Source organism: Vipera berus (genome assembly GCF_964194415.1).
Source record: "Vipera berus genome assembly, chromosome: 1".
In the NCBI taxonomy this organism is placed as follows: domain Eukaryota; kingdom Metazoa; phylum Chordata; class Lepidosauria; order Squamata; family Viperidae; genus Vipera; species Vipera berus.
In genome coordinates, this window is record NC_138202.1 from 339874648 (window position 1) to 339996919 (window position 122272).

At 39.6% G+C, this 122272-nt stretch overlaps 4 protein-coding genes across 7 annotated transcripts; all 4 read left to right on the top strand.

Moving 5' to 3' along the window:
• Positions 1 to 7874: 7874 nt before the first annotated feature.
• On the top strand, positions 7875 to 14029 carry ABHD11 (abhydrolase domain containing 11; the record flags this gene model as incomplete). The annotated part of the gene is made up of 6 exons (XM_081317723.1): positions 7875 to 8362; positions 9158 to 9293; positions 10779 to 10952; positions 12397 to 12567; positions 13181 to 13362; positions 13885 to 14029. The coding sequence occupies exons 1-6, from the start codon at positions 8241 to 8243 to the stop codon at positions 14027 to 14029; spliced, it is 930 nt and encodes a 309-aa protein (XP_081173849.1). The 5' UTR covers positions 7875 to 8240.
• A 4852-nt stretch (positions 14030 to 18881) lies between these two features.
• On the top strand, positions 18882 to 37439 carry LOC308662173 (caspase-1-like). Its single transcript, XM_081317710.1, has 9 exons — positions 18882 to 19082; positions 21804 to 22076; positions 23531 to 23652; positions 24407 to 24580; positions 25637 to 25871; positions 26562 to 26717; positions 28442 to 28551; positions 32172 to 32270; positions 37060 to 37439. Exons 1-8 carry the CDS (start codon positions 19076 to 19078, stop codon positions 32262 to 32264), a joined length of 1170 nt encoding a protein of 389 aa, XP_081173836.1. The 5' UTR covers positions 18882 to 19075; the 3' UTR covers positions 32265 to 32270; positions 37060 to 37439.
• A 4241-nt stretch (positions 37440 to 41680) lies between these two features.
• Positions 41681 to 93752, top strand: MTMR4 (myotubularin related protein 4). 4 transcript variants are annotated; one of them, XM_081346548.1, is made up of 20 exons: positions 41681 to 41765; positions 48071 to 48300; positions 58014 to 58079; positions 71699 to 71788; positions 77578 to 77694; positions 78612 to 78694; positions 79288 to 79454; positions 79648 to 79744; positions 80721 to 80834; positions 81969 to 82165; positions 82752 to 82880; positions 83301 to 83412; positions 84070 to 84265; positions 86591 to 86776; positions 87514 to 87684; positions 88068 to 88222; positions 88840 to 90040; positions 90538 to 90648; positions 91131 to 91219; positions 92489 to 93752. In XM_081346548.1, exons 3-20 carry the CDS (start codon positions 58077 to 58079, stop codon positions 92664 to 92666), a joined length of 3396 nt encoding a protein of 1131 aa, XP_081202674.1. In that variant the 5' UTR covers positions 41681 to 41765; positions 48071 to 48300; positions 58014 to 58076; the 3' UTR covers positions 92667 to 93752. The 4 variants fall into 4 exon arrangements, with proteins under 4 accessions (XP_081202674.1, XP_081202676.1, XP_081202675.1 ...); XM_081346550.1 differs by having other exon boundaries at positions 58017 to 58079; XM_081346549.1 differs by lacking the exon at positions 48071 to 48300 and having other exon boundaries at positions 41695 to 41765.
• Positions 93753 to 100238: 6486 nt separating this feature from the next.
• On the top strand, positions 100239 to 118259 carry HSF5 (heat shock transcription factor 5; the record flags this gene model as incomplete). The annotated part of the gene is made up of 6 exons (XM_081336973.1): positions 100239 to 100923; positions 107958 to 108329; positions 113982 to 114079; positions 114642 to 115169; positions 116379 to 116556; positions 118189 to 118259. 6 exons carry the CDS (start codon positions 100239 to 100241, stop codon positions 118257 to 118259), a joined length of 1932 nt encoding a protein of 643 aa, XP_081193099.1.
• Between the last annotated feature and the right edge of the window lie 4013 nt (positions 118260 to 122272).

The window sequence follows — 122272 nt, forward strand, 5'->3', positions numbered from 1 at the left end:
AAATTGCATAATGTATTTTTAAATATATATTTATTTGTTTTATCAACAAGAATAAAATGCAAAACAGAAAAACTCCAATACTAACAACAAAAAAGGGAAATAATTGTGTGCCAAAAAGGGGAAAAAATGACCCAAATATCAAATAAATCTAGCATTAAACATAAAGAATCCACCCATTAAATACTGACTTAACATTAGATTTTTTTAAAAGAAAAGCTTCTGATCCTATGCAAAATAATTTGCACACTTCCAAATGGCAACTTCCCTGTAAGGAGGGTGTCTTTGGAGTGGGGTACAAAAGTCAAGATGGTGGCTGCAGTGATGAGATTGAAGCTCCAATAGGACATCACTAGTGGATAAAAAGCAGGTGCTTTGTTCACACTGTTGCAACCATCATCTTGATTATTTTTTAATCATAGATTCAGGTTACCAATATATAGAATGGAGTTCATCATTTTAGCCATTGTCTATCCACTGCAGGATGAAGGCCTCTTCCGCATGTTTCCAACCAATACGGTCCTAAGTGAGGGCTGTTTTTGTTGTTCTATTGCCATGTTGAAGGAATAGACCGTAATCTGCCATGTTGGTCCAATGCGGGTTGGCAGATATGATCAGTGTTAGTTTGGAGTATCCATCATGGCCTGTTTGGCTTAAGATCCTTCTGGACATATGCATGTCTGACGACATAGCCACTATTTCATTTACCCACGCAAGCCTCTTCACCTCATCAAGGCCCCAATCATAGAAGGAGAATGGAGTTATGCTTAAGAAATTTTCTTGAATGTGATTTGGGCAAGTCTTATCATTCAGTCTCTCCACCAACATACTGTATGCTGGCAGGTTTATTGTGGTTGATTACTAATGGATTATTAAAGATTCTTCCAAAAGATGCTGGATGAGGTGACTATAGATCTTGGTTATATTTTTTATATCTTTACACAAGAATCAAATCAAAGGTTGATTTAATATTTATTACTCCTTTATTATTCCCAAATCTGCATCCTTCCTAAGTTTCAAATGCTTTGGCAGGCAGTTCACAGGAATTGCAAAATGGGAAAGAAAAATGTTGGGGAAATGCTTCTGATTACTATAAAACATTACATTTGCTCTCATATCAAACATTGTAACCTGTTCTAAAAGGCCCCACCTTTGTCATAAACACTTATCTACATTTAACATCAGCAACTAAAAGCCAATAAAAAGACGGCAGTTAAGGTTCCAACTGAAGAGTTCTCTTAGAGATCCAAAACAAAGCAAAAACAAAAACCTCCAACCTTTCCATTTGCAGAAATACAGCATAGATGGACTAGGTACAATGATGGCTCTCAAATCTTCTGGAACAAAAGGTGGTGGTGGGGATTAGGAGGAGGCAGCAGAAAAAAAAGAGAATTGATGTCAAAGAAACAGCAAGGATCAGCAGAGCAGCTATGATTTGTGGCAGCTTGCATTCCACTTAATGAAACATCAACATGCAAATTTATTGTGGTTATACTTACCCAGTGATTAGGATACCAATGAGCTGACCTCTCTCCAAAACTTATTTTCTGAGAATTTCCCTAAAAATACTGTTGAAAGAAAAATCATCATCAGGTCCAGTCCAAGCCGGGAATAAACAAAATGGAGGCTGCTTAGGAAAGAAGGTTCAGTTTCTTGAAGAACAGAACAGCAGCAGGATGCAGTTCTGGGAAAGCTGACAAAATGGAGCTGGAAGTGGTTGGTTTTTACACCTCCTTTGGGCTTTGTGTTTGGAGTTGTTCCTGTTTGATGTTGATCCTGTTCCTGTGCAATGAACCTTGACCTGAGGTTCAATGTGCCCTTTTGGTATTCTAATGGTGCTGGGTTAATGCTACTGTGTCCTAAAGGTCATATCTTTAGATTTTGGGTGGGGAATGCAGATTTTAGGGTTGTCTTTTTAATCCCATCAGCTCCAAGGTTCCTGGCCCCAGTCTTTCTGAATAGGATTATCAAATCTGCATTTCTACAGAGCTGGTTTCTGCTTGGGACAGGGAGAGGGGGTTGGTTTCTGGGGGCTGATTTTCTATTATTCCTTTGGGGATATATAATATTCTGCCTTTTTTAATGTCCCCCCAAATATTTCCTTCTCTAGGAAGGAAGGGTGCTGACTTCTTACAATACTATTTTACATGCTTCCTGGAGAGTATTCTGTGAAATACTCCTCCTGTCCCTGTCTGCTGACTATTTACAGAACGACACTGGAGTGATTTCAGGTGCTAATGTGGAACTGCCCCAATATATCTAGGATTAATGAAAGAAAGCAATGGGCTTCCAACTGCAGGCTCACTATTTTCTCAGAATGTACAAGTAAACACCTTCTGTATTTTACCCTTTCCCTCTGAATCTCCAAGTTCTGTACGGACATGTCCATGACCCTTTCCCAATAACAAATTGCTGGTTTAAACTATTTTTTCCATTTTTATTATGCTATTCCTATTGTAAAGGCTCGTCAAAGAGCGTAATATAAAATCAATATTTTATTTGACATGTCTATGATATGATCAGAACTGCAGTTCAACTGGAGGATAACTTCACCTTGGATGTCCTTCTTCCAAAGTAATGTATGCATAAACCTCAGCTGAATTTTCTCAGACGGTAACTTTTCATGAAATGTTTTTGAAATGATTTCAAAAACACCACAAACTAGACGGGATAATTTTGGGAGTTCACCTTCTGCTTAGATCCATACATGTAACACATGCTCTGAGGCTTAAAACATTCCTTTCCCAACCTAATGTTTTCCAGATACATTCAGATTACAACTTTCGAAATTCATAGTACTGTTCACTGTTGCCCAATTTATTGCTTTTTTAAGGGAAAAAATGCTGGTTATGAAGACCCAAGCACATGGGAGGATCAGCTATCAGCTGAGCCAGGAGGAACCTGTTCTGGAGCACCTGACTCTATTCAGTTGCTAATTGCACTTGAGAGAGGATGGGAGGAAAGGAGGCAACCAGCTAGACAGAATTTAATAAGCACTCCAGAAGTGGTGGAGTCTGTCCTCACCAGGACAACGGAGGACTGTTCTACGTAGCTCACTTCAGCACAAAGAATAGGTTTAGCGATTGCCACACTCGGAGCACCTGACCGATACCAGGACAGATGGAAGATACTTGGCCTCAAGCCAACATGCTGCCTGACTGTAGTTTAACTCTTCACCAGTCTTCAAGGGCAGCAGTTCTGATAGGGAACAATGGTGTGTGAAAACCGGGAAGAAACACAGGTCTCTGGATCTGTTGGGTGAGGAAGTCCCCTACCTTCCATGTTTTCTTCACCATCTTCTGTGAGGTTTGTGACAGGATTTTAGTCATACCAAAAAGCAAAGAGCTATTCTCTAAACAAGAACAACAGAATGAGTTTGAAGATTGATAATTAGTAGTTCTGCACTGAGGTATAGTAGTTGTTTGGGTTCCAGATATCTATTATCATTTATCATTTGTTAATGTCACCGTTCCGTGGTAAAAATAAAATAGATGTATCAAGGGGGGAAAACATGTACACTACGGAATCTCTTGGTTGCACAGAATAGATGTGGTTTAAGAAGTCACATTCACATGTTCAGAGGCAACTGCATTATCACTATTATCTAATTAGGTTCATACCACACAAAAGAATCAGGTTAACAAACCATAAGTGCTGCATTCACATGGCCCATGATGCAAACAAATTGTGGTTTAACAGGATTGCTTGGTTAATACAACATGCTAAGGAAGTGGCTAAATTTCCACAAAATACTGAACTGTAAATTAGCTAATTTCATTTTAACCTAGTTTAGCAGGTTGTGTGAACCAGGCAAGTTCTACTGTATAAACTTTCTACAACAGGATGGTTTAGGGAGGAAATGTTAAAGTTTTGCTCTGGAAGGAGCTAGTAAGTTACAGAGAGACTAAAAAGCATTATACAATATATCAATCAGCTTCCATAGTTCCACAATATAAATTGGGCCAGTATAATGTGTGAAAAATTAATGCACCACAAAACAGCTGATTTATGAAAATGAGCAAATAATCATTTTATAGGACAGGAGAAGAAATGTGTGCTTATTCTTTCTCATAGTTTCAGCCTCCAAAAACTGCAGAGGACATTGCACTATAACTAAATTAAAAATTAAACCCAATACCGTGTTCCCCCCAAAATAAGCCCAGATCTTGTACTTATTTTTGGTCCAAAAGATCCATTAGGGCTTATTTTTTGAGGGTGTCTTGTTTTTTTTAACCACACGGCCCAGCCCAGCTGACACCCTGCCCCACCAGGCAACTAAGGTTTCCCTTGGTGGGGGAGGAAGGCTTTGGAAACTGCCTTTTCATTTACATTCATCATCAATATTGTAAGGTAAAGGTAAAGGTAAAGGTTCCCCCGCACATGCGTGCTAGTCGTTTCCAACTCTAGGGGCCGGTGCTCATCTCCGTTTCAAAGCCAAAGAGCCAGCGCTTGTCCGAGGACATCTCCGTGGTCATGTGGCCGGCATGACTAGACGCCAAAGGTGCACGGAATGCTGTTACCTTCCCACCGTAGTGGTCCCTATTTTTCTACTTGCATTTTTTACGTGCTTTCGAACTGCTAGGTTGGCAGAAGCTGGGACGAGTAACAGGTGCTCACTCTGTTACGCGGCACTCGGGATTCGACCCGCCAAACTGCTGACCTTAACCCACTGAACCACCGCGTCCCTTTCAATATTGTAATCCATCCCTTTATTTTTCCACCAAAAAAATGATTTGTATTTACCAGGATTAGCCTCCTTGATTGCCAATGGGACAGCTTGGGAAACCCAGCTTTCTTTCCCACCCTTCCGCAGAGGAAGAGAAAGCCGGCAAAGCCCGCAGGGCAGGGCAGGCCACTTCCGGAGGCTGCTTCAGGGTGAGGGTGAAAGAGAGAAGCTGCTGGTTGAGGCCCTGGCCAGTCCCCACCCCCACCTGCCCACTGCATTCCCCAATCCAGGGCAGGGAGGCAGCCTCTACTTGCCTCAGGCCCCAGCTCTCCTAACGTTCAAGCCACCTCGCAGCAGCGGCACTGGCAGCGGGCAAGGGGGGGAGGCACATGATCCGGCCTGCCAAAAAACCTACAGTGGGATGGAATGGGTGGGTCTTAAGTAGGGCTTACTTTTTGGGGTAGCGCTTATAGCCCAAAAATCAAGCTTGGTCTTATTTTCTGGATGGGTTGTATTTTCGGGAAAACACAGTAGAACTTTAGTTCAACCTGTACACTGAATTCCGAAGGTTTATTGCTACAATCATGGGAGGTCATGAAGCAAAAAAAAAGCAAGGTGCTTGCACATGACTTAGGAGGTTCAGACTACTGAGGAAGGTAACTCCATACCTGGATTAGACAGAAATCTAACTAATACCATCCTTAGAATGTGTATAAGCCAGCCAAATCCTTCCACTAAACTTGTAAATAATCATGATCATTCCAAATACATTCTCACTGCACAGGTAGTTCCATTCCAAGTCAGAAGCAGTTTTCCATTTTCTTGTTCTAAGATGCTTCTTTGATTTCCCAGTCTAGTTTACACTTTAGGACAGGGGTCCTGAACCCACAGTCCATGGACTGGCAGTCGGCCATGGCATGCCAGAAACTGGTCCGTGCAAACAAGCGAATCCCCATCTGCTGGATGCAGACAACATGTAAAATCACCTCCACTCCAGTCCGCAGAAAAACCTCTCTCCACGGAACTGTTCCTGGTGCCCAAAAGGTTGGGGGCCACAACTTTAAGATTTTCTGGTGGTCTCCAATTCTAATACTAATCAAGCCTCATCTTGCTTAGCTCAGGCAATAATTGGATGTGTGCTGCCACCTGCTGAAACAAGCTCTTACTATTTCCAGTTTGTAACTCTCTCCTGAATTAAAAGAGGGAATTAAAAACGAAAATTAGGATTACCACACCCTAAAAACAATACAAGATTGTAGCTTTGGTTTGTCCTGTAGGTGCTACATGAAAATGGTAACACAGAGTCCTGCTTCTTCAACAAGTATATTTAAATTGTGAAATAAGAAGCAATAGCTATTAGGTATTTCTTTCTTTGAGAAAATCAGTTTAATTCCATATATTACTGTCAACAGTTTTGTGTATAGGAAGGCAGAAGCAGGAAGAAGTTTTTGTTCTTTCCCTCGTGCAGGAAATGACTAATGATTAAAATAAAGTGGCCTTTTGTTTGCCTGAAAGCTATTAATATTTATTATACTACTAATCCAGTCAATAACTAAAATCCTCTGGGTGAACTAAAGGTTAGTAAAAACATTTTTGTATTTTATAGTTATTAAATAAACACACAGCAAATAGCATCACAGACAGCTTAAAGCTTTCATTCATTTTTATGGAAGTGGATTAGTCTTACAATGCTGAATAAAATGCTCAATAATCAAATGATTTCCTTTATAGAGCATCTTTTTTAGAGATAACGGAGAATGGCAAAGGGAAGAGTTTCAAACAATCATATTTGAGTTTTTCCTATTTCCCTAGAACAGTGGTTCTCAAACAGTTTGGCCTTAGTGTTAGTGTTAAATGGAATTTAGATTTCATTATTAACCTTCTAATAAAGGTGCTATTAGCATTTTAACATGGCATCCATATATTTTTTTGAAGTTCAGGAAAACATGTTTTCCTTTTAACCGAAGTCATTTCTTCTTTTGATAGCAAGAACCAACCTTTTCAGCAACTAAACAATAGGGAGCACATTCTGGAAATCCTTAAATACAGACACTCCTTGACTTACAACTGTAATTGAGCCCAGGAATATGTTTGTTAAGTCACTATAGTTGTAAGTCAACATGACCAAAAGTACTTTTCCAGACTTTTTTGCAGTAGTTGTTGAGGAAAGTTATTGTTGTGGTCATTAAGCAAACACTGCAATTGTTAAACAAACACGGTGGTTGTTAAGTGATCCAAGTCATTGAATTGGCATATTTTGCAGGAAATGGCAAAAAACATCACAAATTGTGTTCACACGACCATGCCACAACCAGCCATAAAACTGACCCGCCCGACATGCACTCATAAAATGTGAGAACTACCTGTATACATGTAACTACATTAAGAAAGATACCAATTGGACTGGAAGGGGATGTCAAAATTCCTAAATTTACTATTTGGGGAAATAGGATCAATGTTTTCTATTGTTTAATACTCATGTTTAATAAATGTCTGTTTTATTTGTTGCTTTCTGACACATCACATATAACAAATGTAATATTTGTCTCTATACCCTATAAAAAGATTTGCTAACCCCTCCCCCATGTAGATGCTTCTTTTTTTGCCTGAATTACTTGGTGATTTGTATTTTCGGATGGGTAAAAAAAAACTTTGCAGAGGTAAAAGTGTTTTTCTCGCCCAAATTTAGGAAATAGATCTTCATCTCCACATAAATTTGTTGCCTGAGTTTCTAGGCAACATCAGGACCCTTCACATTCTTAAAAATGATTGAGGACCCAAAAAGCTTTGGTATATGTGGGTTGTATCTATTGATATTTACTGAATTAGAAATTAAAACTGAGAAATTTAAAGTATTTGACTTTGTGGGCCACTTGAAGAGGTCATAGACATCTAGGCTTGGGAACCCCTGTCCTAGAAACAACCTGACTGAATTTATCTCAAAAAGGTTACTTCTCAGATGGGAGACTTCCGAGGAATACTGGAGATACAAATGAGGTTGGTGTATCTTGTGGAATAGAGCAATGGCATTTGCACTTCAGGATCGCGATATATTTGCCTTCAGTTTCCAGGAGGCTTTATGACTTCTGGGGAATATTTTTTTTCCTAAAAAAAAACCATTGATCGCAATCGTAACGTTTTTCTGGTTATTTGATATGTATTTTTTGAAAATATTATTTTCAATATTTTATCACGATATAATATTTTATTCAATATTATATAAAAGTATTCTTTGAAAAAAAAGGTTTTTGTGTAATTCCCAAACTCGGCTTTACTAGCAACCAGACATGAATAAGGGCATTCGTCACTCCCTCTGGTGACAGAAAAGATTCAGTGAGCATGTCCAACAAAGCCGGAAGGGGCAAGACATTCGAATTACTTTCTTCTATGGCAGGGATAGGGAACTATGGCCCTTTTATGATTTGTGGACTTCAATTCCCAGAATTCCTGAGCCAGTTCCCCACCCCTGTTCTATGGCATCTGACACCTTAGCAACCGACCCGGCAGTAGATCCGTGGCTACGTTCCTTCATTAATTTTAGTCTCTCTGTCACCTTGGTGACCGCTACGCCCGGCCAATGATGCTTCGTGCTCTTGGCTTTCCGCGTTCTGCTTTTCGCTGGGCACGGGCTCAGACACTCCGATGCCGCCTCGCTATCACTGCCCGGGAAAGAAAGAGTCTCGCCAGCCGCGCCATGATGTAAGAGCTCGGCAGGGGGGGGTGGAACTTGAAAAGAGTAGAGAGAACCTCCTGGTTCATGAAGCCTCCATCTTCCCGGTTGTGTCAGGATCATTGACCGGATGTAGTCATCATAGAGATGGAAAGGACAGTCTGTAAATATACAGTAAAATGATGGCGTCCCAATAGCCTCTCCTTTTTCGGCGGTCAGCTGCGATGGGGCCGCAGAAATGGTCTATTTCCTGTCTGAAATGTACAAATGGTTACCACTTTGGTTGTGAAAACACATAAGACCACTAGATGGCAGCATATAAATGCAGAATATTTTTAGATGATTCTGTTTTTAAAATGCTATTTATTGATTCTTTTGAAATGGATTTATGTTGCTAGTAAGCTGCCTCAGAGACTCCTGAGGGGAAAAGATAGAGCATCAATAATAAAAAGCTTATTTATGGTCCACTTATTCTACTTTATTGGTCCTTATAGAAGCTTCCAGATTTTGCAAGGAAAACCACAAGCAGGGCTCAAGTAAAATTACTCTTTTTTTTCAGTAGCTCACTTCCTTCTAGAATCTTCCTGGAGATTCTTTTTAGCTAATAGTCATTCATAAATCTGTCCTTACATTAATTTGTCTTTATAAACCTTGCAAAACTTGCTACTAGTCTTAGCTGAAACAATTAAGGCTGTGGAATGGCAGCAAGGAGGGTTTCTACATATCTGTGTTACTATCTGCCACTTTGTGGTTATCCGCATTTTTGCAGTCTGGGTCTGCTAGCCTAACCATCAACTTGATCATGGCTTTTGTTTTATTTATAGGCCAGTGCCTCTATCCTATGCCATTTTTGATGGACCATCATCAGATCCTCCACTTGTTTTCTTACATGGGCTGTTTGGAAGCAAATCCAATTTTTCATCCCTCGTAAAAAAGTTAGTGCTCCAAACTGGTCGCAAGGTGGGTAAAAAAGGAGCATGATCAGCCAGGGAGGGGGTTCTTACTGGCCAAAAATGAAGAGCCATTTTTATATTGAATACTGTAGTCAGAAATTCTTTCCCAGAATTTTGTATAACTGAACAGAACATTCTAAAATACTTGTCAATCTGTCTCAGGTGATCCATAGCTTTTTATGTTTTTTATGAAGCTCTAAATTCAACACAACAGAATGTCTTTGTTCTTTTTAATGTCTCTTGCTGCAGCTTCATCATGTCACTGTCTCATAAACAACCTTAAAACATTCAGATGTGATTAAGATAGTGTTGCAAAGAACAAGGGAATTACATGTATATAAGAAAAGGAGGACATTAATTAAAAACAAGGTGTTTAATCACAAGGCACACATAATCATTAAATGAGAAAGCTAAATGAGAAAGTAGAATTGGACTGATCTGAACGACTTCTCTACATTTCTCTTATTAGATTTCATGCTCTGACACAATGAGTACAAAAATATGAGCTTTCCATATTGAAAAGATTACAATTGCTTAATAGTGCATAATGCATCAAAACTGAGTCATTCTGGATAGCAAGAGGGGTGGCATATAAATTTAATAAAATTGAATGAAAAGGAAGAAATGCAACTGAAAAAAATCTCAATTTGTTCTGCTCTTTTACAACACTGAACCTACAAGTTATTCTGATTTTTATAATTTAATACAAATCTTATGCAATGTCTTTTTGGGGAAGTCTGCAAATGTAGCTAAGATATAATTCAAAATTAGTCCATATTGGGCAGGAATTAAACCCAAAGCTATAAATTAATCACTTCTTTTAAATCTTGGATGGTTTTCTTCTCTCACTATCTATCTTACATAGTTTTAATATAAATATATTACAACTGTGCAAGAGAAAGAGAGAAGAAAAGCAAACTTGGAAAATCAACCTATTAAAAGGAGCTACACTTCCCCTGCATCAGGGGTGTCAAACTGCTGGCCCGCGGGCCAGTTGCATCATGTGGCCGCACCCACCCCAGCTCCAGCAATGCAAAAAAAGTCACGATATGTTGTGACACGTCACATGATGCGGCGAGTTTGACACCCATGGTCTGATTTGACACTACATGGTCTGATTTGCAGCTTTGAAGAATTTTTTTGATCCAGAGCTGTTCCTGAATCTCTATGGGATGGAAATAGTAATTAAGCTGTTCTGCAACTTCTTCAATTCTATCCATTGCAGCAATTCCTGAGCTGGTCAGACCTGGTAATAATCACCTATGTATTGGTGATATTATGTTTAAACTTTTAGACTAGTACAACTGTGTACTAAATGAGGCTACCTTTGAAGAATCTCCAGGAAAATTGGAAAATTCAACAGCTAGACTGTTCCTTGGTGGATCATAATAATTTCCTCATATCTGTTTGAAATATAGTTCTAGTGATTCTTAAGTAAGTATGGCCTTATCTTTGCCAACCTGCTGGCTTCCCTCTTCTCTTGTCCAAATAGGTGCTAACAGTAGATGCCCGCAACCATGGGGATAGTTCCCACAGCCCCATCATGACCTATGAAGCAATGAGTGCTGACATCCATCTCTTTCTGAACCAGCTACATCTCAATAGGTGTGTCTTAATTGGCCACAGCATGGGCGGCAAGACAGCTATGGTATTCGCACTACAATGGGTATGCATTTCTGACTAGTTCTTCTAGTATTTTACTGTTGATATTGGAGTAATATGGCCTATTAGACAAAATGGGAGTTGGTTATTGAGAGAGGAGGAAAAATAGATGTTTAGCAGATAGAAATATTTTATTACCAGAAATTTGTGTATGGGGATGAAGGGGGGACATGAAGTTTATATCTATGGCAACTCAAATATTTATATATAATAAATATCAAAAGTTGACTGTCCCTTAGGGAATCCTGTCATACGATATTGTGAACAATATAGTATAGTTTCTAGGGATAATGAATGTAAAAATAAACTGATCAGAGAACAAATTGATCTGAGGTTGCCACCTAAAGCACAAATCTGCAGGCTCAAATTACAATATTTGGAATACCATGTGAAGACCTAGCTCTCTAGGTGAGTCTGTCATGCTGAGAAAGGTGAGAACAAAGGGAAGATGATGAGATATACCATTGGAAAACCTGGAGGGCCAGTTTGGAGAGAAAAGACAGCAAATTATCTCATTTTGCATAATTTATGTTTTTACAATTCAGGCTTTAAAAAACAAATTTTTGTCTGAAGCCACAGCACGCAAAAGATGCTTTAAAAAACATTTCCTCCGTTCTTATTTTTAATTAGTTACAAAGTCCTAGACTTAAACAGTTGTACAAGTTCAGAACACACAGACAAGAACTGAAGTTCCTCAAAATGTATATGCTCTATTTTAAATTAACAAGGACAGCCAACATCTTAATTTTCTGGGATGATGAAAAATTTGAAACAATTGCAGAACAGACATGTAGCCAATTTTACAATTTTTAAGTATAATTTCTCCCTATTTTAGTCCCTCCATTCAGTTAGAAGAGCATGCTGCAGAATAGGTGTAGCAACTGTTGGTCATTCATTCTCCTCTGGAAGAGGGGGTAGAGGACATAAATTCTTGTCAGATGTAAGGTTATGCATCTTTTTCTTTGAAACACAATTCCCTTTCTTCTTACAATGTCTATGATGGAAACTGATTCCATGTATCAGACAACAATTATTGTCTGTTACACTGAATCTGCCTTAGAATTCTTATTAGAGTCTAGGCTAGGCTACTTATTTTCCAGAAGGCAGGACAAGAAACAATGAATGGAAACTAATCAAGGAGAGAAGCAACTTGGAATTAAGGAGAAACGTTCTAACAGCGAGAACAATTAACTAGTAGAACAGCTTGCCTTCAGACATTGTAGGTGCTTCATATCACTGGCGATTTTTAAGAAAATACTGGACAGCCACCTGTCTGAAATGGTATAGGCGGGTCTCCTGCTTGATCAGGGGGTTGGACTAGAAGACCTCCAAGGTCCCTTCCAGCTCTATTCTGGTTAATTGATTGAAATAGGGACTAGTGTGACAGCTCTTTCAGCCAATGATTTCTATGATCTCCTTTTTCTTTCCCCACATTTGTTCCTTTGCAGCCAGACCTGGTGGAGCGCTTAGTGTGTGTTGACATCAGTCCTAGCCTAACAAAATATGTCAGTGGCTTTCAGGATTTCATTGCTGCCATGAAAGCAGTGGATATCCCTAGAGGTATTCCTCGTTCCACTGCACATCGTATGGCCGAAGAACAACTGCGCCCAACTATTCAGGTAAAGTGTTTTTGTCAGAGAGCCCACGTTATACATTTCAGATCCAAGCTACTTCACCTTTCTGAGGCATGCGAAAGTGTGGGACAAGAAATAGTGCTGATATATGCTAGTGTGGTATTGTTTTAAACAGAATTTATTATTCTTCAGAGCTGGGCATGTACAACACGTAAATCAGTTTACCAAATTCAGCTTTATTTGGATGTAGTCACACAAAATGACTGCCCAAGGATTATGTTTCACATTTAAGGCATCATCATAGTGCTGATATATGCTAGTGTGGTATTGTATTAAACAGAATTTATTATGCTTCAGAGCTGGGCATGTACAACACGTAAATCAGTTTACCAAATTCAGCTTTATTTGGGTGTAGTCACACAAAATGACTGCCCAAGGATTATGTTTCACATTTAAGGCATCATCATAGTGCTGATATATGCTAGTGTGGTATTGTTTTAAACAGAATTTATTATGCTTCAGAGCTGGGCATGTACAACACGTAAATCAGTTTACCAAATTCAGCTTTATTTGGATGTAGTCACACAAAATGACTGCCCAAGGATTATGTGTCACATTTAAGCCATCATCCCAGTGCTTTTACTTTTTTTTTGTGTAGGACCCAACTATCCTCAACTTTCTACTTACCAACCTAGTGAATGCTGAGGACCAATTTGTATGGCGTGTGAATCTAGAGGCCATTTCACAACATCTGAATGACCTGCTCAGTTTTCCTGACTTCCAGACATCTTATTTAGGGCCTACACTGTTTCTTGGGGGTTCCAAATCTGGCTATATTAGGTAAGAGATTTGGAGCTTCATTTAAAATAATATCTGCAGGGTTGCAGCCTGAAATCTTTTTACGTTGCATATCAAACAATTTTCAGTAAACAGTAGGCTATAATCTACATACCCCAAAAGGTAAATTAGTCTTGCTGAGTGTCTGCAGATGATACTTTTACACATAGGCATGATTTAATATGAATTGTATTTTGCACAGCTAGACCAAAGATAGTTTGGAAGTTTAGATCTGGTGGATGTTTCTATCATAGACTTGCTGTTTAACTTTGGTTTCCAGAATGGTCTACCATTGCACCTTGCTTTTTAGGGTCAGTTGAAATCATAAGGTCCTTTTTCACTAAGTTTTTTTACTGCCTTTTAATTTCTCTCATTCACAAACAACTAGTTACCTATACTTTATATAGTACAAACAAGTTATTTTATTATCATATTATATTGATTGATACAATTTACAAACGCCACAAAGTTGTTACTCCAATTTTTTTCTGTTTCCTTCCCACTTCTGTGTCTACTTTTCTGCAGTTCCAATAACTACTCTGAGATCAAGCGGCTCTTTCCTGATGCTGAAATCCAGCATATTCCCAATGCAGGGCACTGGGTTCATGCGGATCAACCCCAAGAATTCATCACTGCCATTTGCAACTTTCTTGCACTCCATCCACTGTAAGATTTCTGAACAGATCTATGCAAACTGTCCTCTCAAGATTGGAAGTTTTCCCATTGGATTTAGTGTTGTATGTGGCTCATGGTCTTATTTCAAAAGCTCCATGCAAGTGATCCATTCAGTGTTTGGTCAAATTGTCAGTCCCTTCCCTGATGATCTGCTCCTTGGAGGACTTAGAAGTGGGAGTCGGAGTCAGAGAATGAGAGACAAGAGAGATGTTAGAAAACAGAAGTGTCATAAAGCAAAACTGAGGAGTCTTATTCACTTTTGGCTTTGGCTCAACCAACCATTTACTCCAGTTCTGCCTATTATTCAATGCAGACTCCACTTAATGGAATATGTCCTCATAGGTAAAGGTAAAGGTTCCCCTGCACATACGTGCTAGTCGTTTCCAACTCTAGGGGCCGGTGCCCATCTCCGTTTCAAAGCCAAAGAGCCAGTGCTTGTCCAAGGACGTCTCCGTGGTCATGTGGCCAGTCATGACTAGACGCCAAATGCGCACGGAACGCTGTTACCTTCCCTATTTTTTCTACTTGCATTTTTACGTGCTTTCGAACTGCTAGGTTGGCAGAAGCTGGGACGAGTAACAGGTGCTCACTCGGGATTCGACCCGCCAAACTGCCGACCTGATCAACAAGCTCAGCGTCCTAACCCACTGAGCCACCGTGTCCCTTACACATCCTCTTAGCATATTACAAATGTGATAATCCAGTTGTGGTTAACAGGGAACTCTGGTCTATGTATGTATATATGTTTTATTTATTTATTTAATAACCCTACCAAAACCCCCAAATATTGGCAAACACCACACTGACAATTCATTGCTCCAGATGAGATATAGATTTCACCCTCCAGTGTTTCTTAATTGTTCAGACAGCCCCAATCCATAATTCTTGAGAACACTAGATCTATAATCAAGAAGGATCCATGCTGTTTTAGGCAACCTATATAATAATAAAACTTTTGTTCCTGTAATGTTTAACTGGGCAAAATAATACATCATACAGCAACCATTTTTGAACCAAGGAACTCAGATGGGCTAACTTGCAGAATTCATCCAAAATCCAGGACCTGCGACTCCCTTGGAATTGAAATATGGTAAATTTTATAAAACATTTTATGACATAAAATTATCATAAACCAGTTCAGAACATACAAGTAGTCCTCCACTTACAACCGCTTAGTGACATTTCAAAGTTATAACAGCACTGAAAAAGTGGCTTCTGTTTTTCACACTTATGACTATTGCAGCATAGTCACATGATCAAAATTCAGACACTTGGCAACTGATTCATATTTATGACAGTTGCAGTGTCCTGGGGTCATGCAGTGGTGGGATTCAGCCGGTTTGCACCACTTCAGCAGAACCGGTAGTTAATTTTTTTGTTGCCCAGGCCTAGACTGGACTTCCAGAAGCAGCATCCACACAGAGAACCGGTTGTTCACATATTTGTATCCCATCACTGGCAGCATGCAATTATCTTTTGTGATCTTCTGGCAAGTAAAGTCAATGGGGAAGCGAGATTCACTTTACAAGGGTGTTACTAACTTAACAACTGCAGTCATTCATTTAACAACTGCAGTCAGTAAGGTAGTAAAATGGGGCAAAACTCAACTGTCGCTTAGCAACAGAAATTTTGGGCTCAATTGTCATAAGTCAAGGACTACCTGTAATATGTCATAAAACATTTCCTATGCTGATGTTTGACTATACTATAGAGTTTAATGTGGACTATTTTCAAGGCCAATACATCTCTGAAAGTATCCCAACCTTTCCAGTGAAGACAGTATATTAGCTTTGTTACTGTTGAAGATGTAATGGATTTGCAATGGAAAGATCTCTGAAAGCATGACCCAATGGGCTACAGGTTGTCTAGTTCTTCTTTAAAAGTGATTGATCCAAAGTAGTAACAAACCAGTCATAATCAACTCTTTAGGCTACTGCTGGTCCTTCAAGGTGAAAGAAAGAAAACATAAGTTTCAGCTATATATTTGTGCTATTGTTTGGATTATTTAGCAGGCCTTTAAATATGAATTATTTACTTAATGCCTATTTTTGTGCTTATTGTAATTGAAGACCACTTTTAAAAGGAGAGATTTAAATTAATCCATGGCAAGGAGTTTGTGAGCATTTTGCCTACTCAGTATTTGTGATAGTGACAATATTTGATAACATGACAGTATAAGTGATATTTGTGAATTGTTATTCTGTTACATGACTCCTGCCATCTCCTGTCCTTGATAGTACCCATCTTCTGTAGTCTTTTCCAGCAATTTGCAGATTGCCCAACATTTCTAGTAGAATGGACTGGTCCAATGTAAGGTTAAAAAATGTTTCCCATCTTAGTCTTGGCAACCATCAATGCTGCCTTTAAATGGCTCCATGCTTTTTGCAGAATTATTGTTGATGTTATTTATTACTTGATCTTTTCCTGATGTCAAAACCCATTCCTATTTTATTTCATTTCTATTTCATTCCACCTTTTCCTGGGTTTTGCCATATTTCCAAGGGGGAGAGGGGATGTGCCTGTAGGGCTATTACTTTCACTTCTTCCATTTGCTACAATGTAATCCTTTATTTTGTTTATTGGGTCTGTATCCTGTTTCCTGCATTATCTCTCTCTCTCTGGACTCTTTTAAACTCAGTTAAGAACAAAGGAGGAAATAAGGAATGCAACATCAGTGCCTGGTTTATGTCTACACTCTCAAAGAAAGGTGTGAAGAAGCTGCCGACCCTTGCTGCGTGAGCTGGAGACAGGCCGATGTTATCTCCCCAGTTCCCACAATGGACTTAACACTTGGGGATTGGCTATCCCAATTTGGGCGGTCGATCTATGGGGTGTGGTCCTGCTTGGGGACACTATAATCTACTGCGTTGTGCGGGAAATCTCAGATCCTGTCTATTATGCCAGCTATCACCTACTCTTAATAAAAGTTCCTGCTTGGAAGAAATTGTTTCCAAGAGTTCTGCTTTCTTAAGATGTGGGCTTGAAGTGTGCAATGTCGCGTGGTTGAACGGAGAGACGGACACTTGAGCTGGGTAGTATTTCTTTATTGAGTCAGAAATGAAGCTGGAGCAAAGGGGTTACCTGGCGTCTCTTTATACCTGCCCAGGTGAATGGTGACCAATAGATTTAAACCTGGGCTTCCCGCCAGTGCAGGTGGCCAATGGATTTAAACCCTGGCTTCCCGCCAGAGCTGACCATGCTCTGGGGCTGTCAACGACTCGCCCTATTCAGGCTTTCCCGCCAAAACGGTTATAGCCTGGAGCTGTCCAGCCCCCTGCTGTGCTGACATTTCCGTGTATGCTTTAAAGGCATACACTACACCGTGGGTCCTGACATCTGCCTTTTTTACAAATCACTCAATGTGGCAAACATAGATTATACAGGTAGTCCTCAACTTATGACCTTAGGTTAGTAACCCTTCAAACTTACAACAGACCCTGAAAGTAGGACCTGGTTTTGAAATTCTGATATTCCACCGGCTGCAGTCACATGACCATATTTTGGGCACTTGGCAACTGGCCCACATTTACAGCTATTGACAGCTTTCGATGGTTGCATGACTGCAATTTGTTTTTCCCACAAGTCTGCATTACATCAGGTTTCCAGCAAAAAAACATCCCTTAGTGAACAATGGGTTTTCTTAATGACTGCCACATTTGCTTAATGGCTACCTCAAAAAAGATCATAAAATTGGATCCAGCCATGTGGTGACCCCCTTTATAAACTGTCATGACTTAAGACTGAAGTTATGGGCTCAGTTATGGTCATAAATTGAGACTACCTATATAATATTCCTGCCATCTATTTTTCCCAACAAGAACCCTGTGAGGTGGCTTGGCCTGACAAAGAGTCTGACCGATCCAAAGTCACCCAGTTGCTTTTCCTGTCTAAGGGAGGCTTGGGACCCAGCACCTTCAACACTACACCAAGCTGACATAGTGCATAAAATCTCTATCCAATGCAGTGACTCACAATTCTTTGCAAACAATGATTCCTTTACACTTCAGCAAGAAGAAAGCAAAGGGGGAAGAATGTGAGCAAATAAACATCTCATTTAGGCAGTATCGCTCTCTTTAAGAAGTCCTTGATGAACTCAGTCCCAGAGAACATATCAAAATACTAGAAATCCAGATTTTCCTGAATTTTTTGAAATTGATTCAAATATTTTTAAAGTAATTGTATTTTTTAAGTATTTTTAAAAGGCCTAACGAGTTTGGGATCAGAACCTATGTTACATAATTGAAGAGGTGGAGGAGAGTACAGGAAAGAAGTATTTCTCTTTGATGTGGCAGTTGTGGAATGCAAAGACTGCAACAAACCTTTTATCATTTTGAAACAGATTACAGTATTTGTTGAGGAAGCAATTAAATAATCTGTTAATATCCTAGCTGTTTTCTCTGTGATATGTAGTTTATTCATGGTATATTTTTTTCAAAAAATTACAATTTGTTCACCACTTTGAGAGAGCATTCTTTTGTTTCAATGTCTGTGGAGATTCTCAGCCATCCAGGTCATGGCTGTCGCAAAGGTGCTTTTTCAAAAGTGCAACTGGACTTTGTCTTTCCTTGAAGACGTTTCCTTTTTCATTCAAGAAGCTTCTTCAGTTCTGTTCTTTCGTTTGAAGATGTTTATATCTCCCTCCCTGGTCTGCAATCTAAAAAAGAGTAGCATAAAAGGAAGGGGAGGGGGACAAGGGAAGAAGAAAACCACAAACGTCCAGTTCTGACATGGGAATCGGGAAAGCACTGGGGAACAAGCCAGATTTATCAGCAGTGCCAGGAAATGCCTCAGCTTTCCGCGTTTCCTTTCCTGCAGCTTGACAGGACAAACGCTACCAAATAAGAAATTTCCAGGATACTGCCACGGCGGTTGGGGCCAGCTTTTCCCTCCTTTTCAATTCATGGGCGGGAAAAGGAAACAATTGCCGTAATCGCTGTGTTTCTTTCACTTTCACAATTGCCCAGAGTTGGAATTGTTGTTGATGGTGAGCTTTTTGCTCCCCTGTCATCGCTGTCAAGTATCAGCTGAATCTTGAGGTATCATGGCAGGTAAGATCATAGGTAGATAGTTTTTCTAAAAAAACCCTCCCCTTTTTTTTTCTTAAAACCTTAAATCCTGAAAGAGCGGGAGTGGCGGTTTTACTGTTTCCTTCTCGCTTTCTTACGCTGCATTTTTTTTTACAGTATAACATGCAAGGAGGGACCTTCCTTTCCCCACCCAGTCTGGGTCTTGCAACGCGCAAAAATACCTTTTCTTCCTAAACCGGGTTGCTTTGGCTGCCTTCCTGTGTATAACAAAAAAGATCAGGATTTTACCAAGGCGCTGGCGACAGGATCGTATAGATATGGAAGGAGAACAAGTGGAGCTTATTGCGAGGCTTCGCAAATTTAAGGAGCAGGAGTTTTATTGTTTTGAGACTGTTTTCTAGTTACTGGTTTTATTGCCGTTGTGAGCCTCCCAGAGTTGCTTATAGATTGCCCGGTCATATAAATCTTTTAAATAAATAAATAAGGCGTGTAGGAGTAGACAAACACTCTTGTTTCCTCAGATATAGATTAACATAACTGTCCCCCTATGTGGCATTCAGTTTGGTTCCAAAGAATTGTCCTCTCTGGACTACAATACAAATCGAGATATATATAACCAAATTAGCATAGCTTTTATACCCTTTCAGAAAACAAAGGTACACTGATCATTAGCAGGCAGCAAGAAAACAAGCGACAAAGTACAGTAGTCCTCCGCGTGATCACAAAGTACAGTAGTCCTCCGCGTGATCACAAAGTACAGTAGTCCTCCGCGTGATCACAATTGAGCCCATCATTTCTGATACTAAGCAAGAGAGTTGTTAAGTGAGGTTTATCCCATTTTATGATTTTTCTTGACACATTTGTTAAAAGTGAATCTCTGCAGTTGTTAAATTAGTAGCAAAGTTGTAAGTGAATCTGACTTCCCTATTGACTTTGCTTGTTAGAAGCTTGCAAAAGATGGTCACATGATCCCGGGACACTGCAATCGTCATAAATATGAACCAGCTGTTAAAGCATCTGAATGTAAATCATGTGTCCATGGGGACGCTGCAATGGTCATAAGTATGAAAAATGGTCGTAAGTCACTTTTTTAGTGCCATCGTAAATTTCAATGGTCGTGAAACGAACTGTTGTAAGTCAAGGATTACTCATATTCACACTTCTGATAGAAGATAGCCCTCCCAGAAGGTGTGTTCTTTGCTAAAATATTAAAGCTTTCATCCTTACATCCCTGATAACTAATTGTTCAAAACTTAAAACAAGGGGAAGTTAACCCTGAATCAACTGCTGGCCTGGTTCCTTGATGTGGCTATTTATGTAACTTTCCAGGAATTTTAGGATAAGGATGTAAGCGCCAAGAATGAGAGGCCCCAAAGGAAAACAACTAAGAGCAAAATGAAAGTTTTTCAACAGGATGATGTGTCATGTATAACATCACAATGACTTGTGATGCAGTAATTGGAAGTCAAGACCTTTCCTATTGCCCCTAGTATCTGCACACCACAAAAAAAGAATTCCCATACAGTATTTATGAGATGTCTCAGTATGAACATATCTGGAATCAACAATGCATGGCCTGCAAGCACCAACTTGCCCACTAAATGTTTTGGCATTCACAACGTTCTTGGCTCCATCTGATATTTTTATTGTTTCTTTTGAATGAATAACTGGATGGGTGGGTGGATGGATGGACAGACACTAGTGTTTTCAAGAATGCTCTGGGCCCAGTACATGTTCTTAAAAAATCAAAATGGGGAGGGGACTGCAACTCTGTTTTGTCTGGAAGTGAGTCTGGGAGTTGAAGTTCACAAGTCTTAAAGTTGCCAAGGTTGGAGACCCCTGATCTAAGGGTCTGTGATTAGATAGAGTCCAGCATCACCTTTTTCACTTTCTGCAGAATCCTACGTATGTTAATTTTATAATACATAAAATCCAGTCATTGGTCAGACTTAACTACTTGCAGGTTCTCTGGGCAGAAAAGTGAGCTAATTTGAGACAATATATACTAGTTTATATATTAACTGCCTGCTCCTATTTATCAGAAAGCTATCTTCCAGACTTATATTGTTTGGGGGATATAGGAATTGTAATTCCAATATTTCTGGTTGGAGAAAAGAAAGAGCACACACACGGACACAAATCTGGTTTATACATCACACTGAATCCAAATGTGATTAATCATGTGTTGTGATTTGCATGGCACACTACACTAATAAACCACTTTCTGGCATTCTTGTACACATATCTATACGTACAGTGAGAGTAGACACCCAGTATATGAATAGCTACAGTAAGATGTGAATCTATGAGTCAGCACTACAAATTACAGGTAGTCCTCAGCTACAAACACAATTGGGACCCTAATTTATATCATAAGTTGTTGCATTTATAAGTTGAATCAGGCCTGATTTTTATGGTGATTGTTATGCAAATCATGTGGTTATGAAATGAATCCAGCTTCTCCAATGGGCATTTTTTTTTTGCCAGAAATTAGCAAAAAAAGTTGCAAATTACTATCACTTGACTGCAGGATGGTGCAACCAACTGTGAACGCAAGCAGTTGCCAATTGCCCAAACTGCAACCACATGAGTGCAAAGCTTGTTCAACAATTGTAAATGCGAATGCAGGTCACTGTTGTAACTTTGAATTGACACAAAAAGAATGTAAGTGGATCTCAGTAAAATTGCAATTCTTCAAGTCAGTGTGATAAATTTAGAAAAATGCACTTGCTTTCCTTACAGACCAGAAGTTGGAGGAAGTGCGCACAGAGTTTATAAAGCGTGTTAACAAAGCTATCATCAGCCAGCTCTTGGATGATCTGCTCTGTGAGAGAATCATGGAGGATGAAGAGCTGGAAGAAGTGAATACGAAATATAAGAGGCAGGACCAAGCAAGAATTTTGATCGACAATGTGAGAAGAAAGGGGCCTGAAGCTAGCCGCCGCTTTATTGTCTTCCTCCAGACCCGAGATACTTTCTTAGCTGAACAACTGGATCTCCAAAACTTTCCTGCTGGTACATGTGATCTTATAGCATATCATCTAGCTTTGGGCCAAAATGACTGCCCTTCCTCCCTAATTTAGTTGCTTGGCCCGAAATCATGCAAAGGCTTTGTGTTGTGCCCCAAACTGTTTGGGCTGGTTAGGTTTGGCCACATTGGTGTAATAACTCATTTTGAAAGGAAACTTTATCATAAGATGGGTTTTTTTTGTTTTTTTAATAGCACATTCATAAGAACGCTTCTATATACTAAGATACAGGTACATGGAATTTGGGTGCCTTCCAATTTTTAATTAGCTTCATTGTATCTTATAAAAATTCTCCCTTGATTTTTTTTTTTTTTGGATTAGGACAGTGATGGTGAACATTTTGGGCTCAGCGTGTCAAAAATTCAGACAAAGCCTAACTTGACTCTGCTGGTGTGTCACGCCCTCCCCATCGGACAAAGGAGAAACAATTCTTAACAAAGTGTTGCTTTGGATAGTGAAATGGGCAGCACATAAATGTAATAAATAAATAAACAAATAATTTTGATTTGTCTTTGTCTCTCTATCTGAGGTCACATGAGGCCTGGAAACTTTGGAGAATTGTCTTGCGTGGCCTGTTCTGAAAAGAACAGGAAAGCATGTTTCGTTCTTGTACCCTTTCTGGAGGCTAAGGAGTCTGCATGAGAGTAGAGTCCTCTTTCACGATTTCCAGAAGGTCCGGAGGTCATGTGAGAGCATACAACATTCTTGTGCGGTGTCTGGAGCCTCAGAAAACCATTTGAGAATTTCCCATGCTTTTTGGAGGCTGCAGAGGCCACATCAGATTGTGGTGTGCTCTTACACAGCTTCTGGACCCTCTGGAAGTCACGTGAGAGGGCCCCACTCTTACAGGGCCTCTGGAACCTCCAAAAATTGTGTGAGAACATTCTCGTGTGATTTTGTCAATTGCTCATTTCAACTGAGCTGGGCAGCCATATACATTTTCTTAAATGAATAATTTGAAGGGATAGGTCTGAAGTTAGGCTATGAGAATCAGAAAGGTTGGTAGGCTTCAGGCTGGGTGTTAAGTTATCTGCTAGGCTTCTCGTTAGCATCTTGAAGGCTTTCTTGGAGACCAGCAATGTGGAGGAAAGGCCAAAGTCTTCACAGCTATCCTTTGCCAGCAGCTCTATCCATGTTGCATAATTTTCTGCATATTTTTTTAGATCTGCTATGGCCGTGGAGTCAATGAGCAGGAGGACATGCTCTTTCTCAGGGCCCAGACTTGCTAATTACAAAGTGATTTTAGTTCCTCTTGGCGCTGACAAGAAAACAAGTGTCCCTGTGATGTTGTGCTACAATTCCCAATGCCCTTCTGATGGGCTGCTAGGGGCTGTAATTTAGCAATTTAAAAGGTCCAAAGCTGACCCAAGTGATATTTAATAATTCACTGTGGTAAAAAAAAAAGCTGAATCTGGTGTTCAACTTTCCTCCCATCTCCAGTTGTCCAGCCAATAGAAGGTAACATCTCAAAGAAAGAAGTCCAGTTCCTGGAATCTAAAAGCGGGATCAGGCTTTGTCCTCAGAATGTATTTCAGCAAATACAGACTACAGAAGGGACCGAGGTGAGTTGGCAGAGCTAGTTGGATCTATCCAAGACTTGAGCTTAAATACTGCACTTCATTGCACTCAGTAGCTGCTGTAAAGATTGCCACAGATGTGAATTGAAAATTCATCTTTTGTAGCAGGAATTTTGAATATTTCTTAAATTCTCCTCGTCCTGGCTTTTGGAAATATTACCTTGTTTTATTTCTAAAGCAGAAAAATGAGTTGGGATTCCTCTGTTCTATATCTGACAACCAATAAAACATGAAACTAAGGGACCTTTAAATATAATGTGACCACAATACCTTCATTAGCTTTAAAAGTAGACAACTCATGGACTCTGTGGCTTCATAGAATTGCCATGTCCTCTGAATATTTGCTGCTGGTTACAGGAAGGGGAAGGAAAGGGAAGTCTTGCCTTCAAATCAGGCTTGTGGGTTTCCTCAAGTAGCTAGCCACCTACTATAGCAAACTGGAAGTCAGACTTATTTTGGGTCTGGTTTAACAATTTTATTTTTATGGTTAAGTGGAATACATCTTTAGATTCAAATAATCTCAACACTAAATTCTGAGTGATTAGCAAAACCATTGTATCTTTCAGCCTTGTTTGTAGATTTTGCAGTGCCAACAAGATCATTCAGATGTTACTGAACTGGTTTCCAGGATCCCCCACCACTGACTAAAGATTGATAAGAATTGGAAGAGCCCTAAACTAGATGAATGCTTGGCGTAACTATAGTTCAGGATGGGAATCACTTTTGTTTCCCCATGCAGATCTACCCTATCAGTGATCCCAGGACTCGTACACGCCTGGCTTTGATCATCTGCAATATCAAATTCGATTACTTGGATTTTAGAAATGGGGCTGAGGTAGACTTGGAACAGATGACACTTCTCCTAGAAGATCTGGGATACAAAGTGGAAATAAGGACCAATTTAAACTCGCAGGTAAAAAAAAAGTTGTGTTTAAAGAGTAAAATTCAATTTGTTACTCAAGGAAAAAAAATTAGTGACTAAGTGAAAGCTAAACATTCCAGGAATGCAATGGAATAGAATAGAATAGAATAGAATAGAATAGAATAGAATAGAATAGAATAGAATAGAATAGAATAGAATAGAATAGAATAGAATAGAATAGAATAGAATAGAATAGAATAGAATAGAATAGAATAGAATAGAAGAGTTGGAAGGGACCTTGGAGGTCTTCTGGTCCAACCCCCTGCTCAGGCAGGAAACCCTATACCATATATGGGTATCGAAGTTTTGATTTTGCCCTTTAATATGGTATGTGTATTAACTCTGGTCACCCACAGTCAGTTGGACCTAGCAGCTTCAAAACTGAATAAAGCATGGCAATCTTGTTAAACTGCTATCTATACAATAATATTTAGCACAGATGATGATAATCTAATACCTCGTGGATGTTTTAAATTATAAACCCAGAAAGTCTTGGCTCATGGCCATACTGGTTGGAGTTGATGGGACCTCAGCTCCAAAGAACTGTAGATTACCAAGTTGTTTATACCTAATTTAGTATAAGGAAAAAAATACGTCTGGATTGATACCTTTTTCAATTTCAAAGGCCAGCATATTGTTTCTTTTTCATCTCTCATAATTGTTTCTCCAAAAAAACAGTTGAGGATGCTAACTTTCCACTGAGGATATTGGCCAGAGTGTTTTCTTTCGGAGGGCATGATGAGGTCAGCCTTCCATTCACCCATGAAGATAGGCCCTTCCCCACCCCCCATCTACATATTGGAGATTTGTGATGGTGTTCACAAATTTCATATATGGAGATTTGCTGCATAGCCCTCCCACTCAGATCTAGAGAGAAAAAGCTGGAAGTTGTTTCTGCATTGAATTTTTACTAAGCTTGAATAATATTAAAATATAGTGCAATTGCAAGAAGGTATCTCCATTCTTCTCAATTTTAATAATGAGTGCAGAGTTAGCTAGAAACTGCACTTCCACTCCTGACCCACCTTCCCCTTTCTTTGCTTTCAGGAAATAACCACTTGCTTGAAGAATTTTGCAGCTCGGGAAGAACACAAGACTTCAGATGGCATGTTTGTAGTACTCATGTCTCATGGCCAGCTGGACAGCCTTTATGGAGTCAATTCAGTAGGCAGACACTCTGACATCTTCTCCATCAAAACTATCTTCTCCACCTTCAACAACATAAATTGCCCAGCTTTGAGGGGAAAGCCCAAGGTGGTCATTATTCAAGCATGTCGTGGTGGTAGGTTGCTGAAATTGAGAACTGGGAGGGGAGAAGGCAGACAAATGTTTGACAGGAATATATAGCCTCTTGCAGGAACTGTTGGTCTTAACTAGACAAAGCAACCTCTAGACCAGGGGTGTCAAACTGCCACCCCACAGGCTGGTTTCATCATACTGAAGCCACGCCCACCCATTGCCGGCAATGCAAAAAGAGTTGCAATATGTCCCATGACGTGGCGAGTTTGACACCCGTGCTCTAGACCTAGGTGGGGAACTATGGCCCTTTTATGACTTCTGGATTTCAAATCTCAGAATTCCTGAGCCCGCCATACAGCCTCAGGAATTCTGGGAGTTGAAGTCCACAAGTCATAAAGGGACCCTATTTCCCCACCTCTGCTCTAGACCAACATTTGCTTTTAGCAAACTGATTTGTAGATATTTACTGCTCGTTGTATTTATCTCCACAAGATCTGTTTGAATAATATTCAAGTGTGTTGGGATCATGACTTTTCATAAATGGCAATACAATAATTGGGAAAAACTAACTTTGAACCTTATCTTAAACCTTGGGAGTTCACCTCATTGAACCCTGTCAGGAACCAAAGGCTATGATGTACTTTTGTGACGAACGTAAAGCCATGTGTGAGTAACCTCTGTTCTGTCAGAGGCTTTTGATGATAATTGTTGATTCCCCCATTTTTTTCTCAAGAGCAACGAGGGTATTTGATGGAAACTGAGGAAGACTCAGCTACATCTGCTCCTGCCTCTCTCCAGTCTGATTCATTCACCAAGCAGTTGCAGACTGATGCTGTTCAGAAAATCCATGTGGAGAGTGACTTCATCTGCCTATATTCCACCACCCCTGGTAAGAGACTCTTAAAAGAAAATTGCTAAGTAGGGTCCAAAGCAGGACAGATATGAAAAGTAAAGGCATTTAGTTGACAAAGCTGTCTGTCAAAGATTGGCAACCAATCAGTTTGTCAGGTTTCTGACGTATGGGCTTTTCAAGTGACTCTGAGGCATTGTTTACCTTAAAAGTCCTTTATTAGCCTAATATACCAGCAAATGCTTGCTCGAAGGAAGCTGGAATCTGAAATCTCCGCCCCTTGCACAATATATTAAAACACAATTCTCCACCTTTCTAATTTTGTCATTAATCATGTTCTCCAATTAATTTAAAGAATCCCGCCAAGGTCTTATCTTATTTAGGTTCAGATGGCCTTGAAAGTACAATCCTCCTCTTCCCCCCTCCCAACTGAAACAATTAAAATAACAGGCTGTCTCTTATATTGTCAGTGCAAAAACATGTCAGTGTTTGCAGCATTGACACAGTTAAGAAAATCTGATCTGGACCTCTTTTCTAAGTACCAGAAATTCTCTGGCATGCTCGCTGCAAAAGGCCTAATCATTTATTCAGTCATTTATTAGATTTTTTAATCCCACTTTTATTATTTTGTAAGTAACTCATGGCAAAGAACATAGTAATACTCCTTTATTGTCTTTTTCACCACTACAACAATCCTGTGAGGTAGATAGATTTGGGGATTTGACAATACATTGAACCACATCCCACCCAAAGAGATTGGGTCTGCCTAATAATGTAAGCTACCAGAAATCTGATCAGCATGAACAAAGATGAGTACCATATGTAGTATGAACTAATCCATTTTATAGTAACTGAACCATAAGTTATCCAGGGCACCCTGCTAAGTCCCCATAGGCCTTGGGCCTGCTCCCTCCCTACTCATACCCATCATATACTTACTCCAGAGCTTGTATTGGGGAAGCAGGGCAGGTCACTCATCCCTGGCTGCATGGCTGCCTCTGGGATGTAGCTGCCATTCACACCCACAATTTATTGTAAACTGAATGAATGACTAGGCCTTTTGCAGCGAGCTTGCCAGAGAATTTCTGATACTTAGAAAAGAGGTCCAGATCAGGTTTTCTTAACTGATTGGTTGCCAATCTCTGACAGACAGCTTTGTCAACTAAATGCCTGTATTGCTAAGGCAGCAATTCTTATCATTTCTATCCTGCTTTGGACCACTGCTTGGCAATTTTCTCTTAAGAGTGCTCCATTCTACTTCCCTCATATGATCTGTACAGCACTGAGAAAACCTTTAGAAATCTTCAAAAGGTAAATGGATAATGAGAGGTGGGGTGGAGGCCAAGTCCTGCGGGCTCCTGGGGAAAGCCTGTGGTAACCTGGTGAAGGGGGGAAGGAGTCCCAAGGGCTGTAAGGATGATGAGGGGCAGGACGATAGGGTAACTTAGAGGTGGGGGAGGTCTTGGGACACTGAAGGCAAGTGGGCTGGGGTCTGCATTAGATCTCTCAGGGCCTTCCCCACCCCTGAAGCTCTGCTCTGTTTAATGACCCAATGTTCATTTAACAACTGCTTCAGGGAGAGTAGGGGATGCTGGTTGTTAAGTGAGGCCATCTTGTTTAATGGCCATCACCACTTGCGACTGTAAAGGGCAGGCTCTATTACTGTAATAGGTCGAAGACTATCTGTATAGGTTTAAAATTTCTTAAGTAGAGAATGAAGTCTGACATTGTGAAGAATAACTGCTTAATCGTTGTCTGTTTAGATCATTTATCCTGGAGAGACCCTAAAAGTGGATCATTCTTCATCACCCAGCTAATAGATACTATCAAGAAACATGCCTGGAATTGCAATTTGGAAGAGGTCTTCCGGAAGGTAGTCTTTCTACACAAGGCTCATGTGTGGAATGAAGTTCTTTTATTAAAGACCTACTTTGGAATTAGAATGACAACTTTCCACAGCCAGCTTGCTGTGGGACAACTCACCATGGCCAACTCGCTGCAGGACAATTTAACAATTCAATTTAATTATTTAAAATAATAATAAAATATTTTAATTTTTGGCATTTACATTTCATTCTGTCCCTCCTTTTGCATTCTTTCTTTAATGTTTTTGTTCCATCATTTCTTTCATATTAGTGAAACTTGTCCCACAGTGAGTTGTCCCATGCTAGTTGGCCATGGCGAATTGGCTGTGGTGAGTTGGCCGCAGCAAATTGTCATAGGCCTCTTTGGAACGGCATTAGGAGCCATGGTGGTGCAGTGGTTAAAATGCAGTATTGCAGGCTAATTCAGCTCAGTGCTGGGAGTTCGATCCTAACCGGCTCAAGGTTGACTCAGCCTTCCATCCTTCCAAGGTCAGTAAAATGAGAACCCAGATTATTGGGGGCAATATGCTGACTCTGTAAACCATTTAGCAAGGACTGTAAAGCACTATGAAGTAATATATAATAACCATTGCTATTAGTGGCCCTAAATCATGTATTTTTAGCTTCTGTTCCTTTTTTCCTGCCATTAGTAATTAAATCTCATGTTCAAAAACTTAGAGCCCATAAAGAAATGGAGGAATGTAGGCAGATTCTGCAAACTTCTATCATTCAACAATTCAGCTGCAAGAATATTGCATAGATTTATCATGTAAATTGTGGTTGAAGATTTCCTTTTTTGTAATTATGGTGAGAATAAAATCAAACAAGGCGGGAAAAAATTTTGGTAGGTCAAAAAAGGAACAAAAGCCTCCCTCACCTTCAAAAATCTTGGGTTTCAACTCCCATAATTCTAGCCAGCAAGACATCCAATTGGAGGAAAGCTAACAAAGAACTGCTTTCATGTCATCAATTTTATAATTGGATCTGATCAAAATTATCAATAGCATTCAACTCACTAATGACTAAATAGCTTTAGAAATAACCAGACATTAAACTTATTGCTGCTCACTACAAATAAAAAAAAATCCTTTGAGAATATAATCCAGGGTGCCTTAATTCTGTGATGGTTCTGAATTGTCCTTCTTCAAGCTTTTGCATCCCTTCTTTATCCACAGTCTTTGGATTACAATAGTAAAACTGGCTATATAGCTTCTCTGCCTGGTTTCCCCATCATGAGGGTAGCAAGCTCAAGAAACATGAACCATGTGGATTTCTGGAAAGATCTTTTTTTGCTAGTGGAATAATGTAACAGAATGTGAAAACCTAATGAAGAATTTCCCCTGTACAATTTATTTATATCTAGTGTAAAATAGAATAAAGTCCTCAACTTACAACAGTTCATTTAGTGACCGTTCAAAGTTACAATGGCATGACTATTTTTCATATTTACAACCGTTGCACCATCCCCTTGGCCATGTGATCAAAATTTGGATACTTGACAGCTGGTTCATATTTATGGTGAATGCAGTATCTTGGGGTTATGTGATCACCTTTTGCGACTTTCTGACAAGCAAAGTCAATGGGGAAACCAGATTAACTTAACAACGGTGTTGCTAATTTAACAATTGCAATGATTCATTTAACAACAGTGGCAAGAAAGATCATAAAATGTGACAAAACTCACTTAACAAATGTCTCACTTAGCAACATAAATTTTGGGCTCAATTGTGGTTGTAAGTCGAGGACTATCTGTAAAATAGAATAGAATGGAATGGAAAGAGAAAGAGAAAGAATACTTTATTTGGCCAAGAGTGAGACACACAAGGAATTTGCCTCCAGTGCATAAGCTCTCAGTATACATGCAAAACAACAAAGTAATCAAAATAACAAAGTACAGGTAGTCCTTAACTTACTACCACAATCGAGCCCAAAATTTCTAATGTTAAGTGAGACATTTGTTAAATGAATTTTGCCCCATTTTATGACCTTTCCTGTCATAAGTGAATCACTGCAGTTGATAAATAGGTGACACGGTTATTATGTGCATCTGACTTCCCCATTGATTTTGCTTGTCAAATGGTTGCAAAAGGTGTTCACATGACCTTGGGACACAGCAAAGGTCATAAGTATGAGTCAGTTGTTAAGCCTTTGAATTTTGATCACATGATCATGGGGATGCTACAAAGATTGTAAGTGTGAAAAATGGTCATACATCACTTTCTTCAGTGCCACTGTAACCTTGAACAGTCCCAAAACAAACTTGTTAAGTCGAGGACTACCTGTAATAATAATCACAATAATGATACTAATAAGAAGGTAGTGGAACAGATAGTAATACAGCCATACTATATGATTAAATATACTTAAACATACTTAAGATGGAGTTACTCTCAGTCTGTTTTTCATGCTTCCCTCCTGCTCAAAAATGTATTTTGTAACAGACCCATTTCCTACCTTAAGATCTTGCTGCCTCCTCGGTGTTTCAAGGTCTGTTAACCATTCCATCATATCAGCAGAGTCACTGCTTCACAGATAGATAGATAGATAGATAGATAGATAGATAGATAGATAGATAGATAGATAGATAGATAGATAGATAGATAGATAGATAGATAGATAGATAGATAGATAGATAGATGATAGATAGTTAGTACTTGCCGATTCTTCCTTCAAGCCAAAATCCACCGGCCAGGCAGTAAAAGCAAATCTATTGACTGTTCAAGGTTCAACATCATAACAAAAGCATTCCATGCAGAAAAGAGTTTAAGAAAAGAGAAAGATTAAAAATGGATATTGTAATCATTCCTGATAAACAAGGCAAGCATTTGGACAGCTGGTTATTGTGGCCCATGGGGCAAAGACAAGATTTTTGGCACTGAATTATCAGATTGATCTATATTCCTGTCTGAATTGGATTAGCTAAGTTCAGATTGCTATTTACTTGGAAGAAACACCTGAGTAGACTGCTATCACTAGAAAGCATTTTGAAAGAGCATCCAATGCCTCTGGACCCACAATCATTATTACTCGCCTGGACTTATGAAGCATGTACAGGAAAACAGGAGTTGGAGTTATAGTTAGTCTAGTGGAAAGCAACATTACTTGTGTTTTTGGAGGGGTGGGGAGAGTCCTAACTCTTGGTCTCCATCAGTCTCTAAGGGTTCCTCTACCTCTTCCTAATCTCTTAAGAATGAATTATGTATTCCTAACTAGTAAAGTCATAAGAGTCTTGTAAGACCTTTTAAGACTAACAACTTTATTTTAAGGCATAAGACTTTGTGAACTGCAACTCACTTCATTAGGTCCATGGAGTCACCTGATGAATGTGGAATTTAAATAGATTGGGATGAGTTGCAGGCAAAAAAAGGTAGTAATACAAACACCTATCAATTAATAACTATAATATGCTGTACCTTAAGATTGAATCATTAGTCTTAAAAGTTGTCCGTTGATTCTTTCTGATTCTGGTACTGTAGTCTAATCCAATTATTCTGCAATGTCTAGTTAATAAAGTGAGCATGTATAAGTGGATAAAATATATTATGGGTTACTAACTTTTAGATGGGGCTAGGTGACTGATTTGGACATGCACTCACCAGCTTTTGTTTCTGTGTCTTCCATCTTGCAGGTGTTGCAGCACTTTGCAAGTAACCCATGTCAGATGCCCTCAAAGGACAGAACCACCCTGATTAAAAAGTTCTACCTCTTCCCAGGACATTGAAGCCAGGTAAGTATTTCTTCTTACACCTGTATCACCAAATTTTGGGATATTTGGGAGCAGTAGAGTGAGAGCCCCTTCATGGATTACTGCCTTGTCGTGGCAAAGGGGCTTGCGTAATTCAATGAAGCTATGAGCTATGCCATGCAGGGCCACCCAAGACAGAAAAGTCATAGCAGAGAGTTCTGACAAAACGTGAACCACTGGAGAAGGAAATGGCAACCCACTCCAGTATCTTTGCCATGAAAACCCTATGGACACTACCAAAAGGCAAAATGATATGACTCTGGAAGATGAGCCCCTCAGGTCAGAAGGCATCCAATATGCTACTGGAAGAGCAGAGGGCTAATACTAGTAGCGCCAGAAAGAATGAAGCAACTGTGCCAAAGCCAAAAGGACGCTCAGCTGTGGATGTATCTGGTGGTGAAAGCAAAGTCCGATGCTGTAAAGATTTTTTCTCCATAGGAACCTGGAATGTAAGATCCATGAATCAAGGCAAGCTGGACGTGGTCAAACAAGAGATGACAAGACTGAACATCGACATCTTAGGAATCAGCGAACTAAAATGGACAGGAATGGGTGAATTTAATTCAGGTATACTACTGCGGGCAAGAATCCCTCAGAAGAAATGGAGTAGCCTTCATAGTCAATAAAAGAGTAGGAAAAGCAATACTGGGATACAATCCTCAAAATGACAGAATGATCTCAGTTTGAATCCAAGGCAAACCATTCAATATCACAGTAGTCCAAGTCTATGCCCCAACCACCAGTGCTGAAGAGGATGAAATTAACCGGTTCTATGAAGCCCTACAGCACCTTATAGAACTAACATCAAAAATGATGTTCTTATCATCATGGGGGATTGGAATGCTAAAGTAGGAAGCCAAAAGATAACCGGAATAACAGGCAAGTTTGGCCTTGGAGTACAAAATGAAGCAGGACACAGGCTGATAGAATTTTGTCAAGACAATACGATGGTCATAGCAAACACTCTTTTCCAACAACCCAAGAGACGGCTCTACACATGGACATCACCAGACGGTCAACACAGAAATCAGATTGACTATGTGCTCTGCAGCCAAAGATGGAGAAGCTCTATACAGTCAGTAAAAACAAGACCAGGAGCTGACTGTGGCTCAGACCATGAGCTTTTCATTGCAAAGTTTAGGCTTAAACTGAAGAAAGTAGGGAAAAGCGCTAGGCCACTCAGGTATGAATTAAATCATATCCCTCTTGAATATACAGTAGAGGTGACAAATAGATTTAAGGAATTAGATCTGATAGACAGAGTGCCTGAAGAGCTATGGACAGAGGTTTGTAACGTTGTACAACAGGTAGCAACCAAAACCATCCCAAAGAAAAAGAAATGCAAGAAAGCAAAATGGCTGTCTGAGGAAGCTTTGCAAATAGCTGAGGAAAGGAGGGAAGCGAAAGGCAAGGGAGAAAAAGAAAGATACACCCAATTGAATGCAGAATTCCAGAGAATAGCTAGAAGAGATAAGAATGCCTTCTTAAATGAACAATGCAAAGAAATAGAAGAAAACAATAGAATAGGGAGGACCAGAGATCTTTTCAAGAAAATTGGAGAGATGAAGGAAACGTTTAATGCAAAAATGGGCATGATAAAGGACCAAAATGGCAGGAACCTAACAGAGGCAGAAGAGATTAAGAAGAGGTGGCAAAATTACACAGAATGAGCTTAACATCCCTGATAATCACAATGAGGTGGTCACTGACCTCGAGCCAGACATCCTAGAATGTGAAGTGAAATGGGCCTTAGAAAAGCTGAGCAACAACAAAGCTAGTGGAGGTGACAGTATTCCAGCTGAACTATTCAAAATCTTAAAAGACGATGCAGTAAAAGTGCTACACTCAATTTGCCAGCAAATTTGGAAAACTCAACAGTGGCCCCAGGATTGGAAAAGTTCAGTTTACATTCCAATTCCAAAGAAAGGCAGTGCCAAAGAATGTTCAAACTATCGCACCATTGCACTCATTTCTCATGCTAGTAAAGTTATGCTTAAAATCCTACAAGCTAGACTTCAGTAGTATGTGGATCGAGAACTATCAGAAGTACAGGCAGGATTTCAAAGAGGCAGAGGAACTAGAGATCAAATTGCCAACGTACGCTGGATCATGGAGAAAGCAAGAGAGTTCCAGAAAAACATATACTTCTGCTTCATTGACTATGCTAAAGCCTTTGATTGTGTGGATCAAAACAAACTGTGGCAAGTTCTTAAAGAGATGGGCGTACCAGACCATCTTATTTGTCTCTTGAGAAACCTATATGTGGGCCAAGAAGCAACAGTGAGAACTGGACACAGAACCACTGATTGGTTCAAAATTGGGAAAGGAGTCCAGCAAGGCTGTATACTGTCGCCCTGCCTATTTAACTTATATGCAGAGCACATCATGAGAAAGGCAAGGCTAGATGAATCAAAAATTGGAATTAAGATTGCCGGAAGAAATATCAACAACGTAAGATATGCAGATGATACCACTCTAATGGCAGAAAGTGAAGAAGAACTAAAGAGCCTCTTGTTGTGGATGAAGAAGGAGAGTGCAAAACTTGGGTTGAAACTTAACATTAAGAAAACCAAGATCATGTCATCCGGCCCTCTCAATTCCTGGCAAATAGATGGGGAAGAAATGGAGGTAGTGACAGATTTTATTTTCCTGGGATCCAAGATCACTGCAGATGGGGACTGTAGCCAAGAAATTAAAAGACGCTTGCTCCTCGGGAGGAAAGCCATGGCAAATCTAGACAGCACACTAAAAAGCAGAGATATCACCCTGTCAACAAAAGTGCGTATAGTCAAGGCTATGGTCTTCCCAGTTGCAATGTATGGCAGTGAAATTTGGACCATAAGAAAGGCTGAGCGCCAAAGAATTGAGGCCTTTGAACTATGGTGCTGGAGAAGACTCTCTTGGACTGCGAGGTGATCAAACCGGTCAGTCCTAGAGGAGATCAATCCTGACTGCTCTTTAGAAGGCCAGATCCTGAAGCTAAAACTCAAATACTTTGGCCACCTAATGAGATAGAAGGACTCACTGGAGAAGAGCCTAATGCTGGGAAAGATTGAGGGCAAGAGAAGAAGGGGACGACAGAGAATGAGGTGGCTGGATGGAGTCACTGAAGCAGTAGGCGTGAGCTTAAATGGACTCCAGAAGATGGTAGAGGACAGGAAGGCCTGGAGGAACGTTGTCCATAGGGTCCCGATGGGTCGGACACGACTTTGCAGCTAACAACAACAACAACGAGTGAGAGACAACAGCCAGCTGATTTTTCTTGGAGTTTTTGGGTAAATCTGAAGCTCTTTTGTGACATCTCACCACTATCATGAACTCACAGTGAAGTCTTCAGCCTGTTTTCTTCTGTGTAATATGGAGAAAAATAAACCTTTTTTAAACAGCAGTAATAGGAAATCACAAGCCACATCCGGGCTCCCCCACTCCCCAAGTAATGTATTTGACAAATCTCTGAATTTGAACAGAACAACATTCTTTTACATTTTCAAGAAAAAAAAATAAAGTTTGTGTGTGAAATCTTTTCCTAAATTTTGCACATCTTAGGATAATCACTCTGATCCCTGCCTCCAAGTCAGTCCTATCCGCTTCTGTGATGACACTGATCATTGTACACAGCATTTCCCAGACACTGGCAACAATTCCTATTCACATTGGAAAAAGATACCCTGCCCCCCCCTTATAAGGTATTGAACAATTACAACTGATAGCACATATGAATCACTTCAAACAATTGCCAGCACTCTGCAAAGTATTTGTGAGACTCCGTTCACCTACATTGCTATAAGACAGGCAATATGCTTGATCAGTAAGATCATTGGCAGGAGTCAGCTTTGGAATTAGAGCAGGTATACTTACTCTTTTTCTATGATTACCACTTCTATTTTACACCTACTTGGATCAAGACAAACAATAAACTCTTTAGAAAAATCCAATCATCCACACAAAGCTCTGATTTTATTATAAAATGTGGGCAGAATGATTTGGAGGCTACGTTATTTGCTCATCCTGCTTCAAAAGTAAACCATTAAGGTAATGTAGTGTAATGAAACTAATGGTAATTCATGTCATACAGGTCCTCGAACTATAACCGTAATTGAGCCCCACAATTATTATTATAGGTTGTGAGGGTCGTAAAGCAAGTTACCACATGACCAGAGCTGATTTTATTACCTTGTTTGCATTGCAATGACCTCCACAAACACAGAGGTCATTAAGCAAAGTATTGTTCGCTTAATGGGACATTTTTACCAGAAACCAGAAGTAAACGCCAGTTTCCAGCAAAAACATCATAAATCATGATCTTACAGGGAGCTGCAAATAACTGTAAATGGGGGCTGTTTGCTGAGTGCTGGGCAACATGATCTGGGGGTGGCCCGGAGGTTGAAATTTTGAATTTGGGTCATAAGTAGCTTTTTCAGGGTCAAAATGTTGAGACTACCTGTATACCTGTATGTGTTATACTAACAGACACTACATATCATCTATATATACTTTAAATTTTTAATATAGATAACAAATATTGATGTAAAGAATTACATATAAGGACATTCTTTTAAGTGTTTAATCACCATGTTAATTAGCCGAGTTGAATAATTGCATGTTCGGAGATGTGGACTTTTGTTATACTTTTTAGGGGGGGCATTATTGTATATTTAATATTTTGTGAGCCGCTCAATTATACGAGCAAGGTAGGTAGCCTTATACTGTAAATTGTTTAAATAAATGAATAAATAGCTGCTGCTCATTCTTTTTCCTCTCTTTTTCTCAGGTGAAGGAGAAGCTACTGGACCAATAAGCAAATAATTTTCGGATATGTTGAAGAAATATGGATTGACCAAACCTTGTCCTTTCTCCACCTTATTCCTCATTGTAAAACTTCCATCAACCCTATTTTGGAATTTTATGTGATTTGTGTCTAAATCTTATAGAGTGTGATTAGTGTGTGTTTCCCACAGAAAAAACTTTAAACCAGTGATGGCGAACCTTTTAGAGACCGAGTGCCCAAACCGCAACCCAAAACCCACTTATTTATAGCAAAGTGCCAGGGCAGCATCAGCATTGTGGTGCCCTCAAGGGGGGTGGGGGGCGTGGCCCACTGGGTGGCCGTGGCTGATGTGGTCATGGCAAATTTGGTGGGCGTGGCCAGGCTAAGCGTGGCCACTTTGATGTTGCTCAGGGGGGGGTTGCCTGTGGGGGCTGGGCAGGATTGGGGGAGATCCAGGGGGTTTCTGGTGGGTGGGGCAGTGGGCAGGAGGCTCGTCCTGCAGGGGGTAGGGCGGGGGTGCCATTGCTGTGGGGCGAGGCAGGGGCGGCTGAGTGCATAGGGGCATGCTCTACCACTTGAACTTGAGCTTGCTAGCTGGCTGCTTTGCTTCCTTTGTGCTGGGCAGGGCTGCTGTTCTGGGCACTGGCAGTAGCCTAATGGACCTGCGCAAGCTGCTAGTGGTGGCGGCAGGCGTGCCCACAGAGAGGGCTCTGAGTGCCGCCTCTGGCACGCGTGCCATTAGTTCGCCATCACTGCTTTAAACTGTGACGCTTAAAATGGAAATAAGTGTCAAAACCTATATGTAATGGCTTCCCCCCCATGAACAATTAATGAAGAAGTTAAAGACTTTTAGTAAAGTAGCTGATATTAAGGTCAACAAACAGAAGACCAATGTATTGATCAAAAATGAGTATAGAAAATCAAGAGATATTAAATCCAAACATGGCTTTTAAAATTGAAAGGAAAAATAATTTTTTAGAAGTAATATTAACCACTCAAAATTGTATGTTAGTTTAGAACATGGGTGTCAAACTCGCCGCATCACATGACATGTCATGACTTATCACAACTTTTTTCCCCTTGCTGAAGGTGGAGTGGGCGCGGCTTCCACGTGATTCATCCGGCCCGTGGGCCAGAAGTTTGACACCCCTGCTTTAGAAAAACTATGGAAAAATGTGAAATTGTCAGAACCCATTTTCTTCCTGGGGGTGGGGGAATCTATTTCATTTCTCTTCATTTCTTTCTGTGGGTTCTGCCATTCTCCTGAGGGGAGGGGGGAAGGTTCTGTGGGATGCCTTTTGCTTTGCTACAATGTATCCTCTGCTGGTTCTACATGCTTGCTCTTTGAACTGTCTGTCCTTTGTTGTCAACCTGGAGTGAGAAAGGAATGTGCCTCTGGGCATCTGTCTTATCACTCGCCGCAGAAGAAAAAGGTGCAAAGACCCAACAATGTCTTCACAGGCATGGGAAACAAACTCTATTATCAGCTCCATTCCCACAGCGGAGACTGGGGATTGGCTCATTTGAACTGACCGGATGAACTATTGAGGTGGGGTTTGCTTGGTACTCTTTTAACCTATTGATCTGAGCGGGAAATCCTGCCTTCTATGCCTGCTATCAGCTTCTCCTAATAAAAGTTCCTTTTGGAATGAAACTGTTCCAAGAGTCCTGCTTTCTTGGGATGAGTTTTTGAAGTGGGTCCTAACCAGTGGTGGGATTCAAATATGTGAACAACCAGTTCTCTGTGTAGATGCTGCTTCCAGAAGTCCATTCTGGGCCTGGGCAACAAAAAGTTAGCTACCGGTTCTGCCAAAGTGGTGCAAACTGGCTGAATCCCGCCACTGGTCCTGACAAAAATGCAATTTAAAAAGATTTAGTGAAATGGGATAAGCTAAAAATATCAGTACTGTAAAAAGTGTTAGGCAATTGTGCAAAAGTACTTTAAATTAAGAAACAGCTGTGTAGGAGGTTAAAACTGGGTGCAGAACAGCCAAAGCTGGTTACTAAGGTGAGCATGTGAAAGATGGTTTCATGGCAAATATGAGCACAGGAACCAGACATAAAGTAGCTATACTGCATCAGCAAAGTCTCTCCCCGGTAAAGATTTCAAAGCAGACTGGGGTTTCTAGATGTACTGTTCAAGCTATTTTGAAGAAGCACAAAGAAATGGGCAATGTTGAGGAGCATAGACACAGTGGTCAGCCAACAAAACTTAATGCAGCAGATGAAAGACACATCATACTTCCCTTTGACATTTATTTTATTTATTTTTATTTATTTTAATCCCATTTATATCCTGCCCTTCTCCGAAGACTCAGGGCGGCTTACAATCTAAGCACAAATCAATGTGCTTAGCAATAGCCTTCATTCTATGTATATGCCTGCTTATTAGGGCTCCCCCCCCCACAGCGGCATTATTACAAAGTCAGCTTATTGCCCCCAACAATCTGGGTCCTCATTTTACCTACCTCGGAAGGATGGAAGGCTGAGTCAACCTTGAGCCTGGTGGGATGCGAACCTGCACTAATTGCAGGCAGCTGGTGTTACTTTAAGGAGGCATTAGCCCACTGCTCCACCAAGGCCCATCAGAAGATGTCCAGCAATGCCATCAGCACAGAACTAGCAGAAACCAGAGTGCTCCAGGTATTCCCATCTACTGTTCAGACAAGTCTGACCAGAAGTGGTGTTCATGGAAGAATTGTAGCCAAAAAGCCATACCTCCAACATGGAAACGGCTAAGTCACTCAACTATGCACAGAAACATAAGAATTGGGATGCAGAAAAATGGCAGCACGTGGCTCTGGATTGATGAGTCAAAATTTGAAATATTTGGCTGTAGCAGGAGCCAGTTTGTTCACTGAAGGGCTGGAGAGTGGTACAATGAATGTTTGCAGGCAACAGTGAAGCATGGTGGAGGTTCCTTGCAAGTTTGGGGGGTGCATTTCTGCAAATGAAGGTGAAGATTTGGTCAGGATCAATGATGTCCTCAATGCTGAGAAATACAAGCAGATACTTACTATCATGCCATACCATCAGGGAAGCATATGATAGGCCCCAAATTTATCCTGCAGCAGCAGAATAACGGCCCCAAACATACAGCCAGTGTCATCAAGGACTATCTTCAGCATAAAGAACAGGAAGTTCTGGAAATGATAATTTGGCCCCCACAGATCACTGATTTCAACATCATTGAGTCTTTGGGGTAACATGAACAGACAGAAGGTTTTGAGGCAGCCTACATCTATAGAATCCCGAGTGCCGCATAACAGAGTGAGCACCTGTTACTCGGCCCAGCTTCTGCCAACCTAGCAGTTCGAAAGCACGTAAAAATGCAAGTAGAAAAATAGGGACCACTCCGGTGGGAAGGTAACAGCGTTCCGTGCGCCTTTGGTGTCTAGTCATGCCGGCCACATGACCACGGAGACGTCCTCGGACAAGCGCTGGCTCTTCGGCTTTGAAACGGAGATGAGCACTGGCCCCTAGAGTTGGAAACGACTAGCACACGTGTGCCGGGGAACCTTTACCTTTTACATTCATAGAATATCCATGGTTAGTTCTCCAAGATGTTTAGAACAACCTTGAAGAAACCTTGCCAAGTTCCTTCAAAAGCTGTGTGCGAGTATACCTAGACCAGGGGTAGGAAACCTTGGCTCTTTTATGACTCATGGACTTCAACTCCCAGAATCCCTGAGTCAGCATAGTTGACCCAGGAATTCTGGGAGTTGAAGTCCATGAGTCATAAAAGAGCCGAGGTTGCCTACCCGTTCTAGGCTCATAATCTCAGCAGCGACCGTCCTTCCCAGCTCGCAGCCAAGGCGCTTTACCAGGAGAAAGGGGCGCTTTCCACCTGCATCCGACCGAAGCTTTTCCTCATTATCAGCCAATTACCAGGGCAACCGCTGTTAAACTTTAATTAATGCCACTTAGATTATATTCGACAATATAATTATTATTTTATTTTTTACATAATCTGAGTTGATGGAAGTATAAATTTTATTACAATGCCAGCATTCGGTGGGCAATACATTAAACGCCTAGCGTTAACACGCTCACTCACCCACCAAGCCCTTCCTTTCAAGGCATACCAAAGGAATAGACTACAGTAATTGGCCTATACAAGCCAAGGTCCCGCCTTCTCTTTTGATTGGACCAAAATAGAGGCGTAGTAGAGGTGGGGCGATGTGATTGAACACAGTCAGTGGGATTGACGCTGAAAGACAGAAATTGATATGGAAATGTCTTAACTGCTGCAGCACCCAGGCGTGCCTCTCGTCACAGCCAATCAACTGGAATATTTTATTTCCCACCCTTTTTTTGACAGCCCTGAGGAGAAAATGGCCGTGGGCGCCTTTCTCTCTCTCTCTCTCTCTCTCTCTCTCTCATCCTGATTGGCTAGCGTGAAGGACGCGCTGTGATTTCTCATTGGCTGTTGTGGCCTGCCCCTTCCCCTCCCACCCCTTTTCTTCCTCCTTTGTCACGTTGGGGAAGAATGATTGACGGGAGCAATGACCAATCTGAGCACCAGATGCATAGAATTGTCTCCTCCAGGAGGCGCAATCTCAGTTTCTGGATTGGATCTCTGTGACGGGCCTTGATTGGCTGACAGCGGGCACTGTGAAGGAGTGGCTGGCTAGGCAAGTGGGCGGGAGCTGCACGAGGCGCTTGAGGTGGGAGCAGCGCCGTCAAGAGAAGGAGGAGGAGGAGCGCAGGTGAGGAGACCCCTTTCGCGCTCGCTCAACCGGCCGCCCTCTCCCCTCTGTCCCCTCATTCTGCGGTGGCGGCGACGGGCTTCGTGGGTGGGGCCTTAATGTCTCCGGGCCTCGCTTCGTTTTGGAGAAAGAAAGCGAAGGCCCAGGCCGGACGCCTTTCCCTAATAGCTGTCAGTCTTAAAAGCGAGGGGAGGAGCCAAGACAAACCTCGCCCTATTGAGGGCATATCAGGCCACACCCCCAAAGTTCTAACGAGTTGTTCGGCGAGCTTTGAACATGCTCAGGAGAACTCCGGTTTCATTGGGCCCAGTTCTCACACTTTAATGAAACTTCGTTTTCTCGAATACGTGTAGAATCTTTTTAAGTAGCTCTGGCTTTATTCTTCCGGTCTTCAACTCCTGCCACCAGTTTGTAGTGCCATTTCTTAAAACAAGAGGGAGGAGCCTTGAGAAACCATGCCTTCTATTGTTCAAGCATATTAGCATAATAAAGTCAAAATTGCAAGCCAGCAGTGAATTGGACTGATGTGCTTTGCTCCTTGTTAAGGCGGACTTGGGTTTATATGTTACAATAAAATTTTATCTTTCAAAGTGGTTACATTTTACTATGAAATATAACAGCAATGTTATGTTTATACTACAGATTAGGAGTTCAGAATTCAATCTTGAACATTTTTTGTCTAAGAAGAGAGCCCTGATTATTTAAACAGCACTTTTACACACTAGCTTTTAAAGTATGGGTTGTTTATGTAAAAAGTATACATACATGATGTGCATATGACAATATTTTTCTTACAAATACAAAAAGGTGGAGGCTGCTTTCCTTCGCTGTTATATAGGAGGGAATGCTTTTTATGTGATATGTATATATGTTATCTAAAAATAAAGCCATGTCTTTTAAAGTATTTTATTTAATTCAGGCAAACTTAAATGATTGCAGTGCTAGGATTGTAAGCCAAGATGGGCAAGATATTCCTGTGCATCTTCGTAGGAGAAAAATGGCAACATTATCCAGGATGACTTTGTGCTTTTTTTAAGGCTAACATTGCTGTGTTTAAGATTGTTAGGTATTGTATAAATTTGGTCTAGAATTATTAGCCATTTAAGCCAGCTACAACCCCCTCCTCCCTCCCCCCAGTCAATTCCATTTAAAGAATCCTTGACAGAAGATTGTCCAGTTTCTGCAAAGGAATGGTAACCAACCACCTTGCAATTTGTTCTACAGAAAAGCTACTACTACCTTAAAAACTTTTTAAGATTCAAGTGGAATCTATCTTCCTGTGTTTCAAGAGCATTATTCCATGTCCTGCCCACTGGGTTGCAGCACAATGACTACAAGGCCTTATCTATATTATTGATTCATTTTATATCTAAAAAATAGAATCATAGTCATCCTGTACTGTATTTTCTCTAAGATAGAGATGCTTGTCTCTTCTCATAAGATGGATAATCTTTACTGCTTTTCTTTGCATCTGTTCAGTTTGTTTGAATCCTGCCTCCTGTACTTTTGATTATTTTTTTCCATGTGACAAGCTTTTTATTTGTCTCAATAAAATGTCATTCTATTATTTTGGGAAGAATTCAACTATTTCCCTCCCCTCCCATAAAATTCTCTTTCCTTATTTTCAGAAAGAATTTTCATTAGTGATGTTTACCCCAGATGCTGTAACAAAGTAAATGCTTGCATATAGGATACTGAGTATATAAATTCACAATATATTAATTCAAAGTAGTACTATCCACTAAAAAGTTTATGTTTTTCTTCTGTGCTGTTTTCAAGTGTGTGCATGCATCAAGTGTTTATTTTTCTATCAAGATAGGCGCCAAGAGCCATTAATCTGGGCTTTAAACTAAGCTTGCACTGGGATGTAATGTATAAATTGTTCATGCATGTGATTTATCCAATTAGATATTTTTAATAGCTATATATTCAGTCTTCATAGAAACTCACATCTGTATATATGGATAGAAACAATCTTTTCTCTGTTTGTATTGCAAGAATCTTTTCCACTTTGAATTGAATTGAATTAGCATAGAAAAGAACAGTACTGAATCTGAGATTTTCTGCATAGAAGGCATTCTTCCATTGACTGATGGGCTGTCTCCAGATGTGATTTTTGAACTATGGCTTCATAAGAACTCTAAAACATGATGAGGGTAGATTTCCAAACTGAAACATCTCTTATTACTCTCCTTTCTTAAATCCTTCATGTAGGTGCATAAGAAGAATGCAACTGTATATATTATGAAGCAGCCCTGTGTTCACTTTGATATTAAATATCTTTTGAAATGATAATGTTAAATAAAGAGGGTAATATTGATTCATTTAGAACATCTTCCTAAAAGCAGAAAACTGTCATGTTTGCAGTCTTTGAGATATGAGAGAAGGGGCTTGGTACATGATTGGCTGCTTACAGATAGATGACAGAAAATCACTTTATATTCTCAGAAGGATGATTTCATTTCATTATAATAGTAAGCTTTTCATATGTTACAGATCAATTCCGGTGTATTCAAAACAGATTCTAAAATAGGATATGTGGGTGAGGGCAAAACTTTATGCTTAATTCTAAAGTGAAGCAGCTTGCAGATTATCCATAGATCTTCTCTTTAAACCACTTGTATAGGGTTGCTTGGGTGTGGAGTTTAGGAAAGAAAGAAAAATTAAGAATATAATGAAGAAAAAAAGAAATATATAAACTTTCCCCATAACAAGTGCAAACAGTTTTAGTAACATTACTTCTTAAAATACAACAAATTAAGGGTTACTAGAGATGATGTATCTGTTTTAACCTTGATCAGATAAACAACTTTATATTCCTTTTTTACTTTTACTCTTTATTCCCTTCAAATAATCTACAACTTGATTTCTTTTTTTTCCCCTTTGTCTCTTCTCACAGAATTCTTCAAACAAGTCTTTTCTGTAAATCCAATATAGGAAAGTTATTCAGGTTGCTCTTTTGTTATTTCTATATTCCTTTTAATTATTAAGACATCAGCCAATTTCATTTGTATATCCAGTATAGCATCTTTTTTCCGTACAATTCTTGTAGCCTGTCATTTTAAATCCACTTTGAAATCAGTCTCAATCCGAGCCACTAAAACTCTTCCATAGCATCTTTTAAACACGGTCTGTTTATAGAGGCAGTCATTCTTAAAATTTTAATTTCTGGGTCTGTTATTCAATAATATCCTTCCATATGTCCATTATTAAAATATTTTGCTTCATTTTGTATTAATAAACAAAATTTAAGCACTGTCCTTTAATTGTGATCTTTAGTTTCTTCTGGTTCCCTCTAAGGCACGGGTGTCAAACTGCCGGCCTGCGGGCTGCCAGGCCTGCGGACCAGATGTTTCATGGTGAAATCACACCCACCCCATTGCCAGCAATGGAAAAAAAAGTCACGATACGTCACGACACATCACGTGATGTTGTGAGTTTGACACCTTTGGCCTTCAAAGTCTCCTCTCATCATTTTTAAAAAAAATCAAAATGAAAGGATTGTTCCACAGGAAGGATTTTTTATAATTACTTCTAAAATCTTATTTCAAATCCATCTGGACCCTTTGTAACTTTCCCAAATCAAAATCTTAATCTTTCTTGTTTATTCCATTTTTTTAATTCTTAAACTTGTATTTAAAACTTCTTTCACTAAGAATTGAAAGGAACTCAACCAGGGCTATAAAGATTCCTAATAGTCGAAAAGCAGTTAACATGCAGTTTCCAAAAATGATTAGAAAAGTATGTGTAAATGCAGAATCCTTTTGAAGGCACAAACTATGGTTTGAGTAAAGGTGGCTTTAAACCCATTGGAGATCATTGTGTTGTGGTCACCTCATGAGGAGCATCTGTATGTCCCATTGTTTTCAGCTTGCAATTTTTCCCCTGGAAGTTTTGTGGTTTATCATTCTTAGTATTTTGATTAATATTACCAAATTGAGGATACATTCTTTGTAGACAAGTAGTTAGGTAAGTGTTCTTTGTTCCTTTTTCAATCATGAGACGAGATATGAAGCAAAAAAATATTTTTTAAGATAGCAATAGCACTTATATACTGCTCCATAGTGCTTTATAGTACTCTTTGAGCAGTTTACAAATGCCAGTATATTTCCCCCAACACACTGGGTCCTCATTTTACTGACCTCAGAAGGATGGAAGGCTGAATCAGCCTCGAGCCGGTCAGGATCAAATTCCTGGTTGTGGGCAGAGTTAGCTTGTAATACTGCATTCTAACCCAGGGGTCCCCAACCCCCCAGTCCGTGGACCAGTACCGGGCCGCGGCATGCCAGAAACTGGTCCGCGCAAATAAGCAAAGCCCCATCCATAGGATGCAGGCAGCACACAAAATCATGCACCCTCCGGTCCATGAAAAAAACTCTCCAGGGAACCGGTCCCTGGTGCCCAAAAGGTTGGGGACCTCTGTTCTAACCACTGCACCATCACGGCTCCTCCAAGATCTTTTTGTTATAGAGATTCTCTGGTATTATTTATTTATTTTATTTTATTTTATTTTATTTGTATACCGCCCTTCTCCCGAAGGACTCAGGGCGGTGAACAGGGCAATAAATACCAAAATACAAAAATTAAAAACAGATTAAACCATAGTGCCCAAATACAATAAATAAATTACTTAGAAACAATAATTAAAACCCAAACCCATCAGACCAGGCCGGCTTGTTCAAACAAATAGGTTTTTAGATCACGTCGGAAGGAGCGAAGGTCAGGAGCCATCCGGAGCTCAACTGGTAAACGGTTCCACAGGTCAGGCGCACCCACAGAGAACGCCCTCCCCCTGGGGGCCACCAGTCGGCATTCTCTGACCGGTGGCACCCTGAGGAGGCCCTCTCTGTGGGAGCGCACTGGGCGGAGGGAAGTTGATTTTTATCTTTGTTGTTTTTAATAAAAATTTACTTTCTACAAAAATATGTATTTAAATTATGTATATTCTTTAATATTTAAATATATAAGGGAAATAGATTTATCTAGTATAAGCTTCATTAAGTTAACTGGGATGACTTACTAAGCATTTTACCTTTTAAAGTTAATAAATTGGGTGATCCAGTTTCTTATATATACCGGTACTCAAATTTTAAAAATTTATAAAATCATTTTTATTTTATGCTTTGTAGATAAAAGAACAGTTGTAATGCTCACATGGAAAATCTTTTTATGAATATTCATAAATTTAATCCAGTTTCCAATCACTAGCCATCTAACATATCTTTCCTGGAGTTTGACTATCAGATAAGTCTTGTAATGTATCTTGTTAGCTTTTAAATTTACACTAGAATTACCTTTGTGTGCTTGAGGTAGTAATTTCTTATAGTTCCTTTAAATCCTTTTCACTTCCGAAATATTTTTTTCTTTGTTTTATTTTATTTCAATATTTACATTTGTCTAGTTCACAGGTGTCAAACTCGCGTCGTTACATGACGTGTCGCGACATAACGTGCCTTTTTCCCCATAGCCAGCAATGGGGTGGGGGTGGGTTTGGCATGACGCATCCAGCCCGCAGGTCGGCAGTTTGACACCCCTGTTCTAGTTCACATTAACTGCTCAAAGTTGCTTACAATTAAAGTCTTAAAAAAAATAAACCTAATTTGTTAGAAACCTGCAACACAGCAGATAAAATTTTCCAGGGAAACAATTGTTTATATTACTAACGGACTGTGTGTATGATAAATATCTTCGCAGAGCAACCTTGTAAATGTTCCATAAATTTACAAGTTTAGCTAGTTTTACCACCTATGTTTATTTGTTAGGGAAGCATAATTAATCTTTGTTAATGAAGATAAATGCTGGGATACATTAGAAACTATTTGCTCAGGGATTTATTTTTTTTTAGATCAGAGTTGTGTGGATGAAGATTGTGATCTAGAGACTTGGTTTGTGTTCATTCTTCAGTTTGTGGGAAATGAAGCACGGTTGATTTCTTTTGCCTATTTTACTTGACCTTCTGTTTTTTTACACAACTGCAATGTTGCATCTTGAGAATTCTGAACCATAGAGCAGGCAGAAGATCCTAGTAGTCCAAATTAAGGATTTGTAAGATAGTTTAAATTTGAACTTTTCTGAGTTCATAAACCCTGTTTGGCCTAAGGACATGGTTGTTTGTTTTTTTTAGCCAAAATGGATTATTTCTGAAGGGATATGGGTTTGAAACAGCTTCAAGTTCACAGTAGGTGTTTTCATATTGAAGCTCAGAGCATTCTTAGACTGGACATGAAAATTGTTCTAAATCCAGTTAGAATGTTTTGAACTCAAACTAGCTCAAATTAAAAATGTTTTGCTTCCTACTCATCCAGATGATACGGAAAGATTCTATGAAACCTTTCCTGAAAAGGAAGACTGTTACTCCAGACTCTGTCCCCTGCTGTTGTAATCCAGTTCTCCTTTGCTAATATTGAAGCAGTGAAGAATTATTCCCAGTTCTCATGACAGTGATAAAAGGACCCTCTTTATAAAAGAGAAGACTAGGACCATCTGCCTCTTCCTCCTTCTCTCCTCCTCCTCCTCCTCCTTACAAAGAAAAGAGGTAAGATAGGGCTGGGACAACTCTTCACTTTTTTCTATGTGATATATAGTTTTGTCTTCAAAACTTCAAACCTTTTTGGGAGTACAGAGGCAAATTACCTGTGAGTACAGCTAGGCAAAATATTTATGAAGATAGAGACTGGCTTATTTTTATTACTTCTGAATGGACGATAGTACTGCTGCTTCAGACAAAGCAAGGTCTGTGGACAGTATGAAAAATGGAGGATTCTCCTTAGATGCCCTTTGGATGGTTGGGCTAACCTGGTTTTTATAACATGTTATACAATCTGCACCTAGTCTGTTTTTGGTATTCACTGTCATAGGTTGGCTGCTTGGACAGATTCAAGAAGGAAAGGTCCGTCTACTACTAGTTGTAATGGCTATGAGGAAACTATAATTGGAGGCAATCTGCTGTATGAAAGTTGCCATTGCTTTCATGCACTGGTTCCTAAAATTATTTGACTGATCACTTAGGGAAGCAAGATTCTGGACTTTTGATACATCACAGTTTCTGAGTACGGTATATTGGAAAAGGAGATGTGACTTCACAAAAATGGAAGCATAGAAAATAAATGAGAACTATATTGAAAGAGTTTAGCTTTGAAAATTGTACCTGATGATAGTTACAAAAGAATGGAGAAATGAACCTAAGAGAAATGCTTTAACTTTGAAAGAATAGCAGCTATTTTCAGAAATGAAGTCATCCCTGTCTTTATAGTGTTAGATTTCTTAATAAATTTTGGTTTCTTGGCTTCTTATTTTAGATCTAAAGTGAAACTTAAGTAAAGGTTTACAAAATGATTATGAAATGAAGATATTTTTGTGGGAGGCTATATTAAAATATATGTATATTTAAAAAGAGACCTTCTCTGTCTTAATCATGGCTTGTTTAATGTAGAAGAAAACTTTAAATATTTGTGAGAATCTTGAATAAATTTAATCGACTCTTCACCCCGCAAAAGAGGTCTCTGCTAGAGGCAAAGTGCATTTGCTGGGGAGCAACAGAAGACCAATGTGTAAGATGACCAATGTAAGAGGGGGGGAAAACTTACCAGCAGTAATTATGTAGAAAGGAAAATGTCAGCAAATGATAGTATGTTTCCTACTCTTGTTTGATAAAATCAGGAACTTTTATTTCACATAAATACAGAAATAGAGATACTTTTCAGTTATATCTACAGTAATATATTAGCATTGTGCTTAAGCCTTCACCCATGATTTATTGCATTTTTATATTAAGGCTGACAATAGCTTAAAGCACGAAATATCATAGAGTTCTATGTCTTACTTTTAGGGAAATAGATATAAGATTGCAGTTCAATGAACTGATTAATCAGTGTTTGCATATAGTTTAGCTTCCCTGCTAGCACAGCCAAGTGCCAGATCTAGAGTGTTCACTAACATGTATCATCTGCTTCTGGAGTAATCCAATTTATTGAATGATCAGTCCAATTACTGAGTCCTTAAATTTTGGTCAAAGTAGAAGTATAGGATAACTCTGTTTTTAAATAATCATAAGCCAGTTTTCTGCTCAGAGGATTCCAGGCTAAACCCACTTACCAAGTAATAATTCCCATTCAATTAAAAGGGATTTAAGTCTGATATTATAGGATTGTTCCACAAGTAAGACTTGCTTAGTTTCACTAGGAAATACTAAGAAGGAACACAGCTATAACTATTTTGTTTTATTTAAAATGTATGTTTTCAAAATCAAATCCCAGATAACTTACTATCTATTTTTTTATTTTAATTCCATTTATATCCCGCCCTTCTCTGAAGACTCAGGGCGGCTTACAAGCTTAGCAGTAGCCTTCATTCTATGTATATGCCTGCTTATTAGGGCTTTCACACACACCCCAAGCGGCATTATTACAAAGTCAGCTTAATTGCCCCCAACAATCTGGGTCCTCATTTTACCTACCTTGGAAGGATGGAAGGCTGAGTCAACCTTGAGCCTGGTAGGATGCGAACCTGCACTAATTGCAGGCAGCTGGTGTTACTTAAGGAGGCATTAGCCCACTGCTCCACCAAGGCTCCTGTCTAGTACTATATCCCTTAGTTCTAATTTGCCAATCATTCTCAGAGGCAAAATGACGTCAGGGCATAGTGCTATATTTTGTTAAAGATATGCAGGGATAGGAATGGTGTTAGTTTTGGTACTTTTCTCCTTATTCATATTACCTGATACCATTTCGAATATTGTCCTGCCACAGTTGCCTCTGCTTCAATTCCCCTTACTTGTCTATCTCCCCTCTTCATCTTTGCACTTTCGGATAGTTTCCACTCCACCACTGCTATCCCTGCTGCCCTTAGCTGAACTTTGTTCTTCTTGTTGCTGGCCCAGTATCCAGGCGCTGGCCCAGGGTGCAGATCTGGGATGCGTATGGCAGAGTGGGAGAGCCTTATCCACTGAAGGGAACTCACTGGGCCCAGATGGAGAGGAGGCAGTGGGACAAAGCTAGTGGAAGAGACGGGAGGGGCAGGCACTGGCTTCCCAGACAAAGGAGGCAGCTTCACAAGGCTTTGTTCAATGGTGACTGATGCCACCTACACAGGGAGCTGCCATCCCTATAGCTGCCCTACCCCCTCCGCCATCTCCATCCCACTGCTTCCTTCCCATCTGAGCCTAACAATGTCCCTTTGGCAGAGAAGGCTCCATTGCTCTGCCACACTCACCATGCATGTCCTGGGGTCACACCTTCACGCAGCCCCTGGATCCTGGGCCAGCAGGAGGAAGAAGACAGCAGACGTCAGCCAGAGGCAGGTGGGTGGCAGGAGTAGACAAATGGAGTACAGGGTGGGCAAAAGGACACAACTTGAATCACATGATTACAAGGTGCTCCAGTAGCCATAACTTCATGGACTGGTCATAAATATCATTCGTTCAGTGCTGTCATAACTTTGAATGGTCGCTGAAAAAATAATTGTTAAGGGCTGCCTGTAATTTAAGTCTCTCATTTGTGCCTCAAGTGAGAACTCTGAATAGTACCCTGGGCTGGGTCTGAAGTAGAGGTTCAGGCCTTGAATTCAGCCCTAGTACCATTGCTGCCACTTAAAACGACCACCGTGTGTCATTCTTCAAGGCACAGTTGTCCCCCATGACCCAGTGCTCCCCGGAATCTGCATTCCACTAACCTTCAGGCACTGTTGACAGGCCCCTGCAGCCTACTGGAAGCTGCTCCAAGTCGCACAAGGCGCTTGTTCTTGCAGTGGCTTAGGAGAATGCTTTTCTGCGGCCTAAGCAGCCTCCAAAAACCTCATTCTTGCATGATTTCTGGAGACTCTGGAGTCCATATAAGAAGACAGCCCTCTCATGTGATTTCCGGAGGCCGTGCAAGAGCACATCCCATTTTTCTGTGGCCTCCACAGCAACTGAAAATCACATGAGAATGGGGCGTCTTTTCAAGAATATTTGTTGGGTGTTGGTGTACACCGGTGTGTCACCCAATGGCATATATCTTTAACATATATGTCATAGGTTTGCCACCAAAATCCAAAACAAGTGTGTATTTCTTTCCCCTTTTCCTTCAAATACTGAGATCCCTGCTGAATCGGACCAAATCAAACAGGACCAAACCAGTGTTCTGTCTGTTGCAGTTTTTGTTAACAGTTGTGAGCCCTTCAAGGAAGGGTAGGTTAAGAAACAGATTGAAGAAGGATTTCTGGAATGTTCCTTTACTATTTTAGGCTATAGTAACAGAATCTGGTTCCTCTGCTCCTCTTATGTAAAACAATCTGATTTTTTTTCTCTTACTTCTTCTTTCCCATGACTGTTTTTTTTTACTTTTTCTTAAGATTTTTTGCATTTCTTTGTTAAGGTTATCTTCATGCTCCTTTACACCATCTAGTTCTTAACTAGATGTTCTTCCTCACTGTTTGTTCTTTAGTAATTGATAGAGCTATAAATGAAAAAAGGGAGAATCTGTATAGCCAATTTGACGAATAGAAACTTCAATTAAATATTTATTTCACACCAAAGTTATTCTTTCTAATTTAGCAAAATGTGATTAAATTTGGTGGGGAAGTTGAAGCTGATAAAAGAACATTTGAAGTACAAGATGAGCCAGAGCAGTGCAGGGGCTGTGGAGGGAAAATAAACCTGAAAAAAATGCCCAATACAGTGGGACAAAAAAGTATTTAGTCAGCCACCAATTGTGCAAGTTCTCCCACTTAAAAAGATGAGAGAGGCCTGTAATTTTCATCATAGGTATACCTCAACTATGAGAGACAAAATGGGGGGAAAGAATCTAGGAAATCACATTGTAGGATTTCTAAAGAATTTATTTGCAAATTATGGTGGAAAATAAATATTTGGTCAATATATACCCTTTGTTGGCAATGACAGAGGTCAAACGTTTTCTGTAAGTCTTCACAAGGTTTGCACACACTGTTGCTGGTATTTTGGCCCATTCCTCCATGCAGATCTCCTCTAGAGCAGTGATGTTTTGGGGCTGTCGCTGGGCAACACGGACTTTCAACTCCCTCCAAAGGTTTTCTATGGGGTTGAGATCTGGAGACTGGCTAGGCCACTCCAGGACCTTGAAATGCTTCTTACGAAGCCACTCCTTCGTTGCCTGGGCGGTGTGTTTGGGATCATTGTCATGCTGAAAGACCCAGCCACGTTTCATCTTCAGTGCCCTTGCTGATGGAAGGAGGTTTTCACTCAAAATCTCACGATACATGGCCCCATTCATTCTTTCCTTTACACGGATCAGTCGTCCTGGTCCCTTTGCAGAAAAACAGCCCCAAAGCATGATGTTTCCACCCCCATGCTTCACAGTAGGTATGGTGTTCTTTGGATGCAACTCAGCATTCTTTCTCCTCCAAACACGAGGAGTTGAGTTTTTACCAAAAAGTTCTACTTTGGTTTCATCTGACCATATGACATTCTCCCAATCCTGTTCTGGATCATCCAAATGCTCTCTAGCAAACTTCAGATGGGCCCGGACATGTCCTGGCTTAAGCAGGGGGACACGTCTGGCATTGCAGGATTTGAGTCCCTGGCGGCATAGTGTGTTACTGATGGTAGCCTTTGTTACTTTGGTCCCAGCTCTCTGCAGGTCCCCCCGTGTGGTTCTGGGATTTTTGCTCACCGTTCTTGTGATCATTTTGACCCCACGGGGTGAGATCTTGCGTGGAGCCCCAGAACGAGGGAAATTATCAGTGGTCTTGTATGTCTTCCATTTTCTAATAATTGCTCCCACAGTTGATTTCTTCACACCAAGCTGCTTGCCTATTGCAAATTCAGTCTTCCCAGCATGGTGCAGGTCTACAATTTTGTTTCTGGTGTCCTTCGACAGATCTTTGGTCTTGGCCATAGTGGAGTTTGGAGTGTGACTGTTTGAGGTTGTGGACTGGTGTCTTTTATACTGATAACAAGTTCAACCAGGTGCCATTCATACAAGTAACGAGTGGAGGACAGAGGAGCCTCTTAAAGAAGAAGTTACAGGTCTGTGAGAGCCAGAAATCTTACTTGTTTGTAGGTGACCAAGTACTTATTTTACCGAGGAATGTACGAATTAATTCATTAGAAATCCTACAATGTGATTTCCTGGATTCTTTCCCCCCATTTTGTCTCTCATAGTTGAGGTATACCTATGATGAAAATTACAGGCCTCTCTCATCTTTTTAAGTGGGAGAACTTGCACAATTGGTGGCTGACTAAATACTTTTTTGTCCCACTGTATATCCCTATGGGGATAGGCAGTCGGATATCAGTTTGGAATACAGGTAGTCCTCGACTCACAACCAAAATTCAGCCCAAAATTTATGTTGCTAAGACATTGTTAAGCAAATATTGCCCCATTTTATGACCTTTCTTGCCTCAGTTGCTAAGTGCATCATTGCAGTTGTTAAATTAGTAACACAGTTAAGTAAATCTGGCTTCCCCAATGACTTTGCTTGTCAGAAGGTTGCAAAGATAATCACATGACCCTGGGACACTGCAACCAACATAAATATGAGTTGCCAGTTTTTATCACGTGCCTAGAGGGATGCTGCAACAGTTATAAGGGTGAAAAATGGTCATAAGTCGAGGACTATCTGTATTCCAGTCTTAAGTTCCTTTTCTGGTCATATGACCCAGAAAAAGACATGTAACTCATCATGTTGTATACATAATCACAACAGGAGGGTTTAAGTTTAAGTTTAAGTTTTATTTAATTTGTATACCGCCCTTCTCCTTGGTAGGGACTCAGGGCGGTTCACAGGGCATATATAAAAAAGACAATACAAAAATTAAAAAAGATTAAACCCATGCCCAGTTAAAACAGTAATACAAATCTAAAACGACAAATTAAAACCCATAATCCCCCGTCAGGCCAGACCAGCCATTTCAAATAGGTGGGTCTTCAGGCCACGACGGAAAGTTCGGAGGTCTGATGCCGTCCGGAGCTCTACCGGCAGTTGGTTCCATAATGCCGGAGCGCCCACAGAGAAGGCCCTCCCCCTGGGGGCCACCAGTCGGCATTCCTTGACTGGCGGCACCCTGAGGAGGCCCTCTCTGTGGGAACGCACAGGGCGGAGGGGAGTTGATGCCAGCAGCAGGTGGTCCCTGAGGTATCCCGGTCCCATGCCATGTAGGGACTTAAAGATCGTAACCAAAACCTTGAACCTCACCCGAAAGACAACTGGTAACCAATGCAGCTCGCGGAGCAAAGGTGTAACATGGGAGTACCGGGAAACTCCCAAGACAACTCTCGCGGCCGCATTCTGTACCAGTTGGAGCCTCCGAGTGGTCTTCAAGGGAAGCCCCATGTAGAGAGCATTACAGTAGTCAAGGCGAGAGGTCACGAGCGCATGAGTAACCGTACACAGGGCATCCCGGTTCAGATAGGGCCGCAACTGGCGCACCAGGCGAACCTGGGCGAAAGCCCCCCTAGTCACGGCCACTATATGATCTTCCAAGGTAAGCCGTGAATCTAGGAGGACTCCCAAGTTGCGAGCCCTATCCACGGGGGGTAAGAGCTCACTCCCCATAGAAAGAGATGGAACATTTTGGATGTCCCGGGATGCCGGAATGTACAGCCACTCAGTCTTGTCAGGGTTGAGTTGAAGTCTGTTCCTCCCCATCCAGACCCGAACCGCCTCCAGGCAACGGGACATCACAGCGAGGGCATCACTGGGGTGGTTTGGGGTCGAAAAGAAAAGTTGGGTATCATCAGCATATTGATGATACCCAACTCCAAAACCACGAATGATCTCACCCAGCGGTTTCATGTAGATGTTGAACAGGAGAGGCGAGAGAACCGACCCCTGAGGAACTCCACAAACGAGAGACCTAGGGGCCGATCTCTGCCCCCCTGCCAACACCGACTGCGAGCGTCCCAGGAGATAGGAGGAGAACCACTGAAGAACTGTGCCTCCCACTCCCAATCCCCTGAGACGCCGCAGCAGGATACCATGGTCGATGGTATCGAAAGCCGCCGAGAGGTCTAATAGGACTAGGACAGAGGAATAACCCCTATCCCGAGCCCTCCAGAGATCATTCACCAGAGCGACCAATGCCGTCTCCGTGCTGTACCCGGGCCTGAAACCCGATTGGTAGGGGTCCAGATAATCCGCTTCATCCAGGACCAGAGGGAGCTGATGCGCCACCACACTCTCGACAACCTTCGCAAGAAAGCGAAGGTTGGAGACTGGACGAAAGTTGTTCAAAACAGCTGGGTCCAAGGCAGGCTTCTTGAGGAGAGGTCTCACCACCGCCTCCTTCAAGACGGTGGGGAAATAACCCTCACTCAAAGAAGCAGATATAACCGCCTGGAGCCAGCCTCGTGTCCTCTCCCTAGCTGCATGAACCAGCCAGGAAGGGCACGGGTCCAACAAACATGTGGAGGAGCTCAGCCTCCCCATAATCCTGTCCACTTCATCAGGGGTCACAGAATCAAACTCTTCCCAGGTAACATTGACAAGACCGCCCGTGTCCTGATCGCCTGACTCTGCCCAGCTGGAGTCCAGACCGGTCCGAATCCGAGCGATTTTATCCGACAGATGTTGGCTAAATTCCTCGGCACGACCCTGCAAGGGATCCTCCCTCACCTCCTGATTAAGAAGTGAGCGAGTCACCCTAAACAAGGCGGCCGGGCGATTATCTGCGGACGCGATGAGGGTGGAGAAGTAATTGCACCTCGCCACCCTCATCGCTGTGAGATAAGACCTAATGTAGGTTCTTAACCGCAACCGGTCGGGTTCGGATCGGCTAGACCTCCAGCAGCTCTCTAGGCCCCGTTTCCGACGCTTCATCTCCCGGAGCTCCGCGGAAAACCATGGAGCTCGCTGGGATCTGCGCCGGGTCAGGGGCCGCAAGGGTACAACCCGGTCAAGTGCCTCAGTGGCTGCCCTTTCCCAGGCTTCCACTAAGGCATCCGCCGAGCTGTGAGCAGTGGAGGCAGGTGGGGACCCCAGCGCCGCTTGGAATCTATCAGGATCCATTAAGCGTCTGGGGAAAGCAGAAACACAGTAGTTATTTCATTGAGCAGAAGGTTGGAAGGAAGTTATGTAAAGGGATATCGGAATCCTGTCTATCAACAACAGGATAACTCAATAAAAAAAGAACACAAGACTATGTTCAGTATTGCAGGAGAAGCCAGCTAATGAAAGACCAAGTTGGAAAATGGGCCAGGTTAACTGATATTTTTTATTTTTATTTTATTTTAATTCCATTTATATCCCACCATTCTCCGAAGACTCAGGGCGGCTTACAAGCTTAGCCTTCATTCTATGTATATGCCTGCTTATTAGGGCTTTCACACACCCCCAAGCGGCATTTACAAAGTCAGCTTATTGCCCCCAACAATCTGGGTCCTCATTTTACCTACCTCAGAAGGATGGAAGGCTGAGTCAACCTTGAGCCTGGTGGGATTCGAACCTGCACTAATTGCAGGCAGCTGGTGTTACTTAAGGAGGAAAGGCTGAGGAAAAAAGCACTCTGGAAAAATACATCTGGAATGTATCCCATCGGAGAGGTAATCGGGTAGCAGCTTGGTATGCTGCAAAATAATATATTCTAAACTCCTCTCCCTTCTTTCACTCTCCCGGTCATGTGACCAGAATGGAGTGTATGCAGCCTGCTCTGTGCTTCTCAGTACAGCCAAGCACAAAAATGGACAATTTGAGAGTGGAAGCACATATATTGTATACTGGAGCGGCACAAAAATATCCATTCTGCTCAGACCCTCATTCATGCACAGAGTAATACATATGCCCTCTCCAGAGTCTTGTAATTGAAGAAACATACAAACATTATAAAATATAAACATATATGTACCCCCAATTAGATCCTCACAGATATCGCAGGTGTACATTTTCATTTTTAATTAAATAATTGATTTAATGCAAGGTACAGGAGATTAAATCAGAAGCCAAGTCTTTATTTTGCTGGATTTTCTGCTTAGCAGCTATTCATTTTTCTATTTTTCTTATAGCCAGTTGTTGAAGCATGCTTTAGGAACAGTGGTAGATTCATGTACTTTGTTCTTTCACCTTTGTAGCTACCCAGAGGGAGGAGTTTAACCATTTACTCTCTCCTGCTGTTTTGGAGAGTTTCATAGTTTCATTCTGGGTGCATTGTTGCATAATAGAAGACTAAGATATTCTTATAATTTAATGCTTTAAATCATGGTGTTGTAAAATATCATTTAATGGAAGATTTGCTTTTGCTTCTGATTACATTTTGCTGATCCGTTTATCTACCTAAACTTTCTTTTTTCCCCCCAGTAGGTGGATCTCCAGCAGCAGTTCTGGAAAAAAATCAGAGACTGCCAGGAATCAGAGAAAATCATGGTGAATGTGATTTTTATTATTATTCATTTTGTTGTATGCGTTCGCAAAGTTAACCATAGTGGTTGAAGAGGATTTGTTTCATAATTGCTTGATCTTTGGTTTCTGTAACAGTATATGAAAGATAAGAACATGCTACAGACAGAGCTAAAATGGAGCTGACCCAAGTTCAAGTGTTGCAGAACTGGGATAGATATAGCATTTTTAAATTAGAGTAGGGTTTTTCTAGCTTTTTTATTGTTTATTTTTTGTATAATGTGTTGATTCCATATGAAAAGGGATGCTGTTTCTGTTCAGAGAATTTACTCTCTGCTAATAAGACAGGGATATGGAAAGACATTGGGTAGGTGTAAAAGGGAAGATCCATCCATAGGAATGTAAAAGGAACTACTCTAGGTATTTAATTCTGTGGGGAAGACCTTTTATTTTATATAGTGATTACCAGTACTTTTTCAGAGTTGTACATTTATGATATTCTTAAATGATCACTGGAAGAAAATCTCCACATTGTTTTGCTAGTTAGAGTGATGCTAATAGGCTCAGTTCCAGAGCACGCACAAAAAAATCATAATATGATTTATTTGTTCAAGAATAGCATGTTATGTGAACATGGGAATACTTATGCCCACCTCTGTGAAAAAGGTCCCAGATAAATGTGAAATTTTAGATCTGTGGATCTATATGTATAGATCAAGGACTCTCTATTTAATTACTTAAATAGGTAATTATTCCAAGTGATAATAGGAATGGGACAGAACAATCATTGGAGGATGAATAGCTGCCAAAGGTCTTTTTCTAAATGGAAGTGAAATTAATCAGCCAACGTAAGCTAGACATAATTCACCGCAGGGAGTCTGTTTCGTGTTTTTTTTAGGCAACAGATTCTCATTTGAAATGATAGAGAGGGGAAAGTTCTAATTGAAGAAGCTCATTTGAAGTAGAACAGGAAACTTGCAGTAAAGTTCTGGTGATTTTGGATTGGATGGTTTCAGAGTGTGAATAATCAGAATATGTGCAGAGCCATGCCCTGAACAATAGTAGGCTCAGTCCATTAGCATTGAAAACTTTAATGATTGCAAGGAACAATATGTTTTCATTGCAGATGGCAAACTTAATGACTGCATTGGCAACTTCATGATTAGTTGTACATTTCTCAGTGACCTGTCAAAGAATAAAAATCTCTGTTCACCCTCTGCCTTGAGTAAAGCTGTATTCCACTTCCCATATTTTGCTTATTGTCATCTCTTGCATCCTTTTAATTCGGCCAAGTGCTTTCCCAGGTTTGCATAACAGATTAATACCTTGTGAGTTGACCTTTACTTTTTTTAAATATTTCCCTTTGCATAGAGCAGGGGTGTCAAACTCAATTTCACTGAGGGCCGCATCAGCATTGCGATTGCCGTCAGGGGGCCGGGTGGGTATGGCCAGGGTGGGCGTGGCCTACTGGGTGGGCGTGGCCAGCTCTACATCCTTCGCACCAAGGGTGCCTATGGGGGCCCGGGCAGGAGTGGGACAGATCTGAGGGTCTCTGGCAGAAGGAAGGTCTCTGGGCCAGGGCCAAGGCAGTGGGGGCCATTCCCTCACTGTTTCCAGCATGGCTTCGCGGGCCACATGAAACCACTTCGCGGGCTGGATGTGGCCCCCGGGCCTTGTGTTTGACATGTCTGGCATAGAGGGACAGTGACAGCTTTGTTCCAGTCATCAGAGCTATATGCTGTCTTCATACATGAGCATTAAACAAATTACAAAATCACAGCATAAACAAGCCACCACCATATTTAGCATTTCTTCAGTTTAATTATCTACACTTTCAACCTTGCAATTTTGCAACTTTCTCTCAGGTTTTAAAATTTCCTTTATATAAGTATTTTTCATGGACATCAACATTTCTGGAATTTGTTTCAACTCTGTTCTTTTCCATACAATTATTGTTCCCATACAGTTCTCTAAAATATTCCTCCCACCATTCTTTTAGTTTAATTTCATCCCAAATCATCACATCATATTTATTTTAAATTTCATTCATTTTGCTTGAAGCTTCTGGTTTAGCTCTTTTCATTCACTTCCAAAATATTTTTTAATTATAATTAAATCACTTTGTAATTTTCTTTGTCTCTTTTGATCTTAACAATTCCTTAATTTTTGGCCACATTCTTTGCAACTTTACATTCTTTTTACCATTTTCAGCAGTCTGTATGTTTTCCCTTTTTTGACAGTTTGTTTCAACTCATTATTCCACTAAACATTCCTATTAACATAACTCCACATCCCTTTTGTCCACTTTTCACACTTATGATTTTGTAGCATCCCCACGGTCACGTGATCAAAATTCAGACAATTGGCAGTTGACTCATATTTATGACAGTGGCAGTGTTCCGGGGTTATGTGATCACCTTTTGCGACCTTTTAACAAGCAAAGTCAATGGGGAAGCCAGATTCACATAGCCACCATGTTACTATCTTAACAACTGCAGTAATTCACTTAACAACTGTGGCAAGAAAGGTCATAAAACGGGGCAAAACTCACTTAACAGCTGTCTTGCTTAACAACAGAAAATGTGGGCTCAGTTGTGGTTGTAAGATGAGGACTACCTGTAGTACAATGTTTAGAAAAGAGCAGCTTGGATAATGAGTGGAGCAGAAACCAAGTCCTATAATTCTCAATATTAAGAAAAGAACAGTTAAAATAGGATAATTGTGTTGCCTGAAAGTCTGTTATGGATAGAACAAAGTTGTTATTTGTTGATTCTGCGTACAAGTCCAGAACCATGGAAATTATGGTGAAATTGGGACATTCCTAATGATGAGCCAATTGGCAATGGAACTGAATTCCAAGGTTATAGTCTCCGTCAGAGACATTGTACCTGCTGTAGTGGCTGACTCCCCTGAAGAATTAGGTTTCTTAACATTTCTTTTTTCTAACCAGGAAAGATTAAGAAAAGGGATGCCGCGAGGAGATAGATGACAGTTGGGAGTATGGTGATGGCAATTTCTAGTCATTGGAGGTCAGTTGGAGGGGCGAAATAGTTGATGATTAATGAGAGAAAAAGGAGCACATTTAGCTCAGCTTGAGAGAAAGGTTTTTAAATACAGATTCCCCAGTGTCAAAGCATTATCATTGTAGAGAAAGATTAGTGACCAGAATAACAGAGTTGGAAGGGACCTTGGAGGTCTTCTAGACAAATAGTTGTCCGGTCTTTAGTGTTCAGTGACCAGATAGTTTTGCTTTGTGGGGTCAAAGTTCTTTTAGTAAAATCTTACTTTTGTATCTTAGATTGTACTCATCATTGTCAGTCCTTAGATATCATGCATCAGCAAGATAAAGTTATCAAATTTATCCACATTAATTACAAGTATTAGAAAATAAAGAGTATTTCCTTTTTGTTTATGGGTGGTGGGCTCCCTAACTGAAACAGGTGGTGGCAGCTTAGACAAAAAGGGTGATAATGCTGCATGTGGAAAATATCTCTGAGGAGTCTAACTGTTAAAGGAACCATGGTATCAAGTGCCCAATAGGGGTGAAAAGCCAGAGAAAAGAAGCTACCACAGCATTCTGAATTGCTAGATCTGTATTGAGCAAAAAATTGAACTAGATGACTGCCAAAATTCTTTCCAACTGTGATTCTATGAATTGTCATGATCTTTGTATTTCACACAAAGCCTTCATCAATAACTTTCTCAAGTGAAGATTTTTTTTTATTGAAAAGTTTTACAATACATTTTTTAAAAAGACAAAACCCCTCCCAACCACCTCCCCTCTCCCCAAGCCCCCCCAACTCTTCCCTCCCCTCCCCCTCCCCCTCCCCGACTTCCCAGAGCTAAATACAGGGTATAGAAATACAAACAATCATAGTCTACCTTATGCAAACAACAATAAAATATTAAGATCTATCGCACTTTAACTCTTATAAAATAACTACAAGTAATTTATATATCACATCAATACTTATTCAAATGCTAGGTGAAACCTTTTAGTCCCATATTTATTCTGGATATAATCAATCCATCTTCTCCATTCCACAATATATCTCTGTTGCGACTGGTCTTTCAAATACGCTGAGATCTTTGCCATTTCCGCCAAATTAGAAACTTTTAAAGTCCATTCTTCTCAAGTGAAGATTTTTATATAAACTGTACCCTGCCCACTGTGCATATGCACTGCTGTTCCTGTCATTTTCTTTTAAGCACTGCATAAGTGGGGCATTGGAAGCATTCCGTATGTCTTTCGAGGTCATTTTTCTTTGTCTGAATCATCATTGGATTTCAGAAGAGAGAAAAAATACCTTAATTGTCTGTTGGGAATACTGAGATCCCCAACATTGGAGCTATTTTTCCTGCTAAGCTCTCAGACTTATGACTTATAGGTAGTCCTTGACCTATTTGAAATTATGACAGTGCAGAATGAATGGTGGTTATGAATGGTCCTTGACGTTTTGGCAATCCCAGCATTGCTGCAGTCACATGATCATGATCTGGATGCTTGGCAGCTGTTTCACACTTATGACCAGTTGCAGCATCCCACAATGACATGATCACCATTTGCAGTCTTCCTTGCCGGCTCCCCCAGAAAGTCAGTGGTTAAGGTTGCAAGTCGCTAGGGTAATTCTCCCCCACCTGTGCATCATCCCCCAGACCCTTTGCGTTTTCTCCATGCCACACCTCTCGTGCACACCTGCTCATCCTCCCCATAGTTGCCACACCCTTACTCATCCCCTTCACACCTCTAGCACCTCGTGGGTGGCTGGAGGGAGAGCCGAGCAGGTGGGCAGAGTGCAGAGCACGTCGGGGTGAGTGGTGGGGAGGCGGCAGTGGCAGGATGTGTGAAAAAGGGAATCCCCCAGCTTCTGCTGCTACCTCCCTGGTGCCTGTCAAAGTGCACTTTGCACTCTGCCCACTGCTCACCCGCTCACCCATCTGCCCAGCTCTCCCTCTGGCCACCTGCAGTAAGTTGTCCCTGTGGCGAGTTGGCCGTGTGGAGTTGTCCTGCGGCAATTTGGCAGTGGCAAGTTGGCAGAGATGAGTTGGCAGTAGCGAGCTGACCGCGGCAAGGTGTCCCATTCCGCAGACAGGACAGATTATCTTGAAAGTTTCAGAAAATTCTGGAGAAATAATAAAGAGATTTCAATGGCAATTTACTATGGAACTGTTTAATTCATTTTACATCTGCGCCACCAAATCATTAAAAATAGACTTTGGTCTTTAGGAATACTATGACTTGTTTTAGACTCCTAGTGACCATATGGATAGATTTTCTTCAAAATGATCTATCCTAACCTGCCCTTTCAAGTCTCCCAGTGGTGCACTCATTGCCACCATAACTGAGTCCATCGCTCTTGTTGGTTGTCCTCTTTCGTTCCACCTTACATCAGATCAAAACTGCAACTTTGCTAAATTGTGTTCGAAGGGTTTAGCTAGTCCTCAACTACAATGGCAGTGAAAAAAGTGACATGACTGGTTTTTACACTGATGATCGTTGCAGCATGCCTGTGGTCCCGTGATCAAAATTTGGACACTTGGCAACTGGCTCGTGTTTATAATGGTTGCAGTGTTCCAGAGTCACCTTTTCTAACCTTCTGACAAGCAAAGTCAGTGGACAAGCCAATTTCACTTAACAACTGTGTTATTAACTCAACAACTGTAGTGGTTCACTTAATAATTGTGGCAAGAAAGGTGGTAAAATGGGGCAAAATTCACTTAACAACTGTTGCTTAGCAACAGAAATGTTGGGCTCAATTGTGATCATAAGTCGAGGACTACCTATATTGCAATTGCTGCATGTTCCATTTTAGTGGAAGTGTCAGTTTATTTCTTTCCAGCAGGTATTTTGAAACATGAAACATCAATTCTTGATAGTAAATCCTTTGTGTATATGTGCACCTTTGAGTCAGATTTCTGGCATCTTTCTGGAGAAGAACACATAATACATTGTTTTCTTGTTAGCATTTCTGGAAATGGTTTGCTATATTGACTTTTCCTAGGGCTGAGAAAGGGTGACTGGCCCAAAGTTACCCAGTTGGCTAAACATTTAAGGCAGGATTCACAGCCTCCCAGTATCTAATGCTTTACCATTAACTGATATGTTCTCAAATTGTATTTACTGCTTTTTTTTGTAAAGTATATGAATTGATGCAGCATAAGAAATTGCTTCCTCTTGTTCAATTCTAAGTTTGTTATTACACGTAATGAAAGAGGAAGTATATCTTTCTTTGGACAAGTGGCATTCAAGGGTATATGAAACTAGTTTTACTGAACAATTTATACAGCTTCAAAAAACTTTGAAGAACCCTAAAAGTAAGAGTGTCACAGAGCATGACAGCATCTAAACACCTTGCTTGTTCTCAAAGAGTCAAAGCTGGTTAATATTTGGGTGGAAGACCGTTCATTCAGGAAATCCCAAAGCTATGGGAAGGTGTGTTTTTTTTTCTAAAAAAAGAAAAGAAAAGAAAATTGCCCTACAGAAGATAGACTGAACAATTGTAAATTATATATACAGTAAATAATGAAAATCTACAGTAAAATGAATGAATGTGAGTATTTTTGTAAAGTATTTATAAAATGGGGAAACGAATAAAGAATTTTAAGACATGCAAACAATGATTGCAAAGTAGGGAGTAAATTGTGTTCTCTTGCAAGGAATAAATGCCTAAATAAGTGAAAATGGCTGTGTGTAAAGGATAGTCTTCCTCCTACTTTGCTATCTGGCAGCCCATATTGAGTGTTAAGAAAAACAAAAAGTTAGTTGTATGCAATGGGAAATTTAAGTGTATGTTATAAGGAAGAAAAGATATGGTCAGGAATGAATGAGTACTGAAAGAATAAGGATTGAATACAAAAGTGAATGACCATACAAAGGAAAGGTATGAAAGGTATAAAGAAATATAGCTAATGGAATTCATGTAAATTAAAAAACTAACTAGTAAAAACTTGACTTTTCCAAAAGGGTTTTAGGGACTAATTGTAGATTCACAGGGACATACGGTAATATACATTTTATTGATTGATTGATTTTATATACCGCCCTATTCCCGAAGGACTCAGGGCGGTTTACAGGGCGAATTAAACAATACAAATAAATACAATTAAAATAGAATTAAATTAAGACTAGCCCACGATTAAAACAAATTAAAATTTAAAATTTAAAGTTAAATTAAAACCCCCCTCAGTCCAGGCCAGAAAGATCAAATAACCAAGTTTTCAGGTCCCGGCGAAACAAGCGAAGGTCCAGGGCAGTCCGAAGTTCCACCGGCAGTTCATTCCATAGGGCAGGCGCGCCCACAGAGAATGCCCTATGTGTGTGTGTATGTGTGTGTGTGTGTGTATGTATGTTAATGTGTGCGCATTTGTGTTTGTATATTTGTGTTTTTTACTGCCTGATCTTTTGTTGAAAAGTAAACGTATCTTTTCTTTTATTGTTATTTTAACATTTGTAAACTACTTGGAGTTCTCAAGGACAGAGGTAAAGAAAAATTGTAAATTTATCTTTAATTTGTTTGGTTTATTATTTCTTCCTCCTTTTCTCTGCTCTGTACAACATTGCTTACCTTGAAAAGGAATAATATGATGGGTATATATGTATGTTTATAAAAACTGGTAATTTCTCTTGGTTTTCAAAAGTTGGTGGACTTCTTCCTGTACTTTTTGTTTAATTAGAATTTTTAGACAGACCACCTCTCAAGTGTGTTACAAGGATGGAATTTTTTTTTGTATTAAGAGGGAATTGATTTAGATCACCTTTGCAGTCCCTTTGTGATTTTGTACATTTGCCTCTGAGTTTGTAACAAACCCAAGGGAATCCCTTCCCTATACCTACCAGGGGTATAGCTTTTGAAAGCCAGTTTAGAGTAAAATTTAGCTATTCCGATGTTTTAAAATTAATTTTGTCTATTTAATGTATGTCCCAGAAAAGCTTTAGTTATAGGTAAAAGAACATGTTGAAAAGGAAAAACAAAAATACAATTTGTGTGCACAGTTGTTGTCTGGTTATGTCAGGTTTTCTGTGAACTGGGGATGTTTCTGAGATGTCAGCTGTATATTCTTTGGCACATAGCCAGAGGAGATTGCAGGCCTAGGCAGCTATGCAGCAGAGCTGACAGATCCCTGTGTCCCTTTGGCAGAGCTCTGCCAACAGGATTCCCATCTTTACTGTGTGAAAACAAGCACCAAGCTGAATCCTTACTGCTTCTTTTTCTTACTGTAATAGACTGAGCTAGGCGGTGTCTGCTATTGTTCCCAGACATTCCTGCACATGCTGCCTGGCTGCTAAGCTGCATACCAAGCAGTATTGTGCTGTAGCCCCACGACAGAGGACAATGAGAATTGCAGAGCCATGAATTCTCCTAGTAGGCTGAAGTGATGACTCCATTTTCTGTGTTTGCTGTCAGGGAACCCCTAGCATGGCAGAGCTTCATCTTGGTTTCATCAGAGGGAGGTGGAGTCTCTCTTCCTCCTCCTTCTCCCGCCTTTCCCTCCCCTCCATTGTCGGCAGCTGCTGAAGCAGCCAGCGCACCTGCTCCCGTCTCTGGTGACAGAGATGCTCTAGGCGTGCTTAGGAGCTTGCTTTTCTCACAGTCCGTCTGCCTGAGCCATTTATGCCAAAGGGGGCAGGGGGAAGCAATGCCACTCGCATGCCCCAGGCACGGCAAGCTGCTTTGGAAACGACCATGACTCTGCCGGGCCGTGTCTCCTGTTCCATGCTGAACTGCTTTGTAAGTAGGTTCCCTGTTTCCCACCCTTTTCTTCTCTCCACTGACTGCATGCAAGGCTGTTCCTCAGTCTGCATTTCTCTCTGCATTTGATGTTTTGGGGTGGGGGTGGAGCGGCGGAGCCAGGAAGAAAACGTACTGTCTGCCTGGAGACATCTGGCCCTTTTTACAGCTCTCCCTAATACTCGGGGAGTGGCTTTTCCCCATTCTTCTTCCTGATCTTAATTTTACATGCTTCTTGTCGATATCCTAGTTCTGTTTTTGAATAATTCCCAGAATATGTACCTCATCTTTACCTGGCGCTTAGAGGTTCCAAATTGGGGATGCCAGATTTATTCCAGTGATCTCACTGAAGAGAACTGTCTGAACAAAACGTACAAGGAGAAGTTTGGCTTTCCTAATCTAGGACATTGTGTATTGATGTTGGCCTGCTGAGAACAGGTTCACATTCACCTACAGAACCTGTGATTCCCACTTTCTGGCTGCTTTGTGCTTAATTGAATCACAGCCACGTAGCTGCCTAAGCGATGGCTTAGGTTTACTGAGACACGGGTCTTCCTATTAGAATTCCCCACTGTGCTTGCTAGCGTGTATTAAATCCTTTTGTGATATAAGGGAAGATGGAAAGTACCCTGCTTCATACTTCATACCTTCTTCATACCAATTGAAGCTGACCTCATAAGGTGGGTAGCATTTGGCAGCATTTTTCAGTACAGTTACTCAGCATGGTGCTCTACTAACCTCTGGCCTCCAGAGTGCCTCCTGCTAGGATTCTGATTTGAACCTGCTGAGAAAAAAAACTTGAGGAAGAAGCATAATAGGAATAAAACTTATCTGAAACCATGTTGGACAAGTCACGGGAATGTTTGCTGGGAGGCATAGGGGTTCTCAAGGTTAGTTAGCTGTTTACAATGTCATATAAGTAAAAAGTTGTCCTGATTCTAGCTTTGAAGATATTGTGTTGTGCCCAAGATACACAGAACCTATTCCTTGCTAGTGTGTCTGAGAAGAGGTTTAAATGGGCAACCATAGAGAAACATTTGTTCAGTGACAGAGCGCATGCAAATGTTAAAAGCACGACAGAAATTGTATGATTCACTCTGTCCAATTGGCATGATAATTAATTGAGTGCTACATATGCAGCTTAATAAAAGGGAATGGGTGCAAAAGACTGATCTGAGCCCTCAGATTTCCCTGGAGGTGTGGTCTGGATCTGGTCAATGCCTAAATGGAAGGCCAGTTTAGTTTCATTTTACTATAAGTAGTAGGGTTGAGCAATATAATGGAGACATGTGAACCATTTCACAGGGCTCTGATGTTTAATTTAATTAGGATATGAAAACCTGTGCTATTGATGGGAAAAATATTGAGTAGATTAATAAATAAGAGAATGGTGACATCAGGTACCCATGAAGGTGTGTGTGTGTGTGTGTCTGTGTATTAGCTTTGCCACAACATACAATGTTTATATTTCCAGGACCCCTATGATAAAGTGTGGGTGAAAACACAAAGTTGCAGATTAAGAATAGTTTAGCAGTTTCATCCTATATGACGGGATGTTTCTGAGCCTATCTGCCTGTCTGCCTGTCTCCTAATAGTAAAATGTCATTGGGAATGATAAGGATAAAGTACTTGGCCTTTGCATCTATCCATTTGTATATATAGTAAAATGTCATTGGGAATGATAAGAATAAAGTACTTGGCCTTTGCATCTATCCATTTGTATATGAGGGACTTGTATTTTAAAATTACAATCAGTCAAGATGTTGAGATCTAATAAACACACATATACAACTCCATTATGCTAAGAGTATTCCTATCATGAGTTAGGTGCTATCATCTTGAATCACATTTATTGCAATCTGACATACTGTGTGTCTTATGTTTGCACAAGCAGCGTGCAAGATATATTGGACAGTTATTTATAGGAGAAATAACTTTACTAGAAATAACAGTTTAATATATATATATCTCTTAAATTTTAACTAGATGTTATTGAAACATCTGGTTTTTGTTTTATTCAATCATCTGACCTTTTTTCCTCAGTTTCAAGTGACTAATATTTTTTTAATAAAATGTGAATTTATTGATACTGTGAAATATGAATGTGAGCAAAAGAAAAACCCCTTTGTGAAGTAATATTTAGAACGATTGGTGTACATGGGTGTTTTAATGTTGAATTTCAAGGGAAAGGGCGTATCATCTTCAAGAGGTTTTTAAAAAAACATATTTAGATGACCTGATACTTTATCAATATCTGAGGGCAGAAGTGATTATTGGATTAGCAGAAAGCAATTCCATATCACTAATTAATTTTACTCTCCTGGTCTTCAGAAAAGGCGTAAAAACACATGCTTTCTAGGGACACACAGAGGAGCACATAACTCTAGGGCTGGTTAGTGCTCTGAAGCCCTCCCCCCACCTTTTAATTAATTTTAACATTCCTCCTCCTTTTAACTTTCATATGCTGTTTTTATGTTTTTAATATTTTATTGTACACTGTCCAGGGTCCCTATGCAAGGGAGATGGGTGGTTATTAGATATGATAAATTAATATAAATAAATCCAGTTATCAACATCAGAAAATAGTGTTTCCAGTTTCAAATGGAAATGTTTGTTTCTATAATGAGCTAACATTTTCTCCTAACTCCTCCAAAGTTTTATCATTTTTTAGTCTGTGCACTTAATGTTATTTTAATAAAGCTGATTTAATGCTGCTCTTAGTGATAACAGTTGCTTATAGCTGGCAAAGAAAATCTCATATCTGATGAAGAAAAATGGAATAGCATACATGAATATATGTCTACAGAGCTGAAGAAGCTTCTTGGATGAGAAGCGAAACATCTTCAAAGAAAAACAAGAAAGTCTGGTTGCCTCTTGAAAAAGCACCTTTGGGACATACGTGAATATAGGAACATTTCAGATTACTGGACCACCTATATCAGCATGATCTACGTCAGAAACATATATAAGGATGAAAGTTCTCATACAAAACTACCAGGTTAGAGTAATAATCCATCTGCCTCAATATTTCTAGGCAGACATTTTTCCTTGTCATGCTTTCCCCCGCCCCAGAAACCGGGTCTCTTCAGTGGAGTGCATGTGCACTTAAAGTTCAGTGCTGGTCCTATCAACAGAACCTAGGATTAAATCCATTTTCCTCATAGCATTTTCTAAGAAAAAGTACTAGGTATTATAAGAAAATCCATAGAATTTAGAGCCAGATAATGTGATTTGCAAATATGTGTAATGCCTAGATTTCTCAGATGTTCTTTTTAGAGGTGAATATTTATCCTTTAAGAGTCTACTTTTTCTTCCAAACAGATTTAACAAAAGAGAAATTCTTCATCTTTATCCATCATGATCATGTAAAAATATGCAGGGTAATCCTGGGGCTATTTCTGAGAATTTGAAGTATTTTCCAATCATAGCTTATTTACTTAAGAACCTCTTCCATACCCTGACAAATTTTGATTTGAAACAGAAAAATGCAATCTCCCCTAAGAAACTGCCTGAGGACTTTCCTGGGTAGATAAAAGCAGTGTTAAGGAAACTTTATTGTTCACATTTTTAAAAATCTTTACTTTGCACAAATCAAGACGATAAATTTCTGCCAGACTGGAAAAACTGACAGGAGCCTATCCACACAACAAATCTAGCTCACATTAATAACCATTTAGTCTCATCAAACTCTCTTCTATAAAGTATGATTTGTTTTTAACAGTAGTGATAATTTTTACCTTCAGGGTCTATTGTAGACTTTTCCAAGGTATTTGGTTCACTATTATAGGAAACAGGTACATGGATTAGATCAGGGATGAGCCCGTGGGCCAGACATGTCATACAGAAGCCATGCCCATCCCATTGCCGGGAATGGCAAAACTGTCCCGATACATTGCGCGACATCACATGACATCGCGAGTTTGACATGTCTGGATTAGATAATCATTTTGAATATAATCCCAGAGAGGTCCATTTATAATTATGATTATTACAATAATATTCTTGTGATAAATGTAGTTCTGAAAGATCTTTGGAATGGCATCGTTTAAATGTGTTAATAAAGGTATGGTTGTTGAAGTTATAATAATTTAAAAAAAATAGAATACCACTGGAAGATTGCAGTGGACCTTGATTAGGTGAGAAACCATATTGAGAAATATTAGAAGATCCCATTTTCAAGTAGAGGTTAGGCTGAAAGTTTCAGTTGTAAAATAGAAATACATAAATAGTTCCACTGTAAGTTAAAGAAATTTAGCTCAGTTTCTCCAAATTGTTGTTGTTGTTGTTGTTGTTGTTGTTGTTGTTGTTGCTGCTGCTACTATTCCTACACTATGTCATTTTTGTACATTAAGAATGTTTGTGAAGTTAGCGCTGGCTGGTTAATTATAAGAAGGAGCTAAAGGGACACTGTTGGAATCACTGGTTGATTAGGAATAGTTATATTTGTTTGCCTTTAGTTTCAAACTGGTTTATTGTAAATCTATATTATTTTATTTATTTTATTTATTTTAATTCCATGTATATCCCACCCTTCTCCGAAGACTCAGGGCGGCTTAGTAAAAGTATTAGATTATATTTCTGGTTACTGGGTGCTTGGAAAATTTATATATACATCTTATCATCACTATATGTGGATTGTGCATATGAGAGTAGTGTGGATATGGTGACTAGGAGACTGAACACAAAGAATTCTGATTAATATCCACCCTCATTGAAGTAAGTTCACTGGGAAACTATTGATGAATAGTTTCACTATCTCTAAATACAATATATCATACAGAATCAAAAAATCTATGAGAGAGTACTATGTGACATCTTGAATAAAAAGATGGAATTCATAAGTATATGTTTGATATGTTTTCGCAGGTAATGATCCATATGTATCTCTAAGCATTTGTTTTTCTGTTTGGTTTTTAGGGTGAAGAAGGCCCTCCCAGTCTAGAATACATCCAAGCTAAGGATTTGTTCCCACATAAAGAACTGATTAAAGAAGAAGAGTCTTTACAGGTAAGTTACTTGGGTTTCACTAGCAGAGGAATGGTGTATAAAATAAAACCATATGACTGAAGTAGCAACAAAAGATGTAAAGAACATCTTTTCCCATACAGTTGGTAACTGAGGAGGATAAAATATATGCCTACAACAGTAGCTGCAAGTTCCAACTGTTGTTCAAATGCCATTCAAGTCTTTTCTTTGTAGATCTATATATTTTAAAAATTGCACCATGGTTCTCCCATTTTGAGGACAGAGTATTAAACTCAGCATAGTGTGAGACAGATACTTTTTCTACTTCATTGTCTTTCCAGAAAACACACACATACAAACACACAGAGAGAGCACAAATACCAAACAAAACTAAATTCCTGGGTGATCGATATTACAATGAAAAAGAAGTTGTTCAGTAGCCCAATTCAGAATGGATATAGATAGCCCTGTCTAGAAACCAAGATGGAGAGAGGATGTATCTGCAGCAGCTCTAAATGGTTAGCAGAAGCTGGACTAATCCCAGTCATGACCGTCTACTGGAGGGGTAGGGATGGGGTCAACAGCATCAGTTGCAACTGAGCAATTGAATCCCCGCCCCTTTTATGTCCAAGTGATATCCCAGATCCCAATCCTTGACTACATCATCACCAGTATGAGGCACCTTAGGTTGTCTGATGGCAAATTTTGTGAAAGCACTATTTCAACAAAATAATTAAGGGCAACTCTAGACTGCCTTCACAGTAAGCCGGGGTGAGTTAATGTCATGAGGACATGTCCTTTAAAAAGCTTTGGTAAGTGGGAATGGAGGATGAGCAATTAGACCAGATATTGTATGACAATCCCTCAGTAGTTTTACCAAATGGCTTTAAAAAGAATTAGAATCCTTTTTTTTTTACTTTCTAAGCCTTAGATGGATTCAAGTGTTGAAAGCAAAAGCCGTTAGCTTTCCAGCTTGACTGATATATGTACAGACATTTCTTGTCCTTTAACTTTAAATTGCTTTTTAAAACTGCTAATCAGATTTCTGCATATAGCTGTTGTGTCTTGGTTTCCTTTGGTTTATAAGGATGATTTAAGGAGATTAATTTACTTAACAGGGTTGGTTTTTTCCCCAAGTTTGATTTAAAATGGTCATATAATTGAATTCTGTATAAAAATGGTACTATTGAATTTCAAACAGATGGAGAATTTCAGTATTACCATTATTGAGCATATTTCCTCACTGATAGTTTGGAGGAGAAGGTGAATCTTGCCGTGAGCCCTAGGAAAAAGGGCCATTGAGAAAAGTATGGTCATTGGTCATCTAGTTAATGAGCTTTTCCTTCCTCTAGAGATTGGCAAACTTTTCTTTGAAGAGGAATCCAAGAATGGGCATTCTTGGCACAACATAATTAAAATTTCACGAGAATGAATTTAAAACATGCATTTTTTATTTTGGCTTGTGTAATTTTTTAAAGACATTTAAAATTATTTTACATCTCATAATAAGTCCATACAGTCAGAAAACAAAGGGTGCATGTCAGTTTGGGACTTGCTAGTTTAGGTATGAGCATACTTACATCACTGCTTCTTTTAGATTAAAAAAAGCGATAAAAAAGAAATGCCTCACCTGCTTCCTGTGAGGTACTGTTGAGCTTTTCTTCAGTTTTGCTATATCATTCTGGCCAGAAAGAATTGTAAGAGAGAAAACTACTTCAAAGATATAAAGTGAGCTGTCAAAATGTTAATTAAATATGGAATTGCAGTACAGGTAGTTCTTGACTTATGACCACAGTTGACCCCTGAATTTCTGTTGCTAAGTGAAACATTTGTTAAGTGAATTTTTGCCCAATTTTGCAATATTTCTTGCCACAGTTGTTAAGTCAATCACTGCAGTTGTTAAGTTAGTTACATGGTTGTTAAGTAAATCTGGCTTCCCCATTGACTTTACTTGTCAGAAAGTCTCAAAAGGTGATCACATGACCCTGGGATACTGTAATCACCATAAATATGAACTGTCAACCATCCAAATTTTAATCACATGACCGTGGGGGTGCTACAATGGTTGTAAGTGAAAAACGGTCATACGTCACTTTTTTCCAGTGCCATTGTCACTTTGAAGAGTCACTAAACAAACTTGTAAGTCGAGAACTATCTATACACTCTTGTGCAAATTTCATATCCCTTATCCATTTTCATATAGTCCTGTGAGTTTTAATTTTCCAGTTAATCTGAGCAAAGAAATAAACCTCAACAAAAACTACTTCTAAGTCACTAAGGAAGATATCCTTGATGCATAAACAGAAACAGACCCCCCCTGCCTTTTGCAATTCACCTCAAATGCAATGTAGACTGACAACCAGGTTGTTATTCTCCTTAGTTTTTGTCCTGTTTAGTTATTTTGTCTGCTCCTTTTGCATTCTACTCACCTAGTTCTTAACAGTAAAGCTTATTAATGCATGATGTGACAAAAGGTTTATTTTTCACCCGTCATGTTGTGGACCGTGATGCTGATTTGGGCTAAGCAGGAGTGACTGACCTAAGATCACTCAGGTGATTTCTCTGCTTAAGGAAGAATCTAGCTCTCCTCTGAACCTGGTTCAGCTTCTTAAGCACTATAAGCACTGAGTCTTATCAGGCTGACAACCAGCACTTTCAGAAAATCAATTGTTGTTATCCCTCAATAATGTTTAAAAATGCAGATATAAGTTCTTATTTTAGAACTGAAGGAAAAAAGAAACTGAAAGATTCAATCTGGGAGACTGCGATGGGGGGCAATATAAAAGATACTATAGAAAAACTAGGTCCAATTGGTATCTCTTTGCATTACCAGTGGACAATAGAGCTGAGATCCTGTTGGATGTTAGTCCTTGCTGTTTTTGTAATATATTCCTTATTCCCTATCTGATAATTCCCAAGCAGATGTTGTCATCTCTGCTAATATTCTGCCAAGGTGTTAGTGACAGTGCATTTGATTAGGGATGTCACTTATTTACTTATTAAAATTATATGCCACCTTTGAAAATAAAGACTTTCCCAGGATGGCTTTTAAAAGATGTTTGCAAACGCAATCCAGATTTATTAAACATATTTTTATAACTGAGGTAGAAAATTACTGGAATTCGAAATAGATGAATCTCATGGAAATCTTTGCAACAAATTTTCCTTTGATCTGTTTCAGAAATTCAACATGAATCAACTATGAAGATAATCCATGTGATACTGTGTTGCACTAAAACTGCACTATATGAATCATAATCTCTCTTAAATTGTTTTGGATGTGTTTTAAGTAAATTTGTATATATAGTCCAGTTAGTCACTCCTTCTGCTTAAACATGTTTGAAGAATTCAGGAAAATCACCCGACAGTCTTTCCCAACAATTTTTTTATTGGATCATTTTCTAAAGCATACAAAATGGTACAGCTTAAAATAATCAATTCCTTAGTTTCCACTTTCATTATTGCAAAACACTGAAAAACTAAAATATATAGTTTTCATCTTGTGTTTTTCAGAGTGAAGCAGCATGGCCTAAATTGCACTCCAGTCTTGTGGGAATATCCTGACCTCTGTTCATCACTGGATGTGTTAAATTTTCTAGTTGTCCAATAAAAAAACAAATAAAAAACATTTTAGCCAATATCACTATATATATCACTATATATATATATACTGTATATCACTATATATATCACTATAATATTAAAGCTGGAAAAAAGTATTTTTTACTTCAGTTTAAATATAGTTCAGACTGATGACAAAGACCTTTCAGACAATTAATTATTGATGTCACTTTAAAGTATGTCCATAGAGGTTATTTTAGAACTGAGGAAAAAATAAAAGTAGTTTACTTCTTAATTTTAATTTTAATTTTAGGAAGGCTACATACATCAGAAGTTTTAACTGTTCTGCATCTAAACTGCTGTGCATCCATTTACTCCAGGGGTGTCAAACTCAATTTTATTGAGGGCCGCATCAGCATTGTGGTTGCCCTCAAGGGGCCGGGTGGGTATGGCCTGGGTGGGCGTGGCCTACTGGGTGGGCGTGGCTAGAGTGCGTATGGCCTACTGGGTGGGCATGGCCAGCTCTACATCATTCGCATCAAGGGTGCCTATGGGGGCCTGGGCAGGAGTGGGACAGATCTGAGGGTCTCTGGCAGAAGGAGGGTCTCTGGGCCAGGGCCAAGGCAGTGGGGGCTGTTCCCTCACTGTTTCCAGGGTGGCTTCACAGGCCACATGAAACCACTTCGCGGGCCGGATCTGGCCCCCGGGCCTTGTGTTTGACATGTCTGATTTACACTATAAATACATAGTAGAGCTGGTATCATTCTTCATGATATAGATCTCTGTGGATTTCCTTATTATAGTATTTCTTACTTGTCCCAGTCATTCCTAAATAGATGTTGTCATTCTCTGTACATTTACTAATAAGGTGCCAGTGACAATGCTTTGGACCTGAAATGTTACTTATTTAAATTATATAAATGGGATACAGTATCTTTCTTCAAAATAAAAGCATTCCCAAGACAGTTCACAAAATATTTGAAAATCATAATCTTAAAAAATTTAAGCTAAAAGAGCAGGCTAAAGTTCAAAATATTAAAGCAAAAACAATTTCCAAGATTAAAAGCAATCTCCACTTAAGTACCAGTGCTGGGGACCAGATGAATCATCACCTTGTAATTGTCTCGGTAGAAGTAGAGAAAGGGTTTACTATTCCCTTCTTCTGGGATCTTTTTCAGGTTCAACCACTATAGCCTTTACAGGTAGTCCTCTACTTACAAACATTTGTTTAGTGATTCAAAGTTGCAACAGCATTGAAAAAGTGACTTATCACTGTTTTTCAAACTTATGACCGTTGCAGCATCCCCATTGTGACGTGATCAAAATTTGGATGCTTGGCAACTGGAATGCATTTATGACGGTTGCAGTGTCCCAGGATCTCCTTTTGCAACCTACTGACAAAAGTCACTAGGGAAGCCAGATTCGTTTAACTTAACAACTGCAATGATTCACTTAACAATTGTGGCAAAAAAGGTCGTAAAATGGAGCAAAATTCATTTAACAACCATCTTGCTTAGTAATGGAAATGTAGGAGATGAGCCAGTTGAGCCCACAGGAGGGGTCAAACATGTCATCGGTCTTAAGTCCCTTTGTAATCCCCAAGACATCTAAGTCCAACCCATCTTGAATTCCATTGACTCTTATCTACCGCCAATTTGCTTTGGCCATTAGTAGTTCAGATTCTTGAAGACAGCATAAGCTTACAATAAACCTTTATGTTCATTTGAACTGCCTGGACTTTCCCATGCTTGACTGGAAAGTATGGGCTCAATTGTGGTCATAAGTCGAAGACTACCTGTTGTCATGAAACTTCCTGGTAGTTTCCCATCCAAGTACTAACCAGGCTTGACCTTGCTCATTTCTGAGCCTAGATATAATCGCCCAGAGATCACCACCTGCTGAAACACGCATTTCTAGGCGGGAGTAGTTAAAAATTCAAAAATGTAATGTAGTAGAAGGCTTCATTTGCCACGTAACAAAAATTAATATTAAAATGTTAAAATACCTGAGAGAATAAAGCATAATTGCTTGGCACTGAGGATGATATTATAATTCAAGAAGGAACAAACTGAAATAAAAGTTTCTTCAGATAATGTATTCGCAGCACATGAAGAAAGTTAATACTAGAAATTTGGGCTGGAAAACAAGTGTTTGATCTATTTCTTTCTGAACAGAGCATTCCATTGGTTATATGGGGGTATGCTATATCTCCCTGTAACCTTGGCTGGTCAGTCGGCAACTACTTTAATGTGTGAGTTTCCCTTTTCTAGGTTCCATTTACTGTGCTGCAAGGAGAGGGTGTGGAATATCTTGGCCATGCAAGTGATGCCATCATTGCCATCTCTAACTACCGGCTCCATATCAAGTTTAAGGACTCTGTAATCAATGTAAGTCTTGTTAATATATTAAATGGTTATTTCTGGAAGAGCCTATACTTTCCTGTGTTAATTTTTCTTTCCCTTTGAAACGAATTATGTAGCTTATCCTTTCACTGAGCCACAAAGCAAACTTGAAGAGTCCCCTATCTCAATGGTCCCCAACCTTTCCAGCTTGGTGGCCTGGCAGGGAGGAGGGAATGGTTTTGTGTAAGTGAAAGGCATGCCCTCAAGCGCCCACCACTCACCCACTACTTGCGTGGCCCTGTTCCAAATGGATCAAGGCCTAGTAGTGGGCTGTGGCCCAGTGGTTGGGGACTTCTGTCCTGTCCTTTACCACTCTTGATCAGACAGCTTCTGATGTCTCAAGTGAGGTACTCACCATACCTTGCAAAATGTTTCAAAGAGAATATTTGTCAATTTGGGTTAGGGTATTATTTTTTTAAGGAAGAATTGCCTTCATGAAGGCAAACTCCTAGTATGATCTGTGCTTTGTTTATGGGAAGGCTATAGCTTCAGATTGTCATGTGCTTTGAAAGGAGTAAGTCGTGCATATTATTCAATCATAAAATATGGTTTCTAATTGCACCGAGATTCATGCATTTCCGATATTCATTGGCTATACTTTTTTTTACCATACAATGGACACTTTAATCTCTCTCCCTTCCATCCTTCCCTCCCTCCCTCCCTCCCTCCCTCCTTGATGTCTCCTTCAAAACTGCCTTGATGTCTCTTCAATACTATCCCTACATTACTAAGAAAATCTGCTACATGCCAAATTGAGTTTATTCCTGTTCCTACTATAGCTTACAACTAATGTTACTGTTTCCATAATACCATTAGAATACCTGACACATGTTTGACAGCTAGCTTATTGTCTATTTGAGTGTTAACATACCTGTTCATTCATTCCTTGCTTTTGTTTTTAGGTGCCTTTGAGAATGATGGAAAGCGTGGAGAGTCGGGATATGTTCCAGCTCCATATTGTCTGCAAAGATTCCAAAGTAGTCAGGTAGGGGATGTCTAATAGCACCCTGCTCTTATAGCCTGGTGAGAGTCAGCAAATGTGATTTACTCAAACTAGGGATGGATAACATGCAGCCTGCAGATGTTTTTGATTTCCAGCTTCTGACAACATATGCAAGCATAGCTATTGGTGGAAAATGTAATCCAGCAACAAACTGGGACACCATATCTTTTTTTACTCCTGCTCTGAACCATGATGCTGCCAGGTTCCTGTCATTCTAAACATAGAAGCTGCCAAAATAAAGTGAAGTAAAATTCTTTAATCTGTTTGCTTTCCAGCAGTGAACAGCTAAGTGTCTTGGAAAATATCCATAAACAAAGGCTCAGTTTCTGCCACAGTTGATGGCAATTAATAGATCTTCTATTGTAAAAGGTGTTTTTTTTGTTAGCGATTGTTGCTAAGTTTTTAAAGTGATTTAAGTAGAACTGCAGCCCTTTGTGTCAGGATGTCCCTAGCATTTTCATTTTTCAATAGGTTGTTTTCCCATTCCTTTCCCCTGAGGAGTTTCGCTGAAATTCCCTTGTCAGACCGTCTTTCCTGGGGACCGAATATATACACGTGTACTTTTGTTTTTGTAGGTGCCATTTCTCTACTTTTAAGCAATGCCAGGAATGGTTGAAAAGGCTGAGCCGAGCCATTGCACGCCCCACCAAACTAGAAGACCTGTTTGCATTTGCTTACCATGCCTGGTGCTTAGGAATTTGTGCGGATGAGGAGGACCAGCATGCCCACCTTTGCCGCCCAGGTAAGTTTTTATGAATTACATCAGGGTAAGCTTCTACAGCTACATATCCAAGCCTCTTGAAAGCTATTATTCAGGGTGACGTATGCAACCAATTCTGTTAATTCCTTGTCTGTTGAGATCTTTGAATACTTTGTCATAATTTCTGACAGAATTAATTATTGTCGATTATTGTTAACTACTATTCGTTTTGCAGGAGACCATGTGAAATATCGGTTTGAAATGGAACTAGCTCGAATGGGCTTTGACTTGCAGAATGTGTGGAGAGTTTCTGACATCAACAACAGCTACAAGTGAGCCGTTAAATTTACCAGATAACTGCAAAAGAGGGGGGGGGGATATCAACAGCATTAAATCCTCTGTCTTGCAAATTAACATAGCTAGGATGTAACAGTATAATGTTATAGCTAGACAACATGTAGAATAGAATAAAATAGAATAGAATAGAATAGAATAGAATAGAATAGAATAGAATAGAATAGAATAGAATAGAATAGAATAGAATAGAATAGAATAGAATAGAATAGAATAGAATAGTTGGAAGGGACCTTGGAGGTCTTCTAGTCCAACCCATTGATCAATCAGGAAAGCAGTTCAAGCTAATATAATATTAAAATATCTACCTTATGATAATAAAATAGTTTTTATTTGTTATTACGGTGGCCTTTTCCCACTTCTACCTCACAAATGTATCCCAAGAACTTCTTTTTATTCCCAAGCCCACATCACATTGCATGTCCAAAAGGAGACCATTATCTGTTGTTGCTTGCCATTCTATTTGGTGCCTTGAGTTAAATTAAAATTGCTGTTGCTCTTATGTTTAAGGGGATTCTAACCATTTTCAGTCATAATGTCATGTATAGTATGAATCTGATATAAGTAATCTATTAGGAATTTTGATGTTTCATATGTCCATCCAAAAGAACATTAGATTTGCGATTTCTATGAATATTAGTACAGGTTCATATTTGCTGTTTTGTATGATTAGAGATCAGTGTTGAAGATGGTTGGCTGGGGAATTCTGGGAGTTGGAAGTTCACTCATCTTAAAATTGCCAGGGTTGAGAAATACTATTAAAGATGAACTAAAATCATCTCTCATCTTACCTATTTATCTAAACTAAAGAGACCTTGAACATATCAAACTTATTAATTAGTTATACATATGATCTGGCAGGTTAAAGATTTGGAATTTGATCTTGGTTTTTTTATTCCTGCCCCCCTGTCCAATAGTCAATTTCTGATCATTAGTTTGAATTTTCCTCTGTAGGTTATGTACCAGCTACCCACAGAAACTTTTGGTTCCTGTTTGGATCACCGACAAGGAACTGGAGAATGTAGCTTCTTTTAGATCTTGGAAGAGGATTCCAGTGGTTGTGTATAGGTACAAAACTCACGTCTTATAAGAAGGCCATGTAAAAGGGTTTTGTGGTTTGAGGGGTAGAGGCAAAGACTTATGTATCAACTGCAAGTTTGTTGCTAGGGTATTTTTTTTTAAGTATTCAGATATTCTAATTTTTGTTAAAACACGTAGTATCTAAATTCATCCTTAAGATTCCATTATTGACACTATTCCATTAAATAATTCCATTATTGAAACAATAGTGTCATTTTAGGATAGATCATGGAGATTTTTATTTATTTTTTAATCCCATTTATATCCCGCCCTTCTCCGAAGACTCAGGGCGGCTTACAGTTGAAATGAGAATGTATTCGATAGTACGTTAAGTAAAGCGCAATTTAGTGCCTGCCTACCTATCTCAAGAGATTTTCCATTCATTCATTCACCCATCTTTATTGTTTTTATAGATAATTAAAGGTGGCAAGCATACCTAAAACTCCTTCTTCCTATACTACTAAGAAAGATTTTTATCTTATCTTGAATTTAGCAGCTATCTCATATAGTTTCAAATTTCTAATGCACATTTGGAAGCTAATCATATCCTTATTGCATGTATATCTTCAAATCACACTTTCTTGCTTTTCCCTTCATTATCCCAAAAAAATTCATACTTGCTAATTGCATCTACTGTTACATCTGAAATCTCCTAGTTCCATTTGTGTCTTCTTTGTGTATTATAATGATAATGATATGATGATGATGATGATGATGATGATGATGATAGGAGCTACATTTAAGCAGATCTTGAGGATCAGGAATTTTGCCTTGTCTTAAATTGATTCACCAGTCAACATTTCACCAAGCCTCTCCTTAATTTAATAAAGAAGAATATTTGTAGATCAGGGTTGAAATGAGGAATCATTGGTGCTCTCTGAATTTGGTTGTTTTCTTGCAGATGTTTCATTACCCCTTAATTTGGGTAATGAAATGAAATGTCTGCAAGAAAACAACCAAGCTCAGAGAGCACCAAGGACCGCTCATCTCCTTAATCTGTTATTACATACATATACTTGACGCTTCTTCTCCACTGAAAGGAGTATTTGGTTTTTCAGTCAAACTGGGACTTGTTGAAATACTTTGCATTCTAGGACTAATAGGACTTGATTCCTTTTTTAGACATTTGCGCAATGGGGCAGTGATTGCACGTTGCAGTCAACCTGAGATAAGTTGGTGGGGCTGGCGCAATGCAGATGATGAATATCTAGTAACTTCCATTGCCAAAGCCTGTGCCTTGAACCCTGGACAGAGACTGGCTGGGGGGTCCCCACAGTCTGGGCTTAGTGATGGAAATGAGGCCTGTGATGCAGGATTTGGTAAGTAAGCTGATTCTATTTCCTTTCTAATTTCCATTGCTGCACAAATGCTATCTTGCCTTTGACAGAATTTGGTGAGTTTTTCATGGCAATATTGAATATAATCTCATTTGTAATGCCTACCAATCTAGATAAAATTACGCAGTTGATGTATGTTTGTTTAAAGCATTTATATAGCTGGGTGACTTACAAACAACAAAACAGTATAAAACAATATAAAAGCCAACAATGGTAAAAACAAAAGTAAAAGAAATAAAAAACTTGGAACCACAACCATTCTTTTATATTGCGTTCAATATAATTAATCCCTATGGTTATTAGAACATAGTGCTTAAGAAATTGAACATTGCAAGTGCTTTTATGGAAAAGATTATTTTTTTTTTAAAAAAAAGCTTTTTTTTCCCAGTGAGCCAGTGAAACTCCAAAAGAGCAAATTATGAAAGATTGTACTTTTTGGGTAGATGGCGATGTCTGATGTAGCCAACTTTTGCAACCTCAGCTGATCTCAGCATTCTGAATTCTGTATTGTTGATCAAACTGTACATCTGTTTTAAGACATGAGAAATTCCTGTTTGACCTTTTGCAGATTCATCACTGACTGCATGTTCAAATGTAGAGAATTCAGCAACACCTCAGAAACTGTTGATTTTGGATGCTCGGTCCTACACTGCAGCAGTTGCCAATAGAGCCAAAGGAGGCGGCTGTGAATGTGAAGGTACAAGCATGATGTTCTGGCTTTCTTAGGCAATCTATTCACTGTACGATCCTACTTAAAAAGGGTGCATAAGCAAGCAAAACATATTTTGAGCACCTTCCCCACCAAGGTTCTACTTTTACTTCCATCCCAACGTCTTGAGTGTATGATGAGCTTTAGGAGGCTGATTTGACTAAAGTGAAGCCATTGAATTATAAAAAGATTTATTGGAATCTACAACTCTCTTGAAACAATAAAGTTACTGAATCTGTATGGAATTAAAACGAGAAGATACACATATCGCAATCATGGTGATGGTTCTTTATGGATGGGTCAGTTTGAACTATTCTCATTGAATAGGATTATGGTTGAAGATATTTCATGTGATAGGTTTGATTTAACTTTCCAACTAATTTTCTCCTTCTGTTTGACATTTTCCAGAATATTATCCTAACTGTGAAGTGGTGTTTATGGGTATGGCTAACATTCATTCCATCCGTAATAGCTTCCAGTACTTGAGGGCAGTCTGCAGTCAGATGCCAGATCCTAGCAAGTAAGTTCCAAGTAGCATTTGTTAAAAAGCTACATTCTTTATGGAATTTCATTATCTGTGGGACTCTAAAACACAGATTTTCTTTCTGCCAGAACTGAAAGAAAAGAAAGAGGAATGCTCTGAAGATTTATTATGTGCAGAATTATCTCTTTGTTGCTGTACAGTTCAGTTGGTTTTCATTAGGTTTATATGTGGCGATACATAATCATTCTGATAGAGAAAAGTTTTCAAAGAGATTTATATAACTGCAAATAATATGGGAAGTTTGGCTACAAGGGATTTTTTTTTTCCTTTTGTCCTTCACAGCACTAGGTCACCGAGTTAAATTGATTAACAGTAAGTTCAAAACAAACAAAAATATTTTTATGTGCACGCTATCAATGTACAGTTAGCAATTTGTTTTAAATATTGTTTCAATTCTTTAGAAAGTGTTTTGAAGTTGAAGTAAAGCTATTTTAAACTTGGAACATTCCAGAATCAGTAAACTAACCCATTTGAGCTGAAACAAGATTTTGACTTTGAAACATTTTGCCAATCCCTTTTCTCAGTGAAAATTTTCTATCTGGCACAAGCTGGATTTAGATTTCTTGTTTCCAGCACTTTAAAAAAATATTTATATTGGCTACATATGCACTTTCTTTCATTGATCCATTTCAGCTGGCTGTCAGCACTAGAGAGCACCAAGTGGCTACAGCATCTCTCCATCATGCTGAAGGCAGCTGTGCTGGTCTCAAATGCTGTTGACCGAGAAGGACGCCCTGTGTTGGTTCACTGCTCTGATGGTTGGGACAGGACCCCTCAGATTGTTGCCTTGGCAAAGATTCTTCTGGATCCCTATTATAGGACTATGGAGGTATTATGCTTCAGTTGTGTTAGCAGCTCAGAAGAAGAATAGCTTTTAGGAGAATTTTAATTTATATGGGAGATGCAGTACAGAATTGCCTAAAGCAAAGCATCTTTTTTCATCTTTTTTGTCTGACTGATCTGCAATTGGAGACAATAGACTTTTTTCTTTTCTTTGGCTTGGGATAAGCCTGCGTTTTTATTTCAGGGTTCAATCCTGAAAATGCTATAATATGCTGTATTTAATAGATCTTTTAGTTTACTTAGTGGGAGTAAGAAAAGTGGATTGAAAAGAGAAGCCTTGCCACATTTTGGCTTGAGCTCCTACAGTTGGTATGTAATTCACCTATCATCAGCACGTAACTCCTAACAGTTGTCTGCTAGGAAATTCTGGTTCTTGACAAAAAAAGATCCCCCTATAAGTACAAAGGGCTTGACATGAAAGCAGTGTTCCAATATCTCAGGGGCTGCCACAAAGAAAAGGGAGTCAAGCTATCCTCCAAAGCACCTGAAGGCAGGACAAGGAGCAATGAATGGAAACCAGAGAGAGAAGCAACCTAGAACTAAGGAGAAATTTCCTGACAGAGCAATTAATCAGTGGAACAACCTGCCTCCAGAAGTTGTAAATGCTCCAACACTGGAAGTTTTTAAGAAGAGACTGGACAGCCATTTGTCTGAAATGGTATAGGGTTTCCTGCCTGAGCAGGGGGTTGGACTAGAAGACCTCCAAGGTCCCTTACAACTTTATTATTATTATTATTATTATTATTATTATTATTATTATTATTATTATTAGTAGTAGTAGTAGTAGTAGTAGTAGTAGTAGTAGTGTAGTAGTAGTATCATTATCATCAAGGTGCTGGTAATGACCTTTAAATCCCTACATGGCATGGGTCCAGAATACCTTAGGGAGCACCTGCGGCCGGCATCAACTTCCCTCTGCCCAGTGCGCTCCCACAGAGAGGGCCTCCTCAGGGTGTCACCGGTCAGAGAATGCCGTCTGATGGCCCCCAGGGGGAGGGCCTTCTCTGTGGGTGTGCCGGATTTGTGGAACCGCTTACCGGTTGAGCTCCGGATGGCGCCTGACCTTCGCTCCTTCCGGCGTGATCTAAAGACCTACTTGTTTGAACAAGCCGGCCTGGTCTGATGGGTTTGGGTTTTATTATTGCTTTTAACGTATTGTATTGTTGTATTGTATTGGGCAGTATGTTTAATCTTTTCTTAATTTTTGTATCTTTGTATTTTAGTATTTATTATTTATTATTTATTTATTATTATTTAGTATTTATTACCCTGAGTCCTTCGGGAGAAGGGCGGTATACAAATAAAATAATAATAATAATAATAATAATAATTATTATTATTATTATTATTATTATTATTATTATTATTATTATTATTATTATTATTATTATTATTATTATTATTATTATTATTATTAAATTGACAAAAGGAAGATAAAGAAAAATGTCCATTCTTGAAAATGGATAGTCTAGAAATCATCCAGGCCTCCAAGACTTGGGCAAAGTAGCCAAGGAGAAGGCAAATATTAGCTATTACATGCATCATGATAAAATAATAGACCTGCATCATAATTCATACCATGATGCACCCAGTGTCATTTACATGTTGTTATGGCTTCCAAAATATATCTGTGTTCCAAGGGCGAGCTGTTCAATAATGGCAGGAGAGTTATCTCCTATTCCTCTCTGCTCTTTGTGGGAGGAGGTCTGAAGCAACCCCTATGATTCAGTACCAGAGAAAATAGTCTCCAAAATTACAGATAGCCAAGCCTATTATAAAATTTATAAATTAACACCAGCATTTGAATTGTACTCAAACCCTACTGGTAATATAGTACCCACAAAACAGATTTCACATTACTACATTGGCTTTTAATTACCAGCAACTAAGCTACAAGTAGCTGTAGTTTTTGTTGGATTTTCAAAGGGAGTCCCAAATAGACTATACTGTCATTGAATTAGTACTGTCACTGTACTAGTTTAAATTCAAGGAGTTGAGTGCAAGATATTGAGGTTACTATTAATAAAATGTCCTGTTCCAAAAAGGGTGGCAGCTGTGCCCTAGCTGAAGCTGGGTAGAAGCTCCCCCACTGAAACCTAGTTGATGAACTGGAGGAATAAAACACTATAGATGACAATATCATGAAAGCAAGGGCAGGGAAACAAGGAAGAAGAACTAAAGATGCTATGATACATCCAAAAATGATTTGAGAATAGGTGAATTATGTTGGCAACTATGGAATTATGTTTTTTTTTTATTGCAGCCTACTCAGAAAATCTATAGTACTTAAATTATCTCCTTTTATTGCCAGGGTTTCCAGGTACTGGTTGAATCAGATTGGCTGGATTTTGGCCATAAGTTTGGTGATCGATGTGGACACCAGGAAAAGGCAGAAGATCAAAATGAACAGTGCCCAGTGTTTTTACAGTGGTTGGATTCTGTTCACCAGCTGCTCAAGCAGTTTCCCTGTCTCTTTGAATTTAATGAAGCTTTCTTGGTAAGGCCAAGTGTTAGCAGAGGACATACATTTCAATACTAAGATAGATCAGTGTTTAATGAGAGTTTGATGTTTCTAAAGCAAAAATGGCTATGGTTCTTATGGTGTCATTTTTCCTTTTGGTTGTCCACTCTAGTTGAATTACTGTGATAGATCTCTGTTGTATAGATAAAATGTGCATCCTTGTGAGGAAAAATAATTCCCTTTTACTGAATTATTATATAAAATTGATTTTTCTGAAAGTGCTACTAAAATGCTGTGCTGTGTGCTAAAATGGGGTGCTTTATTTCTCTAATAAAGAGAAAGAGTTGTTTATCAAAATGTGTACATTTCATACAGAGCAAGGCAAGTAATATGTTGTATCTGCACTTATGGATAATGGGGGCACTAGCCTGGTATCCACCTGTTAAGTTAGTGGATACACCCCATTTAATCCCAGTATGTGAAGAGTGGAAAAACCCCAGAAAAATTAGTATATTATGATTTTTCTTTAAAAAAAGGGGGGGGGGCTTTCAGTGTCTAACCAAGCTAAGATCCAAAATGGCTTTGGGGACATTTAACCAAATCCAAATTGTAATTATTTTATATTTATTTTTTATTACTTTTGTTTACCCATTCCAAAGCTTGACATAGTACACAGCATTATTCTTATAGCAGCACTGTATCTAATAAGCTGCCTCCAACACGGACTCTTGTGAAAATTCTCTCAAATCCCTAAATTTCTCTTTTACCTGCAGGTAAAGTTAGTCCAACACACATATTCCTGCCTTTATGGGACCTTCCTTGGAAACAGCCCCTGTGAACGTGAGCTGCACAACATTGCCAAACGCACCTGCTCAGTTTGGTCCCTTTTGAGAGCTGGTAATAAAAATTTCCACAATCTACTCTACATGCCTGCTAATGAGCAAGTAAGTAAAATTCCCAGTTGTGCCAGTTTGGCAGGAGAGAAAAAAAAATGTATGCAGTCGGGGACAGAAGCCCAAATACAGCTTGCTTCTCCCTCATGCAGGATTAAAAGATTTGTAACAATCCTACTGTGAGCACCACGTCACTGAGTTCTGCCTACTCCTGGCATGCAGGGCTTCTTTGTTTTCCCCCGCTGCTTCTTTGAAAATGGAAGGAGGAAGAAAGTCCAGTGATTCCTCTGTATCTTTTAGTTAGATAGGACAACTGTAATCATAGCTCATATCAGTTATTAGTTAGAGGGGCACCTTCAGGAGCTACTAGGCTCTGGGCTTATGCTGGGTTTCTTCTCTTCCTGAATCTGCTTTCCTCCATCTTTGATGTCAAGGTGCTGCATCCAGTGTGCCACGTGCGTGCGCTGCATCTCTGGACAGCTGTATATCTTCCAACGTCATCTCCATGCCCTTTAGGAGAAGAAGGCATGGATCTTTACTTGCCTTCTGGATCTCAGACTCAAGAGTTCAGCAGTCGGTCGCTTGACAGGTAGGAGAAAAATAATTATGGTTCTATGAATTGTGCAGTTCAGGATTTCTAAGGCTACTTTGGATACCTCTGTAATGGCCTCTGTTTATTTATAAGGGCCTTGCTTATCCTGGTCAATTACAATGCAGTTTATATAGAAGTCTTTAGGGGATTGGATTTAGGGTTGTGTTAATCATTTTACTTATCTGTATTCTCTGAAAGCTTGATGTGACCTTTTTAATTTTATAGATTAGGAAATTATGCTTCCCATTTACTTGGTGATTATTTATGAGTCCTTAAAATAATTTAGGGGGAAAAATCAAGGATCTGTCCTAACTATTTATATCCAAGCAAAATACCATAAGAAACTGTTTTACCTTTGCAGCCCTGACAAAAAGAGCTTTTCCTTCCTTGCTTCTAACTACTTGCTGCAATGCTAAAAAATAATTGAAAACCTTTGAATTATAAAAGGACTGTGTGTGTGTGTGTGTGTGTGTGTGTGCGCGCGCGTGGTTGCATGTAGGGATGGGGGGCAGAGAAACAGAACATAAGCACGTGTGTGCAACCTCTTGCAAATGTACCTGCAGGCAATATATGCATTATATCCCTGTTGCCTGAATTGACTTTTGTGGTTTCAGATTACCAAAGACAAGATCCATGGATGATCTTCTCTCAGCATGTGATCCTAGCAGCCTACTGACCCGCACATCAAGTGATCCAAATCTGAATAACCATTGTCAAGATGTCAGGGTTGGTTTGGAATCCAGACATCCCAATGCTGAGGAGACAGGGACAAGCAAAGAAACCCGAGAGGATGAGTTGCTTCAAGTACCTCAACAGCAGCAGGAATTCCATCCCCTGCATAGTGCTGGCAGTGGCACCTCTGACAAGCACAGAATCAGTCCACCACAGAAACATGAAGTGACTCAGCAGTTAACTGCTGTGCCTTTTGAGATAGAAGTAGTAAGCAGAGCAGGTCCAGAAGCAACAGAAGGCACAGTCCCAACTCCAAATTCTGGACAAACACAAGCGTTTGAAAACTTATCCTGCAACCATGTCAAAGACGCTGGCCTGATATCCAATGGCACTTGGGATCCTGTGCAAACTTCTCATCCAGAATCCTCCTCCAGCCAGACTTCAGCAAGTCGCCCCAGTTCAGGTCAGCCAGCTCTGACTGTTCCAAGACACAGTGCTCCAGGTTGTCAAAAAGAAGAACTAGATGGAAAAATTGGCAACGTCAAGCATGGAGAGGAGGGCAACCATACCGGGAAAATTCAGACAGAATTATGGCGAAAAGGAATTTCTCAAAGCCAGACGAGCGAATTCTCTCTTCTAGCAGCAAACTGGGACAGTTTTCAAGGGATGGGGACATCACTTCCTGGGGGTGATATGGGTCCCCGACGACTCCTGTCCTATGGCTGCTGTAACAAGAGACTGAACAACAGGCACTTCTGGACCTCTGGACTGTGCCTCAGTGGCCAGTGGCCTTTGAAAGAAAGTGTGAAGCCTCCTGGCTGCTCCATCCATTCTGGCACACACTGCACAGGCCTTGTGGGGAAGTCCAGCAAGTTGTGGCTCCCTTGCCATTTGAAGCAGGCACTTGGCTCCAAACACCTGCCACCAAACTGCCCTTCTCCAGTGCCTCCTTTCTATCTAGATGATGATGGACTTCCCTTCCCCACAGATGTAATCCAGCATAGGTTGCGGCAGATCGAAGCTACTTATAAGCAGGAGGTTGAGCAGTTGCGTAGGCAGGTGCGGGAACTTCAGCATAGATTAGACATCCGTCATTGCTATCCAACTCCAGCTGAACCACAGATGGACTATGAAGATGACTTTGTAAGTGGCACTGGTGGAGCTTTTCCAGTAGTTTCCTTAACTTTTACCCAAGAAGGCATGTATAGATAGGTAAAATGAACAGATCATGCTACCATCGTGTTTGTAGGCACTCTGTACATACAAATGTGAACATACTAATGAAGACACACGTTCTCTCTCTGGACATAGATACCCCCACACACATTCCATTCTACCATTTCATGCTATCTCCCACACTTCTGCTGTGTTGAGTATAATAACAACATGGACATTATCGAATAGCACTCTATACAGAGAAGCTCCTGATCTTTGCATCTGTTAAAAGATCAGATATCAATTAGGGTAGAACCTGAAATCACAGTAGATGATATTGAGCTAGCCAAATAACACCTGATAAAAGCTATTATCTATGATCTTGTGGTTATTTTCAGTTCATTGGGAGGAAGGCTGAAACTCTAAAGGAAGTGATCATATGTGTGGTATAGATAATCTGATGGCTTTCATGGTCTTCCTTGCAGACTTGCCTCAAGGAGTCAGATGGCAGTGAAAATGAGGATTTTTACTCTGATCACAGTGAAGACTGTCTATCTGAAGCAAGCTGGGAGCCTGTTGATAAAAGGGAAACTGAGGCATGTTACATTTCCTTATTTTCTAGTTTGCACTGAGATACGTTTATGTCTCTTAACTTTGTATGATGTAAGATGAAAACATTTCCATTGCTGCTTTCCCCCCTGTATTTCCCTATTCTGCTCTCTTCTACTGAGGTATAAACATATATTTTGTATCTGGTTCCCCTTAGTAAAAAAAAAAAAAACCTCAAACAGATAATTCCTCTTTGGTTGTCTACTTACAAGGATCTTCCTTTTTCCTCTGACATTCTTTTAAGTCTTTAATAAACCTTAGTGTTTCTAACGAAAACAACCAATATTTTACATTTTGCTCCTCTTTAATAATTCCTTTTGAATTATTCTTCAGACAATTGCTTTGAAAGTAAAGCTTAAAATATATTAAAACATGTTAAAATGTGTGTGCTATGTTAGCTTCTTCCCTTACAGATATGCTCTTTGTAAGAAACAACCCAAATCATCCATGACACTATGTTTTTAAATAGGTCACACGTTGGGTTCCAGACCACATGGCATCACACTGTTTTAACTGTGACTGTGAATTCTGGCTGGCCAAACGCAGACACCATTGCAGGTAATGTAATTACTATGACAAATCTCATTTTCCCATTTCACTTTTTTTTCATTTTATTAAGTACGTCTACAGAAAATATGGCAAATATTGAGAGCAATGGAAAGGGAATGACAAGTTCTATTTAGAGGATAAATGGAATATAGTAGAGTAGTATCTTCTTGGAAAATAGTAGTTCATTATATTTATCTTTAGCCAACGTTTGACAAAATAATTACAATAATTATCAATTACCAATTTCCAATCACTTGATTGCACACTTGAGGTGAAAGTATTAGAAAATTATTAAGATTTTTAATATCCTTTACATTTGGAAATAGTATGTTAATATAAAGTGGCAGCATGTGATACTTTTATAGAAAAAAGGGGTTTTGTGATTTTTAAGCAATAGGAAAAAGTATTCTCCAGAAAAAGAATAAAAAAACTTTTTTTAAAAAAACCTTAATCCTGAGAGATTGGCTTCAGTCTCCCCCTGTTGCTGTAAATAGGCTGAAGTTTTATGGAACAGAAATTTGCAGTGAATGCTTTCAGCAAACATGGGCTCTTAAGGCCCTAGTAGGAGCCATAGCATTTTCCTCTGCTGTTGCTCCTGACACAGCTATAACCTCAATCTGCTGCCACTGCCCACTTTCTCTAATAGACTGGATTATCGGGAAGCAGGGCAAGGAAGAACTAGGTCTCACAGTGAAAGCGCAGCCACTGTCTTTCTTCTGAGCCTGAGAAGCTCAGCGCCTGAGTTCTTTTGAGGACCCCATCTATGAGGTTTGCCTGGGACCTTGGAAGTTCTGCATATGTCCCTTCATACATTAGACAAAATTGTAGCTGAAAGTTCCTACCACTGCCTATAACAACTCTTCTTAATCTGTGCTGTACTATTTTGTGTGCCTCAGAATTCAGTTGTTCTGAATTAAGACTAATTGGCACTAAACTATGGGCCCTGCCCAGGCTGTCTCTAAATTACTATCATTTTATTCCTATCTATAAGACACGGGGAGGGGGAGAGGGAAGAGATTGAGAGAGAGAGAGAGTGTTCTCGTACATGTAAAGAGCTGGGTTAATATGCACTAAACTCTCAGTGTTTACCTCTTTATGTAGTATTTTTCTTTAGGCTTCAGGAAAATTTTGCAAAAACATACAGCACAGCAGGATATCTAAGATCCGAGACTGCACTGTCAGCTCTATTCCTCAGTTAAGTGAAAACAAGATGCTCCATATATCACCCTACTCTGGCTCCAGTATCATAGTTGCTTTTATGTGTTATTTCTTACCCAGGAATTGTGGGAATGTGTTTTGTGCCAGCTGCTGCCATCTAAAGCTGCCCATTCCTGATCAGCAGCTTTATGATCCAGTCCTTGTCTGCAATTCCTGTTACGATCACATCCAGGTATCCCGCGCCAGGGAACTTATGAGCCAGCATCTGAAGAAGCCTATTGCCACAGCTTCTAGCTGAATACCAGCAGAGGAAATCTGTGGAAGCCTGGCCTTTTCCCTTGCAGACTGGAAGGAGAAGGCTGCCTCTGCTGCAGCTGAAGAGCTCGGTAGCGCAGCACTTGATCACCAAGCCTTGTATGCACTGTTGGCAATTTTCCCCACTTGGTGCCCCATGTATTGGAGATGAGGAATTTGGATTAAAGAATGTGACACGGCCTACATTATGGTACTGTTCGTGGTTTCAAGACATAAGGCCAAGTTAGGGACAGAGGGATGGCAAATGATATCGTACAAATAATTGCCTTCCAAAAGCAATAGAAAGGCATGAACCTAATCAGAACTTCCTTCTTCCCATGTCAGAAAGCAGCCAGGTTAAATTGAGTAAGAAAGAAGAATGCAGCCCCACAGTGTGATAGCTCTGGGAGCTCTCTTTGGCTGTGTTAGTCATGTTTCAGTCATATTCAGCTTGCCAACCTTCTTGGATATCCAGCCCAAGGCCAGCACTAGTACTGTACTAGGAAGGGATCCCTTATAAGGCAGAGTGTATCTCTGCACTTTCCTTGTGTTCCTTGAGGGAATAGACTTTATCCCAGCAGCTGGGCTGTTGTGTATGGAAAGCAGAATTAATTTTGGCTTTGTGCACTTCTTGCCCACTGTGGGTATTGAACAGCTGGTTCTTAACCAGTGTCTATACAGGAGCAACAGCTTAAATCTCCTCTTGAGTCACATCAGTGTGTATTCCCTCTCCCTTATGCTGCATTTGTATCTCCATATTTCTGGTTGCTCTTTATTCTGAAAGCCTGATGCTTCAAGGCAGACTATTATGTGGGTTTTCTTTACCTCCTGGAATGTGCTGTTTTGTGTGCTTGAGGGTTTCAGTCCAAAATGCTGCTAAATGTTCCTTCTCTGCACTTAAAATTTATCTGGAGTATAAACGGCTGGGGGAAGGTGCCAATTTTATAGATGGAAGACAGGGAATATTGACAAACAGGGATTCTCCCTCTTACACTCAAGAAGGTGTGAGGGACACTGTAGAGGTGATCATCATTGCTGCAAGAATGCTTTTCTGTTCATTCTGACATCAATAAATTTCCCTTCAAAGTGACTCTTCTGATTTATGGATACTCACTGTGGCAGCAGTATAGCGGTTATTTTACCCTGCTACTCTCACATAATCTAAACAAGAACTAAAATGTTTTAGAAAGGCAAGTGTAATGTTACCACCATTTCCATAGATCTTTATGAGCAGTGTTCATAATCATTTTATTTTGAAATGTATATCTATGTAGGACTATAGAAAGAACAAACAGTCCTTAGGCAGTTACAAAGGATGGGTACATGAATATCTCTTTCCTCAAGAATTGGAAGATACTGACTTCACGCTTAGGTTGAATTCTTACCAGCTACCCATTCTTGATTAGTTTTTAAAGCCTTTTGGAGAATTAATGGTTCAAGCTACCACTTCTTACCTTCCATTTTTCAACCTGCTTTGGGTCAAAAGCCCTAGAGCCAGCATCATCTTCTACACTGGATCTGTTTGAATTGCCCTCTGGCCTCTTCCAGGCAGCATGACCTCATAGGGATAAAAGATGGAATCTGATTTTGCCATACACTGAACATTGTATAGAGTGATGTAATTAGTAGGAAAGTTCAGGTTTGGTTCCTTTTTCAGCTCATTTGCACAGATGTGAAACAAAAATTTGAAAACAAAGAGAGAAAAAGACCCTTCAAGTTAGCCATGATTAATCAATCCTGCTTTCAGCTCTCATGAATTTTGTGTCACTGTCTTCAGGCAAAAGAACTTCAAAATCGGATCAATAGCTTTGTGACAAACAATGTGCTGTAAGAATTCAATACAGTTGAATAAAATCTCTATATTAGTGCTGCTTTGTTGGACCATATTATTCAATTTTCACTCAATGTTTTTCTTCTCCATTGGGTACTGGCTTCCACCAGTATATATAATGCAGAATTACTCTGCTTCTTATAAACACCCAAAAATGATATTTTAAGATAATCAGAGGTCTGTTTCTAGGTTTTTCATTTCATAGCATATCACCTCTGAGACTTTACAAATAACAATGAAAACAGTTCCCTTGTTAAAAAAAAGTTTACTCCAATATTTAATAACTGAGGAGTATTTTAAAAAACGTTTAGTAACACTTTTCAGTGAAGCTCACAGTTTACATAGAATCACTAAACGTTCACAATGAAACTCACGATTGAATCATTTTGTAATTCCAGATAGTTTTATTTTATCTACAGTGGCTTTTAAGCAAAAGAAATTAGCTTGTCAGGCAAGGTGGTGAAGGTATACCTCAATGTTCTTGATTTAAAAAAAAAGGAGGAAGATGCGTGTATGGATTTGAGAGCAGAACACAGAACATGCTTTTAGTTCTGTTACCGGTATATATTGCACAACAATCCACCCCTCCTCAATCTTTCTAAATATGTGGCAATCAGTTTTTCTACCATTTGGTCAAAGTATTGGACCTAATTTAATTTTGGCATCCAAATTTCCAAATTCATGTCTGTTATCAGTTTCAAGAACACAGGTTTTTCCTTTCCTCCAGTTTTGAAGTAGAGGCTAATCCTGATAAGGGTAGATACAGAGGCTTATTACTGTTTTTTATTTATTTAAATTTGTGTGCTGCCTGACTCCCAACGTCTCTTGGTGATTCACAGACAAAAACATTAAAAATGGGGGTGATGACAAGATGATAGGAACAAGAGAAAAACACTACCATTCAGTCCAGGAGGCTTCACTCACCCTTGCCAAAGGTCTGGGCAAAGAGCCTTATTATCTTCAGAGCTCTTTGAAATCCCAGCAGGGTGGTGGCTATCCAGATCTTTTAGGGGAAACTCATTCCAAAGTATGGGCTGCTACAGAAAAGATAGCCCTCTGAAGTTCCGTAGATGTGTAATCAAAGGAACCCTGACAAATCACGAGGACAGACAGGTTGTGCCTCAGTAACTAGATCTTATGTCATGAACGGCTTTATAGATAATAGCAACACCTTGACTCGTATCAGAAGCAAATTGGCAACCAGTGCCAATCATGAGGAAAAGTGCTACGTGAACATATCAAGGCATGCCCATCACTGTCCATACTACAGCATCCTGGATCAGGTGAAGCTTCAAGGGCAGCCTCATACATAGTGTCTTGAGAATTTTTTTTATTACAAGAAAGTGAATATATATTGGGATGTGTACATATGTTTATTTTAAGAATTAGGTCAAGCAAAAAAAAAAGCAAATTACAACCCAGAACAGAGATGAGAAGATGACTAAGAATAATGGGAGAATCCATCTAAGAAAGCATGAGGTATGTGTTAGCATCACATAGGTATTTTCTACCTTTATGTGAAGTGACCATCATTCTTATTTACATAAAACACCTACACTACAGTATTACAAACATCATTCCTAATTTGAATATCTTCCTGCTTGCTCTGGTAGGGAGACTTCAAAAATCCATTGTAACGATTTGCAGAGCTGGGGAGAAGATCTCTCCTTAAAATTACAGGGTGTTGTTATCAGGATTTTGCTAAAAGTGCCACTAGTGCGAGTGCCACACTTAGACTCTTCAGGCAATCTCTGATAAGGGGGAAACATTACTGGAAATCCACTTCTGGCTACTTCACTTACAGTCTTCCTTCTATCATTCATTGCACGTTATAAGATCTCACTAGTAATTTTCCATGACTAAGAAATGATTGGACATGGACATCTGCTGGACACAGTCTTCGTGAATGAAGGCAAAAAATATACATGTCCCTAGATAATGTTGCTGGGCCCAATCTGGGTCGGTCACCAGGACCAGTGGACCAATCCAGATTGGGGCCCTGCAGCATAGCCTTGGTCAATGATCAGGAGTTTATACTAGAAACACACATACCTATCAGTGAAATACCAGCCTTCCCCACAAGATTGTAATTAGGCATTGATGAGACTGCACATAATCCTTTGTTAATCCCTAGCTTTATTAATTACAATATAGAAAGATTTTGCCTCAGCACACACCCATAAAACTTTACAGATTCACAAAACACCACCAAGTAACAGATCAAGAATCTGGAGGAAAGTGGGTAAAATGAATCACAATCTAGATGTTATATGTACACGGGATACCCTTCATCCAGATCCCTATCTCTAGCCACTTGTAATATGCTAATAATACTTTTCACCTCAGCTATGCCACTGTTAGCTGCTGTCATTTTGGGTCTATTACTTGATGTGCATTTTTCACCTAGTAGTTGTCTCCATTCTGGTTTGATTTCAAACTGGATTAATTGGTCTTTGCAGTGGTTTAAGTCTCCATTCCTTAGGCTTTGTTTTTCTCAGCCCACTGCCTACATGCCATGCTATTAAACTCAGGTCAAGTCTATAAATTTTACAACACAAATCATTGCACAGGAAGATCTTTTTCTTCTTTCCAAAAGCTATCAGCTCCAGCCATCATAACAGTACAAGCATCAGCTGTGAACTGCATTTGTCCTGGGGATTGCTTCAGTATCTCCCAATTCTCAGATTACTCTTTTCCACAGTAAGAAAACAGGAACTTGGATTTAATGTGATGTGGATTTAATGTGATAGCCTAAGGAATGTGATAGGCCCTTTTCTACAATGGATAGAGGGTATCAGTAGCATGCCCACCCAGAGAAAACATAATCTATTGATTTTTTAAACGTTATTTTGAATTGACTTTGAAGCTCCTATTGCTTTTCAGTGCTATAACTGAGTGTTCTATCTGCCGCTCCCAAAAAGAATTACTGCAACTTTTTAAAATTCTGTCTAATAATGCAAATGAGTAGAACCACTTCTTATCCATTTAGAGCAGTCTTCACGAGAATGTTCTCTTATCAGTTTTTAGCCCAAAGATTTAAAATGATGGCCTCCAATACATTGAGAAGCAGCTAGTTCATGTTTTTCAGCAAATACTATGACATTTTAAGAAGCAGTGACAAAAATTGTATTTTTAAGTTCTGAGATTATAGGGCAGGCTTCTTTTTTCTATTTGTTAAAATATATGTGCAACCTTTTAGTATAAAACCTTTCCTTTAGCATAACACTTCTATATTTAAGCTTTGCTGGTGGTCATTCAATTCCTTTTCATGTCACAACTAGACTACTGTATATTGTTTTACATGGGGCTGTCCCTGGTGACCATTTTAGCTAGCTTAAATGAGGCTGCATTGCAGTAATGGTCAAGCTTGGATTAATAATGTAGCATTATTATTATAGGAATTCCACTGATGACAATTAGCTTCTAGGAGCAATTTAAGGTGGCTATCATCCATAAAATCCTATATGGCTTCAGACTTTGTTAGCAGGACTTGCTCCAAATACAATCTGCCACTTTGGTAAGAATCAATAGGGCGGTCATAGGGTGATAGGAAGCCTGGAGAGATTTTTCTGCGATGGTCTCCCTTCTCTGTAACAGATTGTCCCTAGAAACAAGGATGACTTCATCTCTGTTAGTATTTTGGAAGATGGTTAAGACCTGGCATTTCCAGAGGGCCTTTGGAAATTTAAAGTGAGAAAAGAATTGATACTGATCTTGGGTATGGTTCAGGAGTAGCAGCTAGAATATTTATATAGCTTAATATTTATTTTAAACTTAGCAATAGTGATAGCACTTAGACTTACCACTTCATAATGCTTTACAGCACTTCCTAAGTGTCAGCATATTGCTCCCAACAATCTGGTTCCTCGTTTAACCAACCTCAGAAGGATGGAAGGTTGAGTCAACCTTGAGCCGGTCAGGATTGAACTCCTGACTGACAGTGGGCAGTTAGCCTGCAATACTGCATTCTAACCACTGTGCAACTATGACTCTTAAACCAGGGATCCCCAACCCCCAGTCCTTGGATCAGTACTGGGTTGTGGCCCCATCCATGAGATGCAGGCAGCAAACAAAGCCATGCACCCTCTGGTCTGTGGAAAAACATTTCTCCAGATTATGAATTTAATATATTTAATACTTGGGTTTACAGTTCATGGCAAATACTTTAAACAATTAACACTATTCCAATATATTGGTAGTAGTTCAGTTTAAGACAGAGGTTCCCAACCTTTTGGGCACCAGAGACTGGTTCCGTGGAGAAATGTTTTTCGACAGACCAGAGGGTGCATGGTATTGTGTTGTTTTTTTTTGCTGCCTGCATCTCACGGATGGGGCTTTGCTTGTTTGTGCGGTCCGGTTGCTGGTGCCCAAAAGGTTGGGAACCTCTGTCTTAAACTGAACTACTACCGGTATATTGGAATAGTGTTAATTGTTTAATTTGCCATGAACTGTAAACCCAAGTATTAAATATATTAAATTCATAATCTGGAAGTGAATTCCTTATTAGATTTGCAGATAATACAAAACTGGGTTGAACGGTTAAAACTATTTAAAAAAGGAAAATTAAAAAGTGTATTGAAAGGTGAGAGATGTGGATTGTAAATAACAGAATTAAATTTAATCCAGAAAAACATAAAATTCTTCACTGAGGAAAAATATAGATGCATCAATGTACCGTGGGGAATTGTTACTATTGCTTTTACACAGGCATGTGTGGAAAGGGTCTGTTGCTAAGCGGTTAAGTTGAACCTGATTTTATGATCTTTTTGCCACAGTTGTTAAGCGAATCACTTAAGGGAATCATGCAGTCATTGAACAAATCCAGTTTCCCCCACTGATGTTGCTTTTTGGAAGCTGGCTGGGAAGGTCACAAATGGTGATCACATGACCCAGAATGCTGCAACCATTGTAAATACAAGCCAGTTATCAAGTGCCCAAATTTTGATCACATGACTGCAGAGATACTGCAGAAGCTGTAAGTGCAAGAACTAGTTGCCACTTTTTTCACTTCCACCGTAACTTCAAATGCTCACTAAAATGAATGGTTGTAAGTTGATGACCACTTAAACCGAGAATTATGAACTCCTCTGCTCTGGATGTCTATTGGGATGCTTTAATGTGGATTCCTGCAGGGAACTTCAATGGCCCTTTCTCTATCATTCTAAGAATACTGAATGAGAATCAGCCTGATGATGATAGCAAAGTTTCTGTCCTCTGCAAAAGCATTATATATAATTATATATTATTATTTATATTTTTCTTAAAGTTATTCTTATCAAGGACAAAATGGATGGATATCAAAGCCAAGTGTGGCACTTGGCAACAGAATCTTCTGCTCTCCACCAAGACCACTAGCCAGAGACCAGGTTAAGCGTGTTGTGTGGACGTTTTGTTGTGCTGTTGTGAAGGGTTTGGTTTCAGCAAGAGGGGCGTGTGATTTTAACTGTTTCCTCGCCAAGGTAAACGCTGAAAGGCAGAAACTGGGCAGCCGCCAGCATAGCACCTTCGGCCAAGACTTTTGGCGGGAGTGGGTAGCCAGAGCGCGCGCCGCCAAGCAGCCCGGTCAGCCCGCTCTGCCTCGACGGCGGCGATGATTGACGGCGGCGTCCGTTGGAAAAAAGCCGGTCGGCCTCACGCGGGCCTTCCACCGTCCGTTGGACTGAGGTGGGGAGGCTGGAAGAGAAGGCGAACGGGCGCGAGGCGGCCTAGAAGGTCTGGCGGCTCCCCGCAGACCGAACCACCTCGATGGAGGACCCGCTGCTCTCGGCCGCGCCCATTAACCCTAACAACTTCCCCGCCAAGCTGTGGCGCCTCGTCAACAGCCCGCGCTTCCGCTCCATCCGCTGGGACGCCCGGGGCGAGGGACTCCTCATCGACCAGCCCTTGTTCGAAGCCGAGCTTCTGGGCGCCGGCGGCAGCGGCATGGCCGTCGCGGTGGGAGGCGCCCCGGGGGGCGATGGCGTCGGCGCTGCCGGCGGCTCTTCAGTGTCTCCGTCTTCGTCGTCCACCTCCTCGCCGGAGTTGTTCAAGACAACCAATTTCACTAGTTTCATCCGGCAGCTCAATTTGTACGGCTTCCGCAAAGTGGTGCTAGGTCCGCCGGGAGGCAGCGGGGGATCTTCGTCCGGCGGCGGATCCACCGCAGGCGCCTCGGCCCCCGGCGGCCCCTTGCACCATTTTCACAGCCCGCATTTTCGCCGCGACCGGCCCGATTTGTTGGTGCACCTCAAACGCCTGACTAGCGCGAATAAGGCCAAGCTCGCCGCAGGCCTGGAAGTCACCAGCCGGCCACCCAACCGCTTCCAGCGCCTTCTCAGCACCTCCCTTCACGGTGGCGAGGCCCTCCTCAGCCAGCAACATCAGCACCATCACAATCCCCCGCCGGCACATGCAGGGGCCGTAGCCGCCAAGAACAACGACAACAAGCCTGGTGAGAGAGGAGGGCGTGATTGTCATCAACAGAACTGCACCTTCTTCCTTGTGCAATGAGAATCATACTAACAATAGCAACAATATTGTAATAGCAATAAAAGTTCAGTATTGGGGACATGATACTGAACGCTTGCAGAGTGCACCTTGAGGAACACGTCTGCCAGAGTTCAGCCCCAGTTCAGTGAGAAAGCATGTTCAGAAGCTCTCCCGTTTCATCCTGAGCATCTAAATGTTTATAAGAAAAAACAATGAAGAGTTACCGCCTTTAGTTTTAGTAGTGAGCTTTCTCTGTGGCCTTATGGCTGTACGGGTAGTCCTTGACTTACAACAGTTCTTTAGTGACCTAAGTTACAACGACACTGGGAAAAATGACTTATGATCATTTTCACACTTATGACCGTTGCAGCATCCCCATGATCACGTGATTTACAGATGGTTGACAACTGGTTCATATTTATGAAGGTTGCAGTGTCCTGGGATCATGTGATCATTTGCAATCTTCTGACAAGCAAAGTCAATGGGAAATCCAGATTCACTTAACCAAGTTACTAATTTAACAACAGCAGTGATTCACTTAACAAATGTAGCAAGAAAAGCTGTGAAACGGGTCAAAACTCACTTAACAAATTTCTCAGCAACATAAATTCTGGGCTCAGTTGTGGTCATAAGTCGAGGATTACCTGTATTTATATATCATTTTTACCCTAACTGGACCACTATTTGCTCAACTTAGCATTCTGGGTTTGTATATTAAAGTATGAAACACATAGCCAAGATTCATCCAGTCAAATATGATTGGCTCTTTAGTATCTTATAGGAATAAACTTATAACTCACTGGCTTTGTTCACAAAACACACTTAACCAGATCAATTAAAGTTCTATTGGTTGTGTTTGCACAATATATTAAGCTTGATTGCTACTAGTTTCCATTAGCTTTTATGTGGCCTAGTGTGTTTTCAAAGCTACACTGATTAAGTCAATTGTTCAATGTATTATATGAATCAGAAAATGATTTTTCTGTAACCAAGTTAAGTATTGTGCGAATAAAGCCATGTCGTCACTAACAAGCAGCATGAATCACCCAAGGGCCCTGGTTCAAATCTTTGGTTATCCAATGTCAATTCAAAATCCATACGCTTCTATGTTGAAGTCTGGTGCTTAGATAGTCCTTTAGTCTGCCATGCATATTCTACACAGGTAGTCCTCAAATTAGCAGTTTGTTTAGTGACCGTTTGAAGTTACAACTGCACTGAAAATAGTGACTTATGACCAATTTTAATACGACTAGTGGTGGGATTCAGATATGTGAACAACCGGTTCTCTGTGTGGATGCTGCTTCCAGATGTCCATTCTGGGCCTGGGCAACAAAAAATTAGCTACCGGTTCTGCTGAAGTGCGAGCTGGCTGAATCCCACCACTGCTTATGACCATTGCAGCATTGCCCTGGTCACATGACTTCCATTCAGATGCTTGACAACTGACTCCGATTTATGACGGTTGCAGTGTCCCGGAATCATGTAATCCCCTTTTGTGACCTTCTGACAAGCAAAGTCAATGAGGAAACCAGATTCACTTAACATCCATGTTACTAATTTAACAACTGCAGTGATTCACTTAACAAATGTGGCAAGAAAAGTCATAAAATGGAGAAAAACTCACTTTAAAAATTTCTCAGCAACATAAATTTTGGGCTCAATTGTCGTAAGTTGAGGACTACCTGTATTCTTTAAGTAGTTAGAAACCTGTGGATATAAGATTTTTAGCAACATAATTTCCACTTCAATTTACTAGGTAAGGCTTTAAAGTAGATCTCATTGAAGTCAACAAAATTCTTTTGGAAATAAATGTTTGCAGAACAGGAACATTTCTTTAAAGATATTCCCAGATAAATCCTTGTAATATGAAACAACACTCAAAATCACAAGTTTCAATAACTACCTATTTCATCCTATTGAAAGAAAGAAAATCCATTCTGAATCCACTCTGCTTCAAAAAAAAAGGTTAAAGCTAAATGTTAAGCCTAAAATATTGTTTTTTTAACAATTATCTCTTATTCTGCAGATTTGAGTTGTGCAGTGCCTTTCAAGGCCGATAGAATCAATGAGGAACAGGATTCACCTATTCATTTAGATATTGCACCTGCTCTATGACAAATTATTCAGAATAATCATCCCCACTTGGAATTACTCTGCCAAATCTTTATATAAACTGACCAGTTGTTGAGTTTACATCATGAAAAATCACAAAATAGGTTTGAGTTTAGCATGTTTGTGAATCCAGCCAATTCTTTTTATAAATTTATAATTTGGAACAAGAGATATGCTTTATGCATGTTCTATCTGCTCCATCTTTTGTTGTAGTGATTCCTTTTTTGCAATTTTTCAATATATATTTTAAATAATTGCTGTTGTGTATATTTCATACTACCACCATTTTGTTAATTAATGAATTTGCAAACTTTCAAATTACTAGATGGGCAAGAGCTGAAGCAAGTAAAGAGAGCTCACCCCCACCATGTGGCACTTGGGTCTCAAACCTGGGCTGACAAGCTCAGTATCTTTAACCGCTGAGCCAATGTGCCCCCTTTTGTTATGGCTATAGAAACATTAAATAATACTTGTCAGTCATAGGACCAGGATGAAAATAGATTATTCATCAAGATCAATCGGAGATTACTAGCAGGTGAATAAAATTGAAACAAAAAGAACAGGAGGGAGAGCACTGGAGCAGGCATTCCACAGGTTTATCCCCATTTTAATTTGTTGTTGTTGTTGTTAGCTGCGAAGTCGTATCCGACCCATTGCGACCCTATGGACAACATTCCTCCAGGCCTTCCTGTCTTCTACCATCTTCTGGAGTCCATTTAAGCTCACGCCTACTGCTTCAGTGACTCCATCCAGCCACCTCATTCTCTGTCGTCCCCTTCTTCTATTGCCCTCAATCTTTCCCAGCATTAGGCTCTTCTCCAGTGAGTCCTTCCTTCTCATTAGGTGGCCAAAGTATTTGAGTTTTAGCTTCAGGATCTGGCCTTCTAAAGAGCAGTCAGGGTTGATCTCCTCTAGGACTGACCGGTTTGATCGCCTTGCAGTCCAAGGGACTTGCAGGAGTCTTCTCCAGCACCAGAGTTCAAAGGCCTCAATTCTTTGGCGCTCAGCCTTTCTTATGGTCCAACTTTCACTGCCATACATTGCAACTGGGAAGACCATAGCCTTGACTATACGCACTTTTGTTGACAGGGTGATGTCTCTGCTTTTTAGTGTGCTGTCTAGATTTGTCATGGCTTTCCTCCCGAGGAGCAAGCGTCTTTTAATTTCTTGGCTACAGTCTCCATCTGCAGTGATCTTGGAGCCCAGGAAAATAAAATCTGTCACTACCTCCATTTCTTCCCCATCTATTTGCCAGGAATTGAGAGGGCCGGATGCCATGATCTTGGTTTTCTTAATGTTTAGTTTCAACCCAGGTTTTGCACTCTCCTTCTTCACCCGCAACAAGAGGCTCTTTAGGCTCTTTGCCCCATTTTAATAGGGTATATTATTTTTCATTTAGAGCCATTATCACAGAGAAGAAAAGGAAGAAATTCACAAACTGCTGAAAGAAGTACATAGGTGGTCATTATAAGGAGCTTAGAAGAACTATAAATTCTCATTTTTCACTGCATCCATTATTAGAATCATTTCCTGTAAAACAATATTGCTACACAAATATCATACCCATGTAAGAAAAGCCGATATATATCACAAGAAGTAACAAATACATATGTACCAGTTTTATTGTGTGAAATCAGTACAACAAACATACATATGAAAATTATTTACACATTTTTCTTTCCTACTTCAGTGCAGGTTACCAGTGCATGCCTGGAAAGAAAAGACCAATATGATGCCACTTTCCTACTTTATTTGTAGTTCTACTTGTCTTTTTGTTTTGTAGAAATTTTGACATTTTCCCCCTCCTGTTATTTATACCTTTTTACATTTCCTCAATCAAACTCAAGAATGCTCACAATATTTTAAAAAGCCTTGGTGGTGCAATGCTTAGAATGCAGTATTGCACACTGCCCTTAGCCTGGAGTTTGATCAGGATGAACTCAAGGTTGAGTCAGACTTCCAGCCTTCTGGGGTCAGTAAAATGAAGACCCAGATTGTTGGGGACAATATACTGACACTGTAAACAGCTCAGAGTGCTGTAAAGTATTATGGAGTGGTATATAAGTCTGAGTGTTACTGGTATTACCATTGACAAAATACTTACAGCAATATCACTTATATACCGCTTCACAGTGCTTTACAGCCCTGTCTAAACAATTTACAGAGTCAGTATATTACTCCCAAAAATCTGAGTCCTCATTTGACCGACCTTGGAAGGATGGAAGGCTGAGTCAACCTTGAACAACTCAGAATCAAACTCCTGGAATGAACCGTGAGTTAGCCTGTAGTACTGCATTCTAACCCCTGCACCACCAATTGTAAAATAATACGCTCATGCGCTCGTGACCTCTCGTCTTGACTATTGCAATGCTCTCTACATGGGGCTTCCCTTGAAGACCACTCGGAGGCTCCAACTGGTACAGAATGCGGCCGCGAGAGTTGTCTTGGGAGTTTCCCGGTACTCCCATGTTACACCTTTGCTCCGCGAGCTGCATTGGTTACCAGTTGTCTTCCGGGTGAGGTTCAAGGTCTTAGTGATGGTTTTTAAGTCCTTACATGGCATGGGTCCGGAATACCTCGGGGACCACCTGCTGCCGGCGTCGACTCCCCTCCGCCCCGTGCGTTCCCACAGAGAGGGCCTCCTCAGGGTGCCTCCAGTCAGAGAATGTCGGCTGGTGGCCCCCAGGGGGAGGGCCTTCTCTGTGGGCGCTCCGGCTTTGTGGAACCAGCTGCCGGTTGAGCTCCGGATGGCACCGGATCTCCGCTCCTTCCGGCGCGGGTTAAAGACCCATTTATTTGAACAAGCTGGCCTGGCCTGATGGGGAATCACTTAGGGTTTTAATATTTATATATATATATTATTGTTTTTATTGTGGGCAATAATTTAATTCTTTTTTAACTTTTGTACTTTTGTAGTTTTAAGATATGCCCTGTTCACCGCCCTGAGTCCTTCGGGAGAAGGGCGGTATAAAAATTTAATAAATAATAATAATAATAATAATAATAAAATGAGGATTTGATAAAACAGCAAAAAACAGGCTATATTTATAGGTAATCATTTAAATAATTTAACTGAACACCTAGCAAGTTAAAGCAATAAGAGAATAGTAACTCTTGTTGTTGTTGTTGTTGTTAGTTGCGAAGTCGTGTCCGACCCATCGCAACCCTATGGACAATGTTCCTCCAGGCCTTCCTGTCCTCTACCATCTTCTGGAGTCCATTTAAGCTCACGCCTACTGCTTCAGTGACTCCATCCAGCCACCTCATTCTCTGTCGTCCCCTTCTTCTATTGCCCTCAATCTTTCCCAGCATTAGGCTCTTCTCCAGTGAGTCCTTCCTCCTCATTAGGTGGCCAAAGTATTTGAGTTTTAGCTTCAGGATCTGGCCTTCTAAAGAGCAGTCAGGGTTGATCTCCTCATAGTAACTCTTAGAATATTTGAACTATCCAATGTAAGACTAAAACAATGATTATGACAAATCTAATTTGGTAGGAAAAAGATATTGCTACTGAAAAAGCTTTCTTTCCAGACAAGACTATTATTGAGAGTATATTAACACCAGGATTTCTGTTGAAAATTTCCTCAAGCTGTTGAACAGCAGAAGGTAGTCTTTCAGATATTCTGGTCCAAAATATTTTAAAGGATATTACCAGTTCTCTATACTTGGTCCAGAATAAATGAGAAGCCAGTGTATTTTTTTTAAATAAAAGAATCATATTTTCAATAGGTGACAATTCCTTAACTGCCTATTCTGGGTCAATTGTAATTTCTCCACACTTTAAAGATAGCTTCATATAGAATGTATTGCAGTAACACACAAGCATAATATTCCTAAGGTATGTGTCGTTTGATAGAGGTGTGATTGTCAACAATAGGTGTAGATGCACCAACCCACAGTAATATGTCTAATTAGACTACTGCATTATTTATTTATAAATATTATATAGTTATCCATGTCACTTAAGGCAACTACAGGTAGGACACAACAGATAGCATCAGATATAAAAAATATGAAACTCATATTTAAAAATAAATATAAAAACCTGATATGAATCTATCCTAAAGGGTACAATAGCTCAGAAACTGTAAAAATATTTTTAAAGCTCTGTTGACCCTGCACTTAAGACATTTTTAAAATAACTTAATAGCACAGAAAACTGTGATTTCTACCCCATTTCTAATCTAATTTAGGCTGCTAGTTATTATCTCACATTCTTCACAACTTGAAAATGAAGAACACTCATAATTTATGTAGATGGTTATTGAGGCCTTTGTCTAATTGCCATAACTTTCAGAGTTATGGCAAGTAGCAAACAGAGAAAAAGTCTTCATTTTGTGAAATAATCTGATGCTCTACTATTCCCTTGGTCCAGATGAACAGTTTTTAGGTATATTTTTCCCCCAGATTATTTCTTAGAGGTTCAATTAGTAGTTTTTATTTTAATTGTATATCATTATTACTGTTAATAATTATTAAAAAGGGCTCTATCCTAGTTGATTCTGAAATGGATACTCCTAGTATCAAATTAAACATAGCAATCAAGGGGTGGTGACAAATCAGTACTTTGGTCCAGGTTATGTTATCACTCTAGGCTCTTCCTAATCCTATGGTAATGTTCTAGGAATGATTTGATATCCAAAGCAGAGCTAATGCTCACTTAAGAAATCCTATTCAGAATCACATACATATGCCAACTGATACAAATTAAGAGTTTTCTAATTCTAACTAGGAAGTTACTTCTTTGAGTATTGTTTGCTATATTATTTGATTAAAACTATTGTAGAAAAATATGCTTAGCAGTGATTATACAATATTAAAGACTTAGTGGCTTCTGATATATGTTTAATAATGTATCTAATTTCTCATTTTCCTCTCCATCTTCAGCACCATTGACTTTAGAGCAGGTTCATCGATCTTTTCGGCGAGACAGTTTATCTCCTTATTCCTATCTGTCACCATCATCTCACAGCCAAAATGCTTTTCCACTGAAAGGTTCCGATCGGACTCCTTTTCCTCCCAGAACATGGCAGAACTCACTTGGATTGCTCCCAGGTCAGGTGGAGACATCAACTTTTTCAGACAAAGGTGTTCCATTTCCTGTGCTACAGAGGTTCCCAACAGAAGTAACTTATACTCTGCAGCCCAGCTCTACATCTGTACACATTCAACAAGGGCCTCAGACAATGGCCACATCTTCCCAGAAATATACCAGTTATGCAGCTTCAGCACCATATTCTCAAGCTTACTATCCAACAGGTAACATATTCCAATATTAGTTTATTTCATTAAAAATTCAAAAGCATGTTTTAAAATTTTTACAAGACTAGTGTTTTAACAGCAGCAGCAATCTCTAGCAAGCCTCCCATCCAACCATAAAACTATTAAAATATCTGATGTATAAAAATACAGATGCAAATTTCTATTAATGTATAGTATGTATTAATGTATAGTATGTAGATTGTCTCAGTGTAGGACTTGTGATATAGTATCCCTGATAATATAGAAATACCATGGCAAATCTGCTTGTTGTTTAGACAAAAAGAGCCCTGGAGCTTCTATGTCCTGCTACATATGGTATTACAGCTAATTTTTGTTACCACCGGCTGTGCCACCTGCAGCTAATGGAAGGAAGTAGTAATAGTCCAACAATATCTGAAATAATGTATAGTATGTATTAATGTACAGTTGCAAGAAAAAGTATGTGAACCCTTTGGGATTACGTGGAGTTTTGCATGAATTGGCCATAAAATGCGCTCTGAACTTCATGTAAGTCACAACAATAGAAAAACACAGTCTGCTTAAAATAATACTACACAAACATTAGCTGTTGTCATGTTTTAATTGAAGATAAGATGGAAACATTCACAGTGCAGGGTGGAAAAAGTATGTGAACCTTTGGACTTAATAACTGGTTGACCCTCCTTTGGCAGCAATAACCTCAACCAAACGTTTCCTGTAGTTGCAGATCAGACCTGCACAATGATCTGGAGTAATTTTGGACCACTCCTCTTCACAAAACTGTTTCAGTGTAGCAATATTCTTGGGAAGTCTGGTGTGAATTGCTCTCTTAAGGTCATGCCACAGCATTTCAATCGGGTTGAGGTCAGGACTCTGACTGGGCCACTCCAGAAGGTGTATTCTGTTCTGTTGAAGCCATTGTTTTGTTGAATTACTTGTATGCTTTGGGTCATTGTCCTGTTGCATCACCCATCCTCTGCGGAGCTTCAGTTGGCGGACAGATGGTCGTACGTTTTCCTGCAAAATGTCCTGATAAACTCTGGAATTCATTTTCCCATCAATGACAACAATCCATCCAGGCCCTGAGGCAGCAAAGCAGCCCCAAACCATGATGCTCCCTCCGCCATGTTTTACAGTGGGGATGAGGTTTTGATGTTGGTGTGCTGTGCCTTTTTTTCTCCACACATAGTGTTGTGTGTTTTTCCCAAACAACTCAATTTTGGTTTCATCTGTCCACAGTATATTTTGCCAGTAGTGCTGTGGAACATCCAGGTGCTCTTTTGCAAACTTCAAACGTGCTGCAATATCTTTTTTGGATAGCAATGGCTTCCTCCGTGGTGTCCTCCCATGTACTCCATTCATGTTTAATGTTTTCCTTATTGTAGATGTGTCAACAAAAATGTTAGCATGTGCCAGAGATTTCTGTAGGTCTTTAGCTGACACTCTAGCATTCTTCTTTACCTCATTAAGCATTATGCGCTGTGCTCTTGCAGTCATTTTTACAGGACGACCACGCCTAGGGAGAGTAGCAACAGTGCTAAACTTTCTCCATTTGTAGACAGTCTGTCTTACCGTGGACACATGAACATCAAGGCTTTTGGAGATACTTTTGTAACCCTTTCCAGCTTCATGCAAGTCAACAATTCTTGATTGTAGGTCTTCTGAGAGCTCTTTTCTGCGAGGCATGGTTCACATCAGACAGTGCTTCTTGAGACCAGTAAACTCAAAACAGGTGTGTGTTTTTAAAGGGCAGGACAGCTGTCAGCAACACATCCAATATCATCACACTGATTGGAGTCAAGGTTGGCTCACTCCTGGCTCCAATTAGCTCTTGGAGAAGTCATTAAGCTAGGGCAGGGGTCGGCAACCTGAAAAAGGAAAAGAGCCACTGGGAACCGGTTCCATCACACATAAAAAAAAGTGGGAGCTGCGTGTGTGTGTCCATGCACGCGCATGCGCAAAAAACATTTTGCACATGCGCAAAATGGGTTTTTCTTGCACATGCGCGGATGCGCGCGGTTGCCATTTTTTTTATGTGTGATGGAACCGGTTCCCGGTTGCGCGACGGCGACGGCCCATTTGCAGAGCTACCGCCTTCGGCAGCCTGCAAACATGCCGCGACAGCTTTCCCAAAGAGCGGCGCCACTGCCCGTTCGTGTGGAGGTGCGCACGCACCTCTCCAAAGGTTTGGGGAGGTGCGCGCGCACCTCTCGGAATGGGCAGCGGCGCCGCTTGTTGGGAAAGCTGTCGCGGCACGTTTGCAGAGCTGCCGCTTTCGGCAGCTTGCAAACGTGCCGCGGCAGCTTTCTCAAAGAGCGGCGCCGCTGCCCGTTCGCGCGGAGGTGCGCGCGCACCTCTCCAAAGGTTTGGGGAGGTGCGTGCGCACCTCCACTTGTTCAGAGAGGTGCGCGTGCACCTCAGAATGGGCAGCGGCGCAGCTTGTTGGGAAAGCTGCCGTGGCCCGTTTGCAGAGCTGCTGCTTTCGGCAGCCTGCAAATGTGCCGCGGCAGTTTTCCCAAAGAGCGGCGCCGCTGCCCGTTCGCGCTGAGGTGCGCGTGCACCTCTTCAAAGGTTTGGGGTGGTGCGCGCGCACCTCCACCCATTTGGAGAGGTGCACGCGCACCACTGCCCGTTCGAAGAGGTGCGCGCGCACTGGGCGGCTGGGAGCTGCAGGAGATGGCTCAAAGAGCCGCATGCGGCTCCGGAGCCACGGGTTGCCGACCCGTGAGCTAGGGGTTCACATACTTTTTCCACCCTGCACTGTGAATGTTTCCATCTTATGTTCAATTAAAACATGACAACAGCTAATGTTTGTGTAGTATTATTTTAAGCAGACTGTGTTTTTCTATTGTTGTGACTTACATGACGTTTAGAGCGCATTTTATGGCCAATTTATGCAAAACTCCACATAATCCCAAAGGGTTCACATACTTTTTCTTGCAACTGTATAGTATGTAGATTGTTTCAGTGTAGGACTTGTGATATAGTATCCCTGATAAGGTTTTATAATTGCCTCTTTTTTAAAAAAAATTGTTTTAACTGTTCTAACTTGTAAATATGAAGTGCTTTTAATTCTGTGTGTGACCAGGCATACGCTAAATAAATAAATCCCTGATAATATACCATGGCAAATCTGCTTGCTGTTTAGATAAAAAGAGCCCTGGGGCTTCTATGTCCTGCTACATATGGTATTACAGCTAATTTTTGTTACCGCCGGTTGTGCCACCTGCAGCTAATGGAAGGAAGTAGTAATAGTCCAAAAATATCTGAATTTACAGTTTTTCTTATCTCTGCAATAGTAGTCATCTGTCTCAAAGCAAGATCTATCATCTAAAATACTGATGGCAGCTACCTACAATTCTTTTAGCTGGAAATGTAAGAAAAATAACCTAGGCTAGAATTTATAATTTAATTTGTACTTAAATTTATAGTTTAGAATTGTATTTAGTATGGAATCACACAGCTACTTCTTAAATACTTTATTTTTTTTATTTTTTTTTATTTTTAATTCCATTTATATCCCGCCCTTCTCCGAAGACTCAGGGCGGCTTACAAGCTTAGCAGTAGCCTTCATTCTATGTATATGCCTGCTTATTAGGGCTTTCACACACACCCCAAGCGGCATTATTACAAAGTCAGCTTATTGCCCCCAACAATCTGGGTCCTCATTTTACCTACCTTGGAAGGATGGAAGGCTGAGTCAACCTTGAGCCTGGTGGGATGCGAACCTGCACTAATTGCAGGCAGCTGGTGTTACTTAAGGGGGCATTAGCCCACTGCTCCACCAACTTGATATTTGATGTGACCTACCCCAAAAATCTATACTCAATTATTTTCAATAATGTCAGAAAATGGTAGTATATTGATTTGTAACTTAAGTCTAAAAGCTACTTCATATGTATTCAGAGTCTACTTCACACTCTTTGATCATGGACTAAAATCCTGGAAACTTGCTGTGCAGATCCATAAACTATGCAGTGTTTCTTGTATATGTCATCATACAAAGGAATACATTTAATTAATGTTTACATTGCACCCACTGAAGTTTTAGCAGGGACTTATGGCTCTTTCATATTAGCTTTTGCTGTTCGTATTATTTAAAACAGCCCTGGGATTTTGCCTTAACACAACAAGCAAACAAAATGTTCAGACAGACTGTTCTATTTTAAACATCAGTGCTGTCAAAGCTGTGCTCTTCTACAGAGGTCATAAACAGATACTTGGTTAAAAATGACTTCTGAGCAGTAGGATTATAAGTCTCTGAGAGGAAAGTGTTTAACGTCAAAGAATAAAGATTCATTCAACACAATTTTTCTGAATGATAATCTGATAATTTACATTTGAAACATTTTAAAAGTTGTTCTTAACAGGTTCTATAAATTAGTTGTATATAGTATCCAGTGAGTTTGAATATTATCACTAAATGCTAATCCTTTCTTTCCCTTATACAATATAAGTAGTCTTTGGCTTATGACCACAATTGAGCTCAAAATTTCCATTGATAAGCAGAACAGTTAAGTGAGTTTTGCCCCATTTTATGACCTTTCTTGCCACAGTTGTTAGGTGAATCACTGCAATTGTTTAGTAACACGGTTGTTAAATGAATCTGGCTTCCCCATTGACTTTGTTTATCAGAGGGTCATAAAAGGTGATCACATGACCCCAGTACACTGCAACCGTGATAAATATGAACCAGTTGCCAAGCATTTGAAGTTTGATCACATGACCATGGAGATGCTACAATGGTAATAAGTATGAAAAGCACTTATAAATCACTTTTTTCAATGCTGTTGTAAATTCAGATGGTCACTAAATGAATGGTTGTAAGTTGAGGACTACCTGTATTGCCTTCATAAATTCCACAATATCCCTTGGCGATGCTCTGCCTTTAAAAGTTTACAAAAAAAATATCATTGAGTGATAACTAGCTTTCTATATAAACTGGGGTTAGTAATTGTGAAAAAAACCTGCACATATTTGTTTTCATGGACTCAAAAATTGCTTTATATGAGACACATTATCCAATGGTGGACTCTAAGACAAGGTGATCTAGAAGGCACAATTCCTTACAAAACTGTGTTTGGCAATCCAATTCTGAACATAGCTATTCACAAATCTTGGATTAATAAAGAATTTCCCTAGAGCAGGCATGTCAAACTCGCGACGTCACGTGACATTGCACGACGTATCGTGACGTGTGCAACGTATTGTGACTTTTCCCCCATTGCCAGCAAGGGGGAGGGCGTGGTTTTGTCGTGATGCATCTGGCCCGTGGGCCGGCAGTTTGACATGCGTGCCCTAGAGTCTTTTTCCACGTTTCTTGTGCTTGGGCTGGTCTACATCAACACACACTATGATTCTCAAGGCATGCTGTTGATTTGGGAGAAGGGATGTATTAGTAGATTTTACCAGTTTTCCTATTATAGAATCCTTTCAAACAATGTTTTTAATGCATATAAATCATTTACTTAGGGGAAGGGAAGGGATTAATCCTCAGATCTTGTCTGCTTTTTATATAGGTCTGTGGCATATCTCTGCTGATCCTATACCATAATCCACTGCTAGATTACAGTTAGGAGAACTATAATAGTATTTAAATGTAATTAAGAAAATCATTTTAATTAACAGAATATCATTCTGCCTTTTAATTTTTTCTTCTTTTCTTTCTAGCTGTATTACAATGTTGTTCTCCACCTACCCACATGGATCCCCTAAGTGGTTGTGGTAGTCCTGCAGCCTCAATCTATACACACTGCAGCTATTTTCAGGTGAATTGGCTAGGTTCCATTGACCTATTTGAGGCATGTCCAATGCAATATATTGTATGCTTTTCTAAAACCTGATCTTGATGGCATGTCATATAGTGAAGCTTTGAAAATTCACTTTGCTTTTTTAGTAGTTAGTTGTATGGCATTAAGATTAAAAAGTAAATTTAAGAAACATCAGATTTATTCCTCCTTGGTCACAAGTTTATTATATCTGTGGCTGAACACAAGTAAAATTGTTCACACAATACTTTGTTCCAAGTTTTCTGAAGAATAATGTCAGAAAGCCCAGTTTAAATTCAATCTCTGCTGTAATATTGTTATATTAAATTCAAATAATATTTAGTTAGTTGCTTATTTATTATAGCTTTTTGTTTTAGGGATAAGTCACAAGGAGGACACCAGAATTAAAATTTGTTAATGAAGACTTCAGATTCTTTGTATTTTTTTCAAAAGTAACTGTATTATAGACAGCATATCCTAAAGATAGATGTATTATGGGTTATATAGTCTTGTTTTACTCAGCAGTGCTAAAATGTACAAATAAATGTCTGTGTTTAACCAGAATCCACCAATGCAATCTTCATATCCAGTTGAATTTTTGCCTTCTAATTGGTCCTGCAACACCTCTGATGAAAACAAGAAGACAGAAGTCAATCTAGAAGCCGTCTTCCAGATTGTTGATGAAATGCATTCATCCCCAAAGCTGGAAATGGTAAAAGTAGAACCAGTGGAGAACCAATGTCCAACTTCACAGTCAAATCGAAACCAGCAATTAATAGTTAATTCAGGGAATAGTGATACAGCTTCTTCAGGTCAGACCAGCCACTTAGAACCTCTAACACCTGTAGGCTCAGATATCACATCCTTTGTTGTAGAGTCTGAACAAGCTATAGCTTGCTCCTTGCCACAGTCTCCAGAGTTTATCTATGCTATTCATACCACAGAACCTGTGGAGAATACCACAACTCAAATAGTGCAGCAGCCTACAGTCACACCACAAACATCAGCAAAGGTCAAAGAACTGAACCAGTCTTCTGCAGTGTCTTCCATGGTATTTGTTCAAGAGGAACTTCCATTCAGTCAGCCACAGGTAAGAGCAATGTAAAAACTATGATATATTCTGGACTGATAATCTCATCTCCATGTTCTTCCACAGTAAGCAAATATTTAAATTAGAATTAAAATAATATATTTCATGGCATCATCAAATCATTGATTTTCAAAATTATAAATACAAATATTGCTTAATGTGCATAATTAACACAACTGAATAGTATATTCACTATTAAGTTTTATTAAGCAAATTCAGCTGTGTTCATATAACATACTAGACAGGTCAGTTAAAAACTAGCAGCTGTGTTTACACAACTTTCTAAGGTTAATATTTCATTAATATTAACTTTGCTTAGATTTTTTTTCACTCAGCATGTTGTGTGAACCCAGCTAGTTTCATTAGTTATTGTTGACTGAATTGTGTAAACTCAGAAAATGGGCTAATTTAAAAAGCAGCTTAAGTTTACTGCAAGATTGCAGTCATAATATTAAGATTATTGTCATGATCATAGGTCAAATTGTAACTAAGGAAGTCTGAACTCAAATCCTCAACCATGAAAGTTTTACTTGACTGCTTTAGACCAGTCACCCCTCCCTGGGTATAAAGTTGCATTAAACTATGGTTTGTTTACTTTGGTTCATAAAGCATCCTAAACTATATTCAGTAACTCCTTACCAATTGTGAGGGTTCAGTTCTTGGAAAGCCCCTCCGATTAGTTAATTTGAGATGATAAATTTAATATTTTATGGGGCAAGTAGGGTTAGATAAACTTAAGTCATGAACTAGTCATGATTCAAGGCATTAAATAATGATAGAGAATAGTGAAGAATATGTTGTTCTGAAAATAATTGTGTTTCCGAAATATTTTTACCATTATTGCTGTGATGATGTCTGTTTGGAGGACACTAATAATTAGGATGATGGGGCTAATTTTAAGGGTAAATTGTTCTTTGAAAGATAACCTTTTCCACAATAGCCCATACATTCTGTTGGTGGTTCTGAATATGCTCTTGCACATGTAGCCTTTTTAAAGAAATCTTGGATAACAGGCTTCCCACTTATCCTTCTTAAGTCTTTGTTATGGCATTATGTGTGGGAAAACAAATAGGCCATCCTGGGACCCTGGAATAGTAATGAAATAAATATTATGTTGTGGAGAAAGGGCTTCAAGGACTTGTGCCGCTGTTATCTATTTTTTTTAAAAATAAATGTATTATTTATTTATGTGTTTTACTTCTTTATAAGGAGGATCCTAATATAAAGTGTGAGACAAATACATCAGAGACTCTTGCATCCTCAGAACAAATTGGTTTCCTCATTTCAGAGGTGGGTCCTCTCAGCAAATGTGCCAAAGATTCAGTTTCATCCATCCAAACCAAATGCAGAGAAAGAAGGAGCAGTTCACAGAAGGGCAAATCCCCTGGTAAGAATGGTAGGCTTTCGGTGTCTTCTCATATAAATTTATTTACATTAAAATACTTAATGCTTTCCTTTTCCTCAATTTTTAGAGGAATTTTGTTTCTGCTAGTTCCTCAGACACCAGCATTAGGGATAATTAACATGAATTGTACTTATCTTTTGTACAAAGATTGAAATATTAACATGGGACAGGTTAAACCCCCCCCCAATTACTAATGCACTATTGATCATTCCTCATAATAAACACTGAACAGCCTTCATGCGGTTCTGAAGAGATGTGCAGCAAAATTTCATATATATTTTAGTCCCGCCTATGTTTAAAAGACGTGTAGGATTTCAACTGAAGGGGAATTTGAGTATTAGAATGGAGGGATAACAAAATATATAATCTGTTGAACTTTGTCTGATTTCTTAACCTTACAATCCAGATATAGTCAAAGAGCTGAAAATGATTTTGAGTGTCATTTATGCCTGCTCAGTTCAGATTTGCAGGACAGAATGGAACTTTAGAGCCTTACATATCTCTAGCAGAAAGCCCCATCTTTACCTTACATGCCATAGGTTTTATTCTTGCCATTTTCTTTTCTAATCACCATAGTAATTGCATCTCCAAGAGTTTGTTTTGCTGAGGAAATTTTGGTATTTGGACAATAATCATCTGCAAAGTAGGAATACAATTGACAAAATATTGTTCACATCACCATTGCAAACTCTGTTCTTATGTACTTGCACACTGTAGTGATATCAGTATGAAAGGATGGAGCTTACATCATGACATCACAATGTATGTTCCATCATTTTGGCATCATGATGGTTGTGACTTTAATAATTTCTTCCCTGATTGCACTTTATTTTGTCCAGGAATTACATTTCTCTTTGGAGACATGAATTCTTTGGCTTTTGAAGTCTTGTTTCAGGAGTGTAAAAATTGTGAGAGCAACCTTCCTTGTTCTGATGAATATTTGGAAATGGGTTGACAACATTATACTGCTTGCTAATCAGTTGTCTCTTCTTGAAATACATAGTATGCTGTGATTTCTTTATTGTCTGCTTGGACTGCACTTACATGCATATTAAATAAAAATAGTAATACTATTAATTCTGCAAGTTCAATCTGTTATGTTTCTGCTTTATCTGCTGCCTTTCTGAGAAGGATGTCTGCTTGATGTAAGCAACAGTCTAATTTCAACTCACTACCTTTATTTGGTGTTACAGATAACATACTAAAGCCAATGAAGATGTGATCTTTAGCAGTGACTGTATTCCCTTGTGTCTTGATGTTATATACCCATCCCATATTCCTTAATTATAATTTTTAACTATTTACCTGTATACATAATACAAAGAGACAACACAAATATATATCTGCAGCTATGGATTTGTAAGTGGCCATTGATAGACTTCCCCTATCAATTTGTATCTGTTCAATGTAGCAAAGAAAGAAAATGCCTAATTTTTCACTGAAACACTGTTCTGCCACAGCTGCTGGGGAACTCTAGCTGGCAAATATGGGCCTGGAACCCCATTAGTTAAGGCAGACAGGGGTACGTACATCTTCTATCTCTTAAGATGTACTTTACATCTTAAGAACCAAACTACAGAATAAATATTGGATTGCCATTTGTGTTCTTCCTAGATCTACATTTGCTAGTGGATGTGGCTTGCAAGCAAGAGCATTTTCCAAAGGAAGAAGAATTAAGGGAGTGAGAAGTTGGTGGAAAGTATGTACAAATGCAGAGCAGTAGCCAGCTGGGGAAGAGCAGTGGCTTTCATTCCAGGAGTATTTTGAGGACTGTTATGACAAAGAAAACTCTCTTCCATTGCTCATTTTTGTTACACTTGTAAATAATCCCACCACTGTTTTTAATACACCCCTTTAATAGGTTTAAATTATTTTTTAACCTGTTTCATCTAATTAATAATTTTTTTTGTCCAAATCTGTTAAAAGTGGAAAAGCTGTATTTCAAACAGCTGCCGCAAATGTCCCCATAGGATTGTTCAGATTTCATTTCAAGAATGTTTATCTCATTTTCTAGTTAATTACACAACAGGTTTTTTCTTTCTTCATTTGTTCCATCCATAATAGCTGCTGGATATTTTATGTTAATGGTACATTCTTGTGTTTTAATAATTTCCTCATTCTAGGCCAATATAAAACAAATGTTAAGGCTTATGTTGTTTTATTGCTTAGCTTAATTGCCTTGGCAAGCTATTTAACTTATTCAATATGATTATATTTATTGACAATAGATTTTAAAGAGTAATGACTTTGTACTCGAATGTATTTATGTTGTAATTTGAACGCATGTAAATGATGTAGCATGACGAAAATGTGTTTTAAGACTGTTTTGATTTCCCAGAACTCTGAAAAATGCATAAGGATATACTTCCCAAAAAACTCAGATCTGAAAGATCTTTTATTCCAGTTGACTTTCTGCAATTCCTCGATTTCTTATATCCATTATCTCTCAATGAAAGGCAGGATGAACCAGTCAATCACACAAACTCAGCTATAGCCTCATATTGATTTGTAGGACAGTAATGTATTATTTCTTGCAAAGCTTCCATTGCTTTGATATACTGATTATTTTGAGATAACTCCACAATCAATTGTCAGAGGCTCCATTTGTCCATCTATATACATTTCAGTCTAATTGTAAGATAAGAAAATTAAGTGAAGAATAAAATGCTACACAAGCAGGGAGAATACTTAGCAAGGTCTCTGAATTTAAAAAATGGTAAGAGGTGCTTGTATATCAGTCCTGACAAATTAAAAATAGGCATTTAGTTCAGGCCTGTTGCAGATTCAAATAAATGTTGCAAATGAAGCTCATTCTTTATCATACCTGATTGGACTACAGAAAATATTTGTATTGTAGCATAGCTTTATTAATAATTCAAAATTATTAATAAACAATTAAATGGGCCTCTATTTTTAAGGCTCAGTCTGGAAATGGCAATATTTATATCTTTACATCTGTCTGTAAACTAACTGGAAAATGAGGCCAAGGAGCTGGATCTCCTACCATATTTATAGACTCGGTTATTTGACTCTTAAGCATTTGTACAAAAGAAAGAATATTGAAACTGGCAAAAGAGAAAATAATATTCAGACTATTGTAGAAATCTCTACAATATTGCTTGATGCTAATACTCAGCATAACTCTATCTGGAACAACCTTCTCAGTACTTTCACAGTTTTCAGCTAAAATGTATTCTATTAATAAATAATAAAAGGGATTACTCCAAAGAAGTCCAGTGTTTGCTAGTAGTGATACTTGAATAGGACTACCAGATTTTCTGGCAAAAATCCAGAATAGATAGCAAAACACAGGTTGAATTTCCTGTATCCATATGCTGTCATCTAATGGTTATCAGGATTTTTGCTGCTTAGATCTTATAGCCCTATGAGAGTAAAGTATTTGATTTTCATTTGAGTAAAATTAAGTACTAAATCACTACACCCTCAAAACTGTACTAAAGTGAAAGGACAGTCCACATAGTCATTTTTAACACTATACAGTAAGCAATTTAAAAGAAAAATTTCGGGTAACAGCCTAGAAATGGGAGATCTTTATTATAATAAGAACAAATCAAAACATCAAATATCCATATTTTCCTTCTTTTATTTAAAGAAAATTGAATTTTCTCCATATCTAAATAAAATTATTGCAAAACTGGTTTTTCGCATGGAGTTCTGTACATTATTGAATACTTGACTTTCTACTAACCTGAATGTTGTACCCAGTGGAATTAAACCACATCCTAAATTACAGCTTCAAATGGGTAATCTTGCTTTGAAGTTTCCTGTCTGGCCTGTGGTATTACTCATCCAGCTGATGTCAGAAGACAGTAATAGCTGAATTCCAGATTTCTAAAAATCAGCATTACCTAAATCTTCCTTGCAGTGGCTATTGGGAAAAAACAACACAACTAAAATTAAGACTTGAAGAAAAGCTAGCTGCAGACTTTAGCTATTCCATTTATAAGTCAATCCTATGAGATTACTGTAGTTCTAATTTCAGTGTAATTGAAAGTGTCATATTGAAAATCTTGAAACAAACATTAGTTGTAATAACATTTGATCAAATTATTTTCCTTTTCCATTTCTCTGTACATAATTCTTTGGGAAAAGCAGCAAGTGAATCTTGCTCATATAGACAAGTTAGCCAATTCATGTCAAAAAGAAGCAAATGTTAAGTGCAATTTACTTCTCAATCAGGAGAGGGAGTCTAAGAACTCTCAAAACCACATTCAGGAGGTGGAGTTATTGCCTTTGGCTGCTCCACCCTCACTTTGTGTCAGCAGGTAGAAAGTGCTTGTAGTCCTAGGGGAGGGTAGCCAAGAGCACAAGCTACGAACTACTTTTGCCTTCCAGGAGCTAAGCCAGTTGTGGTTTTTGGGAATGAAGACTTTTTCAAGAGCTCTGCAGAACTTTTCAAGTTTACTTCATCCCACTGGGCCGTTCGTCTTTGAAGAATGATTGCATTGTGTTTTTAATGCAGTCTTCTGATGGATATCTGCTGTTTCAAGCAACTGCCATCCTGCATACTGCTTAGATATGCCTATGTTTGCTGAAAGAAGGGGAGACTACTCATATCCAAAAGGTGTTTCCAGAATTTTTCCTGGATTTTTAGCAAGATTTTTAGGTTGTTTTTGGAAAATAGATTTCAGCCACGCCTGACTCACAAACCTTCAGCCGGGAGTCAATTTTTCTTTCAGATTCAGCCTCTGGAATTTCACATTTACCTGTACAGAGTGTTTATGTGAGTTTTCCCTACTACCCTTTCCTTACCTGAAATTTGTAGGTAAGATTCAGAATACATTTTGATAACTGAAATATTTTGTCCAAGATTTTTCAAAAAGCTGCTGGGTGTTGTTGTTTTTTTTTCTCATGGATTTTTAGGAGGCACGACTATGTACAGGTTTGCATACCAGTTTAAATTTATTTTTTATTTCTCTGATCAAACAGTTTACCTGGTAAATTTCTGCAGCTTTTCTACAGCTTTAATCATAAGCATGCTTTTTAATGTTTAATTGTGTTAATTTGCATTTAACTTCTAAAAGGATACACATTCTGAGATTTGCACAGCTATGAAATAAAACACAGGTGTATCTGTAGTTGTTTTTCCTGTTTTTTTAGCTTCCAAGTCCTGGAAAACATCTGAGATGCCTTTTTTATTTCATAAATTTGGGGAGCCACGGACTACATTTTCTGTATTAAGAATGACAAACCGCTGGAAAATTCCAACTTAAAAAACTTTAATTCACCAAAGTGAGCGAGGTGCAGGCATTGGAGGCATGCAAATATGAATAAAAGATCAAACAGATGACAATGAGTAAGAAAAACCAGGTTTGCATCCAAATTCCTAAATGCAAGTACATGCATGGTTACTCTGCGCTTTAATGTGTGGCATAAATAGAAGAAGAAGACAAAAATAGTTGGCATTAACAGAAAAGAATATATGAAAAAAGCAATTCACTTTTCAGGAGTCAACAAGGGCTGCTAAGGTCATCTGATACCATGTTCGGTCCTGTTTGCCATCTTAGGATCTGAAAGCCTAAAAAGATTTGAGAAGCTGATATTGTCTTCCATGGGGAACTGTCTAAAATCAGGTATAGCAGTATTCCTAGAAGAAACCACGAGCTTTTCATACCATATGCTATTCATATCCCATTGGTTTTGTTCACCATGTCTGAATTTATCTGGAGGAGGAGGA

What these genes read in the sequence shown, in the direction of transcription:
- MTMR4 (XM_081346548.1), top strand. An exon ending in AGGCGGCTGTGAATGTGAAG is followed by an intron (nt 82,881 to 83,300) that starts GTACAAGCATGA and finishes GACATTTTCCAG; the next exon opens with AATATTATCCTAACTGTGAA. An exon ending in AAACGCAGACACCATTGCAG is followed by an intron (nt 91,220 to 92,488) that starts GTAATGTAATTA and finishes TTTCTTACCCAG; the next exon opens with GAATTGTGGGAATGTGTTTT.
- LOC308662173 (XM_081317710.1), top strand. An exon ending in AGACTACAGAAGGGACCGAG is followed by an intron (nt 23,653 to 24,406) that starts GTGAGTTGGCAG and finishes TTCCCCATGCAG; the next exon opens with ATCTACCCTATCAGTGATCC. An exon ending in CCTATATTCCACCACCCCTG is followed by an intron (nt 26,718 to 28,441) that starts GTAAGAGACTCT and finishes TTGTCTGTTTAG; the next exon opens with ATCATTTATCCTGGAGAGAC.